The following is a 144179-nucleotide window of genomic DNA, read 5'->3' as shown; positions in this document are numbered from 1 at the left end:
CAGTTCAACCCCCCACAGCACATCCTACTACACCCAAAGAATACTGCAAACATTCCTCTACCAGTCATTACAAGGGAACAGGTCCTTATTGTGCTTGCTAAAGCCCAAAACACACCCTCCATGGGTCCTGACAACATTCTAGGATGCTTCTTAAATAGATTAAAACAGGATTTATCAGGGTCACTAGAAACCCTCTTAAACCATAGCCCCCAGAGGAATGGAGGACTGCAACAGTTGTCCCTCTGCATGAGGGGGCCCCTCAACTGACCCAGGGAACTACAGACCCATAAGCTTGACCAGCCTTATCTGCAAGCCCATGGAAAGAATTATCATGGACCTGATCAGTAACATAATAATAAATCTCCAAACACTGGACCAGACCCTTTTTTTTTTTTTGTCAAAGGGACATCTTACCTGCTCAAGCTAGTGGAACTCTTTGAGAATGTCGTCAAGGCCATAGATGAGGGTAAAACAGTGCAAAGCACTTATCTAGACCTGGCCAAAGCTTTCAACACAATCCTCCACTCAGGGATCACAGATAAACTTACTGTGTTAGGCATATATCCCTACATTTTCAGGTGGATAGCAAACTGGCTGACTGACATGTTGTGAAGATAGGTGAATCCACTTCTGATAAGAAACCTGTTACTAGCGGTGTCCCACAGGGCTCAGTGCTAGAACCTCTCCTGTTTGGTATATATACTTCTCTGAAGTGAAGGCCAATGTTGTGGGCCTCTGGCTCACCAAGTTAACCAAAGACTGTAAGCTAGGAGCAATCACTGAATTCCCAAATGTTGTTAGCATCCTACAAACAGGCCTAAAAATTACAAATTACTTGTGCCAAAACCATGGTCTGAGACTAAATGCTAAAAATGCATAATCATACTCTTTGGTAAACCAGATATTCCTGCAAATTATAACATTGCTAGCACTCCCCTAAAAGTAGACCCAGTGGTGAGGGACCTAGGAACATAGATAGATAGATAGATAGATAGATAGATAGATAGATAGATAGATAGATAGTAACCTAAACTTTGACAAACATGTGGCTATGGTAGTGAGGAAATCCTTCTGTGTGGTCAAATTATTAGTAATGGCATGGCATCAAGGTCAACAGAAGTCATAGTGCCATTGCACTCAGCCCTCATCAGGTGCATTAATCATGTACAATGCTCCCTTCTGCATGTACCTAACCAGGCACTTACACCAACTGAAGCAGGCCCCAGAGGTTTCTCACTAAAAAAATATAAAGCATAAGACACGTCTTATGTGGACTGACTAAAGGCCCTATCCCTTTACTCCATTTCATATAATTTATTGAGAGGTGAGTTATGCCTGACCTACAAGACATTCTCTAATCTAGTCCTGATGAAAATGTTACATTTTTGCAAGAAAAATTATACAGGGGTTGCAACTTGCTGGAGAGACAGATTTGTATTCCAAAGGCTACCTTGTCTATTGAATAAACTTCACATCTTCATAAAACAAACCCTGCCCCTCACTTGCTTTAAAAAGAATTTGGATAAATGGATGAGAAATGTAAATTCACTCCTGGGGTACTGCCTACATCCCTTATGGACAGAGGTAGTCTGTAAAATGGCTCAGGGCTCCAACACCCAAAGTCCCACTACCCTGATACTATCCCATTCCATATCTGTAGAATTAAGATATAATATTGTCATATCCAGGATATTATTGGCTAGGCTTGTAAAGGCTCTTCTGTCATTAGCCTAGTAATCACCTATGAACCTATAAGTGTAAAAACTAAAACGTATGTTCTTAGGTTCATAGGTTCATAGGTAGGTACTAGGCTATCTGCCTGAAGGCATTTATAAGTCTAGCCAGAATGTGTTGGCTTTTGCCGTCCCCTTAGATTAGTTCTCTGTACCTCTGTCCAGCAGAGCCACTGAAGTGATCCCCAGGGTAAACTTTCTGTTTCCCATCCACTCGTCAAGGTTTCTCTTGAAGAGTGTTAGCGAGGAGCTCTACCTAATGTAGATTGGAATCTTGTTCCATAGCATGGGAAGTCTCTGGGACAGGAATCTATCCCTCCAGCATGTCTTATTTATTGTTGTGGTGAGGTTTAAATCCCTAGAGCATGTGGCTTGAGGAGATATGGTTTTCTTTAGGTGGAGCATGTCCATCAGTTCTGGGTTGGACATGGCCTTGCATGTCAGGCAGAGATCACCTCTGAGTAGGCGGTATGCAACCGAGTACAACTGGGGTTTCTTCAGTTGAGCTGCATAGGGCATCTGTTTGAGGCCAGTGATCCTCTTGGTGCGGTACTTCTGTGGTCTTTCCAGCTGTTGCAGGTGTCTTGTAAGGTATATCCCAAATGGGGCATTGTACTCTATGATGGGGTCTGATGATTGATGAGTAGAGGGGCACAATGACCTCTTTTGATCTGTATGCTAAGCCTTTTGTGATTAGGTGGGCCACATAGAAGGATTTTTCTAACCACTTTGGCAATGTGATTATCAAAGGAGAGATTACTATCTACTTGGGTCCCCAGATTCCTTATTACATCTTCTGTATTTAGGGGACTACCACCTATGTGATAGTTTGTGGGCACTTTGTTTTTTCCAAAGGGGATGACTGCACTTTTTGGCAATTATAGCTCATTGTTTGCAGTTGTCTGCGAACTTGGTCAGCCATAGTCCTCCTGTGCTTGCCTGTACCTCTGACAGTATATGCTGAACAGGAGGGGTCCTAGGATTGAGCCCTGGGGAACGCCACTTGTAACCAGTTTAGAGTCGGACCTAGCTCCCGCAACTCTCACCATGTGGGTTCTGTCTATGAGCCAATTGGCAACCCATCTTGTGATGTAGGGGTTTATGTTCAGGCTGGTGAGCTCGATATATTTTCCCGAACATTGTACAGGGACAGGTGGGTAGGGTATCAAGGATCAGTAATGATGACGTGTATTTTGAAGAGGAAGTGGTCAAGTTGAAGGACTGCTTCAGAACCAGGGGTTATGATGGCAATATGGTAAATAAGGTGGTGGACAGTAGCAGAGGCGTTAGGAGAGACAGGTATAAACCATGGTTACAAAGGATTGGGACATACAAAGAGAGTAAATGTGACAGATTCAATGGAGGTAACCCAAGGATAATGTTGACCTATGGCAGTAATGTTAATGATGTATGTGATCTCATACGTAGAAATTGGAACATCTTAACCAGTGATGTAAATTTGAAAAGTATAGTGAGTGATAAACCACGTTTTAGATACAAGAGGAATAAGAATCTGAAAGACCTTTTGTGTAAAGACAAGACAGTTACCACTATGAGTAATGTGATATTGACTCAGGGCACTGTTCCTTGTGGGATTTGCAAGGCCTGTGGCTATATCAAGAGTGGGACTATTTTCAAACATCCAGTAACAGGCAGGTCATTTGATCTAAAGGCTAGGGCTACATGCAGGACCACTGATGTGGTTTATTTGGGCTGAATGCCAGTCTTGCCCATGTTTTTACGTCGGCAAGACCAACTGAATGTTTAAGGTGAGGATTTTACAGCACCTTTCTTCCATCAGGAACAGGGATACACACAATGCATTGTTTAGACACTTAGATGAGAATTCTACACATAGTTTTAAATTTAGGGCCATTGTCAATGTGAGGTTATGTAACAGAGGGAGTGACATAAAACAGCTCACTGAGTTAGCCGAGTCAAGATGGATTATAGAATTAATGGCACATAGGAGCCCGGGACTCAATGATGTCATACCCATGAAACCCGCCCTTAAAAATAGGTGGGTTTTTTACTAGTTTTCATTGGTTAATGAGTCTTTTAAATGTTTTACTTGTGTGAGATGCTTTATCTGATGAAGGGCAGTGGCCCGAAAGCCCTCATCTAGCATATTGTTTGTTGTTTCCAATAAACAGGAGAATTTTATGTTACCAGCAGTGTCCAGCTTTTTGTTTGCTTTTGTTTTTTTCTTATTTATTCGTTAAGCTGGACTTTGGTGAGGCACAGAACAATATTTTTTGGACATTATAATGAATGTGTGTGTTGGAAGCCCTGGGTGCTATCACGATTCCCACATCTGGCATCTGACACAGCTGTACCAGAGATTTGCTAGTGTGACATCCCATATGGCCACCTAGTGGGGGATGCTTTTTATGCTCTGGAGCCATGGCTGATGACACCCATCAGAAATGCACACACATCTGAACAAGAGCTCCATAATGAGGCATACACATAAACAAGAATCATAATAGAGCACGTGTTTGGGATGCAGTTCCGGTGCCTGGACACATCCGGTGGAGCCTTGCAGTACTCTCCAGCTACATGTACACAAATGTTCATGGTATGTGCCAAGCTACACAACATGATCTTGCGGCAGCAGGAACAGCACAGCGCAGGGCCACACAGCCCCTCACCATTGCCAAGGGCAGCGCAGGTACAGAGTGACTCAGAAGAGGAACAACCTGAGCCAGCACCTGTAGGCTGAAGGAGGCGTGCCCAGTATGCCTTGGCTTTGGCAAAGAGGCAGCGCATAGCACACACACTGACACAGTAGGAACTCAGGGAATGGAAACTCTCTCTGACTCGCACATACAGTAAAAGGGATGCCAAAAATGACACTACCTGTGCTGTACCATGTATAGGGAGTGTACTATGTGCATGTGACATAGCCGTTCAGCACCATCCCCAAAACTGGCACAGCCGCAAGGTAAGTCACCATTCCTATCCATCACTGAATGCAGTAGTATAGTCTGCTAGTTGTATCAATGGTATGGATGTGAACATGCAAGGAAGGGAACTGGGTGGCTGAATGGGATGGCAGCAGATAGTGGACAACTATATGGGCAGCATGAAACCATAACAAATACTGGTGTCAACAAAGTAGGCAGTAACAGACAAGGTGAACAAAAACCCTGCAGGACATGTGCTGGCCCAAATGTGTGTCCATAGGGCACACACATGCATGTCATGGAGGTTCACATACCCAACAACAGTCCCACCTAGCCAGCAGAACAGGTGTAGATGAACAGAAGGAAAGGCTGTGCTAAGATCCTCAAGGTATGGCAATGGAGATCAAACCCCCCCCCCCACAGACCTACACAGAGTATAACAGGTCAGGAAGTGGGACGTCATTCATGAAGGGTAGGAAGTCTGAAATGGCAATATAGGTCAATAAAACCTATAAACTGTACTACACTGATATGCCTGTAGTCTGCAGGATAGGTCAGCATATAGATTTAAAAGGAAGCCAGCAGACTACCAGAAATACCAGTGCATTCAAAGCAAATGTCCACAGTTGGCAGGTGTGCCCCCCCCAAGCTCTATGTAGAAATGTATTAGTAGCGATGTGTTGGAGTAATAACAGTGAACACAGAGTACCTGTGCTTGCCAAAGTAGAAGGATGGATTATGTTATGTGTACAATATGCAGTGATCTCAGTGTCAGTTTGATGTGTGGAAGCCAACAGGGTACCTGAAATATCAGGTGGTTATAGCAGAAATGTCTACAATTGTCAGGTGTGACCCCCAACCCTATGTAGTATAGCAGTAGCATCTATGTGTGGGTATCACAGCAGCAGAGCACAGAGTACCTGAGCTGCCCCAATTATAATGATGGAATGTTGCATGTGTACAATATGCAGAGATCTGAGTGTCAGGTTGTTGTGTGGAAGCCAGCAGAGTACCTGACATATCAGGTGGTTCTAGGAAATGTCCACAGTTGTGATGTGTGCCCCCACCAAGCCTATGTAGAAATGTATTACCAGCCATGTGTGGGAGTAATAACAGTGAGCACCGAGTACCGGAGCTGGTAAAATCAGCAAGGTGGTTAGTCGCATGTATACAATAGGCAGAGTTCTGTGTGTTAGGTAGTTCTGAGCGGTATGCTATGTGAAAGTGTTCAGCAAATAGCCATAGATGGTGTGCCCTGGTGTCCATTGGTCAGTACTGCTGATGTCCGGGCCAAGTTCACACAATTGCAGTGCCAAACAGACTGGTATTCCAGCAAGACATGTTGTAGCAGTAGTCCATATGATTTGTACAGATGTCATAACTGCCACCATCTGGAAGATGAACATGGCATGAGTGTTGGCCCAGATGTACACACAGTACACAGGTGGAAATACTGTAGAGAGAGACTGTTTACAATTTTACAGTGAAATGGAGACACCCTCCGTTTGTACATACAGGTTCACAGCACATCAGTTGGTTGTGTAGTATGGGAAACTAAGATGTACTGTGGGCAACCACTGGCAGACCACAACAGGCAGAGGTATGATGTATGTAGATGCTGCTGGTGTCCACCCACTAGCAACCAGCAGAGGAAAGGGCCATGTATATCTGTTAAGCAGTTGCAAGTAGCTATCCTAGCACGCATGCAGCCAGTCCAGCCCAGCATCAGCCTCAGGTAACACACATGCCACCTCCCTGCTGCTCTGAATGAGTACAATATGATCCCCACATTACTATGTGAATACTCACAGAATGCAGCATGCAGAAGAGGTGTCCCATGCAGGTGTGTCCATAGCTGTAAGATGTACCCTGCCAGCATCCACACCAATGGATTGATAAGGACAGAAACAATTGCCATCACCACCTTGCACACCTATCTTGTCACCCCAAGGGAATACATTGCCTTTCAGTCTGGGTCTGTACAACTGACAGAATGCACTGGCCTGCTACAGATAGCCTGCATCAGTACCCAATGCCCACTGTCATCTGTCACAGGTCTGTGTCAGGCCTGTACCACCACTGTATGTTACCCCATGGACTCCCACATAATGACAAAACACAGTCCACAGAACACAAATGCAAGGACATGCTGACAAATCCCAGTAGTATGTCCATCATGTTCCAATGCATGAACTGTGGACCAACCTGTACATACTTCTGGGTTGGAGTGGCAACTATAGGCATACCTATCAGATATTGTGTGCATAATGGTAGGAAGAGGACAGATTAACAAAGGGAGGGTAGCATCGCCACCATGGAGTGTGTGAAGGGTGAAACCCTGATGTGTGCACATACTTATCATGGCTGCAAATACTGGAATGGGTGGCCACAAACCTGCTTGCAAACCAAATTGTGAAGGGTTAATGAACAGAATAATGTGCCCTGCCTCTGGATAACCTCAATGAGTCTGAATACCTGTGCGGTATGGTCACAGCATGATATGGCCATCCTGTCATGGTGATAATTGTACAGGCATGGGACCCACAGCCACAACAGCATCAAGGTGCTGGACCATATACACAGACCCATCAGCAAGTGTTTGCAGTTTCCACACCAGAATGACACGAGTGTGCAAGAATATGTAGGTTGCACACCACATTACTGGACAAAGCTGCATTCAATTTGTAATCCCCAGGAACCTACTGCCAGCAAAGATGTATACCTGTCAGTAGTTGATGACATAAAACATCAGAGGGTAAAACAGCACATATCACTGAGTATCTCTGCCAACACCAAAACCATGTAGCAGAAGCACCACAGACACAATTAGCAACAATCTCACTACCCTTTGCCCAATGTCGTCCCACATTGTCAACCAATCTACAGATATCCTGCAGAAGCAGGTTACTAGCTGTAGGTGTAGAGCACAAATACCTGCACTGGAGTACAACCTACCTGGAATGGAGTCACGCATGCAATACAGACACTCACACTGGGCATGTTCACACACTTAAGAGAAGTGAAGGCCATGTTAAAAAACAAATTAAAGAAGGGTCATACTGGGCATGCTCACACACTTAGAGAAATTAAGCCCATGTCTGGAAAGAAATGAAGCCCATGTCTGGAAAGAAATGAAGCCCATGTCTGGAAACAACTGTGGACTATACACAACAGTCAGTCACAGATGTCTGTGCAAACACTCTACATTACACACCAGTCATGCTCTGCATACACAACGGATGAGAATATGCACATATATCTAAGGTCAGCACATTATAACAGCTCAGACATACACATAATAGATGTGGGAAGAGAGTGACAGACAGTGACAGACAGCTGCCCTCTCATGAGGCCTGTCCCACACAGCACACTCCCATTTTGCAAAAACATATGATGTGCAAATGTCCATCACTGTACACAATTGCCCCTGGTAGCCTTCCAGTCAGTACACCTTTTATTGCCTTTCTTTGACAAGCCTGCTGATGTCATTCCCTGTGAAATACACCTTTGGTGAAGGAGTATCCCAGTAATCTCTGTGGTGTGCTCTGTAACTGCTAAATGCTCTAATGTGCTGTAGTAGTTAGGTAGGTGTTCTAATCTTATTCATGACAAGTGTGTGTTTGGGTGTATGTGTAGGGCCCAGTGCTTTTGAGGGCAGTCAGTACACCTTTCATTGCCTTTCTTTGACAAGCCTGCTGATGTCATTCCCTGTGAAATACACCTTTGGCGAAGGGAAATCCCAGTAATCTCTGTGGTGTGTGCTGTAACTGCATAATGCTGTAGTGTGCTGTAATAGCTAGGTAGGTGTTCTAATCCCAGGCATGGCAACTGTGAGACTTTTGGAATGTGTCTGTGTGTGTGTGTGTGTGTGTGTGTGTGCATTTGTCATACGTATCTTGTGTGAAGCACAAAGCAATGTGGAGTGGGTTTTGCACTTTTCCCATATGTTGGGCCTATTAAATGTCATGATGTCCACCTTACAAGAATAACAGATGTCAAACATCACAGTGGCTGGGGTACACAATCTATACCCCCACATGTGACATCATGGCATGGGGAATAATATAGGCAACACCTGTATTACCCAGAGAACACTCTCCACCCATATCTCGGACACAAACAGACTTGGCCAGGCAACAACCACTAAGTTGGTAGTCCTGTGTATATTGCCCACAGATGATAACCATGGTATGATTGCAGTGGACTACAGAGGACATGGCACCCTGTCCCATCCCTACAATAGGCAATGCATTGCATACAGTGCTCCATCACTACGTTCCCCAATGGACACCTGCTACAACTGGCAAGTCAGCAAATGTTACCCACAAAGGCCATGCCATGCTGTATACACATGCCCTGTATGACAGATGCCACTGACACCAGTGAATACTGAGGGGGTAACAGGGGTAAGTTCCTGAAGTTATCTGGGTGTACATTACCATTCAATTCACCTTGGGTAAATGCAGGCCTGCTGCTTCCTGCCATACAGACTGTTCTGTTTGTCATTGGGATTGTGATGGTTTCAGTCAATCTTTTTTATATCACAGATACATTCCATTGTGTCTACTTTGGTATGTACCCCGTAGATGGAGGCTGCCAGACTGTACATCTGCATTACTGACAGTTGATTGCTTGTTATCCTGTGGCCCAGTCTGTGTCTACTGTTGTACTTCATGAAGGCCTTGGCCTGGACAGCAACATATGTACTCCTTTCCAGAATACTGTATACCTTTATCTGTTAGACAGTTGCATTACTCTGTCTAAACATATTTCAGAGTCTACACAGCTATATGACATGGCATACAGTACTGTAGTAGTACACAAATAAAGCTTCCCCATTTATGCAAACCTGTGTGTGGTGTTATATCCCATGACCTGTCTGTTGGTATATGTTGCAGGCAACAGGTGTCACTTGTATGTTTGGCTCATACAGTATCCATGTGGTATGCTGGTGACTGTAGCCATAGTGGTTGTACCGTATTGTGTGCACCCTCTACATATGTATTTCCATATACATATATCTGTGTGTGTATATGTAGTTACATATATATCTATATATAGGTATATACACACAGATATATATATATATATATATATATATATATATATATATATATATATATATATATATGTATCGGCATATATGTGTCTGTGTATATGAATCCTAGAAATGTTGAGTTGGTCCACATTGTACATCCTCTATGGTAGCCACACTGTACTGCATGATATGTTACCATACCAGCCTGACAGTATAAAGGTGGGATGGAGTACTGTTAACATCCTGTGCCCATGTTGTGTCAGGTCCTGGGTCTGGGATTTGTGTTTCTTTGCCAGTGTAGGGAGCAATGCTTTTGAGGCCATTCACAGGCACTACAACCTACTTTGGCAAGTCTGCTGACATAATCAATTATGAAATACACCTTTGGGGAATAAATATCCCAGTAATCTCTGTGATGTGTGCTATAGCTGTGTAATGCTGTAGTGTTATAAACTAGTTAGGTTGGGGTTCTATTCCCAGACATTGTAAGTATGAATGTTGGTGTGTGTTCCTTTGTCAGAGTGGGGACCAATGTTTTTGATGCCATTCACAGACACTACAACCTCCATTGCCCTACTTTGGCAAGTCTGCTGACATTATCAACTGTGAATTACACCTTTGGGGAATAAATATCCCAGTAATCTCTGTAGTGCATGCTATAACTGCGTAATGCTGTAGTTTGATAAACTAGTTAGGTTGGAGTTCTAATCCCAGCCATGACAACTGTGTGTGTGTGTGTGTGTGTGTGTGTGTGTGTGTGTGTGTGTGTGTGTGTGTGTGTGTGTGTGTGTGTGTGTGTGTGTGTGTGTGTGTAATCCATAACTTGTGTGGAGGTGGCTGTGACTGTGTAACACCTGGACCCATTGAGGATCTGGTTTTGTAATTTTCCTATATGGTGGCCATATTCTATGTCACAATGACCACCTTACAAGGATGACAGATGTCAACCAGATGAGATGCTGGGGTGCTAAACCACACCCCCTACATGTGATACAAGGCCTGGTGAACAAAGTAATCAATCATAGTATTACACAGATTACAATATGAACATGTGTCTCATAAACAAACACACTTGCCTAGACAACTGCTGCTATGTTGGTATTACCCTGTATACTGTTCACAGATAGCAAGCATGGTGTGATTGAAGTGGGCTACAGATGGCATGGCACCCTGTCCATCAGTCCAATAGGCACATAACTGAAGACAGTGTAACTTCACTACAATCCCCAATGGATGCCTACAATATCTGTGGTGCCAACAAATGTGATCCACAAAGGACTGTCCATGAGCATGCCCTGAAACAAGAGGTCAGGAGTGGCACATGTGATAACAATCTGTATACATAACATGGGCCAGACCCACCAGGTATGGTTCCACATGTCACTGTACATGCATGTGGGAGGTGTGCACATCTAGGACACCGTCCATGTCATGGACTAAGGAACACATGCATGGCAAGCAATGCACAGCATTGCCGACACACAATAGTTACCCAGGTGACTGGATGGTGAATACAATACCCAGCTGTGTGGAGAAGCCAGACACTACACCCCTGAGCCACACTGCAGACCATTGTCATGTCACCTGATGCCAAGGTATAACAATCACCTAGCCTTGTATATCCATTTGGCACAGTCGACCACTACACACCTGTGAAGCAATGCACCCATGCATGTCAGTACTGGCACCCTGTGTCTGTGTGTGCATGTGTGTGTGTGTGTGTGTGTGTGTGTGTGTGTGTGTGTGTGTGTGTGTGTTTGTGTGTTGTATGTTGCCTATGGCCACATTCACATTCACCACAACCCCCACTGGCATACTGAAGCATGTTGTCTGATGTCAGACACCTCCACATACCCTTTGTCCATATAACCTCTGTATAACTCCAGTTGTGCATGTGATACCTGCACAGTACTGTGTTGTGATGAGTTGTATCCCTGGCCCTGCCAGGTGTGTCATTGTGTGTGATTCCCTGTGAGAGTGTGGCTGTGTTGATGCTGACACCTGTTCATGTGGACAGACACATGTACTAGACCTACTGTGTAGCTACCATATCACTGTTGCAGATGTCACTCACCATCACATATACTTTGGAGGACTCCTCAACATGTAGCGTATATGGTGCATCCAATGACTGCTTAGAAATGTGATAGCAGTACATAGTCAGTCAGGGGTTTGATACCCTGGACTGGTAGGTGTTTGACACAAACATACTTACGTTTTACTCACCCAACCATCCCTGACTTATCTTTGCCTCTGTCTGCCTCTCTCACTCCCTCTCTGGTGGACGTGGAGACTTACACCTGCTTTGCTTAGGCAGCAGCATGTATATTGTCAGTGATACTCATGATCGGCTGATGGCCTCTACATGAATTGCAGCCCTCCTCTAGCTGATTGCATGTGGAACAGCTGTGGTAACATTCCCATAGCCAATTGCATAGAAACACACTCCAATATCTAGGAACATCATGTTGGTGTTGGGCCTTTGCATTCACTGTGAGCAGGAACTAGATCTGTTGTTTGGCAAACAGCATCACAGATGGATTGAAGACTTACCTCTGACAACATACACTGTGGAAACAGGCCAACACACAGGCGGGGGGGATGTGCCTGTCTTGACTACAGACAGTAAGTGCTGCTATACTGCAGTTGGGGTAATGTTGGTATAACAAGGTGTGTGTGGATATGGCTGTCCTACATGTTTTAATACTTGTCATGTCAGTGCTATGTTTATGAGGAATCCTCATCTCTAGGGTCATCTGCAGACTGGGCAGTGTGTGGTGCCTTGTGTTACCCACAGAGCACCTATCTGTCAACTACAGAAGGTAGTGTGAGGGTTGCAGTCAGTAGATGGTGACAGCTGGGAGAGTTACTGATTTCATATCCCTCATAGGACATATGTTGCAACAAACCCTGTTACGACAGTAAATGTATGAGGTTATCACAGCAACATGTCAATACTGGCCCTGTGTTTGTGCCTCCAGCCACAACTCTGTCAGCCTTTGTACATATGTCATGCAGTAGGGGGTGCATATATTCTGTACACCATATTCATTGACAGCATATCTGATAACAAGCCAGTGAGAGATCACACTGCTACACATGTTATGTATAGTAGGGGTTATATTTGAGGATGTAGCCTGGGCATTCTGTGGTTGTGTGTACAGTACTGAGGTATGTGTAATTCTGTTAATTGTCAACAGTGTGTGTATAGTGAATTTGTACCTTGGCCTGTGTAGAGACTGTGGTAGATGTCATTGCTCTTGTTACTGTTCTATCTGATGTTACATGCTGCTTCACTGTATGTCACCCTATCAGCTTACATGTTTGTAGGGGCATACACACACATGTCCCATACCTCCGACAGGCATCGTACCACACTGTGTGGCGGCCCAGTATATGTAGGGTTGGTGTGTGAGTGGCACATATGAGGATGGTGTTGATCAGATAGTCCATATACTGTCATATTACACTAGCTTACCATATGTGGCTGTGTCTGTGTTCACATTGGTTGTGGTTATGCACTTTCACACAGGTGTCTGTTACTCTGTGATGTGGCTTGCTTGTAGAGCCTGCTATCTATGCAGGTACATGTGGATTCCCACATAGGAGATGTAGGCCAGTGTTGAGTCAGTCTGCCTGTAGCCTGCACTGTGCTTTATTACATGCCTAGCAGCGTACTGTTCTTACCCAGTGAGATGTCATTTCCAGATACTTGCCAAATGTACTGCTGCTGGGCCACCATAACAGTCATGTATGTCAGACACAGCAGTGGGATGCTGTACAGATGTCTGTCACTAACTAATGGGTAGTATGTGGCCATGGCACCTCTGTACCAGCGGTTATTATGTGTTAGGACAGACAGGGGTGTATGAATGCATAACCTATGGAGGCAAATGTATACCAGTATTTACGTGATATACTCATCTACATGACTGTTAACATCCACATTGTTAGGCTTGGTCCACATGTCTTGCATGAAGGGGTTCTGTGTATACCCCTGGACTGACCAGAGTGTGTCAGACTGTCCACATATACTGGCCAATATCTCAGTTGTAGTCCACAGAAGCATTACTGTGCTAGCCGTGGTACTGTACTATGATGTCCTTAGGATGTCTGTCATTAGCCAATGGCGCACATGTTAACAGCAGATGTGGCCTCCTACACACACCATTTCTGTGAAGACAATCCCTATTATAGTAGCAATAGTCTACAAATATACCTGCAATACATACCTGACATCCCCTTGCACTGAGAGGTTGGGACTATTGGGGCTGAGATAGGGCTCCACTCCATGTTCAGGACATAGGGTGAACATATATGTATATATAATTATACATATATCCATATAGATATATACACATATACATATCTTGGTTAGTGTATGACAACAGTTTTTCCACATATGTGCCTGTGTTCCAGTCTCTGTCCTCCACCTACATACCAGGCTTTGCACATATGACATGCTGTCAGGGGTTGTTATGTAGTGGGCTATGTGTATGTCATGCTGTCATTCCTGCCATCACTCCACTACTGTTGTGTCCCCCACATTGTCCTATTGTACTACTTGAAGGCCTCGGCCTGGACAGCAACATATGTTAACCTTTCCAGACTACTGTATTAGCATAACTGTTTCACAGTTGCATTACTCTGTTCATATGGATGTTAGTGTCTAAACAGCTATATGACATTGCATATAGAACTGTCAGAGTACACAAATAAAGCTTTCCCAATTATGCACACCTGTGTGTGGTGTTATATCCTTTGATATCTCTGAGGGTATATGTTGCAGACAATGAATGCCATTTATATGGGTTGCTCATACAGTCTCCAGTTGGTAAGGTAAGGTGGTAACTGTAGGAATACTGACTGCTCCATATTGTGTGTACATGCTACATATGTATCTCACTGTACATATCTCTGTGTGTGTATGTGTAGTTACATATATATATATATATATATATATATATATATATATATATATATATATATATATATATATATATATATATATATATATATATATATATATATTATATATATGTATATCTATAGATATATATATATATATATATATATATATATATATATATATATATATATATGTATAGATATATATGTATGATATGACTGTACCTGCATATATGTGTTCGTGTTTATGTATCCTAGGGATGGCCATGTCATGTCTGATCCTGGTTATGGGATCTGCAACACTTGGTAGTGTATTGCAGGGAGGACATGTTTGGCTGTGGGGTGCATACGTATTCGTACAAGACGTATATTGTTTGGGGACTCTCAACCCCATTACCGTTGCATGTGGACATATATGTTTTTGTTATTTCCCCATTGTTATCTACAGATGTTTGTCTGTATATACCTATATACCTATACCTATATATATATATATATATATATATATATATATATATATATATATATATATATATATATCTATACTGACATATATATAACCTGCCGTATATATTTAGACATGTAGATATAGACATATATAGATGTAGGCATTTGCATGTATATATGTTCATATATATTTATATATGTATATTTCTACAGCTATATATATATATATATATATATATATATATATATATATATATATATATATATATACAGATATATATATATATCTACATATATCAATATGCTGTGTCTGTTTAGACATTAATATATTTACTTACACCCATACATCTACATGTTGGAATACATTCTCTGTACTGTTGAATGACTGGGCTGGTTAATATGTTTTGAATACATCAGGGTTATGTATATCTGACATGGTTTAGTGGTAAATCACTTTGGCTATGGTGTGCAGGGTCCTGGGTTCGAGCCTACCAGGGACTGTTTATTTTATTGCTAGGCAGAATAAGGGCCGTTGGATACAGAGTGGTTAACGCACTTTTAAGCAGTTGTAAGCAGGTTTGCGTGAATTTGTGCTATGGTAAGCACTGCTAAGTTCAGGTTACTGTTTCCTATACTCAGTTAGCACCTGAATTGCTTAACCTGTGTAGGCATTACTTACCCCCATGCAGACAAGCTAAAACCCGCTTACTGCTGCTTAAAAGTGCTTACTCCCACTTACCCCTGCGCTAATTTCTTTAAAAGAAAAGAAAAAGGGGTTGATAGGAAAGTGGTGAAAAAAGGGGCACAAAGAGGAAAAGACAATAGGGAAAATAACTAGGGATGTGCAGGAAGGGTGTAGGGAAGGTCCATAGCTGCCCATTTCTTCTACAGCAATAGCTGTGCATATGCACTGAATTTGGAGGTAGATTCGGACACTCAAACCCCTGGGAGTAGGTGAGGACAACAATAATTATGATGTAAATTAGACCAGATTACATGTATCCAGTGGACATGTGTGCAAAATGGACAGCTATGTATGGGGCGAGATTTTTTTTGTGGGAACAGATTGCCCTTTTTGTTTCAGGTGAGAGTGGGATGTTGGGGAGGGGTAGTAGGTATATTTGGGGATGCAGGTTGGGTAGGTTAACAGACAAGACAAACAAGACTCATACAGGGGAGATATATGACACATGGGGGGGTAAACACTTGGACGGTGAGGGGTGTTTGGAAGTTGCAAGCCCATGAGCCCCCAAATGGAAACAGTGGGACTGAGGTCCCCACCCATGGGCAGTCATCACTGCACCTTCATGGCCCCAAACATGGCTGTGCTGGGGGCTGGGTAGGAGGGGAAGGCTCACCCTCTAATTGTGCCACTCAGCCCTCAAGCTGGCATAGCTGGTCTCAAAATGCCCTATCGATCACCCTATGCACCATGGCCTGGACCTGACCACGGGTGACAGGTTTCTCTCCGCCTCCACTCCCAGGGGGGCATGCCCCATCCCCTGCAGTGGTTCCACCCGAAGGTGGTGCAGGGCCTATGGAGGAAGAGGTCCCAGGCTGGACCCCAGCCAGCTGAGGTGGGACAGGTGGGGCCGTTGGAACCGACCTTCCCATACGAGCTGTGGTGTTGCAGTTTACGGACAGATATGGGTTAGTAATAGTCAACAGCATTCAGGATTAGTTATAACAGTATGCATGGATATACCCATTAACCCAAGACACCAAAGTTAAACCAGTTGCACAGCGAGCAGAACACATGCATATATGGAACAGCAGTGGCCATTACAACAGCATGCAGGTTTTATTAATGGCAACAGTCCACCAATACGGGTGTATTTTAACATGGCACATGCATAGAACTAAATGTGGATATTTATGAACCAATAGGACATATGTCCCAACAATAAGTTTGGAGAGTAAACATACCCATTGAAGCATATAATTGGGTTAATGTTGCACATATGATGGGGGCAAGAGAGAGAGTTAGTTAACAACTGCTATATCTCTGTAGTTTTCGCAACTTTCTTAGTCACTGCAGTGATCTGTCCCTTACCTGTATTATTACACTACCCATTGGCCTTACTTTGTACAATGATATGTTTGTAGATTAGTATATACGTGGACTGTGTCCAATGTATAGTCTACACCTTTTACCTGTTATAGCTGTTGAGAAGATCTGTGTTAACACTACCTGACAATTTCTACACATATTCCCAGATTCCATGTTGATGTTATACACATACCCCTCAATCCATTATTGCACAAACTCTGGCTGAGGCTTGACAGGATGCAGGTGTTAATGTAACATATTATGCTGATTGCTCTCATACACCTTGGGTGTGATGCTACAATGACAGGTTTGTTTTCATATACATTCTCTGACTATGTACAGGTTTGACTATCGGTTATATGTCATCACAGGCTGCCTACATTTCTTGGATCATCACACTGATTTCTCAGGGGAACAGGGTACCAGGCAGCATATTTGGGCCATTTATCTGCACATGCTGGGCAGATCAGAACAGTTGAGGGGTATGACCATGCATACAGCTTACTATCTGAACATTCTGATGCAGTCTGTACAGTTGATGGTTATGATTATGCTTACAGCTTACTATCTGAACATTCTAGCACAATCTGTACAGTTGTTAGGTCTAATTATGCATACAGCTTTCTATCTGGACATTCTCACAATTTCTGTACAGCTGTGGGATATGATTATGCATACAACTTACTACCACTCCCGGGATTCAAACCCCTGCTGTGTGTGGTAAAAATATTACAGTTAACATCACAGTACACTGTGCTATCAGGGAACTGGTGTAAAGCTTTCCAATGTTTTCTCTCTAAGCCTCCCTGAGTTGTACAATATGACTAACCTCTTGTTATACAGAACTTCTTACACATTTTATCTGCTTACCACAGTGTGGGTAACACTGCTTAATAGAACAGTACTATTTATTGCATGCAACACTACAACATATTAAATCAGAGTATACACACGCACTCCAGGGGTTATACCTTTATTCACAGGATATGACAGTTTATGCAAGATTATTACTAACCTGCCTCGCGATGCAGCCTTTGTGGCCTAGCAGCATGGGCTTACTGGTTCACAGCCCGCTCATCTGCAGCTGTCAGAGAAATACAGTGACATTTAACCATACTTATCCATAGTATATACAAGCTAGGTAATTATTATATATTTAATAGAATGGGTACTTACTCAGTACTGGGGCATCAGCCATCTGCCTGGACTCCTGTATTCACTTTTCCAGTAGCTCCCCCCTACACCGCTTCAAGTCAGCATGGTGATGCCTGACCTGCTCACCAGTCCGGGGGATACCTGTGGCACTAGTACTGTCCCAGGCCTCTGCTTTATACTTTGAGCCCTGGTAATGGCCATGCAGAAGTCTTTGCTCATGGTGTTTGACCAGGAGCCACACCATGTATTTTGACTCATCAATGCCCCAGCGTTGTGCTCTAAATCTAGTGCCTTCCCCAACTCCGGCCATTCTGACTACAGTAGGAAGCTACAACCAGTTATGGGATGTATTCCCACCTGTGGGGTTTAAATATGCCTGATTTCCTGCACTTTTCCATGACTGGATGGTTTTGAAAAGGCTAAGCTATGGGCACACCTGCTTACCTAAGGTTGGCATTGCCTAAAGGGACATACCATTGGGCAGATTGAATTTGCCAGCCTACGCATTGCTTACACCATGTAAGCTGACCTGTGGAATGCTTAGCATTGCTTAATATCTAATTAGCATTATATTTTCCTTTTGACATTGATTTATTATTTGTTACATGTTATACCCTACATGTTATATCTGTGTCTGGTATCTGTGATTCATGTGTACGTACACTGTATGGGTTCCTGGGCAATTCAGCACTTTATTACAATAACACCTCACATCCGGCCTTACTGCAGTACTCCATTTCACATATTTATGTTATGTAGCAGGTTATACAACATCACACTGTACATAGTTTAATTTCACATGTTCAGTTTGATTTTCCTACTGTGAGGTTTTGTTTGTTGAAACCTCACTCTTATGTATTTCTATGATGGCTTAGTGGTTAATTACTGTAGTGTACAGGGTCTTGGGTTTGAGCCTTGCAGAGGCTGTTTATTTTGTTGCTGGGCAGAACATGGGCCATTTGGTACAGAGTGATTAAGGCACTTTAAAGCAGTTCTAAGTGGGCATGCATGGGTTTGCATGGAGTGAAGCAATGCTAACCTCCAGTTACAGTTTCTTGCACTCACTTGGCTTCTACTTTGTTTAATCTGTGTAGGCAATTCTTACCCCTGTGCAAACGCACTTAAACACGCTTACTAGTGCTTATATATGCTTACTACTGCTTATTTGTGCTTAAACCTGCTTACTAGTGATACTGACACTTCACATGTGCATTTAATGCAGTACGTCAGTTCACATTTAAATGTAATTAGTAGGTTATACAGCAATAAAATGTTCATATACAGATTTCACATGGAAAATGGTATGTGCTGCAGTGGGACTCGAACTGGGAATGTCTGCTTGTTAGGTGGATGCTCTGCCCACTACACTATTGCTGTGCTACTTCATTTGCATGTATCTTCCTTGTTATCCTCTTCAGCCTTTTAAGCTGCTTTAACCGTAGCTAAGCTATGGGCACACCCACACACCTAAAGGTTAGCTGTACTCGGATTTTTAAAATAAATAAAGAGGTTTCTTCAGTTTATTTATATGTGCTGTTGCTGTTCTACACATGGGGGACTGTTGGTGGGGATATGAGGACACCTATGAGTGGTCTCGCTCATTTATTTCCACTTTCTGCTGTTCTACATTGCGGGGGCATGTTTATTCTGAGAGCTCTGCTCTCAGACATGCCCTCTGCACTCGTACATGCTCCATGTAAACCTAGGAGGTCAGGCAGCGCGCCTTCATTAATATGCATGGTGCACTGCCATCTTGCTCCTAAACTGGCACTTCCGTGCAGGACTAAGCTAGTTCTGCACGGAAGATTAGTGAATCTGGGGGCTAGTGTCTACAAACCCTCCTCAACATCCAGCTATCATGTTATTCGAAAAACTATGTGAACATGATATTTGTCAGATACTCAAAAATAGGAACAGATCATTTTTTCCAAATTTGTGTCAGGATGAAATGAATTTATTGGTTAGTATTTGTAACAACAGGGGAATTAGTGAATGAACCAAGAATTAATACCAAAACCAAAGACTGAGTTCCACTATTAGAATCCACGCGACCAGGAGCAACCAGGTTTCAACAAACGCCTTTATTTCACAACATAAACGCCTTTATTCCACAACATGTATTCAATGCGTTTTCGTCCTAAGACCAAGGACTTCTTCAGACAAATTACAACTAATTCATTTAGTTTAAATACATACTCCTTGTTAAAAACAATTATCAAACCCCCAATAAAAACATTTCATGAGTTTTAAATGAACTAATCATTTTATACTCCTCATTAATATTTATGACTTCATATCACATTAACCTTCCCCTTAAAACCTATCTCATTAGCGTTACTACCTTAACTAAAAAGTGTTTGAGTGTTCTTTTATTTTTCAAAGTGTCTAGTGCTTTATTTCCTAACAGGGGAATTAGACTAATGAAACTAGATGGGGGGGATTATAAATACATTGGATTATGTCATACAAATAGAAGAGATATTACTTTATGACAAGTATGAGGAAGTATCAAGGAACCAGTTGAACATCGCATATTGAAAGATAGATTTGGTCGTTTATCATTTATTGATGCAGGAACAGATCACTGACACTGAATATAGGTATTTAAAAATTGAACATCCTCCTATCCCAAGTATTTCTGGCATCCCAATGATTCACAAATGGAATGGCCAAGTTTGTAGAGATCAAGTTAAAAAATATGTGGAAATATGAGTCACACATCCTTAGGGATTCTTGGGATCATTAAAGAAAGTTTTGATGATTTGTACAGTGAGCAACTTATATTTGTAACAAATGATGTTAAAGATTTTTGTTCTGTTATACTGCATCAGGTAGGGGTAGACTGGTTCTTCAAATATATGAACAAGGTGGATACCCTGGATGATAGTGCTATTACAGTCCTCAGTGTTTCTATGGAAAGTTTATTGGACAACAATTTTATTTTTTTCGAAGGGGCTATTTATAAGCAAAAAACAGGGGTGGCAGTGAGGGCAGAGTGCACACCCATCTTTGCCAACATGGTTATGGCTCAGTGGGAACACACATATGTTTTCAACTCAGAATTCAAGGATGGGTGGGTTTTATATTGTAGAGTCTTGGTTGACATGGTTATTTTTTGGAAAGAGAGTGACAGTAGATTGATAGTCTTTTTTTGATGTATAAAAATACCATTGAATTTTTGAGATTCACTATGGAAAAATCCCATAACATTCTATATTAGAAAATACCTGAACTTAGTGGAATAGAGCAGAAGAAATTGGATAATGCCCCTTGCATTATTTTTAAAAAAGATTTGTGTGTGAAGAGCTGTATTGAAATGATTGGGAACAGACCCAATAGAGGCCATAAAAAACGGGAATATATAAGTTTGGTAAATGTAAACTCCGTCCGCACATAGAGGAGAGTGAGTTCATCAGAGTTGTGGGTATAGGTAGAGTAATTGCCCCAAGTATTGTAATTGTTATACCCAAAGAGTGGTTTACATAGTTCAGTGCAGGAATTGACCTTATTACTACATAGGTGAAACTGAGAGAGTGTTAAAGGAAAGACTTTGAAAACTTTTGTGACATCAGGGTGAATGATCAAAAGAATACATTATGGAAACATATAGGAATTCATGGATCATGCATTTGGTTTGTTATAGATGCTATTGAAGTAGATGACAAGGGGGGGGACCATGGAAAATGAGATGAGTTAGAAGAACTGCAGTGGCAGTTAAATGCCAAAGCAACTGGACGCATATTATTAAAATGACTCGGTGTCCTTAGCACGTGTTTTAAAAATGAAATCTTTACAGTATTAGAATAGTTAGGTTTTTATTTTCAGTTGTGTTATTACACAAATTCAGTTTTAAACATCTACTTTTTCAAGGACATATAGTGTAGTGTTTTATATAGATGATATGACTTTAAATGTGTGATAGATTAACAAGGGAAATGGTCAAAAATAACATGTTGTTTTACTAACTCTGATGAAGTCCCAGGATGTAAGGAACGAAAGCACTTAGTTTTTATGTGCCTGTATTTTTTTACATGTATTTGAATTAAAGTTGGTGTGATTACATCAGATTGTAGATTGTTTTTTATTGTGGGAGTTTCCATCTTCACAAGCATGTTTAAGAGGTGAGATGAAACTTGGCTTTTGGATGACCAGTGCTAGAAATACTTTGTAACTAAGCTGAATTTTCTGGTGGTTCTGGTACAAGAGTTTGACAATTAGAGTAAAGCATGCATTGACACTATGAAGTATTGTTACAGGTGTACGCTTCATTTGTTCCAACTTTAGTGATCATGGTGAGATGTTATGTATTTTTTGAGTCCCACTGAATTGAGTGTGGTGGTAACTCATCCGTATTACTCTCTGATTTATGTACTGTGGTATATAATTCTTGGGAAGCAGTCATTAGAATGCAAAGTATTGGTATGGGTGTATGCACCTTCTGTTGTTGAGGTCTTTAATTTTGGAGTTACAAAGTGACTGTTTGGTTCTTTATTACAGGCAAGTAATTCTCATCCATGGCATGTTATTAATAACATCCCATTGCCACAGTATTATAAGGTGAAAAGAATTTGTTCTGAGGTAGTATTATAAAATGTTATCTTCAGATTTAACACAGAGATTTGTTGATAGGGGTTACAACCTCAGATTATGAGATGAAGCTTTGTATAATACATATAATAAATCATACCTCTCAACTGTCCCTGATTTTCAGGGATGTCCCTGATTTTGACAAAAATTTTAGCTCTGTCCCTCGTAAAAAACCTGTTGAAGTATCAACATAAACCAACTAAGTTTGGATGTAAGTTACATTTTGTTATGGCCATTGGAAGTAATAGTGAATCTTTCTGCCAAATTGTTATTAGGAAATGGTCTATTTTACAGATGGATAAGCATTTGTTGGAAATTCTTCCTAAAAATGTCTTTTCTCCTATAGATATGTTAAAACTGTTGGATATTATTTTAATTATTATAAGAAGGTTATAATGTAGTTGGTAAAGTTCAAACATATTTGGATTGTCACATTTTAAAGGGATGTTTTCCATTTGGTAGATGCACGTCATGTAATGTAATTCAAAGTAAGGAATTTACATCATCTAATACCTCTGTTGTTTTTCAGTTGGAAACTATTATCACTGTAACTCATACTGGGTTATTTATTTAGTTACATGTTGTTATTCACCCTTTTTTGTGGGTAAAACTTCTATGTTTTTTAAAACACACACATATGAACATTTAAGTGACATTGGATGTCCATGAGAATCTATTGCATTGTTTAAGGATTTATGTAAACATCTGGGTGCTGAATTTCAGTTTTTGGGAATAGACAAAATTATGGTTAAAAGTCCAAATAAATTAGGATGGAAACAAATGTGTCAAAAAAAATGTTTTTGGATTGTTAAATTGAAAGCATTATTTTCTCCTGATTTAAATGAATATTGATGAAAATTTGGGTTTTATGTTTGTATACCTTTAAAGGAAATTAAGTAGATAGTGATGTCAGTAATAGGAAGTAATAAATAAATGTGGTTTGAATTTTCATGTATCATCTTGAAGATGGCTTAGGCTGAAACTGGTAGATGGTCATTTTTTTCTGTTGTGTGCCAATGTTTTGTTTCTTTTTATGAAAGACCTTTTTTTTTTTTGATCTGTACCATGATGTTTCTAGGCGGTGTTAACAATTAATATTTATTACCACTTACACAGGAAGAAGAAACCTGGGCCTTCTTGGTCATTGCCCAGATATTTAAAAAGGAAGCACAGAGGAAAAACAAGAAGAAATATCCCTGATACAGAGACTGGAATTTTTCACCACACTAAATAAAATGACGTGGCCTGGAGTTCTATAAGTCCACATAAATAAAAAATATTGTGTGTCTAATAATATAAGTGGGTATTCAATGTGTGCTACTTCTGTAAGTTTGAAAACACACAGATAGACATAAAACACAATTTTCAGGCAGCCAAACAGATAAAGGGACACTTAATAAAGTTTTGTTTCTTATTGTTTTATCTCTAATTTCAAAGACTGATTACTAGATCCAGAAACATATATCAAAATGACTGTTTCTTTAAGCAGGAAAGACTGATAGAAACTTAAGCTATTGTTGTATCATGTTTAACAAAATGCACACTGGCTTCATATGTTGTGTTTAACAAATATAGTTTATGTAAATATGAATTACTTCAGGTCTGTCTGTTTATTCAGAAATAAATGCATTATTTTCCATTCTAGATTTCATATAACTTCAACTTTTTTGGAAATCAGCAAGTATTTCAGTGATTCATTATACATTTATTCAACACATGGTTTTCTGGAATAACAAAAACTTGTTATTGTTTTCTTCATAGATGCACACACATGCAAACACATACAAAACACACACACACACACACACACACACACACACACACACACACACACACACACACACACACACACACACACACACACACACACACACACACACACACACACACACACACACACACACACACATGCAGATAGATAGATAAATACATATCTATATAGATAGATAATTAGAAACAGACATATATACACGATGATCTAACTGTCAGGGTCTATATGAAATTTGAAATAATTTATATTAAATTTTAAAAAGAAGAATATATACCATCAGTTTTGAAACCCACCAAATTCAGGCACTCCCAATGTGCCCATTCTGGCTGTCTAAATGGCTATCTATCTTTTTGTCTTTGTGTTTATCAGTCTGTGTGTTTAGTTCAATATCTTCAAGCTGCTGCATTCTACTACATCAGTAGCTATCCAGTCTAACAGCATTACCATATTCCATGCTACAGGTAAGTAAGTAATAGGGTGCATGATGGTATCCCTGTGTTACAAATAAGTAAGTCAGAAATGGGGTGCATGGTGGTATCCCTGTGTTACAAATAAGTAAGTAATGGGGTGCATGGTGGTATCACTGTGTTGCAAATAAGTAAGTAATGGGGTGCATGGTGGTATCACTGTGTTGCAAATAAGTAAGTAATGGGGTGCATGGTGGTATCCCTGTGTAACAAATAAGTAAGTAATAGGGTGGAAAGTGGTATCCCTGTGTTACAAATAAGTAAGTAATGTGGTGCATGGTGGTATCCCTGTGCTACAAATAAGTAAGTAATTGGGTGCATGGTGGTATTCCTGTGTTACAAATAAGTAAGTAATGTGGTGCATGGTGGTATCCCTGTGCTACAAATAAGTAAGTAATGGGGTGCATGGTGGTATTCCTGTGTAACCAATAAGTAAGTAATGGGGTGGAATGTGGTATCCCTGTGTTACAAATAAGTAAGTAATGTGGTGCATGGTGGTATTCCTGTGTTACAAATAAGTAAGTAATGTGGTGCATGGTGGTATCCCTGTGTTACAAATAAGTAAGTAATGTGGTGCATGGTGGAATCCCTGTGTTGCAAATAAGTAAGTAATGGGGTGCATGGTGGTATCCCTGTGTAACAAATAAGTAAGTAATGGGATGGATGTTGGTATCCCTGTGTTACAAATAAGGAAGTAATGGGGTGCATGGTGGTATCCCTGTGTTAAAAATAAGTAAGTAATGGGGTGCATGGTGGTATCCCTGTGTAACAAATTAGTAAGTAATGGGGTGCATGGTGGTATCCTTGTGTAACAAATAAGTAAGTAATGGGGTGCATGGTGGTATCCCTGTGTAACAAATAAGTAAGTAATGGGGTGCATTGGGAGAACAGGGTTGGGAGGGTGGCCTAATGGTTAAGGTGTTTGCCTTACAAACACAAGGCACAGGGTTTGAATCTCATAGGGGATAACTGGCTAGGCTTAAAAGGGCTTGCAAGGGCAGTTAGCCTAGTACTAACCTATGAACCTATGAACCTATGCATGGTAGTATCCCTGTGTTACAAATAAGTAAGTAACGGGATGGATGGTGATATACCTGTGTTGCAAATAAGTAAGTAATGGGGTGCATGGTGGTATCCCTGTGTAAGAAATAAGCAATGGGGTGGATGGTGGTATCTCTGTGTTACAAATAAGTGAGTAATGGGGTGCATGGTGGTATCCCTGTGTAACAAATAAGTAAATAATGGGGTGGGTGTTGTTATCCCTGTGTTACAAATAAGTAAGTAATGTGGTGCATGGTGGAATCCCTGTGTTGCAAATAAGTAAGTAATGGGGTGCATGGTGGTATCCCTGTGTAACAAATAAGTAAGTAATGGGATGGATGTTGGTATCCCTGTGTTACAAATAAGGAAGTAATGGGGTGCATGGTGGTATCCCTGTGTTAAAAATAAGTAAGTAATGGGGTGCATGGTGGTATCCCTGTGTAACAAATTAGTAAGTAATGGGGTGCATGGTGGTATCCTTGTGTAACAAATAAGTAAGTAATGGGGTGCATGGTGGTATCCCTGTGTAACAAATAAGTAAGTAATGGGGTGCATTGGGAGAACAGGGTTGGGAGGGTGGCCTAATGGTTAAGGTGTTTGCCTTACAAACACAAGGCACAGGGTTTGAATCTCATAGGGGATAACTGGCTAGGCTTAAAAGGGCTTGCAAGGGCAGTTAGCCTAGTACTAACCTATGAACCTATGAACCTATGCATGGTAGTATCCCTGTGTTACAAATAAGTAAGTAACGGGATGGATGGTGATATACCTGTGTTGCAAATAAGTAAGTAATGGGGTGCATGGTGGTATCCCTGTGTATCCATGTGTTACAAATAAGTAAGTAATGGGGATCATGATGGTATCCCTGTGTTACAAATAAGTAAGTAATGGTGTGCATGGTGGCATCCCTGTGTTACAAATAAGTAAGTAATGGTGTGCATGGTGGTATCCCTGTGTCACAAATAAGTAAGTAATGGTGTGCATGGTGGCATCCCTGTGTTTCAAATAAGTAAGTAATGGGGATCATGGTGGTATCCCTGTGTTACAAATAAGTAAGTAATGGTGTGCATGGTGGCATCCCTGTGTTACAAATAAGTAAGTAATGGGGATCATGGTGGTATCCCTGTGTTACAAATAAGTAAGTAATGGTGTGCATGGTGGCATCCCTGTGTTACAAATAAGTAAGTAATGGGGATCATGGTGGTATCCCTGTGTTACAAATAAGTAAGTAATGGTGTGCATGGTGGCATCCCCGTGTTACAAATAAGTAAGTAATGGGGATCATGGTGGTATCCCTGTGTTACAAATAAGTAAGTAATGGTGTGCATGGTGGCATCCCTGTGTTACAAATAAGTAAGTAATGGGGTGCATGGTGGTATCCCTGTGTAACAAATAAGCAATGGGGTGGATGGTGGTATCTCTGTGTTACAAATAAGTGAGTAATGGGGTACATGGTGGTATCCCTGTGTAACAAATAAGCAATGGGGTGGATGGTGGTATCTCTGTGTTACAAATAAGTGAGTAATGGGGTGCATGGTGGTATCCCTGTGTTACAAATAAGTAAGTAATGGGGTGCATGGTGGTATCCCTGTGTAACAAATAAGTCAGTAATAGGGTGCATTTAGGTAACCCCATGTTGCAAGTAAGTAACAGAGTACATAGCAGTATCCTCATGCTACAAATAAGTAAGAAAGTAATGGGTGCATGTTTGTATTCCCATGCTATAAATAAGTAGATAATGGGGTGCAGGGTGGTATTCCCATGCTATAAATAAGTAGATAATGGGGTGCAGGGTGGTATTCCCATGCTACAAATAAGTAAGTAATAGGGTGCATGGTGTTATTTCCTTGCTACAGATAAGTAACAGATACCTGCTCGTATTCACATGCTATAAATAAGTAAGTATGTAATAGGGTGCCTGGTGGTATTCCCGTGCTACAAATAAGTAATGAGGTGCATGTTGATATTCTCATGATACAACTAAGTAAGTAATGGGGGTTCATGGTAGTATCCCTGTGTTACAAATAAGTAAGAAATTGGGTGCATGGTGGTATCCCTGTGTATCCCTGTGTTACAAATAAGTAAGTAATGGGGATCATGGTGGTATCCCTGTGTTACAAATAAGTAAGTAATGGTGTGCATGGTGGCATCCCTGTGTTACAAATAAGTAAGTAATGGGGATCATGGTGGTATCCCTGTGTTACAAATAAGTAAGTAATGGTGTGCATGGTGGCATCCCTGTGTTTCAAATAAGTAAGTAATGGGGATCATGGTGGTATCCCTGTGTTACAAATAAGTAAGTAATTGTGTGCATGGTGGCATCCCTGTGTTACAAATAAGTAAGTAATGGGGATCATGGTGGTATCCCTGTGTTACAAATAAGTAAGTAATGGTGTGCATGGTGGCATCCCTGTGTTACAAATAAGTAAGTAATTGGGATCATGGTGGTATCCCCTGTGTTACAAATAAGTAAGTAATGGTGTGCATGGTGGCATCCCTGTGTTACAAATAAGTAAGTAATGGGGATCATGGTGGTATCCCTGTGTTACAAATGAGTAAGTAATTGTGTGCATGGTGGCATCCCTGTGTTACAAATAAGTAAGTAATGGGGATCATGGTGGTATCCCTGTGTTACAAATAAGTAAGTAATGGGGATCATGGTGGTATCCCTGTGTTACAAATAAGTAAGTAATGGTGTGCATGGTGGTATCCCTGTGTAACAAATAAGTAAGTAATGGTGTGCATGGTGGTATCCCTGTGTAACAAATAAGTAAGTAATGGTGTGCATGGTGGCATCCCTGTGTAACAAATAAGTAAGTAATGGGGATCATGTTGGTATCCCTGGGTTACAAATAAGTAAGTAATGGGGATCATGTTGGTATCCCTGGGTTACAAATAAGTAAGTAATGGTGTGCATGGTGGTATCCCTGTGTAACAAATAAGTAAGTAATGGTGTGCATGGTGGCATCCCTGTGTTACAAATAAGTAAGTAATGGGGATCATGTTGGTATCCCTGGGTTACAAATAAGTAAGTAATGGTGTGCATGGTGGTATCCCTGTGTTACAAATAAGTAAGTAATGGTGTGCATGGTGGTATCCCTGTGTAACAAATAAGTAAGTAATGGGGATCATGGTGGTATCCCTGTATTACAAATAAGTAAGTAATGGTGTGCATGGTGGTATTCCCATGTTACAAATAAGTAAGAAAGCAATGAGATGCATGAGGTATTTCCATGGCACAAATAAGTATGGGGTGCATGAGGTATTCTCGTGCTATAAATAAGTATTGAGGTGCATGGAATATTCGAAATGTATAAATGACAGTGATCAAAAGCAGTTTCACTGACATGGCTATTGACACTGCATTCAGTGCATTTTCAGTGGCCTGTCAAATCTATACCTTTGACTCACATAATAAGAAAATGCCCCAGAGAATAGAATGCAGAAGTGATCATTTTAGCTATTAATAGATGGCGGAATTAATGAAATCTACATTATCACAGTTTATTCAATTAAAGACTCACAGTTCTATAAAATATTGCAGAATGAAGACTGATTGACATCTTAAGCAGTGAAAGTAAAAACACAGTGATTTGCGATATATATATATATATATATATATATATATATATATATATATATATATATATATATATATGTTCATAGGTTCATAGGGAGGTACTAGGCTATCTGCCTGAGGGCAATTACAAGCCTAGCCAGAGTGTGTCGGCTTTCACCACCCCATTGATTAATTAATTGAGCCACTGTCAAGCAGAGCCAATGAAGTAATCCCAGGGGTGTATTTTCTGTTACCCATCCACTCATCAAGGCTTCTCTTGAAGAGTGTTAGTGAGGGGCTCTGCCTAATGTAGTTAGGAATTTTGTTCCAAAGCATGGGGAGTCTCTGTGAAAGGAATTTATCCCTCCAGCATGTTCTATTTATTGTTGTGGTGAGGTTTAGCTCACTAGAGCGCGTAGCTCGCAGTGACTTGGATTTCTTTAGGTGGAGCATGTCCGTCAATTCTGAGTTGGACATGGCTTTGTAAGTCAGGCAGAGATCACCTCTGAGTAAGCGATATGCCACTGAGTACAGCCGGAGTTTTTTCAGTCGGGCTGCATAGGACATATGTTTGAGGCCAGTAATCCACTTGATGAGGTGCTTTTGTGGTCTTTCAAGCTGTTGGAAGTGTCTTGTGAGGTACATCCCAAATGGGGCATTGTACTCTATGATGGGTCTGATGAGTGACGAGTAGAGGGGCACTATAACCTCTTTATTTCTAGATGTGAACCCTTTAGTAATTAGATGGGCCACATATAATGATTTCCTAACTACTTTGGCAATATGATTGTTAAAGGAGAGATTGCTATCTACCTGGGTCCCCAGATCTCTTATTACCTCTTTTGTATTAAGGGAGCAGCCGCCTATGTGGTAATTCGTGGGTGTTTTGTTTTTCCTAAACGGGATGGCTATGCAGTTTTGGCATTTAGCTTGAGGCCATGACTTTGACACCAGGTGTCTGTCTCAGTAAGGCCTTTTTGAAGGATGTCTGTGTCAGACGGAGACTTAATTATGGCTCCCAGTTTGCAGTAATTGGTGAACTTGGTTAGCTATAGTCCTCCTGTGTTTGCCTGTACATCTGAGAAATATATGCCGAACAGTAGGGGTCCCAGAACCGAGCCTTGCAGGACACCACTTGTGACTGGTTTAGAGTCGGACCTGGAGCCCGCTATTCTTACCATGTGAGTTATGTTTGTAAGCCAGTTGACAACCCATCTTGTGTAACAATCTCAAAATTAATATGCAGGAGTAGCAGGACAGTAGAGCATGGGGATTCCTTCTCACATCAGGGGTATAGGTTTGGGATTCCAGAAAAAAAAATCTCTTAATGGTGCAACAGGGTTTTTATTTTTTTTCTTTTAATATCTGCTATTGTTATTTTTTTCTGGAGTTTTAAGACACACAGTTTTGAGTAAGGTGCTGGTTAGTTGATATAAACAAGAACAGTATAGGATCAGTGAGACAGTAGAGGATCTGTTATAAATAGGGTATGTGTGCAAAGGATGCATTATTTCAAGTAGGTAGGCTCAAGGCAGAGCTAAGAATGAATGTGGATAAATGCATAAGGAATGTGTACACAGAATATACATCAGTTGAGTGACAGCAATGTCGAGAAGCCTTATTTATACCCATCCACCAGAGAATACAATCCAGACCTCAAGGAAAAACACAAGACAGAATCACGGCAACCTGTTGGGAATGTCAAAACATGCTTGGGTTTGGGTTCTAAATCCTATCCATAACAACTTTAAAAGTTTTATGTTTAAACTTTGCCCTAATATGCTTTATGATGCAAACCACGTGTTTGCTTCATGTTGCAGTCATGGAATCTAAAAATGAAACATGCATCATGGAATGCAAAATAAAATTTGTTTCATATAGGAAAAAAAATAACAGATAAAATGTTTCACTGACAAAAACTCAAGTTTATCTGTGGTTTGATCTTTTTGCAAAAGTTAGCAAATTATTTCTGCTAAAGGACTCGCGTACTTAAGCAAGAGATGAAAGCTTTCCTGCAGCAGATGTATTAGACTTCCTGAATGCAAAAAATAATATAATATGAAATTAAGTAAACTAAACACGTAAATATTTTTCACAGCTGCATCTTCATCATCATTAAGTATGGCAGAAACATACTTGTTTTATTTATTTATCCTTGTTATGTATCAGCTTTGCATTTAAGTAAACATCTTTGTCTAGAACAATATATTTAATGTCAATATGTAACGAAAGCATATAACATTATGTAAAATTGCCTTAATTATAAGCACCAACGATACAAATTTTAAAAAGTAACATGAAAAATCATCATCAATTACTGGCATTGAAGGTTTAAATTTAAGAAATATTTTTCTTAAATGTTTAATTTTATCAAAAATGTTGCCTTTTGAGGAAGTCCATTTTTCTGAGGACAGAAGAAAAGTGACTAACATTAACAAATGCTAAAGGATATATATATATATATATATATATATATATATATATATATATATATATAAAATTCCATATATTTATTTTGATCTGAGTTTCATGTTTGGTCATGTTTCTGCAGTTAGCTCTGATTTTAATGTTTGGCACTGGATATTATTCATAAAATCTGACTGTGTAAACAATAGTAACATTGAAATCATCTATGTCACATTCATATAAATCAGACATTTTATTTGTTTCTTTTTTTCATTTCCTCTTCTCATAATACTATTTGTTAGACATTGTTTAAATAGTTCTTGTTGTAACTTACAGGAATAGCAGTCACTTGCCTCCTCATACAGCACAGCTGCCTGAATGCACAATACATTGTGATTATGAAGGAGCTTATTTAACATTTGCAGTATGCAGGAATATGGAACTGAAATAATTATGTCTTATCTGTCAGACCACAGACTTATGATTATCAAAGTAAGGAATTCCCTTAGGTGAACTCAGATTTCAAGAGTAATATAAATGGCTTTGCAATCTATTCTGGTCAGTATGATTGCACTTCTGTTCATTGTGCATCTATAAATAACAGAATTAAATCAGTTTTCAAAAACACTAAATAACTGGCATCACTAGCAAACTTAAGAAAAAAATGCAAATTTGTTGAGCACCTTATGCTACACTCTAAACATTTATTTTTTTAATAATGTTCACTTAGTCCACATTCTGTAACATATTCAAAAGCTGCATGAATTTTGACAGAAAATAAAAACGTGTCCTTTTTTATTTTTCATTATTTTGGAAGAAATTAATGTTCCACATTTCCTAACAAGTCCTGTCTTATGGCGTGCAGATGTTCTTATGCAGAATAAAATCATGAAGAGTATCCATTCTGATTACGTAAATGGGGTTTGAAGCTAGTGAGGTACTTCAAGCACTAATGTTTTTGGCACATTTGCTTTTAAACTTCATGCATACTACTTTATTTATATAATTTTGTCACAAGATGGAGAAGTGCATTGCCACTAGCTTAGTTCCATATATACTGCAAAGGGGGTGCAAAAAAACAAATCAAACAACTAACACAAAGTAAGCATTAAGGGATACCACTAGTGTTCGAAATATTTAAAAAAAAGTGTATCTTCTGTTTTAATACTGTTTGTTGAAGAGTGAAGTCATTTGGTCGAAATACTTGAAGCCTTAAAAAATTTAGGCTCTCCATATGCTACATACATAACTTTTTATGTAATACTATAGTCTAAAAAGAGCAACTGTAGATCATATTTCATTTTATTTGTGTTTCATTTGACAGCAAAGTACTTGCATTAGCTGCTAGTATGCACTATTAAAAATCGGGTTTAATATCTTTAAAGTTTATATTGTTTAAAAGATATATAGAAATTGAAAAATAAATTAAAAATTACACTGCATTGAGAAATGATAGCCAAATTTTTCACACAGACACTAATTTGAAAATGTGTATACAGATTTTTTTTTACCCTGCATTTATAAACCAAGATTTCTAGATTTACATCTGTGTACCCAGTGGCAGAATTGAAATGCTCTAAAATATAATTAGAACTATAGCTTTTTAAAAATAATATAAGGTAGAATGACAGGTAGGATCTAATTCACATGCTTTGTCCTGTTCCTACAGGTTCTTGGTTCAGCTATGTCTATTTGCATTGCAGCTTGCCACAAGAAAAACAGATAACAAATAATTGCTTTTTATGTATGCTTTGCACAACTTCTAGTCATTGTGGTTTATCACAGGCCTATTCCCTCTTAGTGGTTGAGAACTGGCCAACTTGTATTTTTCAGATGAGAAGAACATTCTACTGACTACTAAAGGACCTAATTCCATTTAGGGATGTCTGCAGCAATTTACTATCAATAATTTTCATTTAGCAATTGCTGTGATATTCAAAGGGAGGAAAGACATCTGTCAACACATCACTTAATGATATAGGGTGCAATTCAAAGAATATTCTGGGGCAGTAAACAATGGATTTATCTGGACATGTGCAATGTGTCAAGGATTAGTTATATTTCCTCCTATTAAAACAATCACTTCAAGCTTTACTTCAGTGTATATAGTTTACAATTTTCTTATTATGGTTATACTGTTTTAGAAAATCCCATTGAAGGGACTACCCTTCAGAACACTATAGTTTGTAACTGAGTATTCCATATCATTACCTGAAAACTTTGTAATAAAGTCGCAAATGGTGATGTATGTATGGTCTTGTATTCATAGGTAGCAAATAACAAGATCCATAGGTTTTTACTGTTAAAGCTTGAAAATTATATTATATTCAATTTTTTTGGGGGACAATATAACATCTTTTCCTGCTGAATGATATAGCATTGTTGCAGAAAATACATTTTTAGATGTAAGGATTTGTTTTCAGCTGTAGCAAGTAACGACCCAAACTATATAGTTCGAAACAGACAAAGTTCATATTCAGTACTGAGCTGCATTTAAATGTGCAGACACAGAATTGCTGTCTTATATGCATTATGCACTTGACTCTCCATTTATAATTCACTAAATGTTCATTATAAAATACCTGAATGTGGAACTGACTTATGACCTTTCATACATACACACCCAATGCAGGAATTTTTTTTCTTTCTCTATTGCAGGCTGTAATTTTGTAAGATACTTGGTTACCCATGCAGGGTTGCATGACTTTTGCTCAGCCAATGTTAAGTAGCATAAGTCAAGAAAATATCTTTACTTATTATTGAATGAGAACTAAAAATGACATACTTTTTCTCCATAAAAAAGGATTTTTCCACTGTAACATACAATGGTTCATATGCCATAGTTTTAAGCTGCCAAAGCAGTGATGTCAAATTCAATATTGAGCTGAAATTAAATTTTGACTAGTAGAATGTTTGTCTTTTCGGCTTTTCCCGGATAGGGTTCACCACAGCTGAACTTCAGTCTGCTAATGATTTGCAGTAGATTTTTATGGTGCTGAGTTGCCAGCCCGATGCCCAACCTTCAGCGAAGCCACACCCATTCACGCATGTCTTTCAGATGCCACTCGACCTCTGGGAGGACATGCAGACTCTACACAGAAGGCACTCCCGCCGAGAATCGAACAGGAGAGCCTCTTGCTGTGAGGTAACAATGCTACCGCTGTACCTAGAATTGTTGTTGTTTGTCTTTTGGCTTTTTCCCAGTAAGTGGTCACCACAGCGGAACTCCGGTCCACTAATGATTGGCAGTAGATTTTTTTTTTTTATGAAACGCCGAGGTGCCAGCTCGACGCCCAACCTTCAATGAAGGCATGCCCATTTATGCACGCATGTCTTTCGAATGCTACCCAACCTAGAATAGTAGTCCTAAATTAATTTTGTAGCTTATTATCACATTTGCATTGCCTGAAAGATCTGTAATGATATATCAAAATAGAATTGACATATGGGTTTTTCTGCCTAAGTACTAAATGAAAGATTTTATAGGCCTCCACTTTATTATACTCAGTTTACATTGTGAAAATCTATAACTTCTGCTCAGGTTAAGTAATGCTGCACCACTCCTGAACATGTTTCTGAGCTGATGTTGCATCTTAAGTAAAAATCACAGAGATTTATTTATTAGTTTGAATTTGTTTACTGGGAAAGTTTGACTCAGCAAAACCCCTTTCCAGCTGAAGTATGAGGAGCTCCAGTAGAATTACATAAAATGACAAATTTCACAAAAATACAAGCAGTAAAAATACACGAGGTAAATAATTTAAATAGGGTTACTTTGCAAGTTAAACAGCAAGTAATACAAGGTTGCAGCATTATACAAGGACAATATTAGCAGAAATAGTTATGAAGTATGTGGTCAAGGTAAATGGATAAAGACATGTTGAAAATGAATGCAAGAAACAGAGAAAATAAGGAAACCGTAATTCCAATTGATTAGTATTTGCAGATTTTGTCTAAATAATGCAAGCACTGATAATAATGTATTTTGGTTAGAGGAATGATATGATTTGCTCAAGGCATTGGAGTGCTATATACTAAACATTAGGGAATATGTTACAGAATGGTAATTGAGCATGGATATAACACTTAGTAATTTAGAGGTAGAGTGGGCAGAAAAGGGGGAGAATAGTTGAATAAGTAAAGGATAGAGAGGGGATAGCAATTACACAAAAGTGTGAGCTTGGTAAGATTAGAGGAGATAAGAAGAGACTAGTGGAGGGGTAAAGGAGGGATATAGGAGAAGTAAGAAAGGAAATAGTATTATGTCAGTTGTAACACAGACTGATGTAAAATAAATAGTCATGATGAGCAATAAAACAGTTAAAGTGAAAGGACAGTTACCATCTTGGGGACAGACACTGACATATGCAATTGGTGAGGATGTGTGATTTCTGCTGAGTCTTAAATAGGTGTGGGGGTTAAAAATATCCCAAGGAATAGTGGAAAAGAGTTACACTGTTTGCAAGAATGAGGTAGTGCTTGCTAGAAATTTGTCTGAGGATCTGAGAGCACAAGGATTAGAATACCAATACATGAATGTTGTTACTAAGAGACACTTTCCAGAGTGTGTAAGATTATGTGAACTTGATTCAGTTTGAGTTTAAGAAAATTTGGAAATTTAAGGCAGTTAAGTTGTTTGATTGTACTGCAGTGATATGGGCCCAGTGGGTTAGTTGATGGCAGATTTGGCAATTTTATTATACGTCTTTTCTTGTTTTGAAAATTGTTTTGAGTGAAGGCTGGTCAGAGTAGATGATGCATATCAGAGAGTGGGCAATAGGACTCATGCTATACATTTCCTGGTGAAGTCAGTAAATTACAGTTTGGCACTGTAGAGCACCAGTATTCGATTTTTTAGTCACTTATTGAATGGGAAGAACAAATTTTAGGTTATCATTGATAGTGGGTCCAGGTAGTTAGGTGTGTAAGACAGTTTCAATTGATGGATCATGTGTGGAGGTTAAGAAAAAAAAAAATTGGTAATTTGATTGGATTTGGAGGTGAACAGCATGAGTTACTTTATTTATTGTGTGTGTGTGTGTGTGTGTGTGTGTGTGTGTGTGTGTGTGTGTGTGTGTGTGTGTATGTGTGTGTGTGTGTGTGTGTGTGTGTGTGTGTGTGTGTGTGTGTGTGTGTGTGTGTGTGTGTGTGTGTGTGTGTGTGTGTGTGTGTGTGTGTGTGTGCAGCATGAGTTACTTTATTTATTGTGTGTGTGTGTGTGTGTGTGTGTGTGTGTGTGTGTGTGTGTGTGTGTGTGTGTGTGTGTGTCTGTGGGTGTGTGTTTGAAGCACTATATTTCATAGGATCATAGGATCAGAGGAACTAACTATGCTATTGGTCCTGAGGCCCTTACGAGCCTAGCCAAGAATTTAGCGCATGTTCTGACAAGTCAGCACCCGATGCCCCTGTCCAGCAGGGACACATTTCAGTTTCTGAACCAGGTTTCTATATATGAGGAGTGTCCAGTGATAGACTGCAGTTCTTCCTTTGTCAGTTTAGACAATAGTGGAATCATCAGTTTTGTGAATGATGGAAGGGCAACCACAGTGTAAGAAAGGGCATTAATAAACATGTTAAATTGTAATGCGGCTAGGATGGAGTATTGTGGAAACCCACCGATATGGGGAGAAAGGAAGATGTGACTTGGCTTGTAGCCATTTAAAACTTTGAATCCTATTGGAGAGGTAAGAATTGAACCATGAGATAAAGAAGGAGGAGGTGAGACTAAGTTGTGAGAGTTTTGGAGGTGTTTATATTGAGAGACAATATCAAATGATTTTGATAGATTGAGGACTGTTGAAACTAATTTGTTGTCTTTTTCTGTGATGGTGTACAGTACTTATAAATGACTGTAGTGCAGCATCTATGCTGGTGATGGATGAAATATATGTTGTAATAGGGATAGAAGGTTATAAGAAAGAAAATATTGAAATAACTGGGTACAAATGCATTTTCAAGTATGGTGAACAGTGGAGAAAGGATAGCATTCTTATCAAAAACTGTTCACTTCTATAGTGTTACCTCCTTTATGGAAGAGTAAGATTGCTTCCAGAAGTGGATTAAGTGCGATTCTTATATAGGTCTGCTGATGAGAATAGATATTGTGTAAGCTATGGCACTGGCAGCTTGTTTGAGGTTTATGAATGGTAAGTTATCAGGAGCTAGTGTGGTGAACTTCAGTTTAGAGAAGTATATTCAAATTTTAGAGGTTGGAATAAGTTGAGTGAAATTGAGATTAGGATTAATGTTCCTTTTTTGAAGTGTACAGGCTGCTTTGAGTCAAGATAAGGTTAGAGAAAGAGGGTAAAATTAATAAAATAGGAGTTGAAAGCACAGGCAGTACTGCAGTCAGATAGATTGCATTGTGGGTTAGGTTGGGATGGTCTGCCTCATATGAGAAATTCATATACACTTGAACACAATTCTTTTATGATTTTGTGTGTAGATTCTGATGATTAGTGAAGTCATTTTTTGTGTTTCTAGAATAGCTTACACTTTGGTGATATTTCTGAGAATTGATGGGATTGGAGGAAGAAGATGTTTTGTTATCCTTCCAGGTTTTTCAAATTTTATCCCTTTCTCTCATAAGTTGTTTTGTCACTAGAGATATCCAAGGAGCAGAGTTAAGGCTGACTCTTTTTCTCCTGACTGGGGCATGTACATTTAGTATATTTATGATAGTGTTGTACAGGTTTATTGAGAGGGAGCAGTTTTAGGGTGTTCCCATTGTAAGCCTAAGGATTTCTTTGCTGAAGTTAGAGACATTTCTTACACAGATGTATAAGGTTGTTTTTTGAATAGAAGAGTGTGTGAGAATGGCATAAGAGGGGTGGTGATCACTTCAGGAGTCAGGTAGTACACAGACTAGGGATATTTTGCCAGGGTTATTTGTTAGGATCCAGACAATAATAAAGTTTCAGAAGATGGAGGAAGAAAGAGGCTCAGTAGTGAAGGAATATGGTGCAAGAAGTCCAGTTAGTATTTCTCCCATGTATTATGATTGTTTCATAGGATATTTTGGCAGAACACAGGATAGGATGTCTTCATTTATCTTCAGATTACATTTCTAGCTGGGTGGAATGTAGAGAAGAATTACGCATTCACTTCTTTGCATATTTACATGTAAAATACATTCTATCATTTCAGTATTTATAAAGTGGGGATTTCTCAAGGATTCAGACTTTTTTGAAACTTGTTAAAAATAGGATGGCCACTCCACCTCCTTGTTTGGAGAGATGGTCTAATCACAGATACTGTGTTGTATCTTGGGGGCAGGATTTCTTCATTAAAGGTAGATGGGTCTGTCCAAGTTGCAGTTAATATAAGGATATCAGTTATAAGCTGGAGAGCCTAATCATGTAGTAATGACATTTTGTTGCACATGCTTTGAATACTGAGGCTGAGTTTTTTGAGGATGTGGTACAGATGGCATAATAAAGTTTAGGGAAAGTGTTGGGGTCTATGTGTTCTGAGGAAAATTAGGATTTGGTTGAGAGTGAGGACCAGCGTTGGGATGAATATCACCATATTTAAAAAATAAATTAGAATATCGAGATAGGGGACATGTAATAGTATGTTTTAATTTTCCAGTGGAGGGGTGCAGGTTTGAAAAACTCTGGTATTTATATATCTTGGAGTAATAAGATGGTGGAAAGTACTAGTGTAGAGATTCTGAGAGACAGAAAAAAAAGGAGGGAGGTGCACGTGCAGCTGTGGTTTAAAAGAATAGGTAAGAGCAGATTCTAGTGGAATTGGAGGGTGGTTGGAAAATAAGATGGATAGCTTTAAAAGAACTAGACTAAGTGGGACGAGGAGGAGCATGATAGTAAAAATGTGAAGTAGTGGGTGTAGACAGAAGAAAAGAAGTGAAGAAAATGGGTAGAAAAGTATAGTGATTTGTTAATTATTCTATTAGGGAATAGGAAAAGAGAAGTGAGTTACAAGTTTGGGAAGTTATATATTATTTGTTACAGTGTACATGACTTAAGGTATAAGTGACTTGTAGTGATTGATAGGTATGTGAGGAGTGCATAGATGTATGGAAGAGGAACTTGTAATATGTAGACAATATACAGTTTGGAAATGAGCAATTTGAGGTTTGTTATTAGCTTGATCATTAAGAAATTGCAGTGTTAGTGGGTTAGGTTGATTAGATTTTTTACAGGGTTTTGTACCTCAGAAAATTTGACATTCAGCATGAAAGTATATTTGTTAGTGTTAGAAGGTCAAGCGCAGGATGTGAGCTAAGTTTGTTTTTGTGCAGAAAGTGTATTTGAAAAGTGGTTGACAGATAAAGATTAGGGAGTTTGATTGTTTAATGTGTATATATAGCTAGGTGGATAGTGGGAAGAGAGAGGAGAGTATACATTAAATGATATAGCAGTGGCTGAAGAACTGGGTGGGTGGAGAGCAAAATTAGAAGTGCTCACATGAAAGATGGAGACAATCACTTTGCACATGCACAGATTAAAGGCTTGTGTAAAGGATCCAACTGTTTACATACAGACTAAGGTAATAAAGTTGAAAGGGAGTGACAAATTTGTGATGTTCGTCTCTAGATATATGTCAGTTGCAATAGTAAGAAATGTTAGAGCTGCACAGTCTACATACAGCAACATAACCACAGTAAACAAGAAAGGAAAATATAATAAGAGTTAGCTATTATATGGTTCCTATATGCAGCAGTGACTGAATTTCCCACAGCCCGAACACACAGCAAGACAGGTAGATTGTTGCGCAACTCATTTCTATTTTATAGAACAAATAGTAAAGCTTGCAATTGACAGTTTAACGGTAAATGCCTCTTTATCAGGTAGAGAAAAGTATAGACATCTAAAACAACTTGCATGACATTATGTAAAATCTTTTTCACGCTTTGCTGGCAGGGAAAGCTAAAATGTCAGCCATTGCAGCCCATTCAGAGATTTCCACTTAAATACCTGATTTCAACAGGTGGTGGTGAGTACATGTGTAAAACATACAGTAAAACTTTCTGTTAAAAACTTTTCCCCCACCAGACTGGACAGAGGAAGCCAAAAAGGTTAACCACTGCAGTCTGTTGAGAGGTTTCCATTCAGACCTCTGATTTAAGTAAGTGAAGATCTATACAGACATTTTAAGCAACCCATAATACTTTCTGTAAAAAGAAAAACATTTGTGCACTTGGCTCAGAGAGGGGTAACTACAAAAAGTCAGCCACTGTAGCCCAGTCAAAGATTACCATTCAGGTGGAGATCTGTACAGATTTTTAAAACATTCTTTAAAAACTTTCCCACAATTGGCTGGGTGGGGAAAGTTATAAAAGTCAGGCACTACAACCTGTTCAGAGATTTCAGTTCAAACACTGAGCTGTGAAAGGGAATTTATAAATTGGAATACATGATAGCTCAAATGTTATGGTTTGAATCAGGTAAAGAAGTGGTGACAAATTCAACAATAAGCTGCACTAAAATATCTAGGCACAGGATAACAATCTAAGAAGTATTTTTTGGCTGATCATCGTTGCATGAAAATGCTGTAATTACATCTGAAAGTTGTGCTAACACATGGCCTTTTTCTGTGTAGGTACCTCATGCAGGGATTCACAAGTCTTCACTGTTACAGTCTAACAGTTTGCATTGTACTTAGTTTTCATTGGTGGGTGAGGTATATGATGTCTGCTCAGGCCGAACTATGCTATGCAGCACCATTCTAGAACAGGAAGTAGAAGAAACATCCTATATGTCTTAGTAAAAAAATGTTTTTACACCTAATATGACATGGACCAACTTCCATTCTTTGAAGCAACCAAGGTGTTGAGGTCAAATTCAGTATTAGACTGTACTATAAATGTGTTAAGTAAATCTTATTCTGCTAGATGTCTATTGGTAGATCTTTTTGTTAGTCGGTCATTTTTTAGTTAGTTTGTTTCTTAATTAATGAAGTTTTGCTTAGTTGGTTAGCCTATACAAAATGTTAATAAACTGGTCTTAGACTGTAATTTGTCTCTCACTTTCTAGTTTCAGTTTTAGTTAGCATAGTCTCTGATTACACTATGGTGTTAAGGAGAAGGGGGACTTGGCTAAAGCAATGATTTTAATGCTTTTATTGCTCTTAATGGAACCACCCTCTGCAACATCTCCCTTGCTCCAAACAACTTGATTATATATAAGGAATGTTTTTGATGCTTTCAATTATACTCAGCTAGGATCGCTTGTTTGTGTTTCAATAAAGGATATTCCATTTTTAACTCAACTGTGGACTACCTAATATTTTCTATTTGACTATTTTGTAGCACGTATTTTACAGTTCAATTTTTATTAAGTGAACTAAGTGCATAACATAAATTAGGAAGTGAACATCACACCCTCCACACTGGGAACAAAGTCTAATGACTTCTCATCTTCTCTTTGATGATGATTTAAAATTGTATAGCTCATCAGATGAGGAACTGAAAGCACAGCTGCAGGATGTCAAAACTTTTCCAGATGACATTGGAATGTCATTTGGTCTTGATAAATGTACAAAAGCAACCTTTAAAAAAGGAAAACTGCCGCACCAGGAAAACATCAGTTTGGGACAAGAATGTGATATAAAAGAACTTGAGCATGAGGGAGTGTATAAATACTTGGGAACTGATGAAGGATCAGCAATAAAACATGAACAAATGTGAATAAAGCTTAGTAAGGAGTACTTTAGAAGACATAAATTAATCCTGAAAACAGCATTGACACCTAGGAATAAGATCCAAGCTATAAATCAATTTGCTCTTCCTGTCCAAACTTATAGTTTTGGAGTGATTGACTGACCCCAAAAAGTGTTGGATAGACTGGATATTAAAACAAGAAGGATGCTTCATGCTCACCAAATGATTTATAAAAATCAGTGTGTACCAAGATTATATATTCCCCATTCTGAAGGAGGGATGGGCCTCCATGAAATTGATTACATGTATAGATCTGCAATCATGGGACTCCACACACATCTAGTGACCTCATAAGATCCAAATGTGGTGAAAGTTTTGAAACATGAGGAGAATAAATCTAAGATGACATCTTTGCTTAATTTAGCAGAAGCACAATCAAGCAGGAATGGAAATCAAACCAGAAGTGGATAAAAAACAGGCAGCAACTGAATGTGCTAAAAACCAAAAGAAAAAATATAAGGTGAAGGACCAGATGAGAAGACAAGAAATGTGGAAAAAACATAAATATAGTTGCAAGTGTAGAAAACTTCTGGAAGAGCCTCATGTTGATCAAGAACGAATGCAGGAATGGTTAATGAGAGGAGAATTTACATCAAGAAATGAAAGGTTAATATTGGCAGCCCAAGATAGTGGGCTACGTACACGCTGGTTTACTAAGTCAATTGAACATGTGGGAGAAACAGACATATGTAGGTTTTGTGGAACTGAATTGGAAACAGTCACACACCTTATTGCTGGTTGTGACTCTCTAATGGTAGAGGGACTGTATACTGAAAGGCATAATAATGTGGCAAGATTGTTACACTGGAGATTGTGCAAACATTATGGTATTGAAGTGGCTGAAAAACACTGGAAACATGAGCCACAAAGCATCATAGAAAATAATGAAATTTACATCACATGGGTTCACCCAATATCAACAGTCCAAAAGACAGATGCTAGAAAACCGGATATAGTGGTCTAAGAAAAGAAGACAAAAGTAGTATTGCTCATTGAAATCGCCACACTTAGTGACTACAGTATCTTGTGTACAAAGAGACACAAAGTCATAAAATACCTTGATCTGCAAGCAGAAACAAGAGCCATGTGGAAGAAAGATACCCGGATAGTTCCAATAGTAGTAGGAGCAACTGGTCTTATAAAAAATAATTTACAATCGTATTAAGATATGTTACCAATTCATGTAACACCGTAAGAATTGCAGAAGGAGTCATTACTAGGCACATTGCGGGTGTTGCGAAGAGCACTTTTGGCTAACATCAAAGAGTGAAACAATACTAATTTAATGAACTTTAATCATACTTTGACTTAAGAATAGGGTCCATTCCCGTCATGGTATTAGAAACCCAAAAGACTTGGAGAAATGAAAAAGGAAGTTTCTTCTGATTTGTGTTATATACTCAATTACCAAAGTCAGGGGTTCATAGGCTTTAATTTTCACAGTATAATACTTTTCATTATACTGTTGTCATTGAAGTGTATAACTTCTGCTTGGACTGCATTATGTTATGAGAGAGAGAGAGAGAGAGAGAGAGAGAGAGAGACAGATATCGCTCCTTATATGTGAAACCATAGACAGCATAAAATGAAAAAATAAAACACATATTTTTGTTAGCCTGTGCTCTTGCAAGGAATATATTGCTATAGTGGAACATCTTCGGTGGGAGGTATACAAAGTAATCACAACTTCAAGCAGGTCTTCTGATAGAGAAAAGCACTTCCAAAATTGAGAATTGTGTCAAATAAGTAAGTGTTAATGCCATAAAAGTGTGGTGGCAATTTCAAATTTATCTTTCTGCAGTGATAATGCTAATAGATGTGTAAGTTGCAAGAGTTGTTTTAAGGAGTAATACAGCAATACAGTTTCAATGTAGTTTCCATTAATGAGGAGAGCTGTCTTGTATTACTTAACTGAAAGGAATGTCCTCTATGGATTTTTATTCACCTAGAAAAATGGCAAATGTTGCTTTCTGGAATAATTTGTAAAGAGCACACATTGCTTTCCTATCACTATAAAATGCAAAGCAAAATGTCGCAGTTCCAGTTGTCGCTTATCACCTCTCACTGGCTATTTCAGAATAAAAGCTGTGAGCACACAGCAATATTGTTTGTCACATCTTTCCCCCCCCCCCTCAACAGTACTATATCAAATTTTACTTTCAATAGACACAGTGTTGCGTGTTGCTTGTCCATTGTAATAACAAATGAAACACGATACCTGAGAATTTTAGTCCTCAAGCTATATCTCCAGGTGTGACAAATATAGTCCTCATCTAAATGAGACTGGTGGAGGGTTCCATACTTTTCTAGCCCTGTACATGAAGCTACAGTTCTTATTTTACAGTAGATATAGTAACAGACGTTCTAGAAAAGATGTTCTTGTTTCTTGTGTTCCAGTCACAAGAAGAAAATGTTACCTATGCCATGGACACCAAAAGTGCATCATTCAAACATTTATAAATCAAAGTAACCACTCCCTGAGCAATCTGTATTACAGGGAATATAAGTTCAGAAACTTTAACCCTTCCTTATAGCAGAGGTTATGTACTTTGTATATTTGTTTGATGCAGGCTCTTTGAATTCTTTCCCCTCACATTTTCACTAAGATAAATACAAACTGACTCACAATACTCAGTTTGAGGCTTATGGATACCCATTCTGCACTGCTGCTTATAGTTTTAAGGATGACTTCCATAGTACCATAGCACTGGAATAACATGGTCATGAGATATTAATTAAGGCTCAGTTTCAGTTCCCTGATCATTAATCATATTTGATTCATGATAATTTTCATGATTTGTAGCATAAGAATAACTATTGTTGCCTAAACCAAAACACTTCATAGGTTCATAGGTGTGTACTAGGCTAATGGCCCTGGGGCCTTTACAAGCCTAGCCATAGGATTACCCTGGCATCGTGCCACCTGACCTTAGTTCCCAGTACCTCTGTTGAGAAGAGCCACTGGAGTTATCCCCGGAGTGAATTTTCTATTTCCCATCCACTCATCAAGATTTCTCTTGAAGAGGGTCAGCAAGGTGCTCTGCTTGACATGTATGGGAAGTCTATTCCATAGCATGGGCAGTCTCTGGGTTATGAACCTGTACCTCCAGTATGTTCTGTTGATTGTGCTAATGAGGTTGAGGTCTCTGGAACGTGTGGTGTGGAGGGATTGGGATTTCTTTAGATGTAGCATTTCTAACAGACCTGGGTCAGACATGGCTCTGTAAGTCAAGCAGAGATCACCTCTAAGTAGGTGATATGAGACAGAGAATAGTTTTTTGAGTCTGTCCATATGGGACAAGTGTTTAAGGCCTAGGATCCTCTTTGTGAGGTACTTTTGTGGCCTCTCCAGTTGTTGCAGGTGTCTGGTGAGGTACATGCCAAATGGGGCATTGTACTCGATGATTGGCCTAATGAGGAAAGAGTAGAGAGAGACAATGACCTCTTTCTTCCTGGATGCAAAACCCTTAGTAATAAGATGTGACACATAGAAGGACTTTCTGACCACAGTGGCAATGTGGTGATCAAAAGAGAGGTTGCTGTCAACCTGTGTTCCCAGATCTCTTATAACACCTTCTGCGTTCAGTGGACTACCATCAATGTGGTAATTCATGGGAACTGTGTTTTTCCCAAAGGGGATAGCGACACATTTTTTGGCATTGAGCTTAAGGCCATGGTTCTGACACCAGTCATGAAACCATTTTGTAGGATGTCAACATCAGTTGGGGAGTTAGTAATAGCTCCCAACTTGCAATCATCTGCGAACTTTGTCAGCTAGAGTCCCTTCGTGTTGGCATGGACTTCAGAGAAGTAGATACCAAACAGGAGAGGAGCCAGGACTGAACCCTGTGGGACTCCATTCATGACTAGTCAGCAGTCTGACTTGGAGTCAGCTACTTTCACACTGTGGGTTCTATCTGTGAGCCAGTTTCCAACCCATCTAGTGATATAGGGGCTGATTCCTAGCTTAGTGAGTTTTTCTATGATTCCTGAGTGGGGAATGGTATCAAAGGCCTTGGCCAGATCAAGGTAGGCTGTGTGAACCACCTTGCCTTCATCCACAGCTTTGGTGACTGACTCAAAGAAATCGACCAAGTTGAGCAGGCATGATCCACCCTTCACAAAACCAAACTGTGTGGGCTCCAGAGTTTGAAGATTCCCTATATCCTTGTTTATTAGGTCCATGATGATGTGTTCCATAGCTTTGCATATCAGACTCGTCAGGCTAATAGGGCGATAGTTCCCTGGGTCTGTAGTCACTCCTCCTTTGAGAGAGGGATGACTGTAGCAGTGCACTATTCAGTAGGGACAAAGCCTGAGGTGAGGCTGTGATTGAACAGTGCAAACAGGTGAGGTGCCAGTTCACTCTGTAGTTCATGTAGAACACAGCCAGGGATATTGTCAGGTCCCATAGAAGCTGTATTTTTGGCATTGGACAGTGCTGCTTTAACCTGTGCAGCAGTAATACTGGGTGCCTGGGAATCTGCTGGTATTGTGATTGATCCTTTGGAGGGAGAGAGGGGTAAGGTTGGCACTGAATCTGTCAGCGAGTATATTGGCAATATCTGTTGGCTCAGTATTGGAGGTACCATTGTGCAGTAGCTCAAAGCAAATCTGTGTATTGCCGTGGAGATTCTTTACATAACTATAGAAGGCCTTGTGGTTATCTTTACTGTCTGCTGCAATTCTGTTTTCATAGCTAGTTTTAGAGGATTTGTTGAGGCTGATAAGGAAGTTTTTCCAGTCTTGGAACTTCACCTTATTCCACATCAGTTTCCTCCTTCTGTTGTAGAGTTTGTTTATGGCAGGGGACCGCCAGATTGGCTTCCTTTTTTCGGAGGAGAGCGTCTTGGTTCTATTAGGTATGGTGAGATCCAAGCATTTGTGTACGTGTTCGTACAGTGCATTGGTGTATGATTCAGCAGTCATGCAAATATTCTCTATTTGCATGGGTGCTGTGAAGTTAGCCACCTCTGATTTTAGGAGCCCAAAGCTAGCTTTGGAGAAGTTTTTCATGGTGGTTACCTTTGTGGGGTGGAGTGGGTGGGATGGATGTGGATTTCCAAGGTGATTAGTTTGTGGTCGGATCTAACCAGGGAGGAGCTGACTATTGCTGTAGAGCAACAGTCGCCCATATTAGTAATGACCAGGTCAAGGAGGTTGCTACCTCTAGTGGGGGAAAGGGCGAGCTGGTCCAGGGCATTGGAATTAATGAACTCCAGGAAGGAGCGAGTGTATTGGTACATGAGTAGTTTTTCCAGTTAATGGAGGGGTAGTTGAAGTTGCCTATTATGAGAGTGCTAGGTTGGACCCTAATATTCTCCAGGGTGCTTAGAAATGTGGAGTGTGAGTCTTGGGACATGGTTGGGGACCTATAGCAGGCTACGACCTGAATTGCTGTGTTACCCAGTGTCAGCTGCACCTGATGTATCGCTGATGCATTATGTTGGGCTACCAGTCTGGAGGTGTGCACATCCTCTATGAATATGGAAACACCACTGCCTTTGGAGCTTCGGTCCAAGTTCTGGGGCTGAAAGGTGTGGAAAGAGTTATAGCCTGGTAGTGTAGGGGTGCTTTCTGTTGCCTTGAACCAGATCTCTGTTACAGCACAAATGTCGATGTTCTCCATTTTAATAAGTGCTTTGAGTGAGTGCATTTTGAGATTTAGACTTCTAGCATTGAGCAGCATGACCCTCAGATTGCATTTATTTGTAGCTGTTATGGTGGTAATTTGGTCTTTGGAACACCGCGTAAAAAAGGCACTATAGGGGTGGCAAGAGCCTTAGCCGGTATCTGGAAGCTCAGGGGTGACAGATGCAGGCCATCTCTGGCAAAGCATCAAGGTCTGTCAGTCATGTCATCCCAGGCAGACAGACAGATACTGGATCCCCTTAGAGTGACACCAGAAACTTAGCCAATTGTTGAAATCGATCATTTTCTGCTTGTACTGTGGTATCATTCTGGGTGATGGTAGGATGCTGCTCAGCGCTAGGGTCATACCTGCCTGGGCTAGATAATCCAAGAGCTCCTCCATGCCTCTTTTCTTGTAGTCCAGGGAGGTACATCTCAGGTCATTCACACCCACATGTACAATAACTGAGTCATATTTGTGCCTGTTGTTGAGGGACCTGAGTGCATGCGTTATGTGGCAGATCCTAGCACCTGACAAGCAGCTGACTGTTACTTTCACCTTATCCAACCTAGTGAATGGGACATCAGTGTGCCTCACTATTGAGTCACCTATGACTAGTATGTTGGGCATGCTGTTTTGCCTTAGGGGCTTTGGCTGAGTGGCACACTGTTTACAAGAGTTATGTATCTCATGATTAGTGTTGTGTTATGGTGGTCAGTGCATTTCTGCCTTGGAGGTCTCTGCTGTTTAGGTAGATTTTTATTGAGAGCCGCCACGAACGTGGGTGTGTGATTTGTGTTTTTATGTGAAGGCAGTGCTGGTGAGTGTTCTGGAGGGTGATGTGTTCCATGTGGTGTGGTGCAAGTGTTGACCTTCTCCACTTGACCAGCTATTCTGGTCTTGGCTGGAGAGTGCATGGCTTCCAGTTTGGATATATAAGTGCATCTCTCACAAGTCTGAGTGTTGGGAGGTAAGAGGAGAGGGTTGTCGGTGTACATGAGGCAGTTGCTACATTGCCTCAGGATGCCCAAGTTCACCAGGTTAATAGGAGAAAGCACAGGGAACTGACCTTTAGACATGCCTGGAGAGGTGGGCATTAATAATAAGTACTGGAGCTATTCCTTGTAGAACGTTTAGTGCTGATAGCACTTTTGTGTGCTACAATAATTGCAACAAGAAGTCTGGCAAAGTGCTAGACTAATAAGCTAGTAAAAGTGCAGGAGAGGAGACAGCTAATTAAAGAGCAGACTTTGGCACCACTCAAAAGCTTACAAACAGTCCTGGATGCAGCAAATCTGTATCTGGACTAGACTAGTTACAGGAAAGGTGGGAAACAAGTGCAAATGCAGGCTTTTAAACCAGAAAGTTGAAAGAGATGGAAAGACTGCCCAAACGGCCAATAAACCAAAATTTCTAGGCCAGAATCCACTCCTCTTGTGGTAGATAGGCTACCTAATGCTTACCACTCCCACTGATAAGCTAGAAGGCTTCCCTCCAACACAGAAAGGCTTGGAGGGCTCAGAAGCTTACATACAGTCCTGGATACAGCAAATCTGCATCTGGACTAGACTAGTGACAGGAAAGGTGTGAAAAGCGCAAACAGGAGCTTTTAGACCAGAAGTTGAAAGAGATGGAAAACTGCTCAAATGGCCAATAAACTACAATTTCTGGGTCAGAGACCACTCCTCTTTTGGTAGATAGGCTACCTAGTGCTTACCACTCTTACTGATAAGCTAGAAGGCTTCCCTCCAACACAGAAAGGCTTGGGGGGCTCAGAAGCTTACAAACAGTCCTGGATACAGCAAATCTGTATCTGGACAAGACTAGTTACAGGAAAGGCGGGAAACAAGTGCAAACATGGGCTTTTAAACCAGAAAGTTGAAAGAGATGGAAAAACTGCCCAAACAGCCAATAAATTACAATTTCTGGGCCAGAAACCACTCTTGTGGTAGATAGGCTACCTAGTGCTTACCACTCTCACTGATGAGCTAGAAGGCTTCCCTCCAACACAGAAAGGCTTGAGGGGGCTCAGAAGCTTACAAACAGTCCTAGATACAGTAAATCTGTATTTGGACTAGACTAGTGACAGGAAAGGCAGGAAACAAGCTTAGATTTTTTTTTACGATTAAATTAACAAATGACTAAAAACAAGCGCAGAAGGCAGTAAATTAGGATTTACTAACAAACAGTAATAAGTGCAGAGTAAGAGCAACTGAACAAATAAGAGCACACAGAACAGCAAACTAAGACAGTTACAGTAAGAACAGCTGAATAAAGTATATATTTTTTGAGGGGGGAACAGAGCAGGATTAAGAGAATACAGGGGTTGCCCTTCCCAAATGCTCTCTCTGTACACAGTAGATAAAGCTGAAGAGATGAGACTAGTAGGTATGTCTGAAATCAAAATATGATCTCACTGTACTCAGTTGAGTGAGCAAATGAGATGGGCCCAGATGGATTTTTAGGTTTAAAATATACCTTATTTAATTCAGACCAGCTACATAATCTACCCATAAAATATTGCAATGTTCCTTGGTCTTGTACATTTCATATTACTGAACTGACTTTAGTATTATCAGCATACTTATTAACCCATATATCACTGGTAGGAAATGAGGATATAAACAAATTAAACAAGAGTGGCCCCAGGATCAACACTGAGGGATTCCAGTATTCACAGTCCTTACTTCAGAAGGGTTGTTCCCCATTACAGTCTGATATTTTGTATTATAGAGGCACTGCAATCCCAAGATATAGCATACCTACTAATGCCCAGTGATTATCATTTAAATAATCTTGGTATGTGGGATGTAGTCACGTGCCTTAGACAAATCCTTGTAATCAATATCCAGTGGGAGTCTGATCTTAAATGTATGCACCCAATTATCATAAAAGTCCAATATATTACTTAAGCATAAGCAACTAGAATTAAAAGCATGTTGCAAGATGTCTTTTTACTGGCCTAGTTCCAAGTTAAATTGGTTAGACTGATTGCTTGACAGCTGCTTTACCTGAGGGGTATAATCATGATAAACTGTCATTTTTATGAAAGATAAACTGTATTCAGAGTACTTAAAAAATGAATGTTAAGCATGGTAGTAGTGAGGTTATAATCTTGGATAAAAAAGTAGCCATTAAAGCCATGTGGCCCAGTGGCAGCAATAGATCTTATTCCCTTAACAGCAGTAATTACATCATCCACACTAATAAACATAGACATTTTGCCTGATCACATAGCAGGTTATAGACAGAGTAACGATGTTATTAATGATATGCTTTCCATCTAATAAATTGCAAAGCAGAATGTTACAGCTCCAGTCAGAAAAGTTATAGGAGGAGACTTGGCCAAGATGGATAGATTTTATTTATTTATTTATTTATTTATCATTTGTTGACCGGGAATGTCCGACTAGGTTCCACAGAGCCAGATGTTAGCAGCACTGAAACTTTGCTCTGCTTATATTGATTTATTCTGACAGGATTTTGTCAAAAAATCATTCTAAAGTATTTTTTCACTGGATGATTAATATTTAAGTAGTTATCTAAAAGATTGTTTACAGAAAATCTAGTTGGTGATTTTTCTGTTACTTTTTCCTGTCAAAACAATGTCTTGCTTCATAATTACAATGAAACACTTGAAAGGAATTACACAAGAATTTATAATGAAAAAAGAAATGCAGTCTATACTAACTAGTATCCAGGATCTTACATCAAAAATAGATAAACTGTAGGTGAAAATGGGCAATTTTAAAGAAAATAAAAAGAAACAAATGGAGTTATTAAATGAGGTGATTAAGCAACAGTCACAGCAAATAACAACAATTGAAGAAGCAGCGACTGACATGGATGGGAGAGTGGCTGAAAATGAGAACCACATTGAATTTATTCTCAAGCAAAATTCTGAACTTATGGAAAAAATAGAAGACCTGAAGAGTAGGTCAAGAAAAAATAATATACAAATCTGTGGGATACCAGAGAAAGAAGGAGACAACATGATTTTATTTTTAAATAACTGGTTTCCTAATATTAGAATTCAGAGAGCACATAGATCTCTATCAAACACACCACTGAAAACAATCCACCTTCTCCTAGATCAATTATAGTTAAATTCATGTTAAGTCAAGATAAAGACTTAGTCCTGAAGACAGCCTGGGCTAACTCACCTATACAAATAAGCGACAACTCCGTACAATGTGATAATAACTATTCCACTTTTTTTATGACTGGAAGAAATGTGTGTGTTGCCTTTATAAAAAGCTTAAAAACATAAACATCAAAGCACAGACTGTGTTCCCAGCTAAAATAAGGATTTCACTGGGTTTTTGGTTTGTTTGTCTTTCATTTCACTTTGGTTTCCAAAATAAGGATTTTTCTTACCTGAGGGAGAAAAGCCATTTAACACTTTAAATGAAGCAGTGGATTTTGTAAAAAAGAAGAAACTTCTCGACAAAACTGAAGATATGGACTGGGACTAACTGCACAGCTTAAAGAGGCAAGCAACAGGAAATTGAAGGAATTTAAATGAAAAATTAAGTAAAAAACCTAGAGACAAATGACTGAACATATAATGTACAAGTCGTAAGTTCTTAGGTACGCTTGTTTTTATTAACTTCTAAATAAGTATATCATCTGAAACAAGGTAAAAGTTTTTTGTTTTCATAGATAATGTATTAATTTACACAGTTATTTATTTAGTATGATAAATCTATGGGTTACTGCTGAATAACCTGAACAAAAATTAGGGTCCTAGTTTTTCTGGAATTAATATTAATATTCATATACAAATTATAGTTTGATATGTCTCATTACTGTATAATGTAATTAAATGATATGCCACATTAGTTCTATACTAAAAATAAGTAAATATTAGATATTTAAAGAAAGGCAAGTTCTGTAACATTGGTACTTTAATGATGTGTGATATGTGTAGTGTGAATGTTTTTCTTTTCTTTCATTTTCTCTTTCTCTCTCTCTCTTTCATCTCTCCTACTAAATATTTGGTTGTTTAAAAGATTATATGGCTTGTATGGAAGAGCAGACATGCTTCCTTAAGTGATTTTAATATTAAACAAAAGGCATACTTATTTTTTCATAAAACAGCTTTACTGTCAATTTTTCATGTAAAAGTCCATTTAAAATGTCTCTCAATACTGCTGCAGCTCACCAGATGCAGGCACCAGGATTTTACAACTTTAAAAGTGAAGCTAAAAAGTGTTTTTTTCCCCGCTCAAAACATATTTACATGATTTTTAAACCTTATAATGAGTCTCAAGCTGTCTCTCACTCACAAAAGCTCCACAATGATGTTTTAGACTTGCTGCAGCATCAGGAAGAACTCTTTGACCTTTAAACTTCCTGTGAAACAGGAAATGCTTTCACAAGATTGCAGAGGTGGAGAAGAAGACTAAATTAAACAAGGTGAACATTAAAGTTTTGTTGTAAAAAGTTAATAAAAAAGATTATTAGGTTCTAAATGAAGCACTTAAAAAGCTTCTTTAGTTTTTTTTAGTGAAGAATGATGTAAATATATGCTTAACAGTATGGGAATATATGTTTGAATCTGCTTGAACTGCACTGATTTTACTGTGCTTTTTGTTTTGTCAGTTAAGATTTGGTAGTTTGCATATGAAACTTTTTCTTTTATAAGCTTCACATAATTAAAATGAGTTATCTGATTTTAAAAATAGTAAGTTAGTAAAGGAAATATTAAAATACACACAGTAATTAATGCATACAGTAAAAAGGAAACTGAGCTTTAGAGTACTATTCTATACCTACATTTGTGATTGTGAAATACAGAAAATGTAGTTTTTAATTGTTAATAATGCAATGCTTAAATCTAATTATTGAGTATAAAAATAATACTGAAATAGAAGTATTGGTAGGATGATACAGTCATATAGTTGTCAGACAAGGAGACAAGACTATATATAAAAGTTCTGCATTTGATTCTTAATGTAAATAGAAGTATACTTTTTCATTTATTCTGATACTCTAGATGGTGTTGATGCTTTTTGTTTATGTTATGTGCATAAATAGTTATTTGTATATATATTTATGATTGACAATACACTAGTGTTTAGTTTGACTTACACACAAATTATTGAGTATGACAAATAGTAGATTAGCTAATTGAATTATATAAAGAATACTCTGTTGGTGTCTAAATATGTTTTCTATATATTGAATATAAAGAGGTTGACAAAATTAAAAACTGTTATGCATGTAAAAGAAGAGAGTGGGACAGAGAATTGAAACAATTACAAACTAAGATAAACATTTTAAAGTAAAAAATGAAACCAAATGATTACACTACTAATTTAGAATTAAAAACCTTAAATCAAAAATATGTGAATATGTTTAGTCATAAGATCTCTATAAATCTTGAAAAAATAAAATTGCAATCTTATTCAGTAAATCCTAAAACATTACACAGATTAGCCATAAGAGTGAAGAAAATGAATAATTTAAATCATACTAAGGAGATTGCATATAAATATGGAAGTGTAAATAAAACAGTTACTTATCTTGCAGATATATTATAATGTTTTAGGGATTATTATGAGCAAATAAGTAATAATAATAGTAATTTGATAAATAGTAATAGTCTTGTGAATTTCATAAAAGAAAACATTACCTATAAGGTAACTAAAGAACAAAGAAATATTATTGATAAACCTTTTTTGCTTGAAGAAATCAAAGATTAAATCAAAAATCTTAAAATTAATAAAGCTCAAGGTTTAGATGGACTAATTCCTGAGCTTTACAAATTATTACCAGAACATATATTTATTTATTTATTTTATTTTACATTTGTTAACCGGGCTAGTCCAGCTGGATACATGCCCATTTTCAGTGGAGGCCCGAGGAGAAAAGCACCGCTAGACTACTAAAATAATACTTTAAAAAAATACTTTACAAATACTTTAAAAAAATCAAGTCAAATACAAAGATATGATAAAATAAACATTCAAAATATTAAAGATTTTGTTGAAAGCATTTAATGACATTAAATATACATCAAGTGTACCTCCATCTTGGAGATTTTCACTTGTTTCACGAATACTAAAACAAGATAAAGACCCTAAAGTTTGTTCTTTGTATCACCCTATTTCACTTTTAAATACAGCTTATGAAATGTTTATGTCAATACTGGGAAAGAGATTAAATAACATTTTGGATGAAATTATTAATAATGATCAAATAGGCTGTATATCAAACAGGAGGGTGTATGATAACATTATTAGACTTAACACCTTGATAGAATTTGCTAACAAAAAAAAGAACTTTCAGTTATAAGTTTACATTTGGATAAAACATTTGATTCTGTAAATTGGAATTATGTTTTTAAAGTTCTTGAACACTATAATTTTCTGTAGAGTTTATTAATCTAATCAAGATGTTATATAACAATACCTCTACATTTATTAAAATAGGTCCTTTGCTCTGTGTATTGAACCACTTGCAAATCATATTAGATCTAATAAAATATAAAAAGGTTTTTCAAAAGATGAAAATTACTCTTCTAAAATACAGTTATTTGCAGACATTATATTACATTTAGTAATATTGACTCATCATTACAACATATAATTAAAGCCATATAATGTTTTGAAAGATATCTCTAGACTGAAATTCAATTATAACAAAACCAATACATTGTTAACTAATAAAGATCTACACCCAGAACTAAAAAAAGTTTAGTAATTTTAATTGGGATACTAATCAAATTACATTTTTGGGAGTTACTATAACTTCAAGTAGTAAAGAGTTAATATTAGTAAATTACACAAACATAACTAATAAGATTCCACAACTAATTTCAAATTGGATTAAAATATTCTTTACTATGGAAGATAGGCTTATGCTAAGAAAAATGACAATATTACCAAAACATTTTGTTTTATATTCAGTCTTTAGTTTTATCTCCCAATAATTAAAAAAAAATAAATAAATTCTACTCTCCTTTAATATATTTGGTTCCCTAATAAATCTAAGATTTCATTAGAATGACAAATAGCTTCCCTAATTTTGCTCTGTATATAAAAGCAGCTAATATTCAAATTATAGCTGAATGGTTAAATAATTGATATGATTCTAAATTTAATTTAATCTAAGAAAAAATATTACTAAGTAATACTAAGCAATAATAAATTAGTGGGTGATCCACACGTGCAAATTATATATATATATATATATATATATATATATATATATATATATATATATATATATTATATAGCTAAAATACATTTTATTGGATATTAAAAGATTATTGTTTGAATAGTGAAAATAAATGCTTCTCTATCCATTTGATTAATTATATTTTATCAATGTTTAAGAGATATCTGAATAATCCAGTAAAAGACAAGAAGGTAGCAAACCCAGTAAATGTTCCAGGAATAAAATACACCAGGTGCTCCAAGGGACCAGAACTCATATCCACAAAGCATTTATTATTTTACAGCTTAAAAAAGTTTAAAAGCAAACTGCTTTTGCAGCGCTTTCATCTTTCAAGTGAATTACATCATCAGAACCATTGCATTTCGAGCAGTTAGGCTTTTATATCCAAAACCACACTCTTAATTGAAAACAAATCATGAAGCCAAGTCTTGCATTTAAAGCTACATACTTAGGTTGCATAAACCTTAATAAATGTATGTAATAAATGGTTACAAAATAATACATCATGAATAAAATAAGTAAAAATAATGTACACATATACAAGCTGTGCTTGCAGAGGCCATACTACAAAAACAACAAACAATCACATGTTCCTACGTACATTGCATCAACTTATATTTTGCCAACTTACATTTGGACAACCTATATTTTTATTGATTTTTCTTTTAACTCACTGGCATTAGAAACTGTTTCATTTAAGCCTGGTGGCACAATGGCATTAAATCTCAACTGCCAAAGCATTTCTTTATGTAACAACTTATTCTTCCAGTCCCCACAGTATGTTGCCAAATCAATTTCTATTACAGCAAAAAACATAAATTTATCAAACCCCAAACAGGTGACTGAGTGCCTAGCTAAAGCACTCTTGTCATTTCACTGGATGCTATAAACATGCTGGCAAATACACTTATTAAAAGCGTTATTGGTTTTGCTAATATAAAAAGCTTGGCATTGTGTGCATACAGCAAAATAAATCACTCTCCATAAATCAATTAAACCTGCCTCCCTTGGCATAATCCCTGATTATGTCATATAGCCACCTATCATAGTGCCATTCAACATAGCCACATTGATTGCATCTTCCACATCTAGAATTTTTTAGGAAAATTATCCATCCTGCATGTAGGTTTATTCTCCAAAATACTTTTGAAATTATGCCGTCTTTTAAATGTGAAAGTAGGCTTAACCTCATTAAATCTCTGTATGGCCTCATTACTACTTATAATAAACCAATTTTTCAAAGTGATCTTTTGTATTTCCTTGGCATCAAGTGAGTAATGAAAAACCATGTTAGTACTTAAATCAAGGGACTGGTTGTTGTGGGCAACAACATCTGGATTATTGTTGTACCAATGTTTAAAAATGGAGCCATATATACCATTTTGTTCACTCCATGCCTGTCATGCCACCTCATCCACCAGGGCAGTAGAGTAATTGCATTCCAAAAACATTCTTTTCAAAACAATAAATTATTCTTGACACCTGTTGTCATTTGATGTCAATCTAGATATCCTAATAAATTTACTTTTTATAATGCCCTTTTTCTGGTGGTATGGGTGGCAGCTAGAATAAAATAAAAATGAATTACAATAAGTGGGCTTTCTAAATATCCCTGTTTCCAGGGTTCCATCTGGTGAACATTGAATTTTAATATCCAAGTATGCAATTTTGTTGGCATTAACATGGTATGTAAAATCCAGAAATTCAGTGCTATGCTGCATCAGCCCCAACAATTTATTAAATTGATCTATATTACCTTGCCACAAAATTAACAGGTCATCCAAATATCTATAATAGGCTTTGCAAAGCTTCAAAAATGGAAACTTAAACAAAGACATTAATTCCCACCTTAACAAAATGCCTTTTACAAACACAGGGGCAGAAATTGCCCCCATGGCCACCCCAGAACACTGTTTATAATATTAATTGCCAAAAACAGGAGATTGTTGGTCAAAATTATTTCCATGAAAGCATGTATTAAATTGTAATCATTTTCAGTTAAACTATCTCATCAAGCCATAACAAACCTTGTTCACGTGGGATGACAGAAAACAAACTTTTAATGTCACAAGTTATAAAGTAATGAAAATCATGATCAGTCTGCCTTATTTTGTCCACCAAAGCCCATGAATCACGAATGATATGTCCAAAAGATTTAAACAAATGTTTACGTTTTGTATCAACAAATTTGGCCAGTGGCTCAGTGATGGATCCTGCTGAAGCCACAATAGGTTGTAGAGGTGGATCCCTGATGTTTGAGTGTAAATTCTCGGGATAACAGGGTCCAGCAGTCTTAGAAACTCGTATAAATCTTGTGGCAACTGCTCAAACAGAAACAGCTCTTCCAATGCTATTCTCACAGCCCTATATGCTATGTTTATCTCATTTAATGAAACATTATAAACAGCATTGTCACTTAACAAGTTGAGCATTCTCCCCTGATAATCAAGGTTGTACGTAATTACACAAGTCCTCCACCTTTATCAGGATGCATGCATCTAATGTCTACATTTTGTGTAATAGATGTTAAAATGACCTTTTCATAAGATGACAAATTGTAGTAGCGATGTTGGCACCTTTGTTGTAATAAATCTCTAATCTCCTTTTCACAAATTCATTCAAAAGTGTGAACAACAGGGTGCAATGGCAGATTAATTACGCTTTTCCTTTTTAAATTGTCATTACATGCTCCCACCCTGTTACCATCATTTGTGCCATACATAATATCAAGATTTCATTTTCTCGTAAAGAGCTTCAAGTCTAAAATTGTGTGCTCAATGTTAGCTCTACATGATGGCACAAAGTTAAGCCCTTTTAAAAAAAGAGTATGATGTACAGGCTCCACTGAAAGCTCAGTAAAATTATATATATTAATCTGTTTATAAAATTTAATTTTAACAGTACCTGAAGAGCTGGAATAAACAACTTTAGACATTATCTCCTGCTCTGGGTGCTGTTCCTGCCTTGTTGCCATCTCCCTTGCCTCACATTCTGGTTCCCCCTCAGTGGTTTCCAGTGGTTGTTGCCATAATTCCCTTGCTGCTGCCAGTTGGCAATACATTGGGAGTGTCTGGCTGGTGGTGTTCCTAAAGATACAGGGGTAACTTCATTGTCATCCCGTTGCATGACTTTTTGCTCTGCACGCTCCCTATCATTGCTCAGCTCTTTCGAAAAAGGTACAGGATAAACTGTCTTGCTGGAATAATCAAAATTATCCCTGGCAAGCTTCTTGACTTTTCTATCTTGTGAGGTGGCAATATTTTTATCCACTTCAAAAAAACTTTATCATAGTCATTTTTATACTGAGAAAAAAATAAGTCCTGTGTGATTGAGCTGACAAGTTTCTGTACTGTATTCCTAAGCTCAATCAACCATCTCTCATTCTCTCTCATAATGATTTTAAGCCAATCCAAGCCAGTCCAATCAAACAGCTCCAACAGCTCAAGATGAAAAACACTATTAGGCATCACACCTTGGGGGTACTCCCACACACGCAATCCCTTCGGGATGTGCCCCCTTTTAACACTCTCCCCAAGAAATGCATTGTCTAATTGTAGAGACTTATATTTAAAAAGATGCTTTTCCAGGAGTCGAATTTGTTCATTAAGCATTAAATGCTTATCATTACTTAAAGTATTTCTTTCTTGCCCTTCTAAAGTGGATGCAGTATATAACCACCTATTAAACTGAGAAGGGCAAGCATAGTCATTAATAAAGGATCTTTCACCAACCTGCTGTCCATTACTATTACCTCCAGCTTGAATATTCCTTTGAATTTCAGTCTCCAGAATAGGGCTGCCACCAAGAAGCTGCTGCCTCAAGGTAGTAGTAACTTGCCTTGTAACTTGCTGTGTGAGTTGCTGAATGGGGATAGTCAAATCAATATTTCCTGATGCAAAAGGCCCAGCTGCATTGGAAAATAAGTCCTGTGCATCCCTGGTAGCCATGTTGCAACCTCCAAGAAGTCAAAATCCAGTAAAAGACAAGAAGGTAGCAAACCCAGTAAATGTTCTAGGAATAAGATAAACCAGGTGCTCCAAGGGCCAGGAGTAATTTCCTGGGAAAGAATTTGCTTGGCTGCTTTCACTAGTATACCATTTTTGGCACTGTAGTGCAATCTTGGAGTTGGTATATTTAAATGGGGGTGGTGTAAGGGGCAGAGCCCCCCACTTTGGGGGTGTGGGCGGTGAAGCCCCCCATATTATGTAATGTTTTACAGTTTTTTTCCCCCTTGGAAAAAAATCGCTGTTCTGAGGTTTCAACATTGTAAGCTTTCACTTACATGGGGTCGATTATGTGTTGTTCGCTCTTCTGAGCATGTGATATCATAATATAGACCCCATTTAGATATATGAATAATAATTATAAAATAAAATAAAACTTGTTTTTTTTTATTATTTCTCATAGCATTCACTATTGATTGTCTAACAATTTATAATCTAGGAAAAATGCTAGATTTTAAAGACAGTAGTTTAATATTTTGGCAACAGTTCATAAACAGTAATAAAACATATTCAGCAGAATATTTATTAGCCAGATATAATTTAAAACTGAATAATTGGTTAAGTCTGCAAAGCTGCAGTCATATTAATTCTTTGCATTCTAATTTGCTTTCACAATTCCCTCCTCTAAAAGATTTGGGAACTTTATCCAAAATTAAAAAGAAAAAATATTTTTTAGTTATTACCAAATGTGTAGTGTTTGAATAGTGTATTGTTACTGCCACATTCTAATACTATAAATGTGTTCATATGTCCTTTGCTGCAGTCTCTTATCTGTCTTTCCAATATAAAGAAATATATTTCCTAAAAACAAGTCTTGGGTAGAGTGTCAGTTTCCTATTACAATCGAGGAGACTTGAAAAAAAAAACACAGTTGTTAGACACAATATTCTGAATAGACTTGCTGTCCACTGAATAACTAAAAGTACAAGCATTTCTATTGTCATGGTGGGTGGAAGTACTAGTGTGAGAAGTTCTAATCAAAAATTTTTTTTAAATCTGGCTTAAAATCAATAAACCTTCTGATACCCATTTCTTCCCCTAATGATTACAATACACTATTTGGAAAACTTCTGTCTCTAGAAGTCTGTGCAAGTATTTTCAGTTCCTTAAAAAAATCTATATCATTGGAGATGATAAGGGGGTGTCTTACCAGTTGACCCTTACTGTTTTCGTAAGTTTAAATAAATAACTACTAAAATATAAAAAATAATTAAGAAGAAGAATCCTTTCAAAAAACTATAGCTTAAACGCTGATTCCATTAGGTCCATTAAAACCTTAATATAAAAATAATTAATTCCATCTCTAGGTGTATGGTAATAGAATTGTAAACAAATGGATAACGTAATCTAAATACTCAAAAGGAATAAAACCAACAAATCTTCCAAAGTTTTCCATAGAATGAAAATGTCATTCAAAAAATGTAAATAACATTTCATTTTCATTATCAAATACTCTTAAAATATTTTGTTCACACTAACATAGCACTAAATTAGTGCTAATCAATGCAGCTGTGTCTATATCACCCACCTGGTGATAGTACTCATTTTCAGAGACAAAATAGTTATTGGCGAATACCAGCTACGTGAAATAACATAAACCTGTATAATATTTCTAGACTTCATTGATTTAATTGATGGATTTTTATTGGTTTAGCTGCTATTATATCATTACTATATGAGCATTATAAGGAATGTTATTTTACTTGGTTTTCATTCTGAAGAAGTCCATGTTATGTTTTAGGACAAAAGCGCTTAATAAAATATTTGACTTCTTTCTATAATTGCTTTGTTTTTAAGTTTTCCAGTTGTGTTGTGTTGCTTACAATGTGTCTCTCCTATTTTTTTTTAGCTTAAGAGTTAAATGAAAATTTCTCTTAATAGTATAGACACCACTTTCTCTGAAAAGAGGCCGCTGGTCTAATGGGACTAACATGGTCAGCAAAGGACAAATAAATAAATAAATGAATGAATGAATGAATGAATGAATGAATAAATAAATAAATAAATAAATGTCACAACTTCAGTCAGGCTCCACCCAGCCTTCCTCACACCCCGTCATAACTCCAGTCAGTGCAGTACAGCTTGATAACTTCAGAATAATAATATACTGTTAACAATGTTTGCTGTGTCTGAGAAATGCAGAGTTAGATATCACAGATCCACTGTTTTCATCACAATAACATGTAAAGCAAAATGGCAAAGCACCTGTGTCTCAGAATAGTATTCATTACCACACAGTTGTGTTATGCTGCTAACAGTATAGGGTTTCTCTGTGTTTACTCTAACCGAAAAACTAGAATGACACAGCTCCAATAGGGAAACTACAATGCCTAAATATTGCTTCCATGGAATTATTTTAAAGTAGTGTAGTTGTTTCTCTGTTACTATAAAGTGCAGTGACATATGTCATAGATCAAGGTAGTCAACAAGACAGCAGTGCTGTCATACTAACTATGTGGGTTCCACTATTTATTTGAACAGCGTAGTATTAAATATTGTCCCACTCTATGAATAAAAAGCATTTCATATAAAATTTGGCACTTTCATCCCAACAATATGACAGACATCATCATAACTAAAAAGTGATCTGCACCATGAATAATGTTTAAATGCCTTATCAAATTATGTGGTTTATAACAAAAAGAATAATTTGAAAACATACTATGCAAAAATAAGTACATAAAAATGAAAACTATGAAAAGCATGCAGAAATAACAGAGGCAGTAGGAATAAATTAAGTCTAGAAACAATCATGTCAAAATTTTCATATATAATAAAAAAAAATTCAGTGGGAGATTAATCAATTAATGAATTTATACTCATTTAATAGTCTTGAATTATTTTATGCCACCCAGGACCTGTCTGATGTCTGCTCTATCCAAACCTGATTGACTTTGTTCTACAGAAATGGGTACCAAACATCCATGAGCTAAGCAAGAGCCTATGGTCCATTTCTTCCTGTCCAGCAATCTCAGTTGGCACATTTATCCCATGGCAATAGTCAGGTGGTAGTATGAGGGCTAGCTTGCTGGCAGTACAGGGCAACATGCCATCCCCTTTGGCAGAGCAGTTCCCTTCAACATTTCTTACAAGCAACAGTACAGCTGCCCTCCAAGGGGAAGTGTTCCTCCAAATATTGACTTCCACTCAGCTTGCAATGCAAATGCACATGACAGCATGTAGTCATGATGCCTGAGGGTGCAACATCTAGTGCTACTACTAGATGTCACGCATGTGACAAGACATAGCCACCTCCATCTCCCCAAGATGGGTGAGTCATCAGTGGTTGCTCACATCCATAATCAAACTCAGTTTGCCTGTGCCATAGTTAGAGATTTATCCCTTTATTCTATGGAGCTGGCTTGATTAAGTTTACTTGATCAGATAGACTTGATAAGTGACTTGCATGCAGCACATGCTGCCAGTAAAGATGTCATGCTTCTAAACCACTGTCAAAATATTTGCCTGTAAAGTCTTGATCTACCTACTCAGTAATGTAAAACAAAAACTTCTTAAAATATGAGCAATTCTAACTATGTTTTTATAATGCATTGTCCCCGTTTTTCAGTGAATAGCATACACACTTTCCAGATATGCAATGCCAATTTCCTCAAAGTTTTGCCAAAATAGAAACTGTTACAGCTGCTATGTCTCAAAATGAACATCACCCCTCTGCTATTATTATTGAAGTATCCAGTTATCGCCCAAAATTTTATCTGTGTGCTTAAAACTTAAATAAGGAGAAGCACCTGTAATTATTGCAGTAACCACATGGGTACTGTCCTTTAGCTTTTTGGGATTAAGTGGTTATAACTATAGACCTTGCTAGATATACTTAAGATTTATGTCTCTTTTATTACTTCTCTCCTACAGCTTCATTGACGTCCCATCAGGCATCTCAAAATAGGGCTTGTTAACAGAAAAATAGCAGTTTGTTACCATTGTTTGTCCCATCTTTATTTTAATTAATTCAACTTTAAACTGTTATATGTTGCTTTCCAGATACATTTCAAAAAGCTGGGTCTTGCTTTTTGTCCCAAGTTCACCCAAATAATGATATGTTGATGTGTGGTTATTTTTAAAAGTGCATTGTGTATGTTACTTCTCTGTTGATATAAAGTGCAGAACAAATTGTATCACAGCACTGCTTATGTACCTCCTGTGATGCTGTTCCAGTAAGAGAAGTATAGTTTAGGTATTTCACAATGGTACTTATTACCCCAGAATAGTATATGCTGCTAATAATGTGTTTTCTGTCTGACAAAATATAGCTGAATGTCACAACGCCAGTCTTTCCATCATGGTGACATGCAAAGCTAAATTTTTGCAAAGCAAAATGTCACAGCTCCACTTAGGACCTCCACTCTCTGTCAGTGCACAATAGCATTATGCCGTTAACAATGCATGTTACTTCTTGTATCTTTAATTCAGCTGTATCATATGAAATGTTATTTTTCACAGATACCACAGATACTTCAAAATGCTATATCTTGTTTTATGCCACCCCTGCTCTCCAATAGTATCATGTTGTTAATAGTGTGTACTTTAATTATTCAACAAACAGTGTCAGTTGTTAGATTATGCATGCATTTTAATGTTCATTGTTGGGTTACCATCATGATAACATGCAAGCAAAAGGTAATACCTCAGGTATTTAACAACAGTATTACTACAGAATATTGCTATGCTACTAACGTGTCTTTTCTGTTTTTGTTTTTTCCTTTTTCTTTCAACCATGTTAAAATAATCCAAAACAAAATGTCACAGCTGAAGCAGGATAAGTGCTGCTATGCCAAAATTTTCTTTCCAAAAATTATTGAAAAGATTTGTAATGGCTGTTGCCAGACATTCACCACCTGGGTGCTACAGAAGCAATAGCAGGGACACTTCCAAGATTACTGTAAGGTAATGAACCTTGGTTGAGAGACAGATGGTGTTTGAATCCCACCACTGTCAGCCAATGTAAATGGCCATCAGGCATAAGGTCTTCTGAGTCATGCCATTGGCACCAAACAGATTAAAGAATAAATAAGTGCAGTCCTGTCTCAAGACCATGGAGAAGATATGCACTGTTGCCTTGGATATGAGTCTTCTCCATCTGGAGCCATGAATATATTTCTAGTTTGAGCACCTCACTAGGCGGAGTCTTTTAACTTAGCTTCCATTTCCTTTCTCACCATTTTCTGTCACTCTCTTTCTCTCTCTCTGGGTTTCAGTGCCTTCTGATGCTCAGATGCCCACAGTAACTATACTTTACATCACACACACACACATACACACACACACACACACACACACACACACACACACACACACACACACACACACACACACACACACACACACACACACACACACACACACACAGAGACACACACACAGACACACACTCTAATTTCCATGGAAGGCAGATAATACTTTCCAACATGCTAGCATTTTTGTCCTGGCTTACTGTAGTAAACTACCACCACACCACCCCAGATTATCAGTCTGGGGACCTCCCAGTCACTGTTTCACTCTTGATAGTATAACCAATAATCATAAACACAATTCATATGCACAAATGGTAACTGCAGATCAGTCTGGAAAGTTAGAGCTAGATATCAAAGTTTGTCACCAGCTAGCAGTAAATACCTTCTTATCAGTTTAATAAACATATCTGTAAAAAGTAGATAAAATAGTCAGGGGTTTGGGGATGTATGTAGACAAGAACTTGGCTTTCAACCAACATGATTCTAAAGTAGTAAGGAAAACGTTCTATGTTGCTCAACTTATAAACAAGGTTATGACATCCAGGTCCAGGAAATTCCTAGTTCCATTGAATTTGGCCCTCATCAGATCCATCAATGAGTACAACACCCACTTTGGTATGTATGTGACTGAGCACATGCAAAAACTAGAGCATCTACAAAGGTTCCAAACAAAAAGAATACAGGGGACAAACAGCATATCGTATGAGGATCGCCTTATACTGTCTCCGAGAAATTGTTGAGAAGTGATCTATGTCTGGCATGCAATGCATCCTTGGATCACACCCTGATGGACCTTTTGCATATCCACAAAACAAATAGCATCAGAGCTACCCAATGCAGAGACTTAAACCTTGGGTGCAACATAAATAGGACTTGTTGGAGGGACAGCTAACTGTCTCAGAGAGTACCCCTTCTCTGGAACAGGTTTCTCATCCAGGTAAAGCAGAGATCCTGTCTGACTATATTCAAGTGTAAACTAGACCAGTGGATGGGAAATAAGAAATGTACCCATGATTTGGCACCTATGTCTTTAATGGACAGATGCAACCTGTAAATGCTTGACCAACCATTTCTAGCTTACATATAGCCATTAAAATCTATCCCTAAAAATAACCTGTAGAGCACCAAAAAAAAAAAAAACGTGCTGGGCACTTTTGGGAAGCTTGACTAGGCTGGTATGTGCCCTTGTGGTCATTATACCTATGAACCTTTAAAGATAAACGTATCTCAATTTCCAGAGATAAAAATAATGAATAATTAATGGCTATATGTAAGCTAGAAATGGTTGGTCAAGCATTTACAGGTTGCATCTGTCCATTAAAGACATAGGTGTCTAGTTTACACTTGAAAAATACAATTAGCAGATTACATTACATTTTTAGCTTATATACTGCAGATTTTATTAGACTTAAATGTAGCTTACATCTCTTTTATGTTTTGATTCAGCAGAACAGTGACGTGTATATAAAAACATTGCAACATTAAAGATCATAACCCATTCTTGCAATTTCAGATTCACAAAGGTGGCTTGTTACAGGCTGAAATCCAGGATACTTAGCTCCCCCCTCCAACAGCACCACCATTACCTCTCTAAGAGACAGAACACATATCTGTCAGATCTCTGCTTCTTACTGGGTCATATTGATGCATCAGTTTTAGAATTGTCATTAAATACCCGTAGTTTTATGGGAGAGAGATTTACTGAAAGTGTAAGCACTTAACTGGCTTGTATCATTTTTGCGAACAAAGATCTTGCTATAAAGAGAATGAATAATTGTTCCTAGTTCTCATTTAGGCACTGTTTCTTAACCAGTACTCCATCATAGGTTCGCTTCAGCAAGAGCCCAAGAACTAAGACTTGTCCCCACATGGCACAGGCTGGCCCCTCCTTTGTGCTTGTTGTTCAATGACATGGGAATTCTGACTTTTACAGATTCAGAGACAGCCAAGTAATCAATTTCAAACTATGGAATAATAGCCTTTAATACACGGAACACATTTCTCAAACTACAAACTGCCAACATACAGACATCAGTTTATTCATCAGTGTGAAGGGATCCTGTCTGCGAGAGGCTCATTTTGGTTCTGTGCCTTAATTTCAAGGTTCAGTAGCTCCATGGTTGGAACAGAAAGAGGGTATAACAAGAAGTAGACTCTACTTATTCCCCAACTAGTGTTAATCACCTCTGACTGCATTTATTGGACAGGATAAGCTGGAATTTCACCCCCTTAATGAAGTTTCTTTCAAATGCACATACATCTAAAATGTTGTAGAAATGTGCACTTAGCAGGTGTCAAAGAATTTTATAACTTATGTGTGATGAAAACATCAAAATGTGGTGAATGTTTGAACATGATCTGTTCTGTATAAATCCCACCTGTATGTGGAAAATAATGGCTGTGCTGCATTTCCACTTTGCATTTGCATGAATCTTGATAAAGTAAGCATTCTAAATCCATATTCATAAAGACTATCAGTCTATAGCTGCTTAACAGCAACTGTGTTTTATCAGGCTTAGAGATAAATATGATAATAATTTCATTCAGCTACCTACTTTCTTTGTTGCACTGTACCACAGGGATCCATACTGGGATCATTACTTTTTACTAAGTCTTTGCTTTCCTTATGACATATTACCTTCAGAAGAGGTTTGTAATATAATTCTTATGCTAATTACTCACAGCTGTACCTCCCCTTTCCTCAGGATTTTTTGTCTATCCATAGCACTCTGGCTGCAGACTTGGAAAATATCCATGACTGGATAACTATAAATTGCTGGAAAGTCAAAACCTCAAAGATGGTTGCCATGGTTGTCCATGTCATGTTGCACAATTCTGCTGTTCCAGTATTGCCTCCTAATGTCATTTATAGTGATGAAAAAAACTGCAATTTTGTCAAAGGTGTGAGATTTGGATGAGATCTTTCCCATGAATCATGCTTTCATCTCTGTGGCATTACCCTAATCAAGCACCTAATTCCAGACCGTCCTGTTGTAATAAGCATGTTGGTCTCCTCTCAACTTGACTACTGAAATTCACTATACCAAGGACTTCCAGGGTGTGGCCTTGGCTACTTGCAGCTAGTTTGAGACTCTGTTTCTCAGCTAGTTACTTCAGTATCACATTACCATCATTATCTTATACTGGTTCTGTATGACTTCAACTGGTTGCTTATTCACCAGCAGGTTGTATTCAAAGTTCTGATTCTGGTTCATCTAACCCTGTATGACCCTGGTCCTCCTTATTTGAGAGATCTTCAAACATGGTATCAGTAACCCCTGCTGTGTTTATTCAAACAGGGACACTTGGCATTTCCTGTGGTGTGGTTTGAATCCTCTAGCTTTTTAGATTTTTTGGCCATTAATTTTTAAGAACTGAACCTCTGGAACATGCTTCCAAGGTTGCAAAGTGAATGTTCCACTGGTAGTGGGTTCATGCACTTCTTAAAGGGATATCTCAATGATTTATCTTACTGATTTCCATAGAATACCTCACATGTACCTTAAATTGTTTTGATGTATTTCATTTTACATATCATTTGATTTACTTGTTTGTGGTTTTATTATATTTTCTGTATTTACTTATTATTTGCTTTATATTAGACTGGTTTGTGCATCCAAGTTTAGGCTTAAGCATGTTAAGCCTGAACTTGAAAAAGACAGTTGTTCCTCTTTCATAATCAGGACAAACATCTCACACAGTCAGAAGGCCACTCTTACTTTCAAAGTTCATATAATTCAAACAGTAATCCAACTAGTTCATCAGGCTCCAATGCTTCCATTTCCTGGAGTTTGCCAATTACTCATATCACGTTCCTAGTAAGCTCTTGATTTCCAGCACCTCCATAATCTTCAGTGAAACACATTTGAAAGTGCTGCTGTACAGCTATTTAAAGAAAGTAATACATGCTGTATTAACCATCTTCAACATGCTTAACACCTTCAACACCCCCCCATTCTATAAAAGACTGTGTGATCAGTGTGAAGTCTTTTTACCTTGGGTGAAAGTACCCTCACTGGTCTAGAGGACAAAGCCAATACCTCATTGTAAAACCTACCAGGAACATCTTGGCTTGTGTAATTTCTAGTTGCTGGAGTTATTCCTTTTGGAAACTATATCTATCAGCTCATCTATTGGCTGAAACACAAAGCATGGCCATTTATGTCTCCTGTAATTCTTCATTGAATTTCCCTCATGTCCTCTCCCTGCCTCATTTAAATGCCTTTGGACATTCCCATTACCACTTTTAAAGCTAATTAAATCATTATCTGCTCCAATTAAAATCAATGTTTACTTCATACTGTTTGGCAGATAAATCTAAATTGATGCCCATGACTAGGTAGCTGGGTTCTTGAGCCATTATAAGGTGGATCCTTAAGCATGCTGCTTTCATCTTGTAGTAACCATGAGGCATCAATGCAATCTCTAAACATGCAAAATAGCAATGCAGGTGAAGTAAAAGGTTCTACCTTTACATACCTGTGGAAGTGTATAAGGCACTATGTTCACTGATACAAAGATAATGTTATTTTTTTAACTTAATTTCCAGGCAATAGTATAAGTATCTTGTTATTCCACTGGATGCATTTACCTGTACATGTACATGAGGTGATAAGCATTTACCTTGTATTATATCATTGTTAGAAGCTAGTATACTTGATTGCCTTTTGTGTTGCTTTCTGGCATGAGTTGTTCCTGAAAAGGCTCTTTAACCTAGCGTTCTTACCAAATTACAAATGTAAAAATAAAAAATAAAAAATTTAAAATTAATAAGCTGGCATGACCAGTAAGGGTATCTATACTGGATCTATGCAGTTTATTATCACATTCCATGATACTGGCTTTAGCTTGACAGCTAACCCCCAGAGTATTAGTGCATAAGTGGGGCCTTTTCAATAGCTTTCTTAATTCCTACCTTATGATAAATAGATCACGCTTATTGGGGTATATTAAAAATGCATTCAATTATTTAATTATTTATTTGCATTTATTTACCAAGATGAACTGACAAGATATCTTTTCAGTGGAGGCCTAGGGAGAAATGCTCCACAAGGAAAATACCATGTATGTAAGAAACTCTATAAAATACAAAACATTAAAAATTACAAAAACATGCAAGAAATACAATGCATAAGTGACAGTTAAAAGGTACAAATACAAAGGTTAAAATGTTGTTAAGAAGCAGTAAAATAAAAGAAAATAAATTTGTTGTAATGAAACTTGACTACACAGCTAGATTTTCAGATATGGGGCAAATGAGATACTACATTATTACAAATATAGAGGTTACAGCAGTAGAAAGGAGCACTGTTATTTGCAAAATACATTGGATAGCCATATACACAGTGAACATAAATGCATAGAGAACAGAGCAAAACAAAGTCATAGGTGTGCAATTTGAAAGAACAGAGGGAATGAAATGGTACCAGGTGTGGGAAGAGGAAAATTAATGAGTAGAGATGTATGACAGATTTCTGAAGAATCAGCTCCAAAATGGCTTTGGAGGAAAGTTTAATGTTTGAGGTAGATAGATGCCATTAGAACAGAGTAGTTTTTAGAATAATAGTCATGATGGTACTAGAAAGGTGTTGGAAGAATTTATCAAGATACCTAGTGTGGAGCTGGTTTAGCCTGAGGCAGAGTATAGCCAGGACTCCATCAAATGTTGTTTGAGTTGCAGGTTAAAGGCTTTAGCACTGGTCACTTGTTTTGAAGGAAGAGTGATGGAGTTTCACATTTTAGCAATACAGGATACAAAGAGTCACCAGCAGAGTTGTTAGATTTGGTTATGAGAAGCAGTTTGTAGATTGAAGTGGTCTTCTTGGGGAATAGTGCTGGAGGATGTTACTTAAGATAGGGAGAGTGGCAGATTAAGTGTACCTTGGGCCCTGACCTGTTTTTCAAGACATTGATCCCCTGCACACATTGTAGGACCATGCATAAATGCATGTGTTATTTTGGATGCTCTTTCCTGATTGTTGTAAATTATATTTATTGTTTAATTCAGTAACATTTGTTAGAGTGTGTTTTAATTTAATAGCTTTGAATGTTTTTCCATTAAGCAGTGAAATAAAATGTTTTAACTAATAATAACAAAGGTACCCATTTCAGCTATAAAACACCACTTAATCTGCTGCCATTATTAATCCACCAATATCAGTACTCATCAATTAATGCCAGTTTATTGACTGTGGACACATCACATTTCAGATTGTGATAAAAATTACCACAGTAAAGTATTTCAGTTTGCTTTACGCAGATAAATGCTGGTCCTACAAAGGCAGACTAATTATTTTTTACTTTGTCAGCTTGGCAGGCTGAGTCTTTTTATCCATAGGCATCCTCCAAATACCGCAATTATACCTAGACTGTTGGTTGCATTCTTCTCAGATGTCTATATCAGAAATAGTAATAATGGTGACCAAAGTAACTTATTTCAAATTTAAAATAAAAAACTGAATGACTAAAATCACTAAATAACTATTACATTAAAACTATGAAACAACTGGTAAGCACTTCCATTCCCTTCATGGAACTTCATCAGACCAAGTTGTATGAGTTTCGTTTTTTTATTTTGTATTTTTTACGGCTTTTCAGTCTGTTTGTTTTGAGCTTCATGTGTTATTATTAATATTTCAAATTTGTTTCATACAAACACACCATAGTCAGTAAAGTATTCCAACTACACACACACACACACACACACACACACACACACACACACACACACACACACACGTACACGGGCACATATATACTAATCCTGTAAAGCCAGATTAAAGACTGTCGAAAAATTATTATGACAGAATAAGATAGCCTTGGGTCCCTAGCCTCAACAACAGTTGTATTCACTTTGTTAACTGTGTACACCCTTTATTTTTATGAAGAAATAATTTACATGTACTTCATTGACAGTGTTGGATGAACTACATGAAATTATATAAAAATCACTATCATCACACCAAAAGACCCAACCGAAGAGCATTTATGATGAGATTATAATACTAACCACCTGATACCAAATACATATTGTCAGGGGTTACCCAATGGGTTAGATCACTGAATTGGTAATGGAAGTTACCCAGAAAAGACAGAATGGTTATTTTTATCCAAATTTAAGTAATAATAAAAATGTACTTTTGTTCTGAATTTAGATTGAATAAAGGTATAGATAATTTTACAATCAAGTTTTGTTACAACCTTCACTGCAGATTATGAACATATATGGGTAATATTATTAAAAAAACTGGGTTTTCATAGATGAGGGTGGACAACTAAGAGAAAAAAATAAAGAAAAAATAACAATTGTAGTAAGAAGAGGTGTTAACCTTAAGACAATGTTGGAATCTGGGAAATGTAATAATTCTAGAAAAGCTTTAGGAATGAAAAGATGTGGAACGTGCAATTATTGTAGCTTGGTGTTTGTAGGTGAGCAGTTTGTGATCAGTAATATGAAATATAGAATTAATGGATCATTTAATTGTGCCACAAAGGGTGTTATTTATTTTGCTCAAGGTCACTCAGTAGGTAAATGAAGGTGTAAAGATTCAAACCATGCATCCCTGGTTCAGGAAGCAGCTCATTAACAAGTCAGAATTTTAGTCCTCTGTGCTAATTGCCAGACAGAGTAAAAGTTTTTAATTAAATGTTGAAATTCTTTACAATTCAAGTATGTAGAGAAGACTGTGTCACTCTAATACGCAACAATGACTTCACAATGGATAGCTATGATCATCACTCCGAATAATGCTGACTATATGACCTGACAAAAGTCATCTCTTTCACAGTTGCTGGATACTGTAAAGAAGGTACTGCAAAATATATTGCTATACTGTAACATATTTAGATTATATTGCAAAGCCCAGACCTGTTAATGAATGAATGAATTCATTCATTCTTTAGTGCAATGAATAAAGCAAAAGAAGTAAAAACAACATAGGTGCTGAAGTAGTTTTTGTTCAACAACCCACGAATCATACAAAAGTCAGAAATATTATTACATACAACATAATATTTTTTTGGTGGGAGCAAGGGTTAAATACTTGAAGGACACACATACATCTCAGTTTTGATCTCCCTATGTCTTCCATGTTGTGACATCCCCCACTCTGGGCCAGTGATCAAAGAGCCTGAATCCTCACCAGTACACTGGAGACGGACGTTCCCTTGGAATACAAATGGATACACTCAGTATTTCCAGATGCAGACCTCTATGCATCAAGCACAATTTCCTTTAAAAGCACCCAGATAACACTCTCAGTGTGAGAGCTGGTTCCTCTCTATATTAGTTCAGACCCTCAGTAAGACTCCCCACTGGCAGAGCTTAGAGTTGAGTCATTAGCTGGGGTTCCAAGCTAAGTCTTCCTGAACCCTCTCTGTGAAACCAGTGCTTTCTGTCACACAGACTCTTTGAGATTTGATTTGCACACACACACACACACACACACACACACACACACACACACACACACACACACACACACACACACACACGTGAGAAAGGCTGGCACAGATCCACCTGCTGTGCCCCCTTCTGCCCAGAGTATAAGGTAGTTATCACTGCTACCAGAACCCTACCAGCTACTTTAAGTCTCTTACAAGTTTACCAATTATACTGAGTAAAATTAATATTAATGCAAATGGTAATGTTGACCAAACAGCAAGGTTTTCAGGAGTGGCCACAGTTATCATCAAATAAGTATATGCAAATGCTCTCAAAGCTTAAATAATTTCTAAAGAGGCTCAGCCGCAATGAAAAGTTTAAATATATTTAATAATAAATAAAAAAGAACAAGAAAATACAAATATCTATTTACAGTAAACACCAGAGTTTCAGCCACAGTAGATATTAAAAATAACACAGATGGAAAGTTTCACACAGTTATAGAAAAACAGTATTTAACTAGTCCCAGTATCTATTCCTGCTTGACTAAAAGAATTACTGTTCCTACATACTTTATAGAGCAAGGAAATATGGGTGAGTGGTCCCTGTTGTCAGATCCAAGAAAGAATACAGAAGGCTGAGAACAATTTCCTACTAATATTTAAATATTATTTCAGAGTTGATTACGCAATGACATCACATCTGCTCATCTGACTCTGTTTTCCACACTATCCCTCATCAATAGAAGCTGACAGGATTTTTAGCACCTATGTGTTACCACACACACACACACACAGATAGAGCTTTGCTTAGATGTGGTGCAGCTGCTGAAAGTCATAAAACCATAAAACAATTCCACTCTTCCTACAGGAGCTGCAACCTATTCTCTGGTACAGACATTGCTTCTCTGGTCCCCCTTCAAAACTGTTGATAACATCTTTATGGCTTGACCATAAAGTAATTTAATTTGAAGAATATATTTCAAAGTCAGGTGAGTTAACTTCTTCCCTTCCAGTATGTGCTGTTAGGATGTATACATTTAATTCAGTTGCACACACTGCTGATATATTTTTAACACAAGCAAACCTCCCAAGTACATTTTCAGCACAAGCATCTGTACAAATCAGTTTGATATACAAATGACATATAATTATTTACAAAATTCCAGCTAGCTGTGCTGGCATAAATTATACATCCACTACATTACTTGTCCTGGCATGGTTGGTAGTACCTCCTATCATCACATCTGTCATCAAGAATAGCTATCCTGTCTGACATCACTCAGTACAGGCTAGACAGACTCGAATGACTGATAATGCCATATTGTTGCAGCATATGTGTCCAGAGTCAGCAGAGATGGATTCCCATCAAAGGGGGGATCCTATGCAGGGTAATGAACCAGGCCCCCATGAGCCACCCCTATTACTTGGCTGTCTCTCTCTCTCTCTCTCTCTCTTCAATTACTATAAAACACAGTTCAAACCTGTAAATGTATGTACTCTTTTCTTCTTTACTTTTACAATTAACGCAGAGATTTGGCTTTCATTTAAAATATGCTTTTTTTCAGATTTTACAGCAAAAATACTGACAGACAGTTTTTAAACAAAAGAAAATACTCACATTGAAAACAGACTTAGTATGATAAACAGTAAACTTCTTTCCTTTGAAACTCTCATTTAGTGAAAATGCATCTGGTGACCCATTATCCCACAAGAGACGTGTTGGGATTCATATTCAAATATATATTGAGACACTAATTAGTAGCTATGAGAAGGTTGCTGGAATTCAAAAGACAAATGCATAGTGCATTTGTTAACAGCCTGGGGCAACCCACTGAACAAAAGTGTCCCTTTTCAGGAGCAGCCTGATGAAGTAACTTGGCCAAAATCACACAGAACACAAAGAAAGGCACATGGAATCAAACTCTGTAGTACAGAAAGCAGCTCTTTAATAGCTCATAGCATTTTCATCTGCATTAAGTGCTAGCCACACTGTTTCAGCCCAAACACAGTATATTTCACACCTGTGTACCAGCAAAAGCAAGTTAAGTTAAAATGTATTCATACTTAACTTATTACATCCGAGTGACGCCTCCAGGTGCATCTGCAGTTAACTACTACTGACACCTCTAGGCGTCAAATATTGCTTGTTTATATTTGTATCAATAATTCAAATACCATGCTATGTAGAAGGTTTTAAAAGATTTCATCTTAAAGCTTACACAATGGCAAACTCAACTGCATTAATATTTAGTACAGGTAAAATATTTATTAACTGTTTTTATGATATTAATTTATATAAATATAATTTTCACATATTTCTAAATATTTCAGCAACCAAGTAACACAGACAGAACTTCTAAGCCTCATATGAAAGTTCTAAGCTAGTTGAATAAAATGCCGCTAATAGCATGTGTGTAACTTGAGTGGTTGCTGAGATATTGAAAGTTGTTTAAAAATATTAGAAATGTAATAGTTACCGTGTTTACTGTGACTTATAAAATTCAGTTTAAGACCTAGAACCTAAAGAATATTACCACTGTAAAAACAGCTTTTGCTGAAGAGTTTGCTATTTATACTTCTCTCATAACTACTGTGGTTCCAGTGATATGAACATTTGTTTGAAATGGGAGGACATAATTTGATTCTGTCAAAAGGCTTAGGCTCTGCCTACTGGAAGTTACAGTGCAAACTTCCTTAGCTCCATTGGCGTGAATGTTAACTTTTAATGTCTTTACTGCCAAATAATAAACAATATACTGCCAACATTGAACAAAACCAAAGAACATGTCTCATATGATAATGCTCTTGTTTAGTACAATCAATTTCCTTCCTTTACACCATAAATACTGTTGTTAATTGTTAGTTAATAGGCTTGTAGTCCAGGGGGCCATTGAGGAGCCCGGACCAAATTTCAACTGGCTGGTTAAGTGACTTGCTGAACGTCACACAGTAGAGACATGAGGACTGAGGGAATCGAGTCCTGTACTAGAGTAACTACAGCGCATGACCTTAACCCTCTGTCCACCTGTCAAACTAAAGTAAAGAGGGAGGAGAAACAGATAACAAGTGGAACTGTGGGATGAAGGAACAGAACCAAATGTTTATACAGATGCACACAGATGTGGCCATTAATTACAACTTCCTCAAGTCAGAAAGTAGGTACATACAGGTGAAAGGGTTCTAGTCTTGTACTTTTCACTACAGAAAGCAGTACATTAATATCTCACAGAACTCTAATGACTGGTATTATCGACTGACTGTAAACCTAAACAATTTCTAATTTTCAATGATTTATCATAAACTGAAGGAGTATGGGAGTATTTGGTGGCTAGCCCAGAGGATGAAAACTCTAAGCTGTTCATGAGCTGCTTACTCTAGTCAAGGATGCAGGGTTTGAGTCTTTCTACCTCTGTTTGCCTACTGTGTGATGCTTTTGATATAAATAATAAGTATCTGTTTTAACAGCTAAAACTAAACTCTAATGGCTGCATTGAACTTTGTTTTCCAACAAACTCTTTACCCTGCATTAATGTTTCATTAATATTTTTCAAAATGTCATGGGTATGTACCAGTCACCCCTTTTCAGTAGCTCACATTTGCTAGTGAAACTTGAGGAAAAACAAACATTGAACTACAGAGATAAATTATGTTTTTGCAAGCTTATATATTTCCTCTACAAAATGTGTAAAATTCATACACATCAATATGAGGTAAGCATTAACTGTAAGTTTTGAACTACAGAGTGGTCAAGGTACATTGCTATAGGCTTAGTTTTGCTTTGGCCTGCAGCATCAACAGGACCAAGGGGGGATCAAATCTTTATGCTACCAGTGCAGGAGTGGCTATTATTGAGAAAATCAGTATGTTTGATGTAAAAGATTCAAAAGATGATGATCAATATTCTTAAACTTTTCCATTACAAAATATTTAGCAACCTCTCTGAAACAGTCACTATTAGAAAGATGCTGTAATATTTTTGAAATATAATTATCAGTATTCATAGTAATAATAATACCATTCCTATTATCTGATTTTATTATTCTTATTGAATATAATTTCTGTAAATAAATTAGTGCATTTTTTCACCTACTGACAAATTGAAAACTTTTTAAAGGTTTAGTAGCTAAAGACCCTTATGAAGCAAACTACAACCAAAATAGTGCTTTTACATACTTGTATGTCCTGCATTTTTATTTTTTTAAAGATACCCTCTTGTTAGTTAAAAATTGTTTGGTACCAGGCTTCACCAGAATGCACCCCCCCCCCCCGGACACACACTCCTCATCCTATAGTCTCTCCTCAAGCTGATAAAGCACATTATCTTAGATACTAACTTTATAATTTCAATTAGTGCAACAAGAATGTTTCAGCTCTAAACATTGTACATTTTTAAGCCCTTCACTTTTTACCTAACATTTGTGCTAAGGACATCTTCAATTTGTAACCTCCCCCTTGACTATTTACTTAACTGCTCCTCTCTCTCACTCCTTACAGATTTTTTTTTTGTCTTGGCACCCGTCTCCTCCAACTCAAGTGGAGACTCTCTCTCACTCCTTACAGGTCTTTTTTTTTTTGTTTTGGTGCCCATCTCCTCTGACTCAGGTCTAATCCACTCCATTCACCCTTGCAATGCTCGGGATCACTCCGCTTCCCTACCTTACCCCCATTCCCACCCACCCCCACTTACACTACAGTTATACTCTAAGTAGATTGTGCCCTCTCACATAACTATCCAATCACCTCCAACTACACATACTCCCCACTCTGCAATCTATAGTCCCCCCCTAATATACACATTTACATCACTCCAATTACCTCTCACCTGCAATACCATCAACCTCTCTACCAAACCCTCCTTAACCATGCTCCTACATTTGATTATAACTTCCCTACTATTACTGCACACCTCCCTTGCTTCCTATCATTACAACCTCCACTATGAAAAAACACCAATCCTACCCTACTCCAATAATAGCCAGTCTATCATCACATAATTTACCATCTCTCCCTCTTTACATAACACCTCTTTTACTCACCTAATTCATTACAAAATACACCAATTGCCCTCCACCCTCTTTGCTAGGTTCAGACTCAAACATCTTACACTCAAGTCCCTTACTCTCAAACCCAACCCACCAGTCACCACTCTCTTGCTAGCAGGTGACATCCACCCTAACCCAGGACCATCTACTTCATGCACAGTCACTGCTAAAACAATCCTCCCCAACCCAACTAACCACTACTCCCACCCATACTGCATCCTCATCTTCCTGTATTCCCACCCCCACTCTCCCAAGAACTTATCTATTCTATCCATCAATGTACAAAGCCTACTGAGTAAAGTCACCAACCTTCATGAGCTGATCTCAAATTATTCCCCTCACTTATTAGCATTATCAGAAACCTGGCTTAAACCTCATATCCCTAACACAGATATTCTACCCCCTGCTGACAACATATACTGACTAGATAGAACTACAAAAAAGGTGGAGGTGTAGTAATCCTTTACTCTGACCAACTGAGCCTCTGTCCTCTACCCATTACTATACCAGACTTCCACCCTGCAGAAATTCTAATTCTAAATTGCCATCTTAACAATCACAAAAAGCTTGCTATCACCTCAATATATATCCCACCTGGCAAGAACATCCCTGTAATTGAATACATGCTTTCCTGGGTCACGCAAAATATAGCCTATTAAGCTATCCTGCTATGAGAAGTTAATATTGACTGGAGTACCCTTTTCACTTACTCCCCTGTCCAAATCATCATTTTGTTTGGCTTTACTCAGCTAATTACTGCCCCTACAAGACTAAACAAAAACTCCAATAATGACACAACACTTGACTGGATCCTAACCAGTGACCCCTGCCTCTACCATAACCCTAGACCCTTCCTGATCCCTTGAGCGATTACTTACCCATCAGTATTCACATATATATTCCCCAGCTAAATAAACCACATCTACAGAAATTCTGCCATAAACTGTCTGATTTCAACCCTATCATTTCATTGATAGACTGTTCTTTGTTAATTAGTCTAACCTACACTCACTTCCTCTCAATGATGCTGTACTCGAATTCAGTTATATCTTTCTTGGCATACTCAACTCACCAGGACCCCCTCGCAAAATAAGAATAAAATCAAACTATGCCCCTTGGCTCAGTAAAGATACTCATATTCATACTCATAATGCACAAAAGAGACTCTGCCTGGAAAACCTGGCAAAAAACTAAATCCCACACTTACCACCAATTATTTAAAGAAATAAGAAATCACACCAGAAACCTAATATATAATGATAAAAAAAAACATTTTACCTCAAGGCACAATCCACTCATCAATCCAACCCCCAAAACATCTGGAGAAATATTAACTCAATCCTTCACCCTGGTAAATCCCAAACTCCCAGCCCTTACCCCAACCTTGCTAACCAAGACGTTGCCTCCCTCCTTAACCAGTTTTTTATTGATTACATTAGCAAATTAACTAATGCCAACCACAATCTCTCCTCCAAAACACTTCCTCAAACCACAAATAATGAAACATGTTTCTCTCTCAACCCTATTGCAACCTCTTACATAAAGTTAATCCTTCTAAAACTTAAACATTGCTCTCCCTCTGCTGAAAATCTACCCCTCTACTTTTTGAAACTAGCAGCTAACATTATTGCCTATCCAGTCTCAATACTTATTAACAGATCTATTAAAGAAGGTATTAAAGAAGCTACTGTGCCCATTTGGAAGTCTTTCTACATGATTCCCCTTCACAAAGGTGGCAACTCCACTGATCCCTCCAATTATAGACCCATTGCTATACTATCCCACTATCTGAAATTCCTGAAAAATGTATACATAACCAGATACTGAAATTCCTCATCCACAATAACCTCCTTACTCCTACCCAACATAGATTTTGACCACACCACAGTACCTCTACTGCCCCTCTATCTTTTACTCACACTATAGCAGAGGCTAGAGATAACAATAAAATGGTCTCTTGTCTATTCTTAGCTAGGTTTGAAAGGATTTGACACTGTATCCCACTCCAAACTACTAAAACTGACAGACTTAAACCTTTCCATCTCAGCTCTCTCTTAGTTCTCCAGCTATCAATCAGGCAGACTACAATCTGTCAAATGGTATTCTTCTTGCTCTACATTTCTACCAATACACATTGGCGAACCCCAGGGTTCTATCCTGGGACCCCTTCTCTTTAACATCTTTACCAATGACCTCCATTCTTCCACTACCCACTCAACCATCATACAGTACGCAGATGACTCTACCTTGATCACATCTGCAAACCCAATCTCTCAACTCAAGACACTTACACAACAATCTTTTCTCTCAGGTGAAAGCTGGCCTAATGAAAATCAACTTATACTGAATATGAAAAAAAAAAAACTCTTGCTCTTTCTTCCCAAGGCTAGTGATCGCCTTAAGCTCTCATTCTCCATCACTTTCCTAAATAAAACCATCATAAACATTGAGACTCACACAAAATTACTAAGGATGACAATTGATAACCAGATAAAATTTGACTTACACATCCAGCAATCGATTTAGAAAACCAAACAAAAACTTGTTCTTTTATATCATAATAAAAAATGTCTATCTTCCGATTCCAGACTATCCTTGGCACAAGCCTACCTACTTCTCGGCCTCCTCTATAGAACTCCAATTCTTACTTACCTTTAATCCTGTCTGCTGTCTAAACTGGAACAAACTTATAATAAAATCTCAAAATTTGTAGGTAACTTACCTATTTCTACCCACCATTTACTTGCTCTTAATAAACTACAGTGGATCAAACTTCCACATCAGCTCAAGTTGTCCCTCTCTCTCTCTCCAATTTAGTCACTTACTGTAATCACTTCCCACCCTTTACGTAGTACTGACAAATTCTCCAAACGTATAATTCCAAAATGAACATTGGCAATCTTCTATATAAATCCTCCATAACAAAATTCTGGAACAACTTCCCTGCCAATTTATGCTACATTATTAACACAAACCACTTCAAAAAAAAAACTGAAGAACTTCCTCCTGAACACTTGGCTATGCCATTGCCATGACCCAACCTAATCCTGTTTCTAGTACCTATTATCTCCTGTGTTTCCCTCATCTCCCTCTTTGGACAGTAAGTTTGCTGGCTCTGCTCTGTTTAGCTACTGAACTATATATTCTGTATGGAATGTACTATGTTTTCATTATTATGATTGATTACTATTAAGTTTCCTTTCTTATTTACAAAAGCATACTATCTTACTATTCATATATATATTGTAAAATTGTCTTTGTTACTTTGTGAAATCTATTACTGTAAAATTCTAATTGTTTTTCTTGGCGCTTTTCACCTCGGGTCTCCACTGAAAATGGGCCTGTGCTCAGTTCGACTAACCCTGTTAACAAATGTGAAAAAAATAAATAAATATAGTTCAAAACGCATTTTCACATGCTTGCAAAAAAACATTAAGTGTTCTGTTAAGTATTGAATTATAGGTAGATTTTTCTTTATAATATCACCCTGTACTTTGTTGAAATAATGCATGTTATGCAATATATATATATATATATATATATATATATATATATATATATTGGAAATTTTATTTTTTTCTCACAAACTTTAAATCTAAAATCAAATTACCCAAATGTGCTCTCCTGGTGGGAATAAATAACAAGACCTTATTTAAAGCATTAATGTGTAAATCAGTCAAATTCACAATAACTTATGTTGTAAGCAGGACAACTTTGTCCTAAAATTGCTTTCCCCTTCTTTGACTTCTGCCCCTATATCTGCCTCTTCCTCTAGAATTGCCCTCTCTGTTGCCATGGAGAGGCTCTGGTCTGAAAAGGTTCACCTGAAAAATCTGCAGAAACATCAACTAGAGCATCCGGATTTGTAACACCTTCTGAAGATCGGGCATGTTCTACATATTGAGCATCAACCAATTTTTCTGGCCTATGAAAAAGTGGTGGAAAATCTTCCTCAGTAAAATGTTACACAAACATATACTCATTATGGCCATTTTTCAGATTATATATTGTTAGAAAAATATGTACTTAAACATATACAGACTGTTAGAAAAATATGTACTTAAACATATACAGAATGTTAGGAGAATATGTACTTAGACATATATAAACTATTAGAAGAATATGTACTTAAACATATATGTAGTGTGAAGTTTAGAAACAGTATAATATGTAATGCATTTGATTCTATTTAAACAGTATAATATGTAATGCATTTGATTCTATTTAACAATATGGCAGTAGAAATGATCTTACATATAATTGCTTGAAACCAGCTGCAGTATGGTTAACCTCTGACCCTGGCAGTAGCCAGCTCAGCAAGCTTATGTCTTTCAGCATCTATAATCTGCTGGGTTAGAGAGAAATAAATATGTATGCATGTATATCTTTCTTCCTTCCACCGAGAAGGATGGCCTTGTGAACACTATCAGAGATGGTGTACAGCTGGTAACCAGAGAGACAAAGGAACGCATTAAGAAAAGACTTGACCATTGTATTCGAACTAATCTAAGATCCTTGAAAAAAGTAACATCTACAGGAAGACGTTATGATGGACCAGGTGCCTCGCAAGGCTGTGTTATTCTCATGGGAAAGTTTCCAAAAACATTACCTAAGCATCTTCTTATGAATGAAGTATTATGGACTATAGTGATGTAAATGCCCTGTGACTGACCACGTCAGTAAGGTGGGCAAAAGCTGATTACAAATGGTATATAATTGAGGGTATTTCCTGAATGTAATTAGTCAAAACTCTATACATGTTATGTATGGTTTTTTGCCTCCTTGTGTACACGAGTAAAGAAACGTTATAGAACTTGAGCCTTCTGTGTTATTGACTGTCATTTTGAAATGCCTAATGATTTTTACAGTCTGATTTTAACAATTTATTTAACATATATTATCTCTAGTCTCTGCAAAAACTGTTGTCATTTTTTCCAGTGTGTTTACCAACAAATATGCTTTCTTAGTTTCATATGCTTCTGGATACCAGTTAATCTTCTAACTAGTCTATGTCCATGAAAAAAATATTATTCTTTTTTTAACATCTTTATTGAATTATCACTTGTGTCATAGACACATTTACACACACACACACACACACACACACACACACACACACACACACATATATATATATATATATATATATATATATATATATATATATATATATATATATATATACACACACATAAGAAAATAAACCATATTAACATGTTCACAGTTGCAAACATTCTATATCACATATATTCTCCTGTACAATATAATCAATCCAACATTACATAAGGTGGTCAACTTCCATTTTTTTTCTATGTAATTTGCTCCTCCCTTTTTCAAAGATTCCACTTCCAGCTATTTTATCTCTGTTACAATATTCACTAATTCAAATATGGTCGGTTTAGACTTTGATTTCCATTTTCTAGAAATTGCTTTTTTGGCAGCCACCAGAATTAAAGTTACAAAGGCCTTATTATGCCTAGGCAATTCAGCTCATGTAACCCAGCTAAAAAATAATTTCCTTAGTTACACCCATTGGTTCATCCAGTATTTCTGACAGACTACTCTATAGGGAATTTTTACCTCTTTCTTCCCCATCACACCTCCAAAATTTGCCATCTACCTGAGGGAAAAATTCTTTGGAGTCAATTTGGACTATACAAGAACCTATGCAAGCACTTCCAAGGAAAATTCTTAATTCTTCTAGACTTTGTTGTATATTTGGGAGGCATATGTATGTCCTCCCATAGTTTCTTTGTGAATTGCTTGTCCAGTCTCTCTTCCCAATCTTTTCTAACCTCCTTTAACTGATTCATATAATTATTGTGTAATATTTTATATGCCCTACTAATTATCCCTTTTTGTAAAGCAGCTACAAACTAGGAGTATAAACTACAAAGCAGTACAGATCTTTCACTTAGGATTTCCCTATCATTTCTATTTGCCTATACTCTGATATCAATCCTTGATAGGGAAGACAATCTCTAGCATGCAGTCCAAATGGCTTCTTGGCCTCTTCCCATTCTATTACCCTTCCCTCTCTACTTATTTGTTCCCAATACATTGGTTTCTTTGCAAGCTTCCTCCAGTAAATTTTAGCCTCCACTTCTTATTCTCTGTACCCCTAATTGTAGTCATCTCTATTGGTAGAATCGACTCTTTTCATTCCAGTATTGGCTTAGTTCTTAGGATACTTTCTCCTACTTAATAAATATAATATTCTGTATTGCTGTTCTTATTCGCCTTAAAGATCTGCACCAAAAATCCCACTCTCTCCTAATTTCTTCTTTTTCCCCCTGCTTCATCATCATCCCTTTACACATTGAATTGTAGCTTTCTGCTGATGTAATGTATACAAGCCTTACCTGTGTAGCTCTGAAATATCCCTTCAAGTGAGGTAATTCTAAAAATAACTTGTTCTACTGTAAAGATCAACTTATCCCACTTGACTCATGCCCTCTTCCCCTCCCAGACAAAATCCTTCAGCTCTTTATTAATAACTACCCATACCTTCTCTGGTTAACAAAAATATGCCTAACTTATGTATAAAATTAAAGGGACTAAAACATTTTCACTGCTTGTATCTTACTAGCCATATCCATAAACAAGAGCCTCCAGTTTCTCATTTTTTTTTGTATTATCTTTTGTTTAGTCTCTTCCCACATATCCTTAGCTGCCATAACAAAATCCTTTTTAATTGATACTCATAAATATTTCATTTAATCATGTCATCATAAATATACGTATTGCTGAATCAATGCATTTGGAAAAAATATATTATTTGTGATAAAACTGTCAGACTGCTGAATGTGGCCTTTCAGGTATATCAAGCTTATCATAGTTGTGACCGATACGCAATTTCAAAACCGAGAGTCCACAATTGTTAAAAAGCTCTATTAGTGCTTTGTAAATTTTATCATTTTTTTCATTATACTGATGGGAAATTTATTAAGTCTCAAACCCATTGAACCTTGTTTTCAAATAAATATGATGCTCCAGATTAACATCTTAAAATAATTTCAAGTGCTAGAATGCTTTGCCAGTGTGCTAGTGTTATTTTTATTTTTAATTGCTAACGCATATTCATAAATTCTCTGTGAGACCACTCTCGTGGTTTTACCCACATAGAAGCCCTCGCAGGAACAACATGTTGCAAGATGAACTACTCTTTCTGATTTACAGGTAATCCTTTGTTTTGCAACAATCTCTTTTTATGTTTAAGGTACACACTATTCCCTGTATTAATGTACCTGCAATACTTACAAAGATGATATGGATATATACCAAATGCTCCCTTTTTGGCAGTCTTGCAATTTGAGGAAAAAACAAACATTAAAATATGGGGGTTCTAAATGAAAGACCAGCACTGGAAGAGATTTTAGTAGAAGCTAGAACAGAAGCTGTCATTAAAAAAGGAGTAATTAGTCGAACATATAAAATATTGTAATCAGTCAGAGGAGATTAGAAAGGATTAGGAAGAGAGATTAGATAAGTAATTCACAAAGAAACAATGGAAGAATATATGCATGTCTCTCAAATATACAACAAAATCTAGAAGATTTAACATTTTTACTTGTAAATGGTTACATTGATATTTTTATACCCCAAGTAGACTCCAGGGAATCTTTCCTCATGTAGACAGCAAATGTTGGAGGTATGACAGGGAAGAAAGAGATAGCTGTGAACATATTTTCTGGGAGTGTAGTGTGTTGGCGGACTTCAAGGATTCCCTGTGGGATGCACTGTCAGAGATGCTGGGTGGGCAGATTGGTGTGATAAGGGAGATGATTTTTCTGAGCTATGATACAGAATCAGAATTGCCTAAACATGGTAAGGTCTTGTGTCTCTAATTATGGTGGCTGCCAAAAAAGCAATTACTAGAAAATGGAAATCAAAATCTAAACCAACTATATTAGATGTAGTGAATATAGTAACACAGATAAAACAACTAGAATTGAGATCTTTAAAAAAAGGGAGGAGCAAACTGCACAGGCAAAAATAGGAGTTGTGGGAACAATACATACAGGGGAGGAATGAGGTTTAAAAGAAGGCAGGACTTAAATGACCTGTGTAATGTTTGACTGAAAACGATTGGGTATAATATTTGCAACTAGGAGTGTGTCAGTATGGTCTGTGATGTAAAATGCTTGCAACTAGGATTGTGCCGGTGTGGTTTGTTTTCATTTATATAAATGTATAATTGTTTATGTCATAAGTGATGGTTTAATAAAGATGTTTCATGTTTAAAAAACAAACATTGAACTACAGAAATGAATTATGCTTTGCCTGGCAACCAAAGCCTAAGATATTTCTGTGTAAATGCATAAAAGATGTGCATATTATGAGTACACTAACACATACGTGGAGACGAAAGTAAGAAAAACAAACTGGCTGTCTAAATGCAACTACTTATTAACAGCAGAATAATTAAATATGCCAAATTGCACAGTGACATCTCTAGACCATACTATAAGCAATAACAAATAGCATATTATTAAAATGAAAAAACTAAACTGCCTTAGAAATTTGTGGAATGTAGTAAAAGCAATACAAAAAACATCAATAACTAGATTCATTAAATGAGACCCTTACTACTAGTGCAGTATTTCAGCTCAATGGATGGAGATGGATACCAGTATACTCAAGTCTTTCTGACCCAGGGAGCTATTTTGATTTTAAAGATGCCCGCCAAAGATTATGCATAATAGACTCTGTGCTAGGGAGAGAGAATCCCTTCCACTCCACTTAACACATGCAGAAAGCTATAGTGTTATGAGAACAGTCTCTTTTTCTAAGGAGCAGATTTCATTTAATCAAAAATTTGTTAGCATAAATTAGCAACTGATCTATGTGAGTCACATCTGCACCACTATATACCTTTATAAAACAACAGCATCTTCCAAGGAAGTTCTCTCTTACATAAATCTCCAATCTAACCAAGAAAGGATGAGTGTGCACAGAACTAATACATGTAACCATAAACCAACAGTACACAAGGGAGTCGGAGATCCAAGGACCAAACGCAAGATTTGGATTGTGTTTGGTTCTTAAATCTCAGAATCCTTTGTGCACTGTTTGTTTGAGACTATAAAGTTCCAGCTTCCTGTTTCCTGCATTCATTACTACAGGAATTCTGTTTACTAGAATGTATATATACGGATTCACTTCATAACAATGAAAGCTCAAAACACTGAAACTCAAAACACTGAAACCAAAACACTGAAACTTCACAATCTTGAAAACTCAAAACACTGAAACTGAAAACACTGAAAACACATATCATACATACACTGAGTTTAAACAACATAAATCATAACACTTTCCACCAAGTGTAATCAGGGGGGCAAGCCCCCCCCCCCCCGTGCCCTCAGCCCCCCACAGCCCCTGCTACTTATATATATATCAACTCCAAGATTGCACTTCACTACACTAAGTGCAATCTTGGAGCTGATATATTTAAGTAGCAGGGGGTGTGGGGGGGTGCAGGGTGGCTTGCCCCCCCTGCTTACACTTGGTGGAAAGTGCTATGATTTATGTTGTTTAAACTCATTATATGTATGATATGTGTTTTCAGTATTTTGAGTTTCAGTGTTTTGAGTTTTCAGTGTTTTGGTCTTCTGTATTATGACGTTTTTGTATTTTCAGTGTTTTGAGTTTTCAGTGTTATGAAGTGAATCCATATATACAGTTTGTATGTAATTAGTCTGAACTACTTTGATACTGCTTACATTTCTGCCTGTTTTGTTTGTTAAACATTTTGTATTTCACCTGGGATGAGCCTGAAATTGGTCAGTATTGATCAGTGCACTCCTCTGGTAAAAACATTTAAATATGTAAAAGAATCCCAGTGCTTCCTGGCCCACTGTTTGGCTAACATATGAATATCCTGCAATCTCAACCTCATCTCCTATAGTAAGATGGCATTATCTCTATCAGGATAATGCAAAAGTCTTGTTTAGCTGGTTAGAGCACTTATTTTCTTTACACATGCATATGTGCACACAAACACACACACACGCACACACGCACACACACACACACACACACACACACACACACACACACACACACACACACACACACACACACACACACACACACACACACACACACACATTCACACCACAAGCAAGAAACAGAAAAAGAATAACAACCTGAACATTTTTTCACTGTACTGTCTGAAGCAAAATTTGCTTACCTACCAGAGATTGTTTGAGCAACTCCTTTCCCTTTTCTCACACTTTTGTCCAAACAGAAAAGAGGCAGAAGCTTTCACAAGGGATGTGAAAGAACAAGAGACACTGCATGTCTCCTGGATTGCTTCCATTGCATATTAACTCTCAGTACTATTGTCAAAGTGAAACAGGCCCATAATCAGATTGCTTAAGTCACTGGCTTCTGGGCAAGTTTCCTACCATTGACTCACAACACATTTGCAGCATTACATATTGCCAGCTCTTTATGTAATCAGTTGTCTGTGCATTCCGTGGTCCATTCTGTGAATATTCTTCATGCAATGAATCATCAGGATGAAATGTTCTGTATCATGCCTCACCAAGAGCAAACTGTCTGCAGTATGAAGCAGCAGACAGTTCCCCTCCCATGCACCTCTGACATGAACATCACAACATCATATGTAAATGTAAGTTCATCAGCTATTCCCACACATTCACATTGTTGTATCTCCTCAAGCCTATCTACTGACAAAAAAATAACAAACACAAATGAGCAAAGAGGGAATGCCTGGGGAGATAATCAGACACCACATATATTCCCGACAACTCTTCTTCAGAGCAGTTTATTATCTCAAGGTCTGCAGATGAACAGACCAAGGCTGCACACAGATATATTATGCCTTCATTCACTGCCCTATTTAGAAGACTCTGAGTCATTGAGTCTGTCTCCATTTTGCTTGTGTGTTCATTCAGAAACCTCTGATAAGGATTTAGACCTATTTCCCCAAAGTGCAGGGTCAAGAGCTACCTAGCTGTTAAACCTTAAAAACTCATTCCATAGTTCTACTTCTTCTTACTTGTAGCTGTTTCTGAGTTGGTAGATTGCAGTGTCCAGTCTTGATTCTTACATACCTGGTTCTCACCTGTGTCTACCATAGTTCAGTCCACTTGGAGTAAGCCCCCACCTGGAGCAACATAATGATCCATCAATGCAGTACTCAATTACAGGCAGTTTTTTTTTGTGATAAGGTCACTGCTTCCTCTGGGGATCAGAAGTGAAGGCCTTCATTCCTTCTACATAATTATTCAACTGGATGTGGATGCCGCAACACACATCTCTGTTTTTCTAGCCTGACATGTATTACATTAGTTTACATTACCTCTGCTTGACAGTGGAAAGTTCCTATAGTTCCATGTAGTCTGTCCTTTAAAGGGTTTTAACCTTCCTCCTCTAGCCTCTGGTCATATCCCCTCCCTTCAGTCAGACAAATCTTTCTTGCAGTTTTCCTCTGAATTCCTGAATGATGTTTTTTTCCTTCTATGACCTCCAAAATTGCATGCATTATTCAAGGTGTTCTCTGATCAAAGCCAAGCACAGCAGAAACATGACCAGAAAAAAGCCAAGTAGGATTCCAAACACCAGTGTATAAAGAGAACAACCAAACACACCAAAAGTATGTTTTTCGTGCACTTAATCCTTGAGTGGCAGGTGTGTTTATCTGCCTGCCATCCACCTGGCCTCAATGATAATATAAATATAAAATGTATTTTAATAGTTTTAATAGATAGAAAACTGGCCATCTAAATATTTGGTTAGTATAGAGTTAAGATTGTTTTCTCATGAGGCTGTTCAGTTTTACTGCTCATTGGATTATTATTTAATCATTTTATTGTTGTTTGTTCATTAGGTGATTTGAATTTCATAAAAATGAATAATGACAGGTTTGTTTGTTAAGTGTTTCTGATGAAGTCTATGGACGAATAGCAAATAATAAAGGATTAACTGCACTAAAAATATACTTTTGGTGCATTCTCCTCTCTGCACTTCCAGTGTTTTTCATTTTTTAGAGCAAAAGCATGATCTGTTTCTTCTGTCCCACCCCTTCTTGTTACTGACCCATATTTCTGTGATACCATCAATATTTCCCCTCCTCTACTGCATCAGTTTTTGCAGCTCTCCAATCTGCCTGCTGAGATCCGTTGCATTACTGAGTAGTACTACTTAGACATGCTACGAGGAACCCTTCTTTGCCCCTGTGATGTGTTCTGCATCACATTTTACTATCTGTCCACTATCTAAGCACTTAACTGTCTCTTCTTCTGTTACCATCCCTCCTTCTCCCTTCTTAGTTTAAAAATGTGATTGTTGAAATATATATTTATATCCTAGCAATACTTTTATATCCTAGCACTAACACTTATTTCTTTCTGACCTACAATGGACTTTGCGCACAGTTTTGGTATCTCTACCAGATCTCAGGACATTTACCTTGCCCATCGCTGCAGCCAGTCATTACACAAAGGCTTACTGGTATCAAACAACAATGCAAACAGTCCAGGGTAATTTTCTCCACAATTATCCATCCATATTTTGCCTGGACTGTTGCCTCCTTATACAAGAAATTCAGAAATGGATGCTGAACAGTCTGAGGAATAGTTTTCCCTCTCTGCATTTTCACATAGTTCTGGTATTCACGCAAAGTACTTGCTGTTAAAAATGACATGGTACATGCAGCACATTGTAAATACCATGGCTTCTGGCTTTTCTGCTTCCTCTGAGTAGAGAATCATGCATATTATTAGGGTCTATATTAAAAAGATGAACGCTTACTTACCTGAACGCCTAAACGTCGACCCATCTTCATTTAACCGCAGAAACATCGATCATCCAGAAGAGTGAAAGCAGAAACGTCGAATCGTCATGGTTGGCCTTCTGCGGTATAGCTCGATAAGGTAAGTGTGCAATAGTTACGGGCCTTAGGGTTAGGGTGCGGGTTAAGGTAAGTGCATAGATGGTAACGTATGTTAGATTTAGTGTAGGGTTTTGTTAAGTGTATGTGTGTAGATTATTTAGTTTGTTTGGGTTTAGCTTTTTAAGGTAAGTGTGCGATAGTTATGGACCTTAGGGTTAGGGTGCGGGTTAAATTAAGTGCATACATGGTGGTATATGTAAGATTTAGTGTAGGGTTAGAAGTAGGGTTTAGTTTAGAGTTAGAAGTAGGGTTTTGGTTAGTGTATGTATGTGGTTTATTTAGTTTGTTTGTGTAGGTAGTATGTAGCGGGCGGTGGAGTGGGACAAGTATGACAGTATGACTTTTTGAATTTTGCGGTGTATATGCGGTTTGATGAAGACGGGTTGATGTTTAGGTATTCGATGAGGTAAGTATTCGTCTTTATAATATAGACCCTATTATTACACCTGGACTGAGTCTTCAGGTAATTAAGTTTCATTTGAAATGCCTCCTGTCTGTATAGTAGTTCATCCCTAGAATCATCCTGCTGCCTTAGAAAGAACTTGTTGCTCCGCCCAGGAACATGGTTTCTAGAATGAAGGTTTTGAATAAAAAAAGAACTTTGATGTGTTGCATGAGTCGTTTTACTCTCACTGTTGTCTTCCAGAACTCCCTGCAGCTTAGCAGTAAGGTTTTCCAGGAAAGCCTGCAATGTTTTCCAAAATCATACAATGAAGGTAAAGTCTCCAAAATTAACCACAATCTTGTGTTATGTATGTCCTGTTAACTCGTGTTTTAAAATATTTAGCAAAGTTTTTTTTAAAAAGAACATGAGGAAGTACAGCTTTACCAGAAGATGCAAGTTTCTATGAAACTGATGAAGAACCTCTCTGAAAGCTAGGTATCCACCACATATACCAACCAAAACACTGAAAAGAAATTCACACTTCTGAGAAAGTGTACATGGTGGGGTTGAAAACTTACCAGTTAATTTGCTTTGTGCAAAAGCAAATAGTTAAGACACCACTTCTTGTAGTTACTAAGATAAAGGACCACAAAATTCTTCCATAGGTTGTCCTACTAACAAGCACAAACTCAACATGCAACTCAAAGAAACAATTCCAAGCAATGCTTTTGTCAGTCAATATTTTCAAGAAAAATGATAAAAAGAAGGGGCTAGTTCCACTATATTATGGGGCATGGCATGTATTGTACATTATACCAGTCTAAAGTGACAAAGTTGAGAACCAGTAGTCTGCCGTGTCGTTGTGTGGTAGAACAAATTGAAACAATATTATTTCATACCCGAGTTTCAAGAACATTGGCACTACTGAGAAGGTGTGACGAACATTTTTCCAGTTCCGTAAACCGATATTCTACTAAAAACGAGCACTTGTATGAATAATAACTCATTTGTAATTGCCTGTTAATGTGCTCTCCATTATTCAGAAAATGAAAACAAATTCATTTGGTTTATCTTTTCTTGCTAACTTTTTCTACAAAGGCATGTTTTTTGTTTTCTTTAATACATAACAATGCTATAGGTGCACATGTAGCAGGTTAAAAACTCTTAAAGATGACTACCTTTGTGGTGTGCCTTTTTTCTACGAAGTACCTTGAAGATGCATAACAAGACATAACCTACATCATTAATCTTTATTACATCAAATTTATTTTGCCACTGTAACTAAAATATATTAAAATGTATGAAAACATAACCAGCTGTATAGCCTTAATCAGGCTTTCGTATTATACTCTGAGCTCTTCTCAGCTGTTTTGGAGTGCACTGATTCCAACGTATGTCTGTGGTGTTTTGGAGTGCACTGATTCCAGCATTATGTCTGTGGATGCACCAGACAGCACTGTGATGAAAGCGTGCAAAATGTAAGATGTAGAAACATGAGAGTCACAGAAATGCAATGCGGGAGTCAATAACACCTGAGAATGAATGATAATATATAATTGCCAAACACGTAAGCAATACTTGATAGAAATACTTTCTGAGCTGAAAACTTAGCATGCAAATCAAAGGGCCTGGCTACATTGTAAGAGAATTTTGCAGTTTAGGTATGTCTGACAGTGAAGTCCCACAAAGCTTATCAGCCAGAGCATAAGCTTGGTATGGCATTATGATGAGAGTTCACAACCTCAGTGCACCACAATTAAGGAACTTGCACCTCAGAACCAATTTAATATTTATTATTCTCAAATAACAAATCTATTTTTAGTCTTGGAAAAAATAAAAAAATACTCCTAAGTGATACACTGTCACACTTCAAATCCCCACCAAACCCAGTTAGCTCTACTGAATATGGAGAAGCATACACCAGCATACTATACCAGCATGAAAGCAACTGCATAGATTCAGTTGTACCCCATAGGAAAAAGTGCAGGGCAAACCCCAGAAACAAACTCACATGGTGGAACCATACTATCAACAAACTTTATAATAAAATGTAAAGAATTTTGACCAAAAGTAAGAAGAGTAATTCCCAGATTCTTAGACCCCCTGTCACTGAAATAAACAAACAACTCAGGAGCTTAATAAAATCCACCAAAGCCAAGTTTGAGATTGAAATAGCTACTCAAGCCATATAAAATCGCAAGGCATTTTTGGTTATGTTTGCAATCTCAAAAGCACAATACAACAATGTGCTGGGTTGATTGTGAATTATATTACCTATGTTCAGGCTGAAGAAACCAACTGGAAAATAAATTTAGCTCTAACTTTACCCCTCTCTCCCCTCCATCTGTCCCTGAAGATACACCTGAAAATAGTTTGCCTCTAGCTATCACACAAGGGCAAGTCCTAAAAGTGTTATCAAAAGCTAAGACTACTGCATCGATGGGTCCTGACAATATCCCTGGCTGAATTTTAAATAACATGAAGCATGATTTAGCAACACCCATAACAATACTGTTTAGTGTCAGCCTCCAGACAGGTTTTGTACCAAATAAAGGGAGGAAAAGTGCCACAACACAAAAACCTGAAAAAGTCAAACAATGGCACTAGGAAAGACCAAACCTGAATCACTGAATAAATGAATGAATACTTTATTAAAACCACTCACATACATAAACTCATTAAAAGAATCTCCATGTTTTTATCTAAAAAACAGACTTAATCAGATGCACAGTCCAACACCATACGAAGTTCATTTATACTAATTATCTAAGGCAACTACCAATCAAAATGAAATCCTAATAAAAAAAAAAATCTGTTAATGGGTTTATACATGTGAGTAGTTTTAATAAAGTATTTATTTGTTTATTCAGTGATTTGGGCTTGGTCTTTCCAAGTGCCATTGTTTGACTTTTTCAGGTTTTGTACCAAGCAAATGGAGAAAATCTACAGTAATTTCACTGCATAAGGAAAGACCTTCTACAGACCCAGGCGATTACAGACCCATAAGTCTGATCAGCCTCATATGCAAAGCCATGGAAAGACTTAGCATGGATTTAATCAATCAGGATGCAGAAAACCTCCAAACACTGGACCCTTCTCAGTTTGGATTTCTCAAGGGCATTAGAGCACATTATGCTTACTCAACCTAGTGGATGTTTTTGAAAAGGTGACCAAAGAAAAGGATAAAGGCAAAATAGTACACACCACACACCTCAACCTGGCCAAAGCTTTTGACACAATTCCCCACTCAGGCATTGTAGGAAAGCTAAATAAACTGGGAATAAATCCTATGTCACCAGCTGGATTGCCACCTGGCTCACAGATAGGATGTAAATAATCAAAATAGTCAAAGGTACCTCTACAAAAAGACCAGTCACACCGCAGTCCACCAGGGTTCTGTGCTGGGACCTCTCTTGTTTGGCATCTACTTTTCTGAAGTAAAAGCCAATACCAAAGGACTTTGGCTGACTAAAATTGCAGATGACTGCAAGCTGGGATCAGTCATTGAATCTCCACGTGACTTAGCCAGCCTGTGAGAAGGTTTGTCCTAAATAAATAACTGGTGCCAAAATCATGAACTGAGACTAAATACCAAAAAATGCATTATTGTATCCTTTGGGAAGTCATCTACCACACTAATAATACACCCCTTAGAGATGACCTACCTGTTTGGAATTTGGGAACTTATGTGTACAGCGACCTAACTTTTGACCAACATGTGTCCGTTGTAAGAAAGTCTTTCTGTACTGCATAGCTTATAAGCAAAGGGATTTTATCTAGATTTAGGAATGTCATTGTCCCCCTTTACTCCACCCTCATTAGGCTAATCTTTGAGTATAATTCCCCCTTTCATGTGTATCTGTCCAGACATGCAACAACTGGAATGCCCATAGACGTATCTTACTAAAAGGATGCAAGCCCTAAACAACATGTCTTACATGGACCTACTCAAAGCCCTGTCACTATATTTCGTATCCTACAGACTTCTGAGAGGTGACTTGTCTGCCATATAAGGTATCCTCTGACCGATTACTGATGGATTTACTGCACATCAGCAAGTTGAATGGCAGCAGAAATACTCAGTGTAGAGATCTAAACCTCTTCTGCAACATCATAAGAATGGTTTGGAGGGACAAGTATATCTTACAGAGGATAGCGCTGCTCTAGAACACTTCCATTTACATAAAATGAAGTTCATCCCCGTCCAAATTCAAGCACAACTTAGATCTATGAATAGGAAACAGACTGCCTCCTGTACTGTTAATGGAGAGAGGCAGCTCCTAAATTCTTTTTCCTATACATGGGTTCCTTAAACAAAAAAAAAAAAAAATGTATATATATATATATATATATATATATATATATATATATATATATATATATATATATATATATATAGGTTCATACTAGGCTATCTGCCCTAGGGCATTTATAAGCCTAGCCAGAATGTGTTTGGCTTTCGCCACCCATTTTAAATTTATTTTGCTATGCCCTTTTTCGAGGTTAGTATACTGTGCCTCTGTCTAACAGTGACAAAGAAGTGATACCCGGGGTAAACCTACGATCTCCCATCCACTCATCAAGATTCCTCTTGAAGAGAGTCAATGAGGGACTCTGCCTAACCTGGACTGGGATTTTATTCCAGAGTGAACGGAGCCTCTGGGTTATGAATCTGTCCCTCCAGCATGTCCTATTTATTTCAGTGCTGAGGTTCAAGTCTCTCGAGCGCATAGCTCGATGGGATTTGGATTTTCTGAGGTGCAGCATGTCCATTAATTCCGGGTTGGACATGGCTTTAAACATCAGGCACAGATTGACTCTGAACAGGTAGTATGCCACTGAGTAGAGCTGGAGTTTCTTTAACCGGGCAGCATATGGCATCTGTTTGAGCCCTTTGATCCTCTTGGTGAGGTACTTTTGGGGTCTTTCCAGTTGCTGCAGGTGTCTGGTAAGGTACATCCCAAAAGGGGCATTGTACTCAATTATGGGCCTGATGAGGGATGAGTAAAGAGGCACGATGACCTCCCCTGATCTAGATGTGAATCCCTTCATGATTAGGAGGGCTATATAAAATGTTTTTCTAACCACTTTGGCCACGTGGTTGTCAAATGAGAGATTGCTATCAACTTGGGTCCCCAGGTCCCTAATTACTTCTTCTGTACTTAATGGATTACCAGCTATGTGGTAATTTGTGGGCACTTTGTTTTTGCCAAAGGGGATGACTATACACTTTTTGGCATTTAGCTTGAGGCCATGGCTCTGGCACCAGTTGTCTGTTTCTATGAGGCCCTTTTGGAGGATGCTTGTGTCAGCTGGAGAGTCGATTATGGTGCCCAGTTTGCAGTCATCTGCGAACTTGGTCAGCCACAGTCCTTCCAAGTTGGCCTGTACCTCCGAGAAATATATACCGAACAAGAGAGGTCCCAGGACTGAGCCTTGTGGGACACCACTTATAACTGGTTTGGAGTCTGACATGGCTCCGGCAATTCTAACCATGTGGGTTCTGTCCTTGAGCCAGTTTGCAATCCATCTAGTGACATAGGGGTTTATATTTAAGCTGGTGAGCTTATCTATAATGCCCGAGTGGGGTATTGTATCGAAGGCTTTTGCGAGGTCCAGGTAGGCTGTGTGGACCACCTTCCCCTTGTCAGTCGCCTTGGCGACTGTTTCAAAGAAATCAACCAGGTTTAAGAGGCAGGATCTGCCCTTAACAAAGCCAAACTGGGTAGGATCCAGTGTCTGTAGGTCCCCAATATCTTTATTTATGAGGTCCATGATGATCTTTTCCATAGCTTTGCAGACCAAGCTAGTCAGGCTTATGGGGCGATAGTTTCCAGGATCCGTTGAGGCACCACCTTTATGGAGAGGGACCACTGTTGCTGTACGCCACTCTTTGGGCACATATCCTGTAGTAAGTCTGAGATTGAACAGTAGTTTTATGTTTGGGTTTAGCTCTTCTTGGAGTTCATGTAGGACGCAGCCCGGGACACCGTCTGGTCCCATTGATGCTGTGTTTTTTGCTTTGGAGAGGGCGGCTCTTACCTGAGCATCTGAGATGTCAGGGGGGCAGCACTCTGCTGGGATAGATATTTGCCCTTTTGGTGGGGGGGGGAGAAGTTTGCGCTGAACCTGTCAGCTAGGATGTTGGCAATGTCTGTGGGTTCAGTGTATTTTTTGTCATTTTGGACTAATTCTGAGCATATCTGGGAATTACCACCCAGGTTCCTAACATAACTAAAGAAAGCCTTGTGATTATCCTTAGTATCCTGTGCAATTTTTCTCTCGAAGCTGGCCTTAGACAATTTTACGAGTGCCCGTAGTTTTTTGCTAATACTGATCAGTGATGCCTTCCCTTTTTGGGATTTTGCTCTATCATTTAGTAGCTTCCTCCTTCTATTGTATAGTTTGTTTATGGCTGGGGTGCACCAGACAGGACTTCTGCCTTTGGAGGATTGGGTCTTGGTTTTATCTGGGATCGCATGATCCATGCATTCCTGAAGGTGTTCATAGAATGTGTTTATAAAGGATTCTGCGGTCTGGGCCGTATTTTCCACAAGCCCAGGGGCTTTGAAGGATTCCACCTCAGTTTTGAGGAGTGTGAAATTTGCTTTAGAGAAGTTTTTCACTGTGGTTTTCTTGGCAGGGGGTGGGGTCGGGATGTGAATATCCAGTGAGATTAGTTTATTGTCTGAACTTACCAGTGAGGGATACACTTCTGGTCTGGAGCATAGAGTCCCCATGTTGGTGATGATCAGGTCCAGTATGTTTTCCTCTCTTGTGGGAGTGGTAACAAGTTGTTCCATAGCATTTGAGTTTATAAATTCTAGGAACCTTTGGGCTAGGGTGTTGGAGCTAGAGTAATGCTCCCAGTCTATGTTTGGGTAGTTGAAGTCGCCCAATATAATGGTGTTTGGAGAGACCTTCATATTTTCCAGTGTTCTCAGGAAGGCCGAGTGGGGTTCCTGGGTTTGGGAGGGTGGTCTGTAGCAGGCTATAAACTGGAAGGCAGTTTTACCCACTGTTAGTTGCACATGGATAATCTCTGATGCTTCGTGCTTTGCCACCAACCTGGAGGTGTGGGTATCTTTGATGAATATCAATACTCCCCCTCCTTTTGTGGTTCGGTCCAAGTTTTGGGGCTGAAAAGCATGGTATGAGGTATAACCTGGTAGTGCTGGGGTGCTCTCGGGAGCCCTGAACCAGGTTTCTGTTACTGCACAGATATCGATGTTCTCCATGCTAAGGAGAGTTTCGAGTGCGTGCATCTTGAGGTTTACACTTCTGGCGTTGAGTAGCATTACTCTTAGTTTCTTATCCCTTGTGATACCTATGGAGGTGGGTTTGTCTTTTGAGCCTTGCCTAAAAAGGCACTATGGGGGTAGCAAGAGCCTTTGCCAATATCCGAAAGCCCAGGGGTGACAGGTGCAAGCCATCCCTAGCGAAGCATCGTGGCTTATCGAGCATATCATCCCAAGCTGACAGGCATTGGATCCCCTTTGAATGACACCAGTACTTAAGCCAATTGTTGAAATTGATCATCTTGTCTTCATATTGTGGCATCATTCTTGGTGAGGGTAAGATGCTACTCAAGGTCAGGGTCATACCGGCCTGGGCTACATGCTGAGAGAGCTCCTTTATGTCTCTTTTCATGTAGTCCAGGGAGGTACATCTCAGGTAATTCACACCAGCATGGATAATGACTGAGTCATATTTGTACTTGCCTTGGAGTGACCTGAGTGCTTGTGTTATGTGGCAGATCCTAGCGCCCAACAGGCTGCTCGCCATGACCCTCTCCTTGTTCAGCCTGGTGAGCGGGACGTCAGTGTGCCTGATGATAGAGTCACCTATTACAAGTGTATCAGGTGTGTTGTTTAGTCTTAAGGGCTGTGACTGTTCGGCACACTGGCTTTGTGAGATATGTGTTGCACATGTTTTGTTTTGGGGTAGCGGTTGCTTGGGTGTCTGCTTTGGAGGTCTCTGCTGCTTAGGCAGATCTTTATTTAGAGCCTCCGAGTATGTTTTTGTGTGATTATGTGTTTGGTTTGCTGTCGTGGTAGGTCTATGTGAGACTGGAATTGTAGTGAGTGTGGTTGCCTTCTCCTCCTGACTGGTTATGCCAGTACTGAGTTGAGAGAGCTTAGCCTCCAGTTTGGCTATATGGTTGCATCTCTCACATGTGTTGGAATTTGTTGGGAGGAGGAGAGGGTTGTCTGTGTACATGAGGCAGTTGTAACATTGCCTCAAGATTCCCAGATTCACCAGCTGGACCAGAGAGGAGATTGACAACTGACCTTTGGACATGCTAGAATAATATTTGGAATTCCTTAATAACTGAAAACAAGGGCCAGTGGGGAGTGAGGGTGTAGTGCTTTTAATTTTTACTGCTGACTTATATAATTGCTTTAGTGAGCAAGTGCCAGGTAACTTAAGTGCAATGTGTAACAGGTAACTTAAATGCAAAAATGACAAACAGTAACTTTCTTTCAAGTGAAACAAGGAAATAAGTACAGTAAGCAATGCAGATATCACTAGTGATCCACAGAAGCGCTGAGAAGCTGCATATTAGGTGGAATTAGCATTCCAGGGAAATTACAAGCAAACAAGCAACAAGCATATAAACAATGCTAGATTCAGCAGGCCTGGATCTAGTCTATGCTACAGCAAACAAGGTGTACCAATTTCAGTAAGATACAGTTCAAATATTCAGGCACTATAAACCTTTAACCAGAAGAGTCCAGCCTCTTCTCCCACAAGAGTGCAGACCACGAACCTTCTTAATGTAAAATAACTGGCCTGAAGCCCAAGTGCTTAAACCAGAACTAATACACTTTAAGAATAACAGACACTGGGCTCTCAATCAGCAGTTCCCAACTTAGAAGGATGAAAGCTACCTGTCCTGCCACCACAGTGCATGCAACAAACCTTCCTAATGTAAAACAACTGGTCTGAAGCCCAAGTGCTTAATCCAAAAGACTTAGAATGATAGCTACACTTTAATCAAGTTACTACCAAGCAGTAATAAATACAATTGAATACTTTAGAGAATGCCTGGATTAGTGCTCAAGTTACACAAACAAAGCTAGATCCAGCAGGCCCGAATCCAGTCTATGCCACAGCAAACAAGGCGCACCAACTTCAGTAAGAAGCAGTTCAGATATGCATGCACTATAAGCCTTTAACCAGAAATTCCCAGCTCAGAAGGGCAGAGTCCAGCCTCTCCTCCCACAAGAGTGCAGACCACGAACCCTCTTAATGTAAAATAACTGGCCTGAAAGCCCAAGTGCTTAAACTAGAATTAATACACTTTTAGAATAACAGACACTGAGCCCTCAATCAGCAGTTCCCAACCTAGAAGGATGTAAGCTACCTGTTCTGCCACTACAGTGCAGACCACAAACCATCTCAGTGCAAAACAACTGGTCCGAAGCCCAAGTGTTTAAACCAAAAGGCTTAGAATGAGTTACACCAAGTAGTAATAAATACAATTGAGTACTTTTAAGATGATGCAAAAGTAAAATAAAGTAGGTAGAAACACAAGTACAGTAAAAGCAGATGAAATTTTTTTTTTTTTTTTTTTTCTGAACAAGTGCTGAGATCAAAGAAACAGATTTGAGTGCTGAAACTAGAAAAGTGGCTAGTTATAAGAAAAAAAAAATAAGCTAGAAGGCTTCCCTCCAACACAGAAGGGCTTGGGGGCTCAGAAGCCTACAAATAGTCTATACCACTTAACAGGAAAGGCAGGAAACAAGCTTAAATTTTTTTTTTATCTGTTTCCCAGATGCTCTCTTTGTACACAGTAGGAGTGCCTGAAATCAGAATATGATCTCACTGCACTCAGTTGAGTGAACAAATGAGATGGGCCCAGAAGGAGTATCCAAACATAAATTTACAAGAGGGGTGATCCCAGCTATTCTCATTGGGGTAATATATCAACTATGGGATGGGTAAGACCAATCTATATCTAATGGGATAAGGTATTTCGAGCACAAAAAAGGAAACTGGCTAGGCTTGAAAAGGGCTGCAAGGGTAGCTAGGCTAGGTCTTACCTATTAATTTATGAACCTGTCAGAGAAATAGCAGACCTAGAAAATGATGATGACATTGTTTCCATATTTTAATGAATTTAATATGAAAAAAATCTGCTTATAAACTTTGATTAGCTTTGACATAAACAAAAAGTCTGTCATTGTTTCTAGTATCAGACAAAGGATTTTATATATATATATATATATATATATATATATATATATATATATGTGTGTGTGTGTGAGTGTGTGTGCTGTTATTTATATATATATATATATATATATATATATATATATATATATATATATATATAGATACGTATATGTACATAGGTCCCTATCAGTTAATCGAGTTTTCAGAATCCCAAAATTCATATGGTTTAGATCAGGAGACCATATCATCAAGTTTTTGATAACTTGAAGCTTTTGAATTGAGATCACAGTATAGTGAGATCTCAGAGTTGATATATTTAATTTGCAGGGGGTGTGGGGGGTGCAGGGAGCTTCCACCCTGTAAAAATGAAAAAGGGTAGATTTTAGAAATTCTGAAAACTCAATCATCTGACTTACACCTACTATGTGTATATATATATATATATATATATATATATATATATATATATATATATATATATATATATATATATATATATATATATATATATATATATATATATATATAGAGTTATACATGCATATGATCAACCAGTGGATGGTTGATCAGGTATTGCCAAAAGGAGGGCGGCAACATCCCAAAAAAGCGATTGCAAGTGTTGCAAATCGGAAAATATTACCCCCTTTTTGACCCATCTTAGCACTCGTTTAGGTGGTAGAGTGGTCTGAAATGTCGAATTCGGTGTTTTTACAACATTCTGACTGTTTGGCATTATGGGATTCGTGGAGAAAAGTTGGTGTAATACATGGTCGAGCATATGAATGTAAACCTATATATATATATATATATATATATATATATATATATATATATATATATATGGGTCTACTTCAATTCACTGAATCTCATTTCGTCGAACTTTCATTTCACTGAAAGTTCATTACATCGACAAGCATTTTAGGTGGGGGGCTGTGCCCCCCCCTACCATATATATATATATATATCAACTCCAGGGTCGCACAACATTGGGGAAGGGGGCAAATGCTTGTCGATGTAATGAACTTTCAGTGAAATGAAATTTCGACAAAATGGGATTCAATGAATTGAAGTAGACCCATATATATATACATATATACAGAAGTATATATATATATATATATATATATATACACATATACATATATCTATATATATATATATATATATATATATATATATATATATATATATATATATATATAGGAGTGCTACAGAATCCTGAAAGCCCAAAATCCTGAAGACCAAAATCCTGAGATCAAATTCTCGAAAGTTCAAAATACTGAAAACTCAAAATATTGAATCTCATACTACTGAAAACACACAGGATACCAACACTTAGTATATTCTAGCACAAGTACATACAGAAATATATTACCCCCCACCCCCCTGCTACTTAAATATATCAACTCCGAGATTGCCCTTAGTGTATTTTTTTTTGTTTGACATTAATGTTCGAAAAACAGCGAATCTGCTTTTCGATTTGCTGTTTTTTTAACATTAAGGACTGTCGACGTTTTCACTTTTGTGGTTTCGAGGCGCTCATATGAGCACTCGAACCACTGCGATTCGAGTTTTTAAAGATATATATATATATATATATATATATATATATTTTTTTTTTTAAACACCTGAATTGAATTATCACTTGTGACATAGGCAAACTTACATTTATATAAAAGTAAGCAAACTATATTAGTAAGTTCACATTTACATTTTACATATATTATTCTACACAATATAATCAATCCACCCTTACATATATTGTTCAATTCCTGCCTTATCTTAAACCTCATTCCACCACCAAAACATTTTTATGTATTGATCTCATAATTTCCATTTTTTCTATGTAATTTGCTCATACCATTTACAAAGATTTCACTTCATTTCTTTTATCTGTCTTATTTAATTTCTCCAAATCTTTTGGGTTTCTAATACCATGATGGGAATGGACCCCATTCCTAAATCAAAGTACGATTAAAGTTTATGAAATTAAGATTGTTTTAATCTTTGATGTCAGGCAAAAGAGCTTTTTGCTGCACCCACAATGTGCCCAGTAATGACTCCTTCTGCAATTTATATAGGGTTACATGTATTGGTAACATATCTAAATACAAATGTAGATTCTTTTTTTATAAGACCCTTTGCTTCTACTGCTATTGGAACTGTTTGGGTGTCTTTCTTCCACATTGCTCTCTTTTCTGCCTGCAGCTCCTGATATCTTATGACTTTTTGTCTCTTTGTATACAAGACACTGTAGTCACTGGGTGTGGTGATTTCAGTGATCAGTATTACAATATTCAATTCTTACAATATCCACTACTTCATGTATAGTTAGTTTATACTTTATTTTCTATTTTTTAGTAATTGCTGTTTTGGCAGCCACTAGAATTAAACTTAACAAGACCTTATTATTGTCTAGGCATTTCCTTAGTGATGCTCATTTGCATGCCCAGTATTCCTGACAGAGTACTCTGTAGAGAAATTTTAAAGTCTGCCAACTCATTACACTCTGAAAACTTATCTTCCCAGGTAACTATTTCTTCCCATTACAGCTTCAACATTTAGCTATCTATCCAATCTTTTCTGATCTCCTCTGACTGATTACTATAGTTATAGTGTAATATTGTATATGTCCTACTAATGAAACTTTTTTTAACAGAAGCTTCTGTTCTAGATTCAACTAAAAACTTAACCAGTGGACTTCCAAGATTGCTTCACATTGAGTAACAGCTTATTTCTAGCTCTCTCAGTGTGAAAACAGAAACTCAACAGAGAAGGCCAGTAGGCTTGGGTTTAGGGGTAAATTTCAGTAACTGGCTAGCAAGTGCACTGTCTGGATGCCAGGAATAAAGAAATACTGAAGACCTGAAAAAATTAGCTACAAAACCTGAGGAAGAAACACTGACTGGGGAAAGTTCTGCAGCTGTTCATCAAAAACCAGTGCAACCTTCAGACATGACTTCCAATAAGCTACAGGAAGATATAAGACAATTGCATGCAGACCTGGTTAAAATAAACAAAACACTGATGGAGTTCATCAACACAAATAACAAAAGGCTGGGAAAAAGGGAAGAAACTTTAAACAGATATTCAGATGAGATGATAAAGCTGCAAATCTCAGTTGAAATGAAGAAAAGGCTGGCTGAATATGAGACTGCTCAGGTAAAGATGTTTCATAAAATACTAGAGAGGACAGAGCACACCGTAAAAACATGAGATTCTGAGCTTTACCAGAGAAGCTGGAAAGAACAAACTTCATTAATTTTATGATAGCACAAATAAGCAACTGGACTAGTATTCCATACCAGGAGTTGTTAGTTGAAAGGGCACATTGTGTGTATGCTCCACACCTGGCTATAAAAACGCAGCCTAGACTTTTAATAGTAAAGTTGCAATCCTACCAACAAAAGGAGTTGATTCTGACAAAAATGTGGCAGAAGGACAAAGTACTAAAAGTTTGAGACAGCAGAGTGTTTGTTGAGAATGATTACTCATTGGACACCAGACAGAAGAGGAGCAAATTTATTCCATTATTCAGGGAATGTAGAGATGTGTGAGATTCAAACCACTGTACCCACCTGTCTTCAAGGTATTCTTCCCTGGAGGGACAAAATCATTTTTTGATTATGTACATGCTAAGGAGGAAATACAAAAGTTTGTCCAACAAAAAGTAAGCTGTGAAACAGACGGAGATTTTGCTTCTTGTTCTTCTGGTAATAAAGACCACAGAGGGACTGTACCTGTGAAACCCTTTCAAATTCTTTTCAACAGAAAATGTTGGTGAGAAGGAATGGAGCACAAGTGTTGACTAGAAGAATCAAGAGTATGTTGGAAATTAACCAGAGAAAGGATTTCAGAGATGAACAGTAATAAAACCAGTAACTTAATATGGGATTACAATGCAATAATTATATTTGTGAAATATGACAGAACAAGAAAATCCGAAAATGTACTTTTTCAGAAATTGTTGGACTTGTGGGGGACTCTAAAGCATACTTCATGTCATTAGTGTTCATAAAAGTGCTTTGGGGAGGGGAAGAGGAGGGAGAAAGTTAACAGTAAGTACATTTTTTTTTCCTTAAATAGTACTAGTTTTGTGGCATGTGGCTTTCTCTGAATGCTATAAGGTATTTTTTCTCCAGTTATTTTAAGTGTAATGTGGATTGTAAATATGTGCTGCTGTTCTTTTTATTCTTTTCTTTCTCTCTTCTTCTGTATTACATCTTGTTCAGTTTTAAGAAATGTAGACACTTCAGTGTAAAAGAAAAAAAAGCCTGGTTGAAAAGCATGATAAAAGAAAAACTAATGTACTGGATTAAAGACCTTAGATTAATTTAGTAACAATTTTAAGGGAGAGCAAATACATGAATAGAACATTGAATATTATGAAGCTTTTTTTTCTAGCAAATACATGTATGCTCAGTAACAATTCTGCAGCTGGTCTTCATGTTTCCATGGAAAGAATATGATAAATAGAACATGACTGCCTGGTTCTCATGTCTCCATGGAGACAATCTGATAAAGAAAAATTGGCTGCAGTCTACTGGAGAGTGATTGGTTGAGGAAAACAAAAAGAAAGAAAAAATAAATTGGCAAGGAGATAATGTTCTCTGAAAGTATTCAGGGGTTTTCCCAAAGTAGATAATGTTCTCTGAAGGCATTCATGGGCTTTCCCAAGGTAGTTAATATTCTCTGAAAACATTCAGAAGTTTTTCCAGCTGGGGAACAGTAAAGATAAGACAAAACCAATCAGCACTTAGTAGAAGCACAGGCTGTACCATGAGTCTTAGCCTTGATAACCTTTCTTTTAATTAACTCAATACTGTGAGTGTGGCTGCCAATTTGGGACTTTTGTTCCTATTAGGAAGGTGCAACTTCAATATTTGAAGGTGTATACAGTTTTGTGTGTTACTATTAAGTTAATTTTTAGGAGGGTATTGGGGTGTGTTTGTTTGAGTGCTTTCAATAAAGTATATGACAAGAAACAGCTGCATAAAAGTTCAACCTGCCAAATGGTGTATGCATGTAATGCAAAAGCTGGAACTACACATTTACCAAAACAAGTGTTATGCATAAAAGGTGAGAATAATGACTTTTAAATACAATGATGCTTTCTTTAATTTCTTTAAATGTAAATGGCCTCACAGAGAAATACAAACAAGAAAGAATAGTGAACTATATTAAAAACTGTAGAGTGCAAATAGCTATGTTACAGGAGACACAGAAAGAACTGAACATGTTAATTTGATAAAGAAAGGTATTCAGGATGGTTATTCAATTGAATACCTGGGACAAAGGAAAAGTGAGTACTTATATTAATTGCAAGAGGAGCTCCAAGAGTGTTAGAAGAAGATTAAAAATATAATAATGTTAGATTTGTTGTGCTAATGGGCTACTGGCAAGGGAGGAGGATTACACTGGCATGTATTTACATTCCACTTAAAACTGCTATAATGGAGCTTAAAAAAATTATGGGAGAAAAAAATCAGTTTTCAGCAAGGAATATTACTTATAGGTGGAGACTGGAATTTGATTTGCAGCAGTGAAGATGTGTCTGAGGGGTCCAGAAGGGAAAATATAAAAAAGGAGGGTAGAGTTTTGAAGACATTTATGAAAATATTTGGCATGGAAGATGTGAATTCAGTAATAGGAGTTCGGAGTAAAGTTATATATAATTCCTCAAGATATAAAAACTGGGCTAGGCTAGACAGAATTTGCATTTCACATAAACATATGCATTTAATTGAAAGTCTTGATACCTACCCAATAACTATTTCAGATCATGCGCCAGTAGTAGCTAAAATAAAAACATAGGGTAATGAAATAAAAATGAGACATTGGGACTTTCCCACCTATCTGTTGAAAAGAAAGGACTTTAAGGAATGGGTAGTGGAGATTATATAGGAGCTGTTAGAGAGGATAGAAATTTCTTCTGAAAATAAAGCTAGGAAGTGGGATAAAATTAAGGTCCAGTTTAAAAATAAGTTGGGAATAAAAGAAGGGGGGCTATGGTTAAGAAGTAACAATAATTATTTAGAGGGACTAACAAATGTTGAAGTATTGCAGAATAGGGGGAATCTCATAGAACAAGAGGAGGATCAACTACAGAATACTAGGCAGAAACTAAAGAATTACCTTGATAATATGCATGAGCTTACAAAAATTGCTATTAAGCAACTGTTTTTTTTTTATAATAATACTAGAGCACAAAAACTTTTAGCACAAAGAGTCAGGCAACAGAAAGTAGAAAGGGCTGTCACCAAACTTGGTGAACCTATAACAAAGAAGGTAACAAGAGATCCTGTAGAAGTATTAAAAATATTTTGGAAATTCTATGAGAGTCTCTATAAAGCATAAAAATATCAAAATCAAGAAAATATACAAATGGAAATGTTTATAGAATAATTAAATATGCCAAGGTTAGAGGTAGACTAGGCTCAATTACTAATGGTTAGGATAGGAAGAGATAAGATTAAAATTGTGAAGTATAACTAATCTACAGGAAAGTCCCCAGGAATAGATGGTATTCCTATGGATGTTTGGAAGGTAGGAGAAAAAAAACTGATAAAGATCTGGAAGATTTTGTTTAACATTATCTTAAGAGGAGAAGTACCACCTTCCTGGAAGAAAGCACTGGTAGCTGTAATACCTAAAGAGGATAAGGCTCCATCAGATCCAGCTTCATACAGGCCCATTTCAATACTAAGCCATGATTATAAATTGTTCATGTCTACAGTGGCTAAAAGAATGGCAAAACTAATGCCAAAACTGATAGATATGGATCAAGGTGGTTTTATGGAGGGGAGGCAAGCATTTGACAACATTAACAGAACATTGATGATCCAGAGGGAAGGAGAATGTAAGAAAATACCACTGTTGTTATTGGTGGGTCTTGATACAGAGAAAGCATTTGATAGAGTAAGCTGGGACTTTATGAGCAGGGCAATGGAAGCATTTGCATTTCCTGAATAAATTATAAGGTTTCATTAGGAGAAAATATGAAGCATCAGAGAAGAAAATTCAAGTGGGTGGGGTCCTCTCTGATAATCTCTGCTAGAGCAGAGGAACCAGGCAAGGGTGTCCTCTTTCCCCTTTATTATTTGCATTATATTTAAAACCACTGACAAAGAAAATAAGGGACTCAGAAATGCAAGGATATAATTGGTATGGCAGCCAAGAAAAGCTGGCTTTATTTGCAGATGATATTATTTGGTACCTGACAAAACCAGAAAAAGACATTATAGTGTTGTGGAACATTTTGAGACAGTTTCAGATCTTTTCAGGATACCAAATTAATGAAGCTAAAACAATAGCAATAACCAGTAAATTATGTACTCACACATGATCTGGTTCAGGAATACCCATATTTATGGGAACATGATAAAATGAAATATTTAGCAGTATGGATTAAAAAGGATTGTAGTGTGGCAGCTAAGGATATGTGGGAAGAGACTAAACAAAAGACAATATAAAAACTGAGAAAATGGAAGCTTTGTTATATGGATAGTAAGATAAAAGTAGTTAAAATGTTTATACACAGGTCAGGCATATTTTTATCAGCCTGAGGAGAAGTTGTGGGTAGTAATTAATAAAGAGATGAATGACTTGATGTGGGAGGGGAAGAAGGCAAAAGTCAAGTGGGATAAGCTAATTCTTCCAGTAGAACAGGGCGGATTTGGATTATCCAGTTTGAAGGCATATTCTACATAGTTAAGACTCATATATATATATATATATATATATATATATATATATATATATATATATATATATATATATACAGAGAGAGAGAGAGCAAGCAGAAAACTATAATTCAAAGTGGAAAGGGATGATGATGAAACACAAGGGAAGCTCAAGAAACAAGGAGAGACTGGGATATTGGATGCAGGCCTTTAAGGAAAACAACAATAATCATCCAGAATGTTATATCCATAAAGTAGCAGAAAGTATTCTAAGAACTAAACCAACATGGGACTGGAGAAAGGAGATTCTACCAATAGGGATGACTCAATTAGGGATACAGACAATAGGCAAGGGGGGGGGGCAGATTTTATTGGAGAAAACTGGCAAAGGAACCAAAGTATCGGGCGCAAATAACTAGTAAGAGAAAGATGATAGGATGTGAATATGCCAAGAATTTATTTGGACTGCAGGTTAGAGATTGCCTTCCCTATTAGAGACTGATAACAGTGTACAGGCAAAGAGAAATAAATATGGCGGTCCTAAGTAGAGTTTTTAATAGAATTTAGAACAGAAGCTGCTATTAAAAAAGGTATAATTAGTACAGCATATAAAATATTGCATAATAAGTATAAGAAATAATCAGAGATGTTAGAAAGGATTAGGAAAGAGAGAGAGATTGGATAAGCCATTCACAAAGAAACAATGGGAGAATTTTTCCGCAGACAGACAGCAAATGTTGATGGTATGACGGGGAAGAAAGAAGTAATTGAGAACATATTTTCTGGGAGTGAGGTGATTTGGTGGACTTTAAGGATTCCCTGTGGGATGCACTGTCAGAGATGCTGGGTGGGCAGATTGGTCTGACAAGAGAGATGATTTTTCTGAGCTATGATACAGAATCAGAATTGTCTAGGCATAATAAGGCCTTGCTATGTCTAATAATGGTGGCTGTCAAAAAAGCAATTAATAGAAAAAGGAAATCAGAATCTAAACCAACTATACTAGAAGTAGTGAATATAGTAGCAGATAAAACAACTGGAATTGAAATCTTTAGAAAAGGGTAGAAGCAAACTACATAGGGAAAAATGAGAAGTGTGGGAACAATACATATAAGAGAGGCATGAGGTTTAACAGGTGGGAGGACTTAAATGAGCTATGTAATGTTTGACTGAAAAAGATTGGGTTGATTATAAGTGATGTATAATATTTGCAACTGGGAGTGTATGTATTTTGCTGTAAAATGCTTGCAACTAGGATTGTGTCAGTGTGGTTTGTTTTCATTTGCATAAATGCATGTATGATTGCCTGTGTAGTAAGTGATGGTTTAATAAAGATGTTTCTTGTTTAAAAAAAAAAGGGAAAAAAGGCACGAATTGAATACTTGATGTAATGTTGCTTAGATTATATGACATATAGTAATATATGTGAAGTAAAATGGTTGTTATGTATAGTGTGATTACTTTTCTATGAATGTAAATTTGCCTTTGTCATAAGTGATAAGTGTTTGGAAAAAAAACTTAACCAGTGCAGGTCATTCAGTTAAGATCTCTCTTTCCTTTTTTATAGTCTGATATAAATCCTTGATAGGGAAGGCAATCTTTAGCAAGAAGTCCAAATGTCTTCTTGGCCTTGTACCATTCATTTACCCTTACCTATCTAATTATTTGTTCTCAATAACTTAGGTCTTTTGCCAGCTACCTCCAGTAAATTTCAGCCCCCTCTTGCCTGTTCTATGTACCCTTAATTGCAGTCATCCCCATCATTAGAATCTCCTTTGCTCATTCCCATGTTGGCTTGGCTGTTAATATACTTTCTTGCATTTTTCCTGCTCTTTCCTTATTTCTTGAATTTCTCCCTTGCTGCATCATCATCCCTTTTCACTTTGAATTGTAGCTTTCTGCTTGTGTTATGTATAAGAACCTTAACCATGTAACTCTAAAATATCCCTTCAAATAAGGTAATCCTAAACCTCTTTGTTCTATTCTCTCCCTCCTGGATAAAATCCTTCAGGTCTTTATTAATTACTACTCACAACTTCTCTGGTTGATAAAAATATGCCTGACCTGTGTATAAAACTCAAGGGACTAACAACATTTTAGTGCTTGTATATTGCTATCCATATCCATTGGAAAGAGCTTCTAGTCTCTTCCCACATATCCTTAGCTGCCATATCAGTGTCCTTCTTAACCCATAATTTTAAATACCCATAAATATGGGCATTGTTGATGCTGAACCAATTTGTGTGTTGATGCATAGTTCGCAGCTATATTCTTTATTTTATCTATATTAATTTTATACTCTGAAAAAAACCTGTAACTGTCTCAGAATGTTACACAACACTAAGGTGTAATTTTCTGGTTTTGTCAGGTACATAATAATATAATTGGCAAATAAAACTAACTTTTCTTGAATGCCATACCAATTATATCGCAGAATTTTTGAGTCCTTTATTTTCTTTGTCAGTGGTTCTAAATATAACACAAATAACAAAGAGGTAAGTTGACACTCCTGCCTGGTTCCTCTGTTCAGGTACAACTTATCAGAGAGGTATCCTCTCACTTTGATTTTTGCCACAGATCCCTCATATATCATAGGATCACAGGCACATAGGAGGTTACTAAACTAATGGCCCTGGGGCCCTTACAAGCCTAGCCAAGAGTTTATACCCCAAAATGAAACCTCAGTCAGCACCTGTCACCCCTGTCAATAAGGGTCACAGGTGGAACCCCTGGGAAAAAATTGTGGTTTCCCATCCACTCATCAAGGTTGCGCTTGAAGATGGTCAGTGACGTAATCTGTTTGATGTGTATGGGAAGTCTATTCCAAAAACGGGGCAGCCTCTGGAAGACAAACCTATCTCTCCATCAGGTTTTGTTAATGTTGCATATTGGATTTCATAGGTTTATAGGTTCATAGGTAGGTACTAGGCTATTGGCCCTAGGGCCCATATAAGCCTAGCCAAACGGTACCCTGGCTTTTGCCACCCAAGAAAATTATTTTCCTGTATAGGTTCATAGGTAGGTACTAGCTTTTCGAGTGGGTAATTTGTGAGGAGTTAGACTTACAGACATGGAGCATTTCTAGTAGGGCAGGGTCCGAGATTGCTTTGTAGGTGAGACACAGACCACTTCTAAGCAATCTGTACGCTACCAAGTAGAGTGATAATGATTTGAGCCTGTCCACATAGTTCAGGTATTGGAGGCCTTGGATTTGTTTTGTGAGGTATTTCTGTGGCCTTTCCAGCTGGTGCAGGTGTTTGGAGAGGCCCAGGCAGGTATGACCCTAGCCCTGAGTAGCATCCTGCTTTCGCCCAGAATGATACCACAGTATAAGGACAAAATGATTGACTTCAACAATTGGCTAAGCTTCTGGTGTCATTCAAAGGGGATCCAGTATTTGTCTGCCTGGGAAGACATGATCGACAAACCATGATGCTTTGCCAGAGATGGTCTGCACCGGTCACCTCTGGGATTCAGGTTACTGGCTAAAGCTCTTGCCACCCCTATAGTGCCTTTTTTAGGCAAGGTTCAAAGGATAAAACCACCACCGTAACAGATACAAGCATGCAAAATCTGAAGGTAATGCTACTCAATGCTAGAGGTCTAAACCTCATAATGCACTCTCTCGAGGCACTCCTAAAAATGGAGAACATCGATATCTGTGCAGTAACTGAGACCTGGTTCAAGGCTCCCAAGAGCACCCCTGCAATACCAGGCTACAACTCTTACCACATTTTTCGACCACAAAACCAAGACTGAAACACTAAAGGTGGAGGAGTGTCCATATTCACCAAGGATATTCACACCTCCAGGCTAGTTGCCCAACACAATGCATCTGAAATTTTCCAGGTGCAACTAACACTAGGAAAAACTGCAATCCAAATTGTAGCTTGCTACAGATCCCCAACCATGCCCCAAGATTTTCACTACACCTTTCTAAACATACTGGAAAATATTAAGATGCAACCAAACACCCTAATACTGGGTGATTTCAACTACCCTGCCATTAACTGGGAAAACTACTTGGGTACCAACTCCTTTTCCCAATGGTTCTTGGAATTCATAAATTCCAATGCCCTGGATCAACTAATCCATTGTCCCACCAGAGGGTCCAATATCCTAGAACTGGTCATTACCAGCATGGGAGATAGATGTACCACACCAGTGGTCACCCCCTCATTGGTCAGGTCAGACCATAAGAAAATCACCCTTGACATCCATATCCCACCTCCACCCCCCCAGTAAGGAAACCTCCTTAAAAAACTTCTCCAAAGCCAACTTCATGCTACTGAAGTCAGAAGTGACAAACTTCACGACACCCATGCAGACAGGATCTGAAAGTTTGACTGCAGAATCCTACACTAAGGCACTGTATGAGCACATCCACTCGTGCATGAATTGTGCCATCCCAAATAGAACCAAGATGCTCTTCTCCAAAAAAAGGAAGCCAATCTGGTGGTCCCCTGCTATAAACAAACTATACAACAGAAGGAAGAAACTGTTGCAGAAAAGAGGAAAATCCCAGGATGCAAAAAACTCCCTCACCAGCCTCAGTAAGAAGCTGAGATCCCTCATAAAATCCTCTAAAGCTAGTTACGAAAATAAATTTGCCAAAGATTCCAGACAACCACAAGGCATTCTAGTTATGTCAAGAATCTAAATGGCAATGCTCAGATCTGCTCTGAGCTACAACATAATGGCATTAAATATACTGATCCCAAGGATATTGCCAATATCCTGGCAGATCGATTTAGTGCCAACTTCACCCCTCTCTCACCACCTAAAGGGCCCATCTCAATACCAAAAGATTGCCAAATTCCGGTAATCACGGCAACACAGGTAGAAACTGCACTCTCCAAAGCTAAGAATACAGCATCCATGAGACCAGATGACATCCCAGGCTGTGTAGTACATGAACTACAAAATGAACTGGCAACTCACCTAAGTGTCATGTGTAATCATAGCCTCAACTCAGGCTTCATGCCCACTTAGTGGCGCACAGCTACAGTTATCCCACTACACAAGAGGGGATCTGCCTTTGATCCCGGCAACTACCATCCCATCAGTTTGACAAGCCTGATCTGCAAGGGCATGGAATGCATTATCATGGAACTTATAAACAAAGACATTGGCAACCTTCAAACACAGGACCCCACCCAGTTTGGGTTTGTGGAGGGCCAATCTTGTCTCCTGAATCTGATTGACTTCTTTGAATCAGTCTCCAGAGCTGTGGACAAGGATAAGGCAGTTTACACAGCCTATCTGGACCTCACCAAGGCCTTCGACACCATCCCCCACTCTAGAATCATAGATAAACTTACTAAGCTGGGCATAAATCCCTATGTCACTCGATGGGTTGCCAACTGGCTTACTGACAGATCCCAGACTGTAAAAATAGCGGAGTCCAAATCCAGCTCCTGACAAGTGACAAGTGGAGTACCTCAGGGTTCAGTCCTGGGACCACTCTTGTTTGGCATCTACTTCTCTGAAGTACAGACCAACACGAAGGGACTCTGGCTAACAAAGTTCACAGATGACTGCAAACTGGGAGCCATTATTGAATCCCCAAATGATGTTGATATTCTACAAAAGGGCCTTACAGAAACAGATGCCTGGTGCCAGAGCCATGGGCTCAAGCTTAATGCCAAGAAATGTATAGTTATCCCCTTTGGAAAAAAACATGTACCCATGAATTACTACATAGGTGGCAGGACACTAAACATCGAAAGTGTGGTGAGAGACTTAGGGACACAGGTGGACAGTGGTCGCACTTTCGATAACCACATCGCCACAACAGTCAGGAAATCCTTCTATGTGGCACACCTCATCACTAAGGGCTTTTCATCCAGAAAAAAGGAGGTCATTGTCCCACTGTACGCATCCCTCATTAGACCCATTATAGAATACAAAGCCCCATTTGGTATGTACCTCTCAAGACATCTGCAACAGCTGGAAAGGCCACAGAAATACCTCACTAAAAGAATCACAGGCCCAAAGCAGATGCCATATGCTGACCATGTAAAAAAATTCCAGCTATACTCTGTGGCATATCGTCTACTCAGAGGCGATCTCTGCTTAACATACAAGGCCATGTCAAACCCTGAGCTGTTGGAGATGCTCCACTTAAAGAAATCCTAATCCTTCAGAGCCACACGCTCCAGAGATCTAAACATTGTCATCACAATGAACAAAACATGCTGCAGGGATAGGTTCCTGACCCAGAGACTCCCCATACTCTGGAATAGACTGCCAATATATGTCAAGCAGAGCACCTCATTGGCCCTCTTCAAAAGGAACCTTGATGATTGGATGGGTGATAGGAAATTCACCCAGGGGTTCATAGTTGCCCTGCTAGACAGGTGTCCAAAGAAGTAAATATTGTGGGAAGAAATATCCAGGAAATTGTTATGGCTAGGCTTGCACCAATCATCTGTTTCTGTAAGGCCCTTTTGTAGAGTATCAACATCACTTGGGGATTCAGTAATGGCTCCCAGTTTGCAGTCATCTGTGAACTTTGTTAGCCAGAGTCCCTTAGTGTTGGCCTGTACTTCAGAGAAGTAGATGCCAAACAAGAGAGGTCCCAGGAATGAACCCTGAGGTACTCCACTTGTCACTTGTCTGGAGCTGGATTTGGAGTCAGCTACTTTTACAGTATGGGTTCTGTCAGTAAGCCAGTTGGCAACCCATCAAGTGATGTAGGGATTAATGCCCAACTTAGTAAGTTTATCTATGATTCCAGAGTGGGGGATGGTGTCAAAGGCCTTGGCAAGGTCCAGATAGGCTGTGTGGACTACCTTACCCTCGTCCACGGCTTTGGAGATCGATTCGAAGAAGTCAATCAGGTTCAGGAGACAAGATCGGCCCTTCATGAACTCAGACTGGGTGGGGTCCAGTGTTTTAAGGTTGCCAGTATCTTTGTTTTAAGTTCCATGATAATACATTCCATGGCCTTGCAGATCAGGCTTGTCAGACTGATGGGGCAGTAGCTCCCAGGATCCAAGGTGGATCCCCCCTTGTGGAGTGGGATAACTGTAGCTGTGCGCCACTCAGTGGGCATGAGGCCTGAGGTGAGGGTATGATTAAACATTACACTTAGGTGAGGTGCCAGTTCATCTTGCAGTTTATGTAGTACACAGCCCGGGATGTCGTCTGGTCCCATGGATGCTGTATTCTTAACTTTGGAGAGTGCATTTTTTACCTGTGTGGCCATTATTACCGGAATTTGGCAATCTTCCGGTATTGAGATGGGCCATTTATGGGGTGAGAGGGGGTGAAGTTGGCACTGAATTGATCTGCCAGGATATTGGCAATATCCTTGGGATCAGTATATTTAAAGCTATTCTGTTGTAGCTCAGAGCAGATCTGAGCATTGACATTTAGATTCTTGACATAGGTATAGAATGCCTTGTGGTAGTCTTTGGAATCTTTGGCAATTTTATTTTCGTAACTAGCTTTGGATGATTTTATGAGGGATCTCAGCTTCTTACTGAGGCTGGTAAGGGACTTTTTTGCATCCTGGGAATTTCCTCTTTTCTGTAACAGTTTCTTCCTTTTGTTGTAAAGTTTGTTTATGGCAGGGGACCACCATATTGGCTTCCTTTTTATGGAGGAGAGCATCTTGGTTCTATTTGGGATGGCACAATTCATGCATGAGTGGATGTGCTCATACAGTGCCTTAGTATAGGACTCAGCAGTCGAACTTTCAGTTCCCGTCTGCATGGGTGTCACGAAGTTTGTAACTTCTGACTTGAGTAGCATGAAGTTGGCTTTGGAGAAGTTTTTTATGGAGGTTTCCTTACTGAGGGGTGGGAGTGGGATGTGGATGTTAAGGGTGATTAGCTTACTATTGTTACATGCTTTCAGATACAATGTCAAGGAACTTGCATTTGAACTCCTATTGTAATTGTCATATGTACAAATGTATAATTATGTTATCTTCCTCGGATCTTTTCTCCCTGGGTCTCCACTGAAATCGGGCCTCTGGTCCAGTTTACCCGGTTATCAAATGTAAATAAATAATAATAAAATAATACATCTCTGAAGTAAATACACATGTTAATGTGAAATATAATTTCTTTCTAGTGTAACTCAGTTATTGAACCTTGGAGAATAATATGTAAATTCTTCCTGAGTTTCTACTACTGAATTCCCATATTCCATACCAAATATTTTCAGAAATGTACTCTCCTTTGGTATATTTTCCTTTGTAGGCCCCCAGATACATCCTCATTATTGCAAATCATATTCTAGTCTCCACATATTATAATAATATTAATAATAACCTGTTATGATATTCTCTCCTGAAAGCTGATTATTTCTCCCAAAAATGTTTAAACTCTGTAACAGCAGTTTAGATGGATACATGCCAGCATAATCTTCATCCCTTACCAGTCACCCCTTACTACCATAAATCTGCCATTATTATCTTTTTTCCTCCTGTATCACTATTGGAGCTCCTCTAGCAATTAATATAAGTACTCCTCTTTGCCTTTGTCCCGGATAGTCTTGAAATCTTTTCATTATCAAATTCACATACTCAGTTCTTTCCAAATGTGTCTCATGTAGCATTGCTATCTAAACTCTGAATTTCTTTATATAATTGAATATTCCTTCCATTTTTGTCTATACTTGTGAGACCGTTCACATTCCAACATAATATGGAAAGTGTTGCCATTATAATAATTCCCAAGTATTATGCATAACATATTTTTTTTAAATGTCTGTTTCCACCTTTTGTAATACATGCATCTTGATGTTTTTTCATCACGTATAGACTCAATGTCCTCTCCAGGTGATCATGGAAAATACGACAGTGATGTGGTATCTTAAAAAACAAGGGGGTACAAGGTCTTACCCTCTGTGCTGGTTGGTACTGATGGCCTGGAAGCTGGCCTCTCTGTATTCTGTGGCTGTCTGAGCTTCTTCAGAGCATAAAGCTGTGGCAGACAGAGTAAATGATTCCTGGGCAGACCCTCATGAGCAGAAGCAAAAGGCAGTCGTGTTCCAGGATCTAGTCTACATGTGAAGAGCACCTTACTGTATCCATTTGCCTCCTATCAAAAGAGTCAACAAGAGAAATTCTGTTTCAGATATCCTTGCAGCCAAGCTTGGAGGACAGATGCATTTTTGTTCCCTTGGACAGGAACGTTCTTGTATGCATTTCTATACTTTCCATTGATTCAAAAGGTACTACTCAAAGTTAAGAGTGAAATGTCAGAGATCATTGTGGTAACACTTTATTGGCTAAGGCAGTCTTGGTTCTCCCTTTTAATGGTATTGGCCTATGCAATTATCATAAACTTCCACATACTCTAGATCTGTTCATACAGTTTCAGGGGTGACTGGTGCTCCCCAATTTAGAGAAGCTTCAATTGACAGTCTGGATAATTCCATCTTTATTCCTTATGAGGATGTGCAGCGGGTGTTAAAGAAATCCAGAAAACATGCTACTAGAAAGTCTTATGATGTTAAAAATGGATGAGTTTTTTGAAGTGGTGCCTAAGTGGAAATATGGGGCCCACTGAGGTTAATATTCCTCTGGGCTTGAAATATTTGTGTGAGCTACAGCAAGATGGCTTGCTGTATACATCCATTAATTTTATTTTGCAGCCATCATTGTTTGTCTGCCCATGGATCCCCCTCTTTCTTCTCTTTTGGTAAAATAGTTCATAAAATAAGTGTTGCATATGATACCCCCTCACAAGCAAATTCCTCCTTCATGGGATCTCAACTATGTTCTAGAAAAATTGACATTACCACCATTTGAACCAACAGCTCATGTTGATCTTAAGTTCCTAATATTACACTGCTCTGACATCTGCAAGGTGAGTTTCTGAGCTACAAACTATCATGGTGGAACACCCTTACCTTATTTTCCAGAAGGATAGCTTTGTGTTACACACTAATCCTTATTTCATGCTAAAAGTCATTCCAGAGTTCACTCTCAATCAGTCCATTAATCTCCCCGTTTTCTTTCCAGAACCCAAGAATAAGGGACAGAAGATACTTCATACCTAGGATGTGCATCTGTAGCTCAGGTACTACCTTGACAGAACAAACTGCTTTAGGAAGGGCAGGAGGCTTTCTATTTCCTTCTGTGATGAAAAAAAAAGTCAGCCTGTCTCTAAGCAAACCATTGTATGTTGGTTGTCCTCTGGTATTATTTTTTGTTACACCCAGCATGGCAAGGTGAATCCAGGCAAGGTAAAGGCACATTCCACCAGGGCCGTTTCCTCTTCAGTGAAATATCAGAAGGGGGTGGACTTTAGAAGTATTCTAGAACAGATACTTGGTCCTCATAAAGAACTACAAACTGGATGCCTTTCTTAGATCCAGAGCAGGTTTTACAATGACTATTTTCTAAGGGCTTCTGGACCCTTATCCTTCCTTTACTCAGGTTGAGTAAGCTTTGGGAATCTACCCATATGCCAATAAATCAGTGTGTTCATTCAACATAGTACAGTTGCATAGGTTCCACTTACTCGTAACAGTGGATGTTCATAAAGCACACTGTCATTTCTTCTTTTTAACAATTATCATTCACTGCAACATAACATAAATTACTCAAGCCCTGCCTTCCTTGAAAATGTTTCATTACTTCTTCTAAACATTATTCTGCAAGTATTGTTCTTGCAAACTATATTTATTTCTATGTAATTTGCTCCTTCCCTATCTAACCTTTTCTGCTATTGTTTCAAGTATTCCAAAAGAAAAACATAATTACCTGTGCACCATGTTGTATGATATCTCTTGCTTTGTACTTCCCTAAATAAAGGTAGTGTCTTGGTTTTAATGATAATTTTGTTTCTTTAATTTATGAACCTACAACTTGTCCCTTACACATTGCAATATGTTGTAACTTTCATTGTATATAAACAATTATTTGCTTGATACTAAACATTTTATTTTTGTTTTACATTGCACCCAGCATTGGAGAGATTTTGATATTCTTTGCTATTTAAATTCTTGTTTCTTGTGCAGTTTCATTCAATTTGCACTGTCACATTTGTATTTCAGAATTGTTTTAATGGCCCAAGTCCTACTTTCTGAAAATGGAATTTGCTTAGGAGGACTAACCTGATCAAACAACTATTAATTAATTAAAGAACTCCTTTAATAATGTCATTGATGCAGGGCAAGCTGTAAGTTCTTCATTTTTTTACTGACCACCTGATAATCCTAGGACATTCCTACAAGAGTTCATTGGACTTCTTTGTTGGCCCAGTGCTGATGGCCCAGAGTAATATGCTTTGGGTGACTTCAACATCTGGACCGATGATGACTCCATGACCTAGCATGAGAATTTATTTGCATTATGAAAGGTTTCAGCTTTGCTCAGGTAATTATCTCTACTACTTATCATTATGGACATATTCTGGATCTGGTATTCCGTCTTGGTGTATCTACATCTGACTGGACGGTGTAAACAAGTCTCATGACTATACCACTACTATGACCACATGTCTGTCAGTCTTGAAGAGGTGGAATGAAATCAGTATGCTCCACCCTTAGTAGTTCCTTTCTGTGGCCAGCGTGAGGCCCTTATGACTTACATGCAGCTTATAATACAGCTGTATATTCCTCTCTGGACTTGCTTGCCCTATCTTGTGTATACACTATTCATCCTAAATTACATGAACCATAGTTTGACATAGAACTCTGTATTCTGAAGAAATGGGAGTGAAGGCTTAAACATAAATGGTGACACACTGAATGATTTGATATAAAGCGTAGTTATCATGAACTCTTTGCGATATAAAAGGCTGTGAACATGTTGAGAAAGATTTCTCCTGATTCAGACTGGCCTGCTGTGTTCTTTTGGATGTTTGGTAAGCTGAGTAATCTGGCCTCACTTTGCACCCTTAGAGGACTTTCTTCTAAAGAATGCTAGTTAAGCCACTTGATGCTTTGCAGCTAAAATAGCATCACTGAAAAAATTAAGCTCATTGAGCATTTTCAGTACTCAGATGGAGTCTCTGGCTTGAACTTGACATGAGCTTCTGAACTTGTTACTTTGATTTCAGCTATGCATTCTGTTACTTGCAGACTGGACCTATACCCAAAATGGGTGTTTTTTGCCTGTCTAAATGTGCCCAACCTATGAGTTACTAAGTAGTCCCCCCTTCTTTAATTAGTCTTTCCACCTGCTTGGAAGGAGGATTTGGTTACTCTAATTTTGAAGAAGCATAACTTAGATCCTGATTATTTATTTATTTATGTTTTATTTTGTTTCTTGACTTGGGCACTGGACTGTTCCCAAAAGGACCCATTTCAACTCCAGCCCAGGAATCACAAAAAGACAATAAAGAAACTTTTCAAAATGTAGGTTACTGTATTAAAATTAAGTAGCAATTACAGCTGAAAAGATAGAATAAAATGTATATTGAAGATACAAAAGAGGAAGCTTTGTTGAACATAGTATGAAGGTTATAGACACTACCATAAGTAAGGATACAAAACTTGAGTGATCAGTTTAACATATATTTAACATTGCAATATTTAGCATGTCTATCTATGTGTGTATGTATGTATGTGTGCATATATCAATATCTATATATGTATTTGTATATATATATATATATATATATATATATATATATATATATATATAAGGATATATACAAGGATTCCCCAGAATGTCAGTGAGGTGTGTAATCTCACAATGTTAATGGACAGTTAGTCAGTGCTTCTGGTGTTGCGGTTTGGGTAGGTTACTGTGTGTGTACGTGTATTTCTTAGGGCTGTAGTATGTGTAAGTGTGTGTTCTGTGTGTGGTGTGTGTTCTTGAGGGACTGTAATGTGCGGTTGTGGGTTAGTTTTGTGCATCTGTTTGCGCGGCCTAGGATGTAGAATATTAAAGTAGGGGGTGGTGTGGAGGGCTCAGGCACCTACATGGGTGGTATAGGGGGACTTGGCCACCTGCTCATACATAGTGTAGGATGGTTTGTTTGGATGTGTTGGGTAGCAGTGTGTCTGTGTGTGCATGTGTGTGTTCCATGTTCATGTTACCTTCGTGAGTTACTGTCGATGTCGGTAATGTGGGGTATGAGAGTCTGGTCCCGGTACTGTATGCATCGGAACACTGTGGTTGCGGGATTCCATAGGTCTCCCGTATACAGAGGTTGAAGTGTTCATATATGTGTATAACATAGACCATAGCAATCACACATTCTGCCACTACCAACCTTTATGAATAAAGGATATGGAGAGTATATGCCTATACACTATTACAAATATGTGCTATGGACATGAGCCAGTGATAGTTTTACCACCTGTCCCACTTTGCGAGGGACACTCCCTCTTTGGGCGGTTGTGTCCTGACCAAATATATTAAATGTGGCAAATGTCCTGGGATTGTAGGACATAATTATGTCCCATATATACTGTAATAGTTGCATACAATAGTTATTTCTGTATCTAAAATACTTACGTTACAGGAAACAGGATAAGCAACTAACCTGCTACAAGAATAAGCTTATAATTAGGCAAGAAAGGAAAGTTCTATCCCTTGTACTGACCTTGGGTTTGTGTTGGCCTGTAAAATCAGATGTGTGTCCCGAAAAGGTCCCACTATGGCCATATGAAAAGGTGGCAACCCCAGCCAAAGAGGATCAGTCACCAACACAACTACAATGACTGGAAATACCTATGACAGAAATACACAGCTATCATTTAGCAATATGTTATTACATTCAGATGTATTACCGAAGGGATTCAAGGACTAACATCACCTGCATGCTATACAGGACCACATAACAGTGTCTTAATGAATCAGCCTGCAATTACCATTGTATTAGTCCACAAAAGGATAGGTGTTCAAATAGGGAAGGAACCCTCACACACATAGCGATTATGTATAAAAGCAGTTCCTACACACCTGCATCTGCTAAGCACACCCACCAACATCACCCCCACACCCAAACATATTACAATACAAACTGTAATAACATCACAAATCATTCACACACTGTACGACATCTGCAGAAGCCTTAACATACCTTGTCAGAGACACACTAACATGGCCTTATGTGAAATAGCTGCTGTTATACAATGGAACAGCTGCTGATTTAATAGGGTTTGTTTGCACTAATCCTGTTTCAGAGGGTTGTGCGTACACCGGGATGTGTTAGCAATTAGTGAGTAACAGCACAGTATGCTACACTTGTACACCAAATCAAGGATGTCTGGTGAGCACACTGTACACTACATAACAGTTCATGCATAGCCATATGGCCTTGAGCTGGCCAAACATCCTTGCCAGACTTAAACATCTGCAGAAGTATCAGGTACAAAGCATAAGTAGCACTGTTCCGAAATATAACAGCTGTACTCACATGTACAACTAAATTGTCTAGCCATTACACACAGTCCACGGGAGTCATGAAGTTAATATATCTCCATGTGTCTCCATATAGCTGTCGAAATATATCGCAATAACACATCTAGGCCATCTCCCTCGACAGTAAGGCAAACAGACAACACCCAAAAGGAGTACTCACTTATACACCACTGTTACCACGGTATTGGCTAATGGAGTAGCTGCACAGCTGATGTGCATCCAATTAACTACTTTGGAACAGCAATTGGTGGACAGGATACCACATGTTACCGATATGTAACTAGAAAAGGATGTGTTATCACACATTCAAACCATCCGTATATACCAGCGGAACATTACAAAGAACATTGAAACAAAAACCGAAAAGGATTGAATCAACAGTTAACGACACCTCGGGTTACTAATAAGGTATGTAGAACAGTCAGTATGTCTGTGTATGTAGTACTATTATGTAGTATTTAAAGTGCACGCAATCCATATAGTGGAAACAGTTATGTTGTAGTGATGTATTGTTGAGCATAGTAACGCTTGTAGTATTTGTGTGTACTGCTGTAGGTCACAAGGCAAACACTGCATACACCACAAGGGATGCTATATAAGGGCTTTGAACAGAAATACTCCTCACCAGCCGATGTCAGTGGCAGGGCTGGTCCAACAAGTATGTGCTATAACAGGGGATAGTATATGTTGATATATTGTAACTGCAGCCATATGTATGGGTGCATTACAGAGAATAACATGTGGAAGGTTGGGCCACTGTGCAAGTATGATTTGCATTGTGAGATATTGTGCCAATAACTGTGTAATGTACAGTATTTTAGGCAGATATGTATTACAAGCTACATAGCATTACTGTAATGTTAGGCAAACATTAGTTATGTCAATTGGCATTTACAATACACAATAACAGGATACATATGTCTTTTAGTGAGCCGACAGTTTATCAGCATGATAGCAAAGTAAACTAGAAGAGCTATTTAACTATCCATGCACATAAGACATGTAATATGTACAAAGGTAGGTACTAGGCTGTCTTACCAAGGGTATCTGTAAGCCTAGCTAGCGTGTGTTGGCTTTTGCCACCCCCACAGGTTGGTTTCCTGTGCCTCTGAATGGCAGAGCCAATAGTTCCCTGTGCCTCTGTCCAGCAGAGCCACTGCAGTGATCCCCAGGGTACATGTCTGTCTCGCATCCACACGTCAAGGTTTCCCTTGAAGAGTGCTCATGAGGGGCCCTGCCTGATGTACATTGGAATCATGTTCCAAAGCATAAGGAGTGTCAGGGTCAGGAATCTATCCATCCAGCATGTCCTACACATAGGTGTATACCCCTAGAGTATGTGGCTCTCAGGGGCTTCTGTTTAGGTGGAGCATATCCAGCAATACAGGGTTGGACATGGGCCTTGTATGTCAAGCAGAGATCACCTGTGAGTATGTGGTATGCAACTGAGTACAGCTGGAGTTTCGTAGGTTGGACTGCATAGGTCATCTGTTTGAGATCAGTATTCCTCTTGGTGTGGTACTGGTGTGGTCTTCCAAGCTGTTGCAGTGTCTTGTAAGGTATATCCCAAATGGGGTGTTGTATCCTTTAATGGGTCTAATATGACATGTGTAGAGTCACAATGGCCCCTCTGATCTGGATGTGAACCCATTAGAGACTGGGGGGGGGGGCTATGTAGAAGGATATTCTAACTACCTTGTCATTATGGGTATTGAAGGAGAGATTGCTTTCTACTGAGGTTCACGAATCCCGTATTACTTTTCTGTATGTAGGCGACTAGCACCTATGTGGTAGTCCACGGGTAATTAGTTATATTCAAAGGGGATGACTATGCACTTTTAGGCATTCAGCTTGACGCCATGATATTAACTCCAGGTATCTGACTCAGTGTGACCCTTCCAGAGGGTGCCTGTAACAGCTGGGAAACAATTATGTCCCATAGTTTACAGTTGTCTTCAAACCTTTTCAGCCAAAGCCCTCCTGTGCTTGTCTGTACGTCAGAGATGTATATACCAAACATGAGGGGTCCTAGGACTGAGCCCTGGGGGATGCCAGTTGTAACTGGTATACAGTTGGACCTCGGGTATGCAACTCCCACTGTGTGGGTTCTGTCTGTGAGCCACTTTGCAAACCATCACATGACGTAATGTTCAGGTGGATGGGTGTGTTGATAATACCAGAAGGAGGAATGGTGTTGAAAGCCTATGAGAGATCTAGGTAGGATGTGTGGACCTCCTTACCCTCATCTAATGCCTTGGTAACTGTCTCCAAGAAGTCCACCAGGTTTAGAAGGCATGGTCCGGCCTTAACAATGCCAAACAGGGAGGGGTCAAATGTTGGGAGGTACCCAATGTCTCTGTGACAGTGATCCATGATGTACACCATAGCCTTGCAGACCAGGCTAGTCAGGCCTATAGGGAAATAGGTCCCTTGGTCCGTTGTGGTGCCACCTTTGTGGAGTGTGATAACTGTTGCTGTGCACCATTCAGGGGGCACTATGCCCGATGTGAGGCTATTATTAAACATGGTTCATAGGTGGGGAGACAGTACGATCTGAAGTTCGTGTAAAACGCAGCCTGGGATGTTGTCCGGTCCCATGGATGCTGTGATATTGCCTTTAGAGTGTGCAGCTCTGAGAGGGATCTGCCAGGATGTTGCCAATATCAATGGTCATGCCTTTGTGCTGTAACTCAGAGCAGATCTGGTTGTTGACATCGAGATATGTGACATAGCTATAGACTGCTTTGTGGTTGTTGTTGGTATTAGTTGTGTTATAGTTTTCATAGCTAGCTTTGGAGGATCTTATAAGGGATCTCACCTTCTTACTGAGGCTGGCCAGGGATCTCCTCCATGCATGGTATTGCACTCTCATTTGCAACAGTGTCTTCCTCCTGTAGTACAATATGTTTATGGCAGGGGACCACCAGATTGGTTTAGTTAATTAGGAGTATAGCGTCCTGGTTCTGTTTGGGATAGCACTAGCCATGCACTCCTGTAAGTGCTTATAGAGTGCATTTGTGTAGGATTCAGCAGTTCTAACAGTACTGTCCATCTGCATGGGTGTCATGATGTCCACCATGTCTGTCTTAAGAAGCATGTAGTTGGCCTTGTAGACAGATTATACTGTGGTTCCCTTAATGGGGGGGTAGGTGAGGTGCAGGATGTGTATATCAATGGTGTTTAGCACATGGTCTGATCGGACCAACAAGGAGTTGGCTTCACGTGTGGAGCACCAGTCACTCATGTTGGTAATGGCTAGGTCTAGGATATTGCTGCCCCTGGTGGGTGTGTGGATGTGTTGAGTCAAGGCATTGCTGTTTATGAATTCCAGAAACCGTTGAGCTAATGTGTTGGTACACGAGTAGTTTTCCCAGTTAATGGTGGGGTAGATTCAGTGAGACTTATGTGATGAATGTGGTGTTGTGTGACTGTGTACCTTCTCCACATGGCAGTCAGGGTCAGGCTTGGTTGGAGAGACCTTTACCTCCAATTTGGCTAAATGAGTGCATCTCTCACAGGTTGTAGTGTTGGGTGGTAGGTGGAGAGGGTTGTCTGTGTACATGAGGCAATGTGTACATTGCTTCAAGATGTCCAGATTCATCAGATAGACAGGTGAGAACACTGGCAGTTGACTCTTGGACATGCCTGAATATAGAACTACATTCACCTAGGTAAGTGAGGAAAGTGAGTATAAGAGCTACATTACTCTACTCAAGTGAGAAAAGTATGTACAAAACCTGTTCACCCTTACCTGTAGGTAATGAGGAAGATTGAGTGCTATAGTAATTATTAACTTACGTAGTGTTTACAGGTCCTGAACAAGTGCTTAGCATGAATAAACAATCCAGACAGGGTCATGGATAATATAAACACACTGCCCCCTCCCCCCAACAGGTACACAAGCATATATCCATGTACACCACAGGGCCCCTGTACCCACGACTATGCAGGTACAAGATGCACTCAGTTTGCATGGGACCTGCCCACATCACAGGTTGTATCATACACATATGGCCAAACAAGATGCTCTCCACATACACATCATGCAAAACATAGCTCCATGTCAGGTTGTGTACACACTGAATGGTGCACACCAACAGGTATCACAACCCAGAAAGGGGGAGATACCACTGATAATGGGAAGTACTTTATTACTACCCTGCTGAGTCTGGTCTGGAAGGCCATAAACCTTGATCACTTAAGTGATGTCAGCAGTACAGATGTAGATGACAGTATGGTTGATGTCACACTGCATATCGTAACCTTGCCAGGTCTTAGGACAGCATCACCCATAATGTGTACCACCTACACTCGGTATACTAGCTGTGTATTCCTATGTCACAGGAGTGTTTTGCAACAGGACTGCTGGCAGAATCATGAATAATATGTGATCATCACACCAGTGGCAGCTACAGTATGTCAGGGTTAATGAATTTTATTCCCCCTCATTGTAGTCCATACCTCACAGACAAACAGAAGGCATCTGCCTATTGAAGTATGCAAATGACTATGACCTAGGAGCAATAGCTGACTCGCATTGTCACCCCTATGTTAATAACCCTGTACCATGAACTACCACCTAGGCAGCAGTCAACATAATGGACACTTGTGTGTGAGGGATGCAGCTGGGCAGTTGTCTTTCCTGTGATAGCTATATCACCACACCTGTCAGGTAGATATATGTGGCAACCCTAATAATGATAGGGTGCCATTCATAAATATAGAGATCATTGTCCAGCCATACAGAACACTCAAGTGACCCATATCAGATCACATATTTCCTTTAAGGGGTATTGGCCATGTGCAGATGGCTTACACCAGCCTTCCCATTCCCCATCTCAACTATGTAGCATGATGCATACCCTGAATAAATCCATGTCCAACCCAGTGATGTTGTACATGCTACACGTACTCATCCTGATCTCGAACACATACTTCATGGGCATCCACCTACCACATGCTGGACAGATCCTTGTCCCATACACTTGACATAGTCCTGCCATACTATACATTTATGTCCATCAAAGCTGCACATCGCTCCCCTCACAGCCATGGTGTGATGACCGCATGGTAACACATGGTATATGTATCATTAACCCTGTGGATCAGTAATGTAGCACTGCTCTACCTGGCCCCACAGAGCCGTCTGTTGGCTACTACCAGGTAACCTTTCATCCTAGATTCATACATGGCCCATGGCATATAGCCCACTAGTTGACTTTGACTGTACATGCTATAGTTGATATCCATCCCTGCAAATACCATCTGGCTAGCCAGTGTCCCATGTGTATCACATGTGTAACACAGGTGATACATGGCAGGATGTTGAATCGCTGTACAGTGCCATGTAGATGTATATGGCAGAACACATACATGTAAAACCTTATGTGAGCATGTCTGCAGGGTCACAGGTCGTGTCTGTTAAGGCAGTGTAAGTCCTTATATGTGACATATACACTGCTCAAGGTCGACTGCATTAATGTGGACACATCCAGCCATGTGCTGATAGGTAGGAACACCAGTACAGGCAAACAGACATGCCCACATCAAGACAGCAACCACATGGAGTATGAGCAATGTAATCAGGTGACACACACACATATATGGTGATAATATCCACTCAATATTGAGTATCACATGTGTGTGACACAAACACATCAGTGTCATGTAGGTTTGCAAATACAACTATTTAAAATGAATTAATGCAATACACATGTATGTTCAGCTGTAGCTCTATATGTCTCTGTGAGTTACTGTGACCTGTCTCCATCATTATGTCCAGGTATGCCGCATGCAAGGCTTTCCCCTTTTACACGCTTGGAGGATGAGGCCCTCATCCCATACCTACACAACAATCATGATATTCTTTCAGCCATGTGCCACAGGATGCACAGCAGCGGGATGCCCTGTGGGTGGAACTTCACAGGAGGGTTAATGATGTGGGTGGCCACAACCGCACATGCCAGCAGGTGCTCACTCAGACACTGTAAAGACCTCATTAGTTGGATGAAACAGCATGTGAATGCAATCGCCAGGGAACAAGGTGCAGCAGGTGGTGGACCACTAATCCAACCCCCACTCACATGTACCAAGGAGCTATTGGCCAACCTGGGGACACTTGCAGAACCATATCCACAAGCCTTAGTTGATATTGTGGAGGTGGTTGTCTCTCAACCACTGATCCTGGAGTTGTCTGGTAAGTCAGTACTGCACCTATAACAACTATATTCCATATAGTTGCATGTGTCACTGTACAATATGTAATGTAACATCATATGCAAGGCATGTATACACACATGCCGCATACTATAGTATGCTACTCTGTGTATGCACACATGTGCATACACCATAGTATAGTCTAATGTACTGGTGTATGTGTTATGCACATTGCTCCCTGTAGCCTTTATACAGGAGTGGATTATGCTCATACTGCTGTGTTACTCCTATTTAGGTACCTCTGGTGTTTTGCTGCGACAGCAGCCCAATGCAGGTGAGAGTATTATAATTTATCAGAAACCGTAATGCACAAATCTATTTGCCATGTGGCCATTCACAATATGTACACATAATGTATGGTCCTGTCACAATATACAGGTCGGACCTGCAATACATCACAATGACTACCCATGTGCAACACTTGCAAACTATGTGAATCATCTCACCAACATGAATCCTCACAAACTTTATTGCCAGATGTGTTGACAGCTGTGCATACAATGGTGGAGGTGCTGTTCACTTTAGGGATGTACAAAAGATCTGATCTACACATGTGGTGAATACAAACAGTACTACACAGTGGGCTGGAGTATGGCCAGCACACAGGTTTCACAGGTGTGGATCATAGCCCTGCTATGAATGTCACACAATGTGATGTGCTATCTTGACATGTCTATGACATCTATTGGCCTGGCTGCTACACTGCCTACCTAACCTGAAACATATCCCACATACCACCCTTTATCTGCATAACCCTGTTGTCAGTGGAGCATATATGTCATATGGGACAACACAGACATATGAAATAGATGCCCATCACAATAATTTGGACAATGCATGTACACACATGGCCATGGAGGATGGCCAGAGACATGGAACAACATACACAGCATACGTGTTGTGCTTGTGTGTACACCCTGTCATACAATGGCTACACATGGTTCAACCATGGCCTTTGTATAATGGTCATAATGTAGATGTGGAACACTAGACATCCTACAGGCCTGTGCACATCTTGTGTAGGCGTAACATCAATCCACCACATAAAATGTGTTGAACATCTTGAGGGTGTTGCAACATGACAGCAGTCACCTGCACAGTATCCACATCAGGCTACAGATACAGTACATTCCCGTTGCTGGTGTTGGACATAAATGCCATATTAACTCCTCGTGTGTGTGTGTGTGTGTGTGTGTGTGTGTGTGTGTGTGTGGTACACAGATGTCTTGTGGGACATGGTATACTGACATGTTCGGCATGTCTGGCCATAGTCACCAGGCTGCAGCAATACGGTTGTAGATGTGCAGGGGTGTCATCCGTATACCCATCAGTAACCTGTGTCACAACTTCCACATCATGGTTTACTGTGTATACACCTCAGTGACGTGGGTCACATTCCACAGTATATATGTATTGTATCTGAATACAGTCATGGCTATGAACCCTGTCTGTAACTCACACTGTATAGCACTAGAGACGCCTCATGATCTCATGCAATGGACATGCACATCAGCTAAATTTGCAGTATATCTGTAGGGTGGACAGACAACACTGAATTGGTACACCATTGCCCCACTGTATATTTGACAGGACACCATTGTGTTAAGCATGCATGCATGTCATTGCACACATCAGCAGATCACATGTCATACTACATGTGATTATCAAGGTCATATGCCACACATCAGTAAGGTGTACTGTTAACCTGTGCTGGTCCAAATGGTGTAACACAGGGATGTATGCTAACCACTACTATGATTGTGTAATTTGCATGCCGTCTGCTATGACACATGCATGCTGTTGTGTGCAACCTAGGGATGTATGATAACTACCACTATTATTGTCTGCGCTGCATGCCATCTGCCGTATCACATGGATGTTGCATGCCTTCTGTCATATCACGTGTGTGTGTGTGTGTGTGTGTGTGTGTGTGTGTGTGTGTGTGTGTGTGTGTGTGTGTGTGTGTGTGTGTGTGTATGTGTGTGTGTCTATTGTATAGATTGTAATGTACAGTTCTTGTCTGTCCTCACAGGTGATGTAGATACATTGCCCTCCTGCGGTACATCAGATGTTAGTGTCCCCACAGACTCTAGCAGTGATGATGAACATATGATTGGGACACAGGCAGAGTTGTCAGGGGCTGAAACTTTGCCATTGGTTGCCATTCTATCTATATCCACCTCATCTCAGCACACAGATCCCATACCTGCACATACCCATCACCAGTGGCCATAGAGGAAGGACAGTTGGCACATGGTAGCTTGGAACAGGAAAGTGTGGCGGCTATGGAAGGTATGCCTGCACACCATGGTGTCAGCCTAACTACTGGTGGTGCCTCACACAGGCACGTGGCCAGTGCTACTTGTAGGAGGACATCTGGCCAACATGCTCCTGCATGACAGAGCACAGCAGCTGGTGTCACCAGACGCATGTTTCAGGCTGTAATGGAGGCACAGGCACATGCTGAATGGTGCAACAGAGAAGATCAGAGACTACAGAGGGTTGCTGTCCATTCTTTAAACAACAGCATCCAGGCAATGGTAAATGCTCAACAGCAGATTGCTGATGCTTTGGATAGATGGTTGGGTGACATGGTTGGAGTCCTTGACCATGGCATGACAATCTGCGAGCGTGAGCTGTCTGTGTTGGAAAATCTGGTAGGAATGAGGCATCGGGCACATGGACATAGGCCTGCTACATCACCTGTGTCAGGTCTACATGTACAAGCTACCTCACATGCCTGCTCCCATAGTGGCGGTAGCAGCAGCAGTGCATCTGGTGCTGTGCTGTCCACACTATGATACTGCAGGCCACGTGCACATGGCCCGGGACGGTCCCAACAGGGACACAGTTCCAGTAGACTAGTGACATCAGACAGTACCCAATCTGCACCTCTGTCTGGTAGTGCCCGTGCATTCCCTGGCAGGCACAGGTCACATGTCCATGGCTGGACAATGTGAACTGTAAAACCTCACCTGTACAGTCTGCAGCTGTCAATAATACCTCTGTGTAGGCCAGACACATGGGAAACTGTGTGCAGACATACACACACACACTGGACACATATGTAGGGCACCGCAGCGCACACATGCATAACATCCACACATGCCCAATTAGATCAAAGGCCCAAACCCACACACATGATGTCATCCAATGTTGCAGCCTAGGCCTCTGGCAAACATTAACACCCTATGCGTATGATGATACCTGTGCCGAATCCCTGACATCCACGCCATCTGTGCAGGGACATGCTCATATGGTCTGATGCACAGGGTGAACAGACTAGGATGGTATGTGTAGTTTACAAATGTTGAGGACTGTTGACAGGCAGCAGATATACCATGTAGTACAGGTGTACAATACTGTTAACAGTATGTGTCTTGTGTAACAACAGTGCAGCCTAGGCCTCCGGCAAACGTTAACACCCTGTGCATCTGATGATGCCTGTGCCGCATCCCTGACATCCACACCATCAGTGCAGGGACATGTTCATATGGTCTGATGCACAGGATGAACAGACTAGGATGATATGTGTAGTTTACAAATGTTGAGGACTGTTGACAGGCAGCAGATATACCATGTAGTGCAGGTGTACAATACTGTTAACAGTATGTGTCTTGTGTAACAACAGTAAATGCATGTTGGTCATGATGTTCTGCTGTCCTTCTTCAGGTCTAATTGCACGTGCCGGTGGATGTCAGTGTTTGCAGTTAAGTGTCCCATATGTCAATGTGGACTACTCACAGGTATGTATGAATATACCAGCATACACAGTGTAGCTGCCACATACCAGTGAGAATGTCCCACGTTACAAACACGTCTACCATTCCAAGAGCATGATAGCTGTGTATTAAGCTACTGTGGCCACAGACGTGACATCCATAAAGGGTGACATCACAGGTACAGTTACATGGAGTGGTGAGGTAAGAGAGTGGTCTAGCTGATTACAAGGGTAGGGGCCAGTGGGAAGTGTGATGCCTCAATGGGAATCAGTAATACACGTTCCCATGACAGGATGCCAACAAACAACTGAACCCACACACTCAGGTATTGACACACATGTATTCAGTGACACTGTAACACACACACACACACACACACACACACACACACACACACACACACACACACACACACACACACACACACACACACACACTCACGGCTTCACCAACACAGTAACACACACTTGCACACAGTTGCTACTGGTGGGATGAGGACCCCTGCCTATGTGCAAATCATCATTACAGTACTGTGCACCTACATGATGTGATACAGAGAATACACATGTACAGGTAGTCAGTATGGCCTAAGATCGGGGACATCAACACGGATAGTTGAATGCATCACCTGGATGGTGGGAGGGGTCTTATCAGTTCAGTATGGTAACATACATCCTCACCCCAGGGACCAGTCAGCCCTACATACATACATACACTGTGGCATTCGGTAATTAATACACCTATGTCATGCACATACAGATACGTCACGTGTGTGAGATACAAGCCCCTTCCTATGTCCTACATTGCAGTTTGTACAGATGTGTACTCTAGTGTACAGGAGAGTGAGTAACAATTGAGATGTATTCCCCACAATACGTGACATATATGGACACACACGCAACCACACATGCCAGTACTGTGAATCTCAGACCTGCCTAGCTCATGTTATGTATGTTGGACGTACAGCAGTATTGCACGCGTTGCAAACTGTACTGATGCTTCCTGTGCCAACAGTGCTGAAATATGCACTAGGGACGTCATATCTATTAACAGGTGTCAAGTGATTTACCTTCGCTGTCATCCTGACCACTGTCTAAGTTGTGTGTTTTGTCCTTCAGTTAATGAAACCATTGCTTACTGTTTACACAGGGTATAGTAGGACTGCTTGTGACACACCTGTGAGCTGTTCACAGCAAACATCCATCTGCAAAGATGCCCCACCACTTAGTTATTTCAACACATCTGTCCATACCTGTGGTACATCTTTCTGTACATTCAGCATATCACCATATACAGTTGGCAATGTTGAGACTGCATTGCAGCTGCATGATTTACTAGGATACACACCACCTGCATACATCAGCAACTGCACACACATGTTATCTGAATGCACAACACTATGTGTACAGGTGTGTAGGTCCTTCACTCCTGACATTTGGTCATGTTTGTAGGCATTGCAATTGGTGGATATGTGTAATGACATACATGACACATGGACTGTTGTATGATATGATGGGTGACCAGTACAAAGGGGATGTTACCTCTGTCAACATTGATATCACACCTTATGTACTGTTAGCATTCAACAGCTATGGACCTTCATTCCATGTGCATGTGTGTAATGGCTGTAGCCACCTGTTTGCACAAAAGACTACAACAACTATGCTATTTACAAGTATGTTGTCTGTGTGGCATGCACATACCCAGGGCAGGTACATGTATGTCATATCCATACATGAGGGTGTGTACTGGTGTACAGTAACAGACATTTGCTAATGGTGGAAAGTACTGAGGGCCTTTGGTATGTGTACAGCTGACCTGGTCACAGACAGTGATATCATTGCATTGCATAACATGATGCAACTGTGTCAGTACATGTCTACTGTCTACAGTTGATGTAGAGCTTAGTACAGTACACAGGTCAAGGGTCACATGGTGGTGTACTCATCTGTCATACAACATGTATGGTTGCGTGTTGGTGGTCCGAGGGCATGTTGGTGTCTGCAGTTTACATCCTAGAATGCAGCATGTGACACTGTATCCTGCACATGGCTCAACTGTGATGCCTTTTGTGGGGGGATCGGTCAGTACATGTGAGTGGCCTTTATGCATGTGGGAACACAACCTGGAGCGGTCCGTACCTGTGTTATGGCCCACATGTCTGGTTCTGAGGTATATGGTGGTAGTGCTATTGTGCACTACAGAGACATCAGCCAGGAGTTCCTCACTGTAGAGATGTCAGTACTCCCTATTGTTGGATCTACAGTGGCCAGCTGTGAATATGGACACTACACATCTAGCACTGGTTAGTATAAGAAAACAATGCAGTCGTCTTGTAGGTGTATGGGAGTTAACCTGTGTTTAGGACATTTGCCTTGGAATGGCACTGTGTGGGCGGATGCAACTTGGGTAATATCCACACTCCCTTGTATCATGGATGCATGTGATATGTGACAAAGGCCTGCCTACTGTCAGCCATGTCATTCCGGAATGACAGCTGATGTTGTGTAAAATACCGGTGTCAAATATATGTAGAGCAGCTTTCCCACTAACAATGACAACTACTAACACCAGAGCCAATTACAATGTGTTATTTTTGTCTACCTCTAATAGCATGGCCACTGTGACCCTCTGCGTTTAGCATCAGAGTGCATCCCAGTCAGCCCGCTGCTACTAGGAGTATGAGCATGCCCAGTATATCCTTGTGTAGATGGACACATAGTGCATTCCAAACAGCCCTGTGCTACTAAGTGTGTGAGCATGCCCAGTGATACCTTGTGTTGGTTATGTGCTTCTGTGTATGGGCATGGCCATTGTAATCCTGTATAGTGGTAGTAGTCATCCATTCCACAGATGGGCATACTCCAGGTCAGGATGGATTCCTACTTTAAACACATAGGTTCACAGGTATGTACATCATAACTGCCAGCATCCCTGTTGATGTCCGCATTCCCAGATGGTCATAATGAAAGCCTTGACATGTGTCGTCTGTGTGGCTTGATTCGTAAGTATGTAATATTGTAATAGTAATCTGTAAATAGGCAGGTGTTCCGTACCCAACACTGGCGTGTGTGTGTATGTCTGTCCCGTTTGCTGGTGGACTCTAAATTGCTTTTAGACTGTCCACACTCCATACATTTCTTATACCCACTGTTAGCAAGGCCGATGATGTCACCCATCTACAAATACAACTCTGGGAGTGCTGTGTCCCAGTAATCTCGGTGGCGCATTCTGTAACTGTGTAATGCTGTAGTGTAATAAAGTAATTAGGTCGGTGTTCTAGTCCCACACTTGACATGTGTGTGTGTGTCCCCGTTTGCCTGAGGACTGAGTAATGCTTTTATACTGCTCACACTCCATACGTTTCTTATACCCACTGTTAGCAAGGCCGATGATGTCACCCATCTACAAATACACCTCTGGGAGTACTGTGTCCCAGTAATCTCGGTAGCACATTCTGTAACTGTGCAATGCTGTATTGTACTAAAGTAGTTAGGTCGGTGTTCTAGTCCCACGCTTGCCATATGTGTGTGTGTGTGTGTGTGTGTGTGTGTCCATTTGCCTGAGGTCTGAGTAATGCTTTTATACTGCTCACGCTCCATACATTTCTTATACCCACCATTATGAAGGCAGATGATGTCACCCATCTACAAATACACCTCTGGGAGTGCTGTGTCCCAGTTATCTCGGTGGCGCATTCTGTAACTGTGTAATGCTGTAGTGTAATAAAGTAGTTAGGTCAGTGTTCTAGTCCCACACTCGCCATGTGTGTGTATGTCCCTGTTTGTCTGAGGACTGAGTAATGCTTTTATACTGCTCACGTTCCATACATTTCTTATACCCACCGTTATCAATGCCGATGATGCCACCCATCAACAAATACACCTCTGGGAGTGCTGTGTCCCAGTAATCTCGGTAGCGTGTTCTGTAACTGCATAATGCTGTAGTGTAGTAAAGTAGTTAGGTTGGTGTTCTAATCCCTGAAATGCCAAGTGTGTGTGTGTGTGTGTGTGAGACAAGTACAATGCTTTCTAGTATTCACTGTAGTGCATGCCCTAAACATGTATTGCTGCAGTGTGATAAGGTAGGGGTTTGTATACAGAACATGGCAAGTGTGTGTTTGTCTGTCACAGCCTGTGTAGAGGTGGCCATGATTGTCTTACCATTGGACATGCTTGGGAGCGGGTTTTGTAGTTTTCCTATATAGTATCTGTCTTATGACACATTGGCCACCTCATGAGGAGTACAGCTGTCAGTCAGCCACGGCACTGTGTTGGCAAGCCATACCCATACATCTGGCAAAAGGGCTGGTGAAGTATGCAGCCCTACTAGTACCCGGTATATGTCCCGCACCCATATGCCATGCACATACAACCTTGCCTAGGATATCCCACTATGTTGCTAGTAACATGCACATTGAAAACAGATAGTAGGCATGGTGTGACCGCAGTGGCCTGCAGAGGACATGGCACACTGTACAGTGGTACAATAGGCACATATATGTGGACATTGTGCCTTTACTATGTTCCACACTGAATGGCTGAAACATATGTGGTGCCATCATATGTGATCCACTAAGGTCAGACAATGCTGTACACATGTGCCCTGTATGGATCCATGAAACCGACACCATGGAATACCTGTCCATTCTATCCATGCAGGTGCAGGCCCACCTGCTCACTATAAGCAAGTTTCGCCACACTAGGCCAGTATTGGCATATCGGGGTATAACAGGCTGTGTACACTACATGTGTCTGCCAAACCAGGTACACCTGTACATGTCACTGTACAGTATTGTGGGGCATGCACATCCCAGGCAATGTCCATGTGAAGGACTATCAAACACAGACATGGCATGCATTGCAAAGCTATGGCCCTACAAATTGGTAACCAGTATGTCAGGCCAGATAATGCAGTACCCATCTGTGTGGGACATTGCAGACACTACACCCCTGCACTGAACACCATTGTTGGGTGATGCAATGGCAAGGATTACCCCTCACCCAGCCTTGTGCAGCCATCTTTCACAGCCAAACACTACACACCCATGGAGCAATGCATACCTGCATTACAATACTGGCACCCTGTGTCTGCATGTGAGTTGTGATGCCCCCAACCACAGTCACCCCCAGTATAAACCTTGTTGGCATACCAACAGTTGTCAAGCACTTTCACAGGGCCTAGCCCATAGAACCTCCAGATATCCCCTGTGGTGCATGTGGTCCTGTGCATTACTGTGGTGTGGCAAACTAAGTAGTTACATTGTGTATTTGCTGCCTTGGCAAAGGTGCCAATCCGTGTCCATTAGAGTGTGGTTGTGGTGACAATGGCATCCGTTCATGTTGACTGACGTGTGCCACACCTAATGTATGTCTACTATATCTGCTGCAGATGGCACTCACTCACCTACACATGTTCTTACAGCACTATAACATGCCACCTCTGTGGCACATGTAGTAACGTCATGCACATGTAATAGTAATGAGTAGTCAGGGGTTTGCCCCTGTACTATTCAGCGTGTGGCAGATTATGGTTAAGTCTCCAAGCCCTCCCCTGGTGTACATTGCCTGTCCCTCACACACACTCTCTGGTGGATCTGAAGGTGTACACCTGCACAGCAGCAGCATGTGTATTTTAACAAATGGAAATGGTCAGGTGATGGCCTCTGCGCCTGTTGCAGTCCTCCTCTAGCTGATTGCATGTGTTACAGCTGTGATGGTGTTCCCATAGCCATCCGCATGATAAACACAGTACACTATCTAGGGAAACATGTTATTTTCTGCCATGACAGTCGCTGTGAGTGGTACCTGGATGTGGAGTTCTGATATGGTATCACTGATGATATCTGGATGTATCTCAATCATTTTCAACAGTGGGAAATAGCCTAATGACAGGAAGGTGATGTGCCACACAATTACAGCATGTAAGTGTAGCTATGCTGCATTGAGACTACTGCCTGTTTAACATGTGTGTGGTAATGGCTATTCTGCATGTTAAAATACAGACATGACAGTACTCTGTTCATGAGGGAATCCCATCTGTAGGGCCATCTGTGAACAGGTCAGTGTGTGCAACCATTTGTTTCCTGTGTTACACACTGAACACACTTCTGTGCACAGCAGAAGCATGGTGTGGGGATTGCAGACAGTACATGATGATAGGGATGTGTTACTGCCATTGCATCCCTGACTGGACATATGTCACATGAGACAGTGGTATGACTGACACTGTGTGGGATTCCCAGTGACAAGTCAATGATGGGCAACTGTTCATAGCTGCAGTCACATTTCTACTACACATTGTACAGTTGCCATGCAGTATATATGCATGTGTTGTGCTCCCTCTGCAAATGTATACCATATGTTGTGTTGGGTTGCTGGTGATATCTATGCATACTGTCGTAGGTAATCCTGTATGCTGTTGTCTATCACTAAGCCATATGTGGGTTTAGAATGCAACACTATTGGTTGAATGGGTTGGTAGATCCCGGCAGATCCTCCTGTCCCACTTCAGCTGACCATGGCACCGGGCACTAGCACATCTGGGGCCCAGCCATTAACATCAACCTCTGCACCACCTTCTGACCCTCACCTACGGACACATAAGGCCCTTCAGCTCCTAGGACATCATCTGCTCTATACATAGCTGTCCATTACACACACGTGCCCACTGGACACATGAAACCCTTATAATATGCATCATAACATACTACTGTTATCCTCACCACTGTCCCTCATGCACACGGTCCTGGTATGCACATCACTCCTACATGGTCCAGGTACACGTGAGGAGGATGACCCCATTGTACACAAAACACTACCGGCCCCTCTATGATTACCCCATTTACCTTTATCATGATGATGATGTTGCACACAGCACATTGCAGGAGTACTGTTCACACATAATGATTGGACAGGTACTGTTGTGTTAATGTACATTACATGCACAGAGTGATGTATACGGCCAATGTACAACTATTGTCTGTCTGAGGGAGTCTTGTAATCACATAGAGCAACACCACTACATAATGCAGGCGTCACTGGTGTTTCCCGTTTCATTCATTTGTAATGCTTTGTTGCCACATGGTATGTCCATGATACATCTTTATATATGTATGTACCTATATGCTGGACATAAACACTCACATGTATATCTACATGATGGGATACATTCCTATACTGTTGAATGACTGTGCTGTATGATATCCTCTGGTTACAGCCTCTTATGCTCGATTAGCCTCTACATTGCTTAACCAATGCAATACTCGCATACTGGTAGCCAAACACGCTTACACCCACTCGATCCCGCACTTGCTAATGCACTGGCATTGGTGCTTGCATCTATCATTCACACCCCCTGGGTGTGAGTGAGGACCACAATATTACCTTATGATGCCTATTACATCATACTACATGACTCCAGTATCGGGATTGGCCACCCATTAGGCAACGGCATCGCGTTCGACTGTACGAAATCAGTGGCCTGTCCAGTGACACAATCATATTTGTGTGTACCTCATACAATGGGCTCCCACTTTGTGATGTCTATTACATTAGAATACATGAATACAGTATCGGAAATGGCTGCCTATTAGGCGACGGCATGGGGTTCAACTATAGGGAATCAGCGGCCTGTCTGGAGAATCATTCATATTTGTCTGTTCCTCTTAGGCATACCTTGTGATGCCTATCACATCGAACTACATGACGACAGTCATAGCCGGCCTTAGGCATAGGCCAACTAAGCAGCCGCCTAGACCACCACTTTAGTGGGTGTACTTTACCAGTATTTATTTGGTGTAGGTAGACCAGGATTGGGGCACTGAGTGGTGTGGTGGGGGGTGCCATTGTGCCCTCTGCCTAGGGCACCAGTTGACCTAAGACCAGTCCTGACTACAGTATCGGGAATGGCTGCCCATTAGACGACTGCATGGCGTTTGACTGCACGAAATCAGTGGCCTGTCTGGTGAATTATTCATAATTGTGTGTTCCTCTTACAATCTGCTCCCATCTTGTAATGCCTATCACATCGGACTACATGACTACAGTATCAGGAATGGATGCCCATTAGGCAATGGCATGGTGTTCAACTGTACGGAATCAGCGGCCTGTCAAGTGATTTAATCATATTTGTGTGTTCCGCATACACTCTGCTCCCATTTGGCTGATACATGGGAACAGAGACCCTGCATTACAAATGAGTAGTTGGGTTGTGGTAGCCACATCCGTCAGATGGGTCATGCTACCGCATATCTATTATAGGTTTGCCACCTTCTCAATTGGCCAAGGTAGGACTTTAGGGTTACCACCTGTCCCACAGTGTGAAAATAATCAAGACATAGGACATGTCCAGATTACAGGACATTATTATATTCTATGTTTCATTAATAATTGCATCCAACAGTTATTTTATATATGACACTTCTATATGTTATGTGAAGTAGCATAAGCAATTCAAATGCAACTAGATTATGCTTTTATTTGTGCAAATAAGTGTAATCCTGTATTATGCATGGCTGTAGGTATGTTTAGTCCTGGAATGTCTGACATTTCTACAGAACATGTCCCACTCTGGCCATTTGGAAAGGTGGCAACCCTATAGGACCTGTACGTAGAGACATCAGACTTTGCAGGGCAACACACCCACAGCCAGTAGAAAGGGGTGTACTTCAATGTTTCGCCTAAATAAAAGGTTACTCTTGTAGCATTATAGTTGCTTATACAGTTACCTATAACATTTAGGTGTTTCAGAGGAACATAATTGTTTTATGCTACCACTACAGACAGTATAGGTACACTTTGCCCTAAATCACAGGACATTTGCCTTAATTACAGTTATTAAGCAGGACACAACTGCCCACAGGGGAGTGTCCCTTGCAAAGGTGGACAGGTGGTAACCTCAAACCTATTATTCTATCAACTTTCTAAGGTAGTTGGTGGAACATGCACTTTCTCTCACTATCAGACCTCTCATACGAATGGGGAAGAATAAGCACTGAATCAGGGACACTGCATAACGACCTCAGGGACACATTTAGAAGGTTGGTGCTATTAACCTGACACATTGATGGACACAGAGCACATATGTATTCATACACATTGTCTGAGGTGCATGCAGTTTGACTCTTACATGTTGTCATTATTCATTACATGTATTCTGCCACCTTTCCTCCTAATATCACTAGTACTAGGATGGTTTAGTTGAGACTGTGTTAAGATTCTGATTCGTAATCACGGACGTCCCTGGTAATCGGAGACAGTTAAATGATATGGCCCCTATGTATTCCCCCAATGGTTTACGGACTGCCCAGTAGATGTGCTCTTACAGATTGGGAGGTATGGGCGTGTGCTATACCCACATCGGAATATTACTTACACCCACGGGGTGGTCGTAATACGTGTCTGCCAGCCAACACCTGCACACCTAGCCCCATAATCGCATACCCATAGTTCCCCCACCTGCCACTAGTCTACAGCACTCA

The sequence above is a fragment of the Protopterus annectens genome, chromosome 3.part0 (genome assembly GCF_019279795.1).
Source record: "Protopterus annectens isolate FY-2018-M chromosome 3.part0, PAN1.0, whole genome shotgun sequence".
NCBI lineage: Eukaryota > Metazoa > Chordata > Ceratodontiformes > Protopteridae > Protopterus > Protopterus annectens.
This window is presented reverse-complemented; position numbering follows the sequence as displayed.